The sequence below is a fragment of the Cryptomeria japonica genome, chromosome 4 (assembly GCF_030272615.1).
Source record: "Cryptomeria japonica chromosome 4, Sugi_1.0, whole genome shotgun sequence".
NCBI classification, from domain to species: Eukaryota; Viridiplantae; Streptophyta; class Pinopsida; order Cupressales; family Cupressaceae; genus Cryptomeria; species Cryptomeria japonica.
The window spans coordinates 423,828,565-423,972,743 of NC_081408.1; the positions used below are offsets into that span (position 1 = coordinate 423,828,565).

Sequence of the window (144,179 nt, forward strand, 5' to 3'; positions counted from 1 at the left end):
ACAACTACAAACACTGCAAACACAAATTCAAGGTATGCAGAGAGGAAATGTTAGAAGATACTCACTTCAAGAAATCTGTCCTTATCCGTTCGACAAAAATCTAAACATGATACCATTTCCTATAGGTTTTGAAACTCTGAGATACAAAAAATATGATGGAAACACTGACCCTCAAGATCATATACGAGAATTTTGCACAATGAGTATGGAGTTTGCACATGAGGAGACCTACTTAATGAGATTATTTCCGAAAAGCTTAACTGGACTAGCTATGGAATGGTTCTCCAAACTTCCATCTGGAATCAGATCATTCTCAGAATTGGTGGATAAGTTTGTTTCACAATACTCTTACAACATACAACATGAAGTAATGATGCTAGACCTATGTAATGCCAAACAAAAGGCTGGAGAACCTTTCATGACATTTTTACAACGATGGAGACGGTTAGCTTCGTGGTATCCTCGTACAGTGCCAGAGTATGAAAAAATGGACATATTCATCGACAACTTAAATGATCAAATGAGTTATTACTTAAAAATGCAAGGAAATCAAAAATTCAAAAAAATGATTGATAATGGAATCAGAATGGAGGAAGCCATGATAAAGAAAGGCGAATTAAAAATATACAAAGAAGGAGTCCATCCTCCTAACAACACCAATAACAACAATCAAAATGATAAACCAAAGTTTTGGAATAAAAATCGAAATATCGTCAATGATGGAATAGTGGATAACAACAATGTGAAACCAAAACAACTGGTTTTTAATTTATCCACTCACTCAATAGCGGCTCAGCAAAACAACCATCACCAAAAAGCAACCACCAAAACTTTCTTTCGAAGACAATTTACAAACATTGGTGAACCCCTTGGGTCAGCATTAAAGACACTTCTCGGAAACAAATTGATCACTTTGCCAGAAGAAAGGAACTACGAACCTCAAATAAAACCACCTTGGTGGAATGATAACCATTATTTCGATTTTCATCGAAACAAGGGACATCACACAGATAGTTGTCAGCAGTTGAAATATGTCATCCAAGATTTGATTGATAATGGAGTAATAACAGTGGATGGACATATGACGAACGAATCTCATACGACTTTTAAAACTCCACTTCCAAACTATGAGAAAGGTGAAACATCAACAACAAATAATGGTAAGGGTAAAGCGAAGGTAAACTATGCTCATACATATGATAATGTGGTAAATGTGATTGTAGTTAAAGAAAAGCAAAATCAAGAACAAGCTCATGCTATCACAAGAAGCAAAGCCAAAGTTGTTTTGTCGGGTCCCACAACAAACACGTCATCCACTACCAAACAATACAACCTAGTGGATCAATTGCAGAAAACACCCGCACAAATATCCATCTTATAACTTTTAAAGGTTTCACCTGCACACAAAGAAATTCTTGAACAAGCATTAGTAGATACAACAGTGTCCAAAGATCTTGATATCGATCAATTCCAAACCATGGTGGGACACCTCACAACCCCTCACTGCTTATCATTCACCAAAGAAGATGACATGTCCCTACAACATCCCCATAATGCTCCCTTGCATATCGAAGTCATCATTCATAAGACGTGAGTTGAACTTGTCCTAATAGAGGAGGGAGTTGGCTTAAACATCTGCTCTTTGAGTCTCGTCCATGCTCTAGGTTATTCAGAAGATGCAATGGATCCCCAAAAAAAGATCACCATTAAAGCCTACGATGAAAAAGAATGTTCCTTTAAGGGAATTGCGATGTTACGCATCAGAGTGGGACCTTTGCAGAAAGACACAGCATGCCAAGTTATAGACTTAGATTTATCATACAACATAGTCTTGGGAAGACCTTGGATAGATGACTTGCAAGCTGTCCCATCAACATATCATCAGTGTGTAAAATTTACCTACAATGGGCAGGAAATCACAATTTTTGCAGATTCAAATCCATTTCAATACTGCAGCAATCTAAAAATGGCCCAAGAAGTCATTGTTCCTCATAACAGGGAGGCATCATCTTCGAACAAACAATCCAAAGAACAATCATTTGCTTCAATTTTATCAAGTATGGAAAAACAAATGGAGCAAAGAGATCGAGGGAATGGAGAATATTCAATATCACAATTACCACTTTCTCCTAAATCCTTTGGAAAACCATCGAACTCTAAACAATAACCAATTGTAACACATCTTCTGATATTTGATGGAGCATTTGTTAGTGCTGGAACCTTATCAGAGGAAACATAAGACAAAGATGTGCTACAGTGGCTATACAAGGATGAAGAAAGTCAACAAAAGATCAACAATGTCAGAATACCTACAAAAAAGTATGGAAAAGGATTTAACATTCTCAGAAGAATGGGATACACTAGAACAGGTCCTATAGGAAAAAGAAAAGAAGGTATCTCAGAACCTATCCAACCTTACACTCAGCAGACTACAGACAAAATAGGCTTAGGGTATGGACAAGTCACTCTACCAGAAGACACATCTTTTAGTCAACAACAAGAGGAATATGAAAATAGACAAGAACAACGGGCAATTGAAAGAAAAGAAACATCAGATAAGCAACAAACACAAGCAAACATGAAATGGGAAAAGAAGCAAGCTTCAAATCAACAAGAGAAATAAATGAAAAGAACCTCTCAAGCAACATTAAATATCAATCAAAATAAGAAAGAAGCTAATATAAGTCAAGGAAAGCTCATAGAAAAGTTGACAGAACTCAATCTCAGTCCTGAAGAAGTTGAATATGAAAGAAGAAAATATATACAAAGAAAAGCAAAAGAAATATAATATGAACAAATATGTAGATTGCAGGCTGCAAGTGATATAGATTCTAATGAATGGGAATGGGATTCCTATCACTCTGAAGAATCAACTGAAGAAAATTGCTTTGAAGGATATGTAGGAGTCGATGTAGTTCACACGTATGCAGGACAAACATCAGGAAATAGTTCACTTGAATTAGAATCATATTCAGCTGACTTAGACTTAACCAAGGACGATCAAGAATTTCTTATGCGAGGTCATTCTGATGAGAGTACCATTCTAGACATCGACATACATATTGAAAACTTTGATACATCCATCATGACCTGTGAAACATCCCAACCTGAAGTTCCCCTACCTCTAATCCACCCTAAGCTTATTGATTGGGAAAATGAAGGACATGCCGCCATTGATACCTTTCCGAATGACCATGCCATATCTATATATCTTAACACAATCAAACCCATAACAACTCTCACCAGGAATGTCAGCAACGCATCTTCTAGTCAAGTGGGTGCCAAATCTCCTAGTTGCAAAAGTGAAAATAAAGAAAACAATATCAAATCTAATGCTGAAAACCATTTCTTGGCAACATTAGATCCAGAAAAGGTAAAAAGAAAGGATGCATCTAACGATGAAAACCTCCTCGAGGCGCCGAAAGATGGGAGATTTGACACTTTACCTGAGCACTATCAAGCAAAGGTCATCCATTTTGATCGAACCAATAGAGGCAGTTAACATTTGCACAACAGAGCAATCAAAGATTCTTCATCCAGCGACTTCTCTATTAGAAGAAGAAATGCAACAATATGTGGAATTCTTCAAACAATGGCAAATCAATTTTGCCTGATCATATGCAAACATGCTAGGGTTGGATCCAGAGCTTATTATGCATCACTTGAATGTTAGTCTAGGAACCAAACCAATTAAACAAAAGTTAAGGAAAATGCATTTGTATATCGCTCTCCTAGTCAAAGCAAAACTAAAGAAATTATTGGATGTAGGATTCATTAGACCTGTAGCTTATCCTCAATGGGTATCCAACATCGTTCCTATTTCAAAACCAGATAAAAGCATCAGAATATGCATAGACTTCAGATATCTTAATAACACATGTCCAAAGGATGATTTTCCTTTGCCTAACATCAACATCATTGTATATTTAATTGTTGGAGACTCCATGTTCTCTTTAATGGATGGTTTCTTCGGATACAATCAAATCAAAATAGCACCCGAAGATCAAGAAAAGACAGCTTTCACATGTCCATGGGGTATTTTCTGCTGGAACGTCATGCCTTTTGGATAAAAGAACGCAGGTGCTACATATCAAAGAGCTATGACAACTATATTTCATGACATGATGCATACATTCATGGAAGACTATGTGGATGACATCTTGGCTAAATCATACAACAGAGAAGAACATATAGAGATACTGGAAAAGATCTTTGATAGGTTAGAACAATACAAGCTATGACTAAATCCTAAGAAATGTGCTTTTGGTGTCACTTCAGGCAAGCTATTGGGATACATTGTTTCAACTAGAGGTAGCGAAGTGGATCCAGCTAAGATAAAAGCAATCATGGAAATGGCATCTCCCAAGAATATAAGTCAACTCAGATCACTCCAAGGAAGACTCCAGTCAATTAGAAGATTTGTTGCTCAACTAGCGGATAAATGTCAGCCATTTACTCATCTATTGCACAAAAATGTTCATTTCAAGTGGGACCATCAATGTGAGGACGCATTCAACAAAATCAAGGCATATCTCATACAACCACCTGTACTAATGTCACCAATTCCTGGAAAGCCATTATTACTCTATGTATCAACCACCAAAGCATCATTAGGATTTTTTCTTGCACAACAGGATAATGAAGGAAAAGAACGAGCTATCTACTACATCAGCAGAACACTAGTAGGATATGAGATCAACTATTCACCAACAGAAAAAGCATGCTTGGCAGTAGTTTTTGCTTCTCAAAAATTACGACACTATTTACTATCTTACTCCATCAAGTTAATAGCTAAAATTGATCCTCTGAAATATTTACTCGGCAAAGCAACATTAACAGGACGACTAACAAAATGGATCATGATCCTGAGTGAGTTTGATATTGAGTATGTAGACAGAAAAGCTATAAAAGGACAAGTCATTGTAGACCAACTAGTAGAGGCACCACTTCAAGATGATCATCCTTTACAGATTGAATTTCCCGATGCTGATATTCTAACAGTCACAACAAAAACATGGCAATTATACTTTGATGGTTCATAAACACAACATGGATCAAGAGCAGGCATTCTATTCATCACACCACAAGGTCATATAATCCCAAAAGCATACAAATTAAGCTTTCCATGCACCAATAACACAACAAAGTATGAAGCTTTGGTTACAGGTATCAAAATGGTTACATAATGAAATATTACACAACTTCAATTCTTTGGAGATTCTCAGCCTGTAATCAATCAAATCAATGATAACTATCAAATAAAGGATGAAAAATTAATGCCTTATAAAAAGATGGTTGATGATATCAAGAAATACTTTGTAGAAATAACTTTTCAACAAATTCCAAGAAATGACAACAAAGCAACAGATGCCATGGCTACACTTGCTTCTCTACTTCAGACACGGGAAAATCAACAGTGTTATGAATTCCTGGTGGAAGAGTTGTTTTACCCTGCTCATAATTGTCCTGATTCCCAAACTATCTGTCACCTTGTTAGGCATGATTCCTCCCGCTATGGCCAAACTTACACATACTTGAAAGATAACACCATACCTCCTGATTTATCGAAGAACCAAAAGAGAAACTTTATTCGCCAATCCTCCCATTATACTCTTGTCGCAGATACCCTGTTTAAACGAGGTCTAGACGGTACTCTTTTAAGGTGTCTCGAACAAGAATAATCTGAGAAAACCTTAAATGAAGTCCATAACGACATGTGTGGCACTCATTCAAGTGGTCATGCCCTTTCAAAAAAACTCATGCACTTGGGCTATTATTAGCCAACTATGTAATGAGATTCTTTTTAGATAGCTAGAACATGCAAACAATGTCAGATCCATGGGAATTTGATTCATGCACTAGCACAAGAACTTCATGCTTTGGCAACATCTTGGCCTTTTTGTCAATGGGGTCTTGATCTAGTAGGAAAGATAAATCCTTCTTCATCTAATGGTCACAAATTCATCCTTGTAGTTATAGAATATTTCACAAAATGGATTGAGGCAGTACCTCTCATAAATATCATAGGAAAACAAATTGTTGCATTTATCTTGAACTACATCATCTGTCACTATGTAATACCCATGACCATTATCACTGACAATGGGCAACCATTCAAGAATCAGGATGTACAAGAGCTATGTGAGAAATTCAAGATCCAACACAGATTTTCCACACCCTACTATCCACAAGGAAATGGGCAAGCAGAAGCATCAAACAAAACTATTCGGAAAATCCTCAAAAAGACAGTGAATGATGCTAGAAAAGATTGGCATATTCAATTAAACCTTGCTCTATGGGCCTACCGTACTAGTATCTGCATGCCAACAGGTGCCACACCTTTCTCTCTTGTTTATGGATTAGAAGCAATACTGCCAATAGAAGTAGAGATACCTTCTCTACGAGTATCATTAAAAGGTCTCATCCCAAATGAAGAACAACGAGTATCTAGATTACAAGAGTTAGAACTGATACATGAACGGAGACAAAATGCCTTTGATCATTTAAAGATATATCAACAAAGAATGTGTCGGAGCTATAATCATAGGTTCAAACCACGAATCTTTCAAGTAGGGGAACTAGTACTAAAAGAAAATCCATGCAACTAGGCAAATCGAGAAAAGAAAGGAAAGTTTGAACCAAACTGGTTAGGTCCATTTGTGATCACAACAGTATTTGGATTAGGAGCATATCAGCTATCAACACATGACAAAGATCAACTTGAAGAACCCATCAATAGCATGCATCTGAAGAAGTTTTGTGTCTGAAAAAGCAACAACAAAAAAATCAAAAAACAGTGAAAAAGCAAAAAAATCCAAAACAGTAAAAAAAAAAAAAAAAAAAAACAGTGAAAAAGCAAAAAAATCCAAAAACAGTGAAAAAGCAAAAAAATCCCAAAACAGTGAAAAAGCAAAAGATCAAAAATAGTGAAAAAGCAGAAAATCCAAAAAAAATCAAATATGAGAAAAAGTGCAATAAAAACAGATGGTGAAAACCTGGCAAAGAGGCACTATCTATCAGCTAGCTCTTCCATCTATTAGTTCATGCATCTTTCCTCTTGCATTCATTTTCCATTAGCATTGTTCATATGCATCATAAATCTTTGTACATACACAGGCATCCCGAGTGGCTTCTCGCCATGGTTTGGATCATTGGGTATATCATAACGAATTTGTTTCTAGGTTTGGGGCAAAAACCTGCACTTAGTTGGGGGAAAAACTCTTAATCATTTTGAGCTTAATCAAATAAGTAGAACAAACAGTTAGACAACTCTTATCAAGCGAAAACTGAGACATATCCAACGTTGAACACTTGATCAAATTATCAACCATCAAACTATCACAAAGTCAGTAAAAATGCATGGATGATTTCTTTTGGATAATGATTTTAACATGATTGTTCAACTTTTATTTGCTATATTGATTTTCGCTATCATGATTTCTGAGTGACTCCAGGATGTCTCTAACTAGAGGAACAAGGAAGAAACACGATATTTTTCTTGTCTGCTATCTGAAAATTAATCATTGATATGTGCAAATTTGTCTTGGGACATGATCATCGGAGTATCATTGAAGACATTTCTAATTTGCGTATTGAAATGGTTAATACTACCTGTTTTACGCAAGCAACACTCAGGTCATCTCGGTTCAATTATATCTCAATGCTTGTGCTAACTTGCCATATCAAAATCTAGGAAAGCAGTGCTCAGGTCATCATGGTTTAATTATACCATCGATGGTTGCACTCACTTCCCACATTTTAAAAAGCTCAATGATGACAAAAATGCAATAATCTAGTGGTTGGTCCGCTCGTAGCTTTGCATTACATTTTCATTTTATTCTTGCATGGGATCCTGCATGCTCCTTTTATCCAAGGTTAAATCTATTGCAGGAATCATCAAGGTATCATCACAAGTGTATAAGCAATCAGACTGATGATTCATATCTCTCCATATATTGTTGACTAAGCGAAAATTTTATGCTACCCTCTCAACAAAACCAACATCAGCATATCTAAATATTTCTGCAACTTGATATCAACAAACTGACAGTTCTTTATCAAATCAATCACATCTAAATTGATTTTCTCATGTCTTATACAGGATGTATCTTTCCTGAAACCAGACGTTCTATGTCTTATACAGGATATATCGTTCCTAAAACCAGATGCTTTGATCATATTTGTCTTATATAGGAGGTGTCATTCCTGAAACCAGACTGAATCTCGATCTTATCGATCTAATCAATCAAGCTTTATCAATAATCAAGAACTACATCACCATAATTGTTGAACTCGCATTTTTATCAAACATAGTTGCAGAAATCAAATCATTTCTAATCAGGATCAATTTCGCAAAGATCCAAAAACTCCAAAGATCAATTATCTCAATTGATCTCCCAAGGGGGCATCATCGTATCACAATTTATCAATCAATAGCTGGGGCATCCTATCGAACCACTATCATCATCAAAATAAGATTATTATTTGAATCAACGCGTCATCACACCTCGCTTCAAAGAGGGGCAAAATGTATACACCTAAAAATGGTCTGAAGATAATTAATTAAATAAGCAATTATTTAATTAATCCCCCTTCCTAATTTAATTGAATTCACTAAGTAATTTGATTAAATTCCCCCTTTCAGCTACTTATTAATAAATCTAAGAATTTATTTAATAGGTTCATTTTCATAATCCCCTTTAATTAATTAATTCAAATTAATTAATTCCCCCCATCAAATTCATCATCAAATTCATTTCTTCTAATTAATTAAAACAAATCAATTTATGAGTTGTTGAGATTAATTAGCCTTTTCCTATTATTTGAATTTTTAAATTCGAATTCTCCTAACTTCTAACCACCTAACCTAACCCCTTCTAAACCTAACTCATTCCATCTAACCCCAGGTTTAATTAACCCCATCCTAGCTTGCACATCCTAACCACCATGTCCCCTTTCCTTAGACACTTGCTCTCTCATGAGAAAAGTCTCTTGACACTTGTCACAATAGAGATGTCAAATGTTCCCTTTCATCTAACCTCTTCTAGAAGCTTCTTGACACTTGTCACCATAGAGATGACAAATGTTCCCTTTCATCCAACCTCTTTTCCAACCTCCTCCAATTTCACCATTGATATCTTCAAACTTAATCTTGACCATTGATTCCTGCCACCTCACCCCTGGCCTTGGAAATCCTATAAATAGACCTCATTTTGGAGCAATAATGATCCCATCACATTTGTATTTCAGGCATTGTTACTATAGGCATATGCAATCTTAGTTTATCATTAGAGCATTGTTATCATAGCTTAATTACATCATTTTAGCATATTTTCTAGCATAATCATGGTATCATGTAGCTTAATCATTAACATTGCTAGCTTAAATGCATCATTTATCATTTAAATCCTCCATCTAGGTGTAGTCAAGTCACTGGAATTTGCCTAAAGAGATTTGAGAGAAAAATTCATGCTCGCATTTACTAGGAGGCGATAGATCACTTAGCTATGGTTTTATCTTTCTTTGCTTTAAATTCATTAACCATGCTTGTAATGATCTATTGAGTGTTTTGTGTTGTAGTTGTAGGTATACACTTCACAAGCACGACAATATGCTTTCACAATGTCTATGAAAGAAACTTACATCATTTTACAAGTAAAATTCAAGCAACCTATTTCTTATTTAATTGCATACATTTGCATCAAATGAAAATGTCTATAAATTTCTCTTTTATATTAAGTTTAAAATATTTATCTTCTACTATTCAATATTCATTTAAAAGCTAAAAATAATTCCAAATATGCAACATTTTCTAAATATACTTCACGTAACCTTGCATCATCTTTTTTGTTATGATGCGGAGAAATATTACATATGTGTTGTTATTTTCTATTTCCATGCAGGTGAGCAAGATGTCACATAGTGCATGTGCATGGGTGTCCAATTGGTTGACAAAGTACCACTATCGTCTTCCAATCGATGTCATCCTTCATATAGAGGTATTAAGTGTTCGCTTCTAATTGAGACAAAAAATGGTTAATAGAATTGACAAAAATGGACCAGAGAATAGTCAAACAAAATTTGAAAATTATGCTTTGTAATTTAACCTCCTCTATGGTTCCAAGGTCAAAATGAACTTAGATGTAAAATCTTATAATCCACAAATTGACATTATAGACTTATGTGATTGGTCAAATTCTCAATACCACGAGCTTCAAGATCTTTACCTTGCTGGATGTATTTGGAAAGTCACTATTACGCCAACATTGCCAATAAAAAAATACCATCTATCTGGACAACTCAGTATGAAGTTCATGAGATTTCTTAAGGGACAGTCACAGATAAGTTACCACACAGGACCACTTGAAAAATAGTTTCTTGCTACTCTTAAGTTTAATTGTTCAATCAGATTCACAGTGCATTAGGTCATGTCATCATTCAGGTTGTTACATGCACAATATGAGATACCTACATTATATGTCGTGCAGTCCAACATCTCAATCAAAGTTTAGGCTCTTCTTGATGATATTCAAAATGAAGAGATATTACCAGTGCATAAATGGTTAACAAAGTGAAAATTTCCTACAAATTTTGAAAAACTATTTACACATTGTATCTATGACTAAATTCAATGCTTACAATATAGTATAGATGATATTTTGATAGTTATTACTACTGCACAAATGATTAACAAAGTAATTCTAATTCCTTTTTACAATATCATTCCGATAAATCATACTTTATCATTGAATATATAAATATTGGATATTTCAAAGCTTGATATCTCTCGACATACATTACTTAGTTTTTTTTTAAAATAAAGGTATGATATGTGTGTGTGTGTGTACATATACATATACATATACACACATACATATACACGTACAAACACACACAAAAAAAAATAAAAAATAAAAATAAATAAATAAATAAAGAAAATTAAACAATATCCCATCTCTTTTCTTTTTAATCATCATTTACTATTAAATATTTCAATCTTAAATCACTTAAATAATTTAAATTCTATTTAATAGATTTATTATTCAAATAAAAACATTTACATTGTATCTTTTATTTCCTACAAATAAAAATAAACATATTTAAATATTTAGAATATTTATATCTATCTTCTAAAAGATGTTTTTATCTTAAATTTGCTTTATCTTTAATCTTTATTATTTTTAATAAGATTATTTTTAAAATAAAATTCAAGCATAAAACAAGATCTTCAAATAATATTATTGGATGCTAAATAAGCCTTTACTATAAAATAAAAATAAAAATAAAAATAAAATAAATAAATAAATAACATTTGAAATGTGCATTGAGCAAATAATTAATAAAAGACATAAAAATATTATTTTTCACAAAATAAATTGATTTTTTTTTGGGTAAAATTAAATTTTCTCCTCGCTGTAACCAATAAGAAAAATGAAAAATGAAAATTTAATAATTATTAAAATAAAAATTAAACAAAGACTATGAATTTTGTTGAGAAAGTTTAATTTTATGCATTGATTGGACAAATTAATTAAAAAATTGAATTGAATGGATGCAATAGTATCTTGCCTTGGAGGAACTGTTATCACAAAAGCTTGCACCCTTGCTCAGCTATCAACTCAGCAACCTTGTGAAACATGGAAACAACCCTGAAGTATGGAACCTTGCGCAAGGGGTGGAATCTTACGAGAAGGTCGGCTTCCTTCTTCAAATAGGTGCAGGTGTTGAACTAACCCAACACTTCAAAACTAACTCTTAAGCCTATCCTAACAATTTTGCAGAGGTAAAAGGGAAGAGAGAATGCTTGAAATGAAAGGAGGTGATGCACCAAGAAGAGATTGTGTCTCTCCCTACCGAAATGACACAAGGAACCAACTAAAAAACCCAAGAGATGCACAAATTCAATTTCATAAGTGACCCAAACGCATGTATAGAGGTTAGAATTTGCTAAGTGTCAAGAGGGGAGAAGGATTCCCACAAGTCACACTCAGAGAACAAGTTAACACAATATGTATGGAGAGAAAAGCCACAAGACATACACCTATGATGAAGGTAAGAAAAGCATACACAACATACATAGGTTAGAAGGAGGCAAGAATGGTGATTTTCAATTAATCATAAGGCCAAAAGCCAATATTAAAGTTGCAGAAATGCAAAAATAATTACAAGTCTTCAAGAGAAGAGAAAGAGCATAGGAAAGCTCAAAGCAGCAGGGAGAGAACCCTTTACAATGAGGCTTGACAACCTCGATATAGAAAAATGGTTACAAGAGTGATCATGACCCCTGTATGTCAGTCTGGAAGTGCAGGGAAGCGCATGCGCTTGACTTGTACATGCAAGCAACCTAGCCATAGCCACAAAGGGCAATCCTAAGAAACTGGATTGACTAACCTTCCAAAGTCAGACATTACATAAGTCACCAAGCATGGCCCTGTACCTCGCTTGATGGAAATCCTACCAAAAAAATTTATTGTACCCTTGTAGATCCACAAAAGAAAGTGCATAAGTCACCAAAACTATCGGAGCATTAAAATCCTTGAGTGTTGATCACGCCATCTGGAAGTGTCGCCAGTCAGAAGGAAACCCAGAGACTTCGGAAGCTCGGACTCCTGAAGTGAGGAAGGCAAGGGAAGGAGCAAGTAAATTCAGAACCTCGAGGTTTCGAAGTTCTGGAGAACTACAGAACCTCGGGGTTCCAGAGAACTTCAAAAGGCTAAGGAAAGAACTTTGGAACCTCGGGGTTTCGAAGTTCAAGGATAGAGGGAGGAAGAGAAGAAAAGGAACTTTGGAACCTCGAGGTTCTAGAGTTCTAGAGAGAAGAAGGGGAGGGAACTTCGGAACCTCCAGGTTTTGGAGTTCTGGGATGGAGAGGGAAAGGGCTAAAGAGAGAAGGGGAACTCCGGAACCTCGCGGTTCTAGAGTTTCGGGAAAGGATAGAAGAAAGGCTACGAAGAGGAAAGGAGAAGCTTTATGAGAAGAGGTGAAGGAAAGTAATGCTAGGAACTTCGGAACCTCAAGATTCTGGAGTTCCGAAAAGGGAAGGAGAAAAAAGGGAGAGGAACTTCGGAACCTCGGGGTTCTGGAGTTCCAAGAGAAGAGGGAGAAAGGCTAAGGAGAGGAGAGGCTACACTAGGGAAGGAAGGGAACCACAGAACCTTGGGGTTTTGGGGTTCTAGAGCAGGAAAGAAAGTGACTAATGGACCAAGGGTGTCATAAAATGACAACATTTTTGGCAACTTATGCTGGATGCTTGCCTGCTGAGCATATAGATCAGTAGCCTGTGTAATCCATTGGGAACTGATTCATAACTGCAAGAAAGAAGAAAACTCTCTCCTCTGTAACCTGCAAAGGATCAAGATCATCCTTTCTAAAGGGCAACAGCTTGTGCTAGCGCACTTCTTGGAAAACAAGAAACCTAGAACTAATATTTACATTGTTATAATAAGAGACAACTGATGCTTTTACCTCTGTCAAAGAGGAACCTTTTGAAGGAGTTGATCCCCCTCATGCCATTGTTACATTCACCATATAGCTGCAATGATTGAAATATCTTGTATGCATGCATTAGATCACACATACTACTCATGTGGTGAAAGAACACTTCACCATTTACCTTGCCACCATACGGAAACCATAGAAAATAGCGACTTGAGACATCCAGGGATGCATGAAGCATACTCATAGTAGGAAGAGGGGAGTTTTTTAGGAGTCGGCTAGCATCAGAAGAACTACTCCTTACAAAAAAGAAGGCATCTCTATTATACAAGGAGGCAACATTTTTTTCACAATTGTCGTCCCCTTGGCGTGATTTGAACCAAAGGAAAAGGCCTCGAACTCACATGGTGATGAAAAGTATACGATATCTTTGTCTTGGCCTGCACAAGGGGGCTCTTCAAGCACATCAAATTGGAAACTTTGAAGCTTAGGTATACTGTTAAGTTGAGCAACCAAAAGACTGTTGGCATGGCCTACATGTTGTTGCTCAACGCCATCATATTTGATATGTTGGTCCCAAGTGAAACATCCAAGCTTAGGCATAATATACCTAATGGCAAAATAAACATCTTCACCTTGAATGAAGACTTCATATTCAACATCATCACTTTCAGGGACGAGTGAGAACCAACATACATCATAATCACATGTGCTGATATCCAACTCATCAGCACAAATCTCAGGTTTATGAGACACCTCAAAAGAAGAACTAAAATGTTTAGATTGTCCCTTTGTTTTTGTTTCCTCATCCTGGCAACAGAATGCAACAACCTCAGGTTCATGACACAATCCATCCGACATGCAATCTGTAGTAAAAACATTACCCCTTGTGCCCTCCTCAAGACTAGCTTGTTGATCCAGAGCTACCACTGGGGGAGGTGTAGACATATCCTTCTCCTCATGATCAATAAAGAAAGGGAGATTTTCAAATGAGAGGACAACATCCTCCTCTTTACCTTCACACTCCCAATGTTCAATGACCTACTGCTGCAAATGATTGTTCTCAATATCCTCCTGTAGCATTGCCAATTCGTCCTCCATTAGAGCATATGAAGACTCACCAATGGTTGATTGAACACCTTCATCATGATGAGGATGGGAACCATCCATCCTCCATACAATAGGTCTACCCTTAAAAAGGGAGATAGCATCAAGAAAGGGCCTAGGTGGTGGAGCGTTTTGCAAAAGGCACCGAGGAGAAGGCTCTTATATAACAACAGCTGGAGCTCCCTCTAAACTTGGAATTTTAAAACTAGGGGGGTTAGTTGAAGGCTTGGGAGGTCTCCCCTACCTGAAGCTTGGGATTTCAAACTTAGGAACCCTAGGGGCAGAAACCTCCTCCTATATGAGCCACATCTCTATTGCTGCTAGTTGCTCAATTTTTTTCTTCCTAGCAGAGGCAAGCTGCCTTGCAAGAAACTCCTCATGTTATCTTTGGGTTCCCATCTGTTGTTGCCGAAGCTGAGCCTGATAAGCATGTTGATCCTGCTGCAAATTTCACTCATGTTGCCTCTTCAACTCCTCCATTTGCTTGGCGAAATCAAGCAACACACTTTTGATTTCTGCAATTTGCCTTTTTTCGTCATCTTGGGGCTAGTTGGGCTGCCAAGAAGGTTGATCAGGGGTGGGTGGGTGGCAAGTAGTAGGAAAGTACCCACTTACTGTTGAAGTGAATTTATTTGGCATGAAACTACGAGCAGTCCTAGTTTGGCCCTATTGGTAAGGAGGGGAAAATTGGTTGGGATTCTCATAGAATGGGGGTGAATAGAAGTTACACCGATGATATGAACTCATATTAAAGAATTTGAAAGTGATGGAGCTTGTTTAACAAAATTCTTAAAAACCCTCTCAACTAGAGATTGATAACATGCCATAGATCCACCAAATGATTGCAGAGTTGCTAGGTGCTTGAAAGATGTTGCGTCCAAAGGCTTGATGAATTGAAGAACACACCGAACCTTTAGTTGGCTCGGGCTTAGGACTGCATGACTTCAGAACCTTGGGGTTCCGAAGTTGAGGACTTGCGAACTACGGAACCTAGGGGTTCTGAGGTTTCAAAGTTGGTGACTTGGGAACCTGGGGGTTCCGAGGTCCGAGCATTAGGAACTTCGTATGAACAAGAACTGGACTTGTTGAGTAGAGTCGCCAAGTGCTTGAAAGGTGATTGCCTCTAAAGGCTAAAACATTAAGAATAGCACTGAATCCTTAGCATGTATGTCAAACTAAGTCCCATCCGGCGTGTCAAAAACTGTTATCACAAAAGATTGCACCCTTGTTGAGCTATCAACTCAGCAACCTTGTGAAACATGGAAACAACCCCAAAGTGTGGGACCTTGCGTAAGGGGTTGAATCTTCAGAGAAGGTCGGCTTCCTTCTTCAAATAGGTGCAGGTGTTGAACTAACTCAACACTTCAAAACTAACTCTTAAGCCTATCCTAACAATTTTGCAGAGGTAAAGGGAAGAAAGAATGCTTAAAATGAAAGGAGGTGATGCACCAAGAAGAGATTGTTTCTCTCCCTACCAAAATGGCACAAGGAACCAACTAAAAAACCCAAGAGATGCACAACTTCAATTGCATAAGTGATCCAAACACATGTATGGAGGTTATAATTTGCTAGGTGTCAAGAGGGGAGAAGGATTCCCACAAGTCACACTCATAAAACAAGTCAACACAACATATATGGAGAGAAAAGCCACAAGACATACACCTATGATGAAGGTAGGAAAAGCATACACAACATACATAGGTTAGAAGAGAGGCAAAAATGGTGATTTTCAATTAATCATAAGGCGAAAAGCCAATCTTAAAGTTGCAAAAATGCAAAAATAATTACAAGTCTTCAAGAAAATAGAAAGAGCATAGGAAATATCAAGGCAGAAGAGAGAGAACCCTTTACAATAAGGCCAAAAGCCAATCTTAAAGTTGCAAAAATGCAAAAATAATTACAAGTCTTCAAGAAAATAGAAAGAGCATAGGAAATATCAAGGTAGAAGGGAGAGAACCCTTTACAATGAGGCTTAACAACCTTTATAGAGAAAAATGGTTACAAGAGTGATCATGACCCTTATATGTCAGTCTGGAAGTGCAGGGAAGTGCATGCACTTGACTTGTACATGCAAGCAACCTAGCCATGCCCACTAAGGGCAATCCTAAGAAGGTGGATTGACTAACCTTCCAAAGTGAAACATGGCATAAGTCACCAAGCATGGCTCCGTACCTCTCTTGATGGAAATCCTACCAAAAACATTTATTGCACCCTTGCAGCTCCACAAAAGAAAGTACACAAGTCACCAAAACTGTCGGTGCATTAAAAGCCTTGAGTGTTGATCACACCATCCAACAATATCATCAGTCGGAAGGAAACCTGAAGACTTCAAAAGCTCGGACTCTCGAAGTGAGGAAGACAAGGGAAGGAGCAAGGAACTTCGGAACCTCGGGGTTCTGGAGTTCTAAAGAACTTCAAAAGACTAAGGAAAGAACTGCAGAACCTCTAGGTTCCGAAGTTTCGGGATAGAGAGAGGAAGAGAAGAAAAGGAACTGCGGAACCTCGGGGTTTCGAAGTTCCAGAGAGAAGAAGGGGAGGGAACCTCGGAACCTCGGGGTTTTGGAGTTAAGAGGAACAATGCAAAGAAAATTCGGAACCTCAGGGTTCTGACGTTCCGGGATAGAGAGGGAAAGGGCTAAAGAGACAAGGGGAGCTTTGGAACCTCAAGGTTCTAGAGTTTCGGGATAGAGAGGGAAAGGGCTAAAGAGAGAAGGGGAACTTCGAAACCTTGGGGTTGTAGAGTTCCGGGCAAGGATAGAAGAAAGGCTACGGAGAGGAAATGAACTACGGAACCTTGGGGTTCCGGAGTTCCAGAGAAAGGAGAAGCTTGAAGAGAAGAGGTGAAGGAAAGGAATGCTAGGAACTTCGAAACCTCAGGGTTCCGGAGTTCTGAAAAGGGAAGGAAAAAAATGGGTGAGGAACTTTAGAACCTCGAGGTTCCAGAGTTTCGAGGGAAGAGGGAGAAAGGCTAAGGAGATGAGGGGCTAAGCTAGGGAAGGAAGGGAACCTCAAAACCTCAGGGTTTCGGAGCAAGAAAGAAAGCGACTAAGGAAAAGAACATCAGAACCTCAGGGTTCCGGAGTTCCGGAGCAAGAAGAAGGAAGGAGACAAGGGCAAAGAACCTCAGAACCTCGAGGTTCTGGGAAAAGGAGAAAGAGAGGACCTAGGAACTTCCGACAAGGCAACACTCCAAACCTTATGATTGCATTTCTCCTTGATCAACTAGGCCAACGCTGGTCCATAGAACATATATCTGATCGATTCTCATTGATGGACCAAGGGTTTCATAAAATGACAACATTTTTCGTGACTTCTGTGGGATGCTTGCCTGCTAAGCATATAAATCAGTAGCTTGTGTAATCCATTGGGCACTGAGTCATAACTGAAAGAAAGAAGAAAACTCTCTCCTCTGTAACCTGCAAAGGATCAAGATCAGCCATTCTAAAGGGGAAGAGCTTGTGCTTGTGCACTTCTTGGAAAAGAAGAAACCTAACTAATACTTACATCGTTATAATAAGAGGCAACTGATGCTTTTGCCTCTGTCAAAGAGGAACCTTTAGAAGGAGTTGATACCCCTCACACCATTGTTACATTCACCGTCTAGCTGCAATGATTGAAATCTCTTGTATGCATGCATTAGATCACACATACTACTCATGTGGTGAAAGAACACTTCACCATTTACCTTGCCACCATAGGGAAGCCATAAAAAATAGCCACCCAAGACATCCGGGGATGCATGAAGCAATACATAGTAGCAAGGGGAAAGTTTTTTAGGAGTCGACTAGCATCAAAAGAACTACTCCTTGCAAAAGAGAAGGCATCTCTATTATACAAGGGGGCGTCATTTTTTTCACAATAGTCGGCCTCCTCTTGGCATGAGTCGAAACCAAAGGAAAATGCCTCGAACTCACATGGTGATGAAAAGTATACCATATCTTTATCTTGGCCTGCATAAGGGGGCTCTTTAGGCGCATCAAATTGGAAACTCTTAAGCTTAGGTATACTGTTAATTGAGCAACCAAAAGAGTGTTAGCATGGCCAACATATTGTTGCCCAACGCCATAATATTTGATATGTTGGTCCCAAGTGAAACATTCAAGCTCAGACACAATATACCTAATGGCAAAAGAAACATCTTCACCTTGAATGAAGACTTCATATTCAATATCATCACTTTCAGGGACAGGGGAGAACCAACATACATCATAATCACATGTGCTGATTTACATTGTATCTTTTATTTCCTACAAATAAAAATAAATATATTTAAATATTTATAATATTTATATCTATCTTGTAAAAGATGTTTTTATCTTAAATTTGCTTTGTCTTTATTCTTTATTATTTTTAAAATAAAATTCAAGCATAAAACAAGATCTTCAAATAATATTATTGGATGCTAAATAAGCATTTACTATAAAATAAAAATAAAATAAATAAATAAATAAATAACATTTGAAATGTGCTTTGAGCAAATAAATAATAAAAGAGATAAAAATATTATTTTTCACAAAATAAATTGAATTTGTTTTTTTGGGTAAAATTAAATTTTCTCCTCGTTGTAACGAATAAGAAAAATGAAAAATGAAAATTTAATAATTATTAAAATAAAAATTAAACAAAGACTGTAGAATTTTGTTGAGAAAGTTTAATTTTATGCATTGATTGGACAAATTAATTAAAAAGTTGAATTGAATGGATGCAATAGTATCTTGCCTTGGAGGAACTGTTATCACAAAAGCTTGCACCCTTGCTCAGCTATCAACTCACCAACCTTGTGAAACATGGAAAAAACCTTGAAGTATGGAACCTTGCGCAAGGGGTTGAATCTTCGGAGAAGGTCGGCTTCCTTCTTCAAATAGGTGCAGGTGTTGAACTAACCCAACACTTCAAAACTAACTCTTAAGCCTATCCTAACAATTTTGCAGAGGTAAAGGGAAGAGAGAATGCTTGAAATGAAAGGAGGTGATGCACCAAGAAGAGATTGTTTCTCTCCCTACCGAAATGACATAAGGAACCAACTAAAAAACCCAAGAGATGAACAACTTCAATTTCATAAGTGACCCAAACGCATGTATGGAGGTTAGAATTTTCTAAGTGTCAAGAGGGGAGAAGGATTCCCACAAGTCACACTCAGAGAACAAGTTAACACAACATATATGGAGAGAAAATCCACAAGACATACACCTATGATGAAGGTAAGAAAAGCATACACAACATACATAGGTTAGAAGGAGGCAAGAATGGTGATTTTCAATTAATCATAAGGCCAAAAGCCAATATTACAGTTGTAGAAATGCAAAAATAATTACAAGTCTCAAGAGAAGAGAAAGAGCATAGGAAAGCTCAAAGCAGTAGGGAGAGAACCCTTTACAATGAGGCTTAACAATCTCTATATAGAAAAATGGTTACAAGAGTGATCATGACCTCTGTATGTCAGTCTGGAAGTGCAAGGAAGTGCATGTGCTTGACTTGTACATGCAAGCAACCTAGTCATACCCACAAAGGGCAATCCTAAGAAGGTGGATTGACTAACCTTCCAAAGTCAGACATTACATAAGTCACCAAGCATGGCCCCGTACCTCCCTTGATGGAAGTCCTGCCAAAAACATTTATTGTACCCTTGCAGATCCACAAAAGAAAGTGCATAAGTCACCAAAACTGTCGGAGCATTAAAAGCCTTGAGTGTTGATCACACCATTTGGAAGTGTCGCCAGTCAAAAGGAAACCCGGAGACTTCGGAAGCTCAGACTCCTGAACTGAGGAAGGCAAGGGAAGGAGCAAAGAACTTCAGAACCTCGGGGATCCGGAGTTCTAGAGAACTACAGAACCTCGGGGTTCCAGAGAACTTAAAAAGGCTAAGGAAAGAACTTCGAAACCTCGAGGTTCCGAAGTTCAGGGATAGAGAGAGGAAGAGAAGAAAAGGAACTTTGGAACCTCGAGGTTCTAGAGTTCCAGAGAGAAGAAGGGGATGGAACTTCGGAACCTTGGGGTTCTAGAGTTCCATGATAGAGAGGGAAAGGGCTAAAGACAAAAGGGGAACTCTGAAATCTCGCGGTTCCAGAGTTTCGGGAAAGGATAGAAGAAAGGCTATGAAGAGGAAAGGAGAAGTTTTAAGAGAAGAGGCGAAGGAAAGGAATGCTAGGAACTTCAGAACCTCGGGGTTCTGGAGTTCCGAAAAGGGAAGGAGAAAAAAGGGCGAGGAACTTTGGAACCTCGGGGTTCCGGAGTTCCAAGGGAAGAGGGAGAAAGGCTAAGGAGAGGAGGGGCTAAGCTAGGGAAGGAAGGGAACCACAGAACCTCGGGGTTCCGGGGTTCTAGAGCAGGAAAGAAAGTGACAAAGGCAAATAACTTCAAAACCTCGGGGTTCAGGAGTAGGAAGACAGAAGGAGACAAGGGCAAAGAACCTCGGAACCTCGGGGTTCTGGAGTTCTGGGAAAAAGGAGAAAGAGAGGGCCTAGGAACTTCCGACAAGGCAACACTCCAAACCTTATGATTACATTTCTCCTTGATCAACTGGGGTAGTACTGGTCCATGAAACATATCTTTTATTGATTCTCACTGATGGACCAAGGGTGTCATAAAATGACAACATTTTTGGCGACTTATGCGGGATGCTTGCCTACTAAGCATATAGATCAGTAGCCCATGTAATCCATTGGGCAATGAGTCATAACTGCAAGAAAGAAGAAACCTCTCTCCTCTGTAACCTACAAAGGATCAAGATCATCCATTCTAAAGGGCAATAGCCTGTGCTTGCGCACTTCTTGGAAAACAAGAAACCTAGAACTAATATTTACATTGTTGTAATAAGAGACAACTGATGCTTTTGCCTCTGTCAAAGAGGAAACTTTTGAAGGAGTTGATCCCCCTCATGCCATTGTTACATTCACCATCTAGTTGCAATGATTGAAATATCTTGTATGCATGCATTAGATCACACATACTACTCATGTGGTGAAAGAACACCTCACCATTTACCTTGCCACCATATGGAAGCCATAGAAAATAGCCTCTTGAGACATCTGGGGATGCATGAAGCATACACATAGTAGGAAGGGGGGAGTTTTTTAGGAGTCGGCTACCATCAAAATAACTACTCCTTGCAAAAGAGAAGGCATCTCTATTATACAAGGAGGCAACATTTTTTTCACAATTGTCGTCCTCTTGGCGTGAGTTGAACCAAAGGAAAAGGCCTCGAACTCACATGGTTATGAAAAGTATACGATATCTTTGTCTTGGCCTGCACAAGGGGGCTCTTCAAGCACATCAAATTGGAAACTTTGAAGCTCAGGTATACTGTTAAGTTGAGCAACCAAAAGACTGTTGGCATAGCCAACATGTTGTTGCTTAACACCATCATATTTGATATGTTGGTCCCAAGTGAAACATTCAAGCTCAGGCACAATATACCTAATGGCAAAAGAAACATCTTCACCTTGAATGAAGACTTCATATTCAACATCATCACTTTCAGGGACAGGTGAGAACCAACATACATCATAATCACATGTGCTGATATCCAACTCATCAGCACAAATCTCAGGTTTATGAGACACTTCAAAAGAAGAACTAAAATGTTTAGATTGTCCCTTTGTTTTTGTTTCCTCATCCTGGCAACAGAATGCAACAACCTCAGGTTCATGACACGATCCATCCGACATGCAATCTGTAGTAAAAACATTACCCCTTGTGCCCTCCTCAAGACTAGCTTGTTGCTCCAAAGCTACCATCGGGGAAGGTGTAGACATATCCTTCTCTTCGTGATCAATAGAGAAAGAGAGATTGTCAAATGAAAGGACAACGTCCTCCTCTTTACCTTCACACTCCCAATGTTCAATGACCTGTTGCTGCAAATGATTGTTCTCAATATCCTCCTGTAGCATTGTTGATTCATCCTCCTTTAGAGCATATGAAGACTCACCAATGGCTTATTGAACCCCTTCGTCATGATGAGGATGGGAACCATCCGTCCTCCATACAACAGGTCCGCCCTTAAAAAGGGAGATAGCATCAAGAAAGGGCCTAGGTGGTGGAGCGTTTTGCAAAAGGCACCGAGGAGAAGGCTCTTGTATAACAACAGCTGGAGCTCCCTTCAAACTTGGAATTTTAAAACTAGGGGGGTTAGTTGAAGGCTTGGGAGGTCTCCCCTACCTGAAGCTTGGGATTTCAAACTAACGAACCCTAGGGGTAGAAACCTCCTCCTGTATGAGTCACATCTCTATGGCTGCTAGTTGCTCAATTTTTTTCTTCCTAGCAGAGGCAAGCTGCCTTGCAAGAAACTCCTCATGTTATCTTTGGGCTCCCATCTGTTGTTGTTGAAGCTGAGCCTGATAAGCATTTTGATCCTGCTGCAAATCCCACTCATGTTGCTTCTTCAACTCCTCCAGTTTGTTGGTGAAATCAAGCAGCACACTTTTGATTTTTGCAATTTGCCTTTTTTCATCATCTTGGGGCTGGTTGGGCTGCCAATAAGGTTGAGTAGGGGTGGGTGGGTGGCAAGTAGTATGAAAGTACCCACCTACTGCTGAAGTGAAGTTATTTAGCATGAAACTAGGAGCAGTCCTAGTTCGGCCCTATTGATAAGGAGGGAAAAAATGGTTGGGATTCTCATAGAATGGGGGTGAATAGAAGTTACACCAATGATACGAACTCATATTAAATAATTTGAAAGTGATGAAGCTTGTTTAACAAAATGCTTAAAAACCCTCTCAACTAGAGACTAATAACATACCACAGATCCACCAAATGATTGTAGAGTTGCTAGGTGCTTGAAAGATGTTGCCTCCAAAGGCTTGATGAACTGAAGAACACACCAAACCTTTAGTTGGCTTGGGCTTAGGACTGCATGACATCAGAACCTTGGGGTTTTGAAGTTGAGGACTTGTGAACTATAGAACCTGGGGGTTCTGAGGTTTCGGAGTTGGTGACTTGGGAACCTGGGGGTTCCGGGGTCCCAGTGTTAGGAACTTCTTATGAACAAGAACTGGACTTGTTGAGTAGAGTCAACGAGTGCTTGAAAGGTGATTGCCTCTAAAGGATGAAACGTTAAGAATAGAACTGAATCCTTAGCATGTATGTCAAACTAAGTCCCATCATGCGTGCCAAAAACTGTTATCACAAAAGCTTACACCCTTATTGAGCTATCAACTTAGCAACCTTGTGAAACATGGAAACAACCCCAAAGTGTGGGACCTTGCGCAAAGGGTTGAATCTTCAAAGAATGTCGGCTTCCTTCTTCAAATGGGTGCAGGTGTTGAACTAACTCAACACTTCAAAACTAACTCTTAAACCTATCCTAACAATTTGCAGAGGTAAAGGGAAGAGAGAATGCTTAAAAGGAAAGGAGGCGATGCACCAAGAAGAGATTGTTTCTCTCCCTACCAAAATGGCACAAGGAACCAACTAAAAAACCCAAGAGATGCACAACTTCAATTGCATAAGTGATCCAAATGCATGTATGGAGGTTAGAATTTGCTAGGTGTCAAGAGGGGAGAAGGATTCCCACAAGTCACACTCATAAAACAAGTCAACACAACATATATGGAGAAAAAAGCCACAAGACATACACCTATGATGAAGGTAGGAAAGGCATACACAACATACATAGGTTAGAAGAAGGCAAAAATGGTGATTTTCAATTAATCATAAGGCCAAAAGCCAATCTTACAGTTGCAAAAATGCAAAAATAATTACATGTCTTCAAGAAAATAGAAAGAGCATACGAAATCTCAAGGCAAAAGGGAGAGAACCCTTTACAATGAGGCTTAACAACCTTTATATAGAAAAATGGTTACAAGAATGATCATGACCCTTATATGTCAGTCTGGAAGTGCAGGGAAGTGCATGCACTTGACTTGTACATGCAAGCAACCTAGCCATACCCACTAAGGGCTGTCCTGAGAAGGTGGATTGACTAACCTTCCAAAGTGAAACATGGCATAAGTTACCAAGCATGGCCCCGTACCTGCCTTGATGGATATCCTGCCAAAAACATTTATTGCACCCTTGTAGCTCCACAAAAGAAAGTACACAAGTCATCAAAACTGTCAGAGCATTAAAAGCCTTGAGTGTTGATCACGCCATCTAGAAGTGTCGCCAGTTAGAAGGAAACCCAGAGACATCAGAAGCTCGGACTCCTGAAGTGAGGAAGACAAGGGAAGGAGCAAGGAACTTCAGAACCTCAAGGTTCTGGAGTTCTGAAGAACTTCAAAAGGCTAAGGAAAGAACTTCAGAACCTTGGGGTTCTGAAGTTCCAGGATAGAGAGAGGAAGAGAAGAAAAGGAACTGTGGAACCTCGGGGTTCCAGAGTTCCAGAGATAAGAAGAAGAGGGAACTTTGGAACCTCGGGGTTCCAGAGTTCTGAGGAACTGCGCAAAGGAACTTTGGAACCTCGGGGTTCCAGTGTTACGGGATAGACAGGGAAAGGGCTAAAGAAACAAGGGGAACTTTGGAACCTCAGGGTTCCAGAGTTCCAGAGTTCCGGAATAGAGAGGGAAAGGGCTAAAGAGAGAAGGGGAACTTCGAAACCTTGGGGTTGCAAAGTTCCGAGAAAGGATAGAAGAAAGGCAACAGAGAGGAAATGAACTTCAGAACCTTGGGGTTCCGTAGTTCCGAAGAAAGGAGAAGCTTGAAGAGAAGAGGTGAAGGAAAGGAATGCTAGGAACTTCAAAACCTTAGGGTTCCGGAGTTCCGAAAAGGGAAGGAGAAAAAAGGGCGAGGAACTTCGGAACCTCGGGGTTCTAGAGTTTCGGGGGAAGAGGGAGAAAGGCTAAGGAGAGAAGGGGCTAAGCTAGGGAAGGAAGGGAACCTCGGGGTTCGGGAGCAAGAAAGAAAGCGACTAAGGCAAAGAACTTCAGAACCTCGGGGTTCTGGAGTTCCAGAGCAGGAAGAAGGAAGTAGACAAGGGCAAAGAACCTCAGAACCTCGGGGTTCCAGGAAAAGGAGAAAGAGAGGGCCTAGGAACTTCCGACAAGGCAACACTCCAAACCTTATGATTGCATTTCTCCTTGATCAACTGGGGCAACACTGGTCCATGAAACATATATCTAATCGGTTCTTATTGATGGACCAAGGGTTTCATAAAATGACAACATTTTTCACGACTTCTGTGGGATGCTTGCCTGCTAAGCATATAAATCAGTAGCTTGTGTAATCCATTGGGCACTTAGTCATAACTGCAAGAAAGAAGAAAACTCTATCCTCTGTAACCTGCAAAGGATCAAGATCATCCATTCTAAAGGGGAAGAACTTGTGCTTGTGCATTTATTGGAAAAGAAGAAACCTAACTAATATTTACATTGTTATACTAAGAGGCAACTGATGCTTTTGCCTCTGTCAAAGAGGAACCTTTAGAAGGAGCCGATACCCCTCATACCATTGTTACATTCACCATCTAGCTGCAATGATTGAAATCTATTGTATGCATGCATTAGATCACACATACTACTCATGTGGTGAAAGAACACTTCACCATTTACCTTGCCACCATACGAAAGCCATAGAAAATGGCCACTTGAGACATCCGGGGATGCATGAAGCATACACATAGTAGGAAGGGGGGAGTTTTTTAGGAGTCAGCTAGCATCAAAAGAACTACTTCTTGCAAAAGAGAAGGCATCTCTATTATACAAGGAGGCAACATTTTTTTCACAATTGTCGTCCTCTTGGCGCGAGTCGAAGCAAAGGAAAAGGCCTCGAACTCACATGGTGATGAAAAGTACACGATATCTTTGTCTTGGCCTGCACAAGGGGGCTCTTCAAGCACATCAAATTGGAAACTTTGAAGCTCGGTATACTGTTAAGTTGAGCAACCAAAAGACTGTTGGCATGGCCAACATGTTGTTGCTCAATGCCATCGTATTTGATATGTTGGTCCCAAGTGAAACATTCAAGCTCAGACACAATATACCTAATGGCAAAAGAAACATCTTCACCTTGAATGAAGACTTCATATTCAACATCATCACTTTCAGGGACAAGGGAGAACCAACATACATCATAATCACATGTGTTGATATCCAACTCATCAGCACAAATCTCAGGTTTATGAGACACTTCAAAAGAAGAACTAAAATGTTTAGATTGTCCCTTTGTTTTTGTTTCCTCATCCTGGCAACAAAATGCAACAACCTCAGGTTCATGGCACTATCCATCTGACATGCAATCTGTAGTAAAAACATTACCCCTTGTGCCCTCCTCAAGACTAGCTTGTTGCTCTCCAGAGCTACCACCGAGGGAGGTGTAGACATATCCTTCTCCTCGTGATCAATAAAGAAAGGGAGATTGTCAAATGAGAGGACAACGTCCTCCTCTTTACCTTCACACTCCCCATGTTCAATGACTTGTTGCTGCAACTTATTGTTATCAATATCCTCCTGCAGCATTGTTGATTCCTCCTCCTTTAGAGTATATGAAGATTCACCAATGGCTGATTGAACCCCTTCGTCATGATGAGGATGAGAACCATCCGTCCTCCATACAACAGGTCCACCCTTAAAAAGGGAGATAGCATTAGGAAAGGGCCTAGGTGGTGGGCCATTTTGCAAAAGGCACCGAGGAGAAGGATCTTGTATAACAACATCTGGAGCTCCCTTAAAACTTGGAATTTTAAAACTAGGGGGGTTAGTTGAAGGCTTGGGGGGTCTCCCTTGCCTAAAGCTTGGGATTTCAAACTTGGGAACCCTAGGGGCAGAAACCTCCTCCTATATGAGCCGCATCTCTATGGCTTCTAGTTGCTCAATTTCTTTCTTCCTAGCAGAGGCAAGCTGCCTTGCAAGGAACTCATCATGTTGTCTTTGGGCTCCCATCTCTTGTTGAAGTTGAGCCTGATAAGAAAGTTGATCTTGCTGCAAATCCCACTCATGTTGCCTCTTCAACTCCTCCAGCTGCTTGGTGAAATCAAGCAACACACTTTTGATTTCTATAATTTGCCTTTTTTCGTCATCTTGGGGCTGGTTGGGCTGCCAAGAAGGTTTAGCAGGGGTGGGTGGGTGGCAAGCAGTAGGAAAGTACCCACCTATTGCTGAAGTGAAGTTATTTGGCATAAAACTAGGAGCAGTCCTAGTTCGGCCCTATTGGTAAGGAGGGGAAAAATGGTTGGCATTCTCATAAAATGGGGGTGAATAGAAGTTACACCCATGATATGAACTCGTATTAAAGCATTTGAAAGTGATGGAGCTTGTTTAACAAAATGCTTAAAGAGAGCAAATGGACCCTGTCAACCAGAGATTGATAACATACCACAGATCCACCAAATGATAACAGAGTTGCCAAGTGCTTGGAAGATGTTGCCTCCAAAGGCTTGATGAATTGAATTTCACACCGACCCTTCAATTGGCTTGGGCTTAGGACTGCATGACTTTGGAACCTCGGGGTTCCAGAGTTGAGGACTTGCGAACTTCGGAACCTGGGGGTTTTGGAGTTGGTGACTTGGGAACCTGGGGGTTCCGGGGTCCCAACATTAGGAACTTCGTATGAACAAGAACCAGACTTGTTGAGTAGAGTCGCCAAGTGCTTGAAACACTAAGAATAACACTGAATCCTTAGCATGTATGTTGAACTAAGTCCCACCGGGTGTGCCAAAAACTGTTATCAAGAGGGGAGAAGGATTCCCACAAGTCACACTCAGAAAACAAGTTAACACAACATATACGGAGAGAAAATCCACACGACATACACCTGTGATGAAGGTAAGAAAAGCATACATAGTATACATAGGTTGGAAGGAGGCAAAAATGGTGATTTTCAATTAATCATAAAGGCCAAAAGCCAATCTTATAGTTGCAGAAATACAAAAATAATTACAAGTCTTCAAGAGAAGAGAAAGAGCATAGGAAAGCTCAAGGTAGCTGGGGGATAACCCTTTACAATGAGGCTTAACAACCTTTATATAGAAAAATGGTTACAAGAGTGATCATGACCCCTGTATGTTAGGCTGGAAGTGGAGGAAAGTGCATGCACTTGACTTGCACATGCAAGCAACCTAGCCATACCCACAAAGGGAAATCGTGAGAAGGTGGATTGACTAAACTTCCAAAATCAGACATGACATAAGTCACCAAGCATGGCCTCGTACCTCCCTTGATGGAAATCCTGCCAAAAACATTTATTGCACCCTTGTAGCTCCACAAAAGAAAGTGCACAAGTCACCAAAACTGTTGGAGCATTAAAAGCCTTGAGTGCTGATCACGCCATCCAGAAGTGTCGCCAGTCAGAAGGAAACCCAGAGACTTCAGAAGCTCGAACTCCCGAAGTGAGGAAGACAAGGGAAGGAGCAAGGAACTTTGAAACCTCAGGGTTCCAAAGAACTTCAAAATGCTAAGGAAAGAACTTTGAAACCTCGGGGTTCTGAAGTTTCGGGATAGAGAGAGGAAGAGAAGAAAAGGAAGGGTTCTAGAGTTCTGGAGAGAAGAAGGGGAGGGAGCTTTGGAACCTTGGGGTTTTGGAGTTCCGGGGAACTGTGCAAAGGAACTTCGGAACCTCGGGTTTCCGGGGTTCTAGGATAGAGAGGGAAAGGGCTAAAGAGAGAAGGGGAACTTCGAAACCTCGAGGTTCCAAAGTTCTGGGATAGAGAGGGAAAGGGCTAAAGAGAGAAGGGGAACTTCAGAACCTCGAGGTTCCGGAGTTCCGGGCAAGGATAGAAGAAAGGCTATGGAGAGGAAAGGAACTTCGGAACCTTGGGGTTCTGGAGTTCCGGTGAAAGGAGAAGCTTTAAGAGAAGAGGTGAAGGAAAGGAATGCTAGGAACTTTGGATCCTCGGGTTTCCGGAGTTTCGAAAAGGGAAGGAGAAAAAAGGGCAAGGAACTTCGGAACCTCGGGGTTCCGGAGTTCCGCGGGAAGAGGGAGAAAGGCTAAGGAGAGGAGGGGCTAAGCTAGGGAAGGAAGGGAAACTCAGAACGTCGGGGTTCCAGAGCAGGAAAGAAAGCGACTAAGGCAAAGAACTTCGAAACCTCGGGGTTTCGGAGTTCTGAGTAGGAAGAAGGAAGGAGACAAGGGAAAAGAACCCCAGAACCTCAAGGTTCCAGAGTTCTGTGAAAAGGAGAAAGAGAGGGCCTAGGAACTTTCAACAAGGCAACACTCCAAACCTTATGATTGTATTTCTCCTTGATCAACTAGGGTAGCGCTGGTCCATGGAACATATCTCTGACCAGTTCTCACTAATGGACCAAGGGTGCCATAAAATGACAACGAGAACTAATAATAATAATTTGATATTAATTACGATATCATAATTATTTCAATGATTGAGAATTGAGGAGAAGGAAATCTCAATGTATGCTTATACTCATATTAATCTTAAAAAAACTTTTATAATTAAAATTTGAAAATATCAAAGAAAAATCTAGTTTTAATTTTTCTTTTTTGTTTTGTTTTTATTTTGATAAGAATATATTTTAATATATATATTCCCCCCCTGTATTAAATGGATGACCTAATTTATGAAATCAATGGTTGAGAATTGAGGAGAAGCATGCGAGATTAATCTCAACGTATACTTACATTTATATTAATTTAAAAAACAATATATAATTGAAAATTAAAAATATAAAAGAAAAAATCTTTTTTATTTTTAATTTTTAATTTTCTTTTGATAAGAATATCTTAAATAATATATCTTTTTTTTTTTTTTTATGATGGATGAAAGCACTAGGATTCTTAGCCTAGCCCTAGCTCGAGATGAGGTCACAAATGAGGGGCCTTGTCCTTGACATAAATGACATGAATGCCCCATGACCAAGCAAATATTCGAACCTCCTCCTCCTCCAATTAAAATTTCATTAAGTTTAAAATTTATTTTAATTATTTATGTATTTTATAAAATTATAAATATAGTTAATTTTTTAAGAATTAGTTTTGATTTACAAATATTTATCTTATTAAAATATTTTAGATTAATTATATTTTTAATTAAAAGTCTATCTTTTATTACCATCTTCTCTCGATAAGAATATTTTAAATGTTATCTTGTTTTATTATGATATTCTATTCATTAACTTATAATTTGATTTTAATTATTTATGTCTTCTTATGAAATTACAAATAATAATTAAAAGATATTAGAATTAATTAAATTTATAATTTTGTCTTATTAAAATTTAATTTATTGTAGAATAATTATATTTTAATTTTTATAATAAAATAAATTTCAAGTTAAATCCCAGATTAAAAGTTTAGAGCAAGATAGTGAGAGAGAGAAACTAATTTTTGATTGCTCATTTCATATCGATAATGTAAGGATAGCATGTGTCCTTGTGGAGTTATGCTTAGGGTAGCATGTCATTTGATTACCATTTCCCTCTCTATCTCTCCCCCCTATCTATATCTACTTACCTCTCCTTGTATCTCTCTCTTCTCCCTCTATCATTCCCACTATATCTATCCCTCTATATATATCTCTCTCTTTCTACCCCCACTCCCCTTCTCTCCCTATCACTCCCTCTTTTTATATCTCTCCACTTGTCCTCTCTCTCTCTCTCTCTCTCTCTCTCTCTATATATATATATATATATATATATATATATATATATATCCTCCCCCCTCATCTCTATCCCTCTCTCTCTTAAACACTCCTCTCCCTTCATCTATCCTACTCTCTCTATATCCCTATCTACATATATCTACATATCAGTTCCTGTACCTTTATCTTTCTATCTCTCTATCTTTGCTTCTCCCTCTGTCTCTTTTTATCTCCTTCCACCTCCCCCACTCTCTTATCCCCTCTATATTTTTGAAGTTATATCAACTCTATCTCTCAATTCTATCCACATCTCTACCTCTTTCTTTCTTTATCTCTCCCTCTTTCTATCCCTATCTCTCCCTCTCTCCCCATCACTCCCTATTCTTATGTTTATCTACTTGTCCTCTCTCTAACTCATACACACATACACACTCCCTATCTCTATGTTTATCTCTATCTTTCCCCCTCTCTATCTCTCTCCCTCTCTTTAATTTTTTCTTCTTCTATTACTTGTCTCCATCACCTTCTTTCTCTCTCACTCTTGCCCCCTCCATCTCTATCTCCATATCTCTATCTCTCCCCCTCTCTATCTATATATCATTATCTCCACCTCTATATATCTTACCCATTTAATCTGTCTTGTAAGATATCTCCATCTCCCTCTTATTCCTTCTTTCTCTATCCCTCTCTGGCTATCTATATTTCCATCTATCTATATCACCCACTCTCCCTTTATCTATTGATGTCTCTACTCTCTCTCTCTCTCTCTCTCTCTCTCTCTCTCTCTCTCTCTCTCTCTCCTTCCCTCATTTCCTTCCTATCCCTTATATATCTCTTTATCTCTTTATCTCTACCTCTCTCCCTTTCTCCTCTCATTTATCTCTATCTATCTCTATTTCTCTTCCAAAACATGTCTCTCTCTCCTTTATCTCCCATATTTCTCTTTCTCTTTCTCCTTCTCTATTTGTTTATCTATAGTTTTCTCTATTTTTCTATCTCTTTAGCTCTCTCCATATCCCCCCCTCTCAATATATCCTTACTATCTCTCAATCATACTATCACACCATCTAGATATCTATCTCTCACTCATCCTCTATAGATCTTTCGATCTCTTCCTATCTCTATATCCCCCTCCATCCCCCTATCTTTATATCTCTATCTCTATCTCTTTCTCTACCTCTCTCTATCTCTCTATCTATTTTTCCCTCTCCCTCTCTTTCTTTATCTTCATTTGTACCTCTATCTTCTTCCCCCTCCTCTATCTCTAGACATATCTCTCTCTCTATCCATCCTTCTCTCTCCCTCTCTCTCTCTCCCCCCCTCTTTTTATACCTCTGTATCTATATCTCTTTTCATCTTTATATTGTTCTCTCTATATTTCTTCTCTCATCTACCCCTCTACCTCTATCTACTTATATCTTTATCTCTCTATCATTATATCTCTCCCTCTTTCTCCATATATCATTTCTTATCTATATCTTTATGTATATATCTCCCCTTCTCTCTCCCTCTATTTATTTTTCTCTTCCATCTCCCCCCTCTCTCCATCTCTTCATTTCTCTCTCTCCTCTCCATCTTCCTCTCTTTCTCTTTCTCCATCTCCATCTCCATCTCCATCTTCATCTCCATCTTCATCTCCATATTTAACTTTTTATCAACCTCCATCTCCTTATCCCTCTCTCTCACTCTTCCCCCCTCCATCTCTCCGTCTTTGTATCCCATATATTATCTCTCTCCCTTTGACCTTATTGCAAACATAACATAAGTCAGTTGGCAATGAAAGTTGATTATATTCTTGATCTAAAGGTTTTGTTTCAATTAGGATTGGATCCTTGTAAGTGGATGCATAGTTGATTTGAATCTTTCACTTCTCCATCAATACTTTTATTGCACAAATAATGTCATTTTCTAAATGACCTACCAATTGACCTCATATACTACACAAATTTACACAAAAAATAGACTAAATTTGTCCCTAATTAACCTTCCACACCTCTTAGACATACTCATTACACAACAAGATACAATTGCTAGCATAATAATCAATCTAAAACTAAGAGAAAAATTACAAAATCCACTAGTTTGTAGGGGCGTGAGACAAAGGTATGGAAATTCACCATGAGAAGAATAAACAAATTTGGCAATCACCTCATGCTTTGGCTCTTTTATTTATTTAATGGAAACAAGATAAAAACGCAATTAAACTGTTATATATAAGCAGGTTTGCGTCCGTGACTTTTTGAGCTTATTCCAACCGATATTTGCAGTAAGCAATATACGAACTGGAGTGGGCTAAATTTGATGGTTGCTGGAGCACACAAATTTATACAGCGTTGTAGCTTCTCATCTCTATAAGCTTTATACTAACTTAAGTTGATTCAACTGCTGCGTTTCACACTACACGCCCACGCCCTATTTATAAAGAAGCGGCTTCGAAGGAGCTTAAAATTGTGCATTTTCATGATTTTTCACAGTAATTGATCTGGCCAACGCAATTGAACTACATAAAAAAGAAGTCTTGGAAAGTGTTAGAAAATACGGCCAGCCGAATAGCCGTGGTGAGTAATTTTTTTAAAATTTTTACTTATTTTCGCAGCTCTTAACTGTATAAATGTCTTGCTCACTGCATTGCAACCGAGTTGGTCACGGTTTTTGTTTTTGGACTAAATGCTGTAAATTTCCGATGCTGCAAATTTTCCTGATTTTTTTGAGGTTTTTATTAGCCAAAAATCACATTTTTACAAAATGGAAGGGTTTCGAGCTAATAGCGGTACTTAGGGTTTGATACAATTAGGGCTAACGAGTTATTCACTTATGCGTGAAAGCTAAATTTCTGTTTTATTAATTGTTGTATGGAGATGGTTGCAGAGCAACCTGCTTCATCAAAATTCGACACCATTGATGTTTTTTTCTATCGAATTTGGGGTTTTTAATTTGCGAAGAAGCTCAGATCAGAAGTTTGCGCAAAATGGGTACTATACGCGAGTACTTTGTAGCGGAACGGAGAGGCTTACTGGCAAGGTTTTGTCTGTTGAAAAAGTATTAGTAATCTTGGGATGGGTTTTTTTAGGTTTACAGTGTTGCTGCTAACATGTTTACTGATATTTTCTGCCCGTGGCCTGAGGCTGCTGCTTGCTGATATCTTTGTCACTGTTTTAAGGCATTGATCCCGTGGATGGATTACCATTCCGAGGGAGTTCGACGAAGAGTTGTTCATTCAGTAAATTGCGAAAAAGAAGTTCTTTACTCAAAGGAATCGAGTGGTGACTGTTCAAGCGCAATTTTTTTAGGGGCTGTGTACGATAAGGTTGGGATTTTCGCAGTACCGCCTTTAGGAGTTTTATGGTTGCACGGTAGAATTTTTACACGAAGAAATATAATAATTGGAAGCTAATGCTAGTGAAATTTGATTGCTAAAGCACCTCAATTTAGTAACTAAGGCTGCAGTCAGCTACAGTTTTAAAATTTAATCTCCAAATTTTAAGAAAGCAGGTGGTCTCATGATATATATATATTTCAGATGATTGACAAGTGGCAGAAAATTTCTTAAGCTGGTTGGACAAGTTTCTTGCCCCACTCCAAATGCACCAGCCTACACTAAAAGTTAGACTCCTATATATCAGGAAAATATTTTAATTAATACTGTAGCTTTTTTTTTTGGCCTCATGAGATTCCTGGCTCCATAAAAAGAGTCCTTGAGGCCTCTCCATGGGACCACTGCCTAAGGGTGGGTTCTAACGGAGAGGGACTTCCTAGAAAATTTCAATGGGTGCAGCTGAGATATTTCAGGATTATTTTGAAGTAAGGTAGGGGTCCCATGGAGGGGGCTTAAGCTCTATTTTTAAGAAAGAGGTGCCCCACGAAGAAATTATTTTTTTTGTTACGAGATTATTTGGAATCTTTTCCTAAAAAATAGAAGCCCTTATTTTTAGGCCTGTAAATTTAAGCAGGTGAAAATGGGGTGAGGCTAGAAATTGCCCCATCAGCTTAGGAATATTTTATGCCACTTGTCAATCATCTGAATTTTAAAGGGAAAACTAAATTTATTTACAACCAGCTTACTTAAATTTAGAAGTTTAAACTTAAGCTTATCTGCACTACAAGGTTCGTGGGACCACCACCATCCTTAAATTCAGCAGCTTAAACTTTTAAGCTGAACTACTATACAAAATTCATGGGACTGCCAGCTCTAAAATATTTCTAAAATATCTCAGCAGCTCCAGCTCTAATTTTTAAGAAGCCTCCCTCCATGGGACCTCAGCCTAAGTAGTCCATGAATTTTGTATCGTAGTTTAAGCTCCAAAATTTAGGGAATTTGGTGGTCTCATCACACCTCAGTGAAGCGCTCGTTGAAGATTTTTTTTTTTTTGATCGGTAATAGTGATAGATTTTATTAATAATATCGAGATTTAAATCTAGCCCAAACTAGGTGGGGCTACAATTAGGGAGCCACCTCCCCGCAACAACCAAGCATCAAAATGCATAGACCCTTAAACAAGTCAACATGTCATTGCTTAAAATTTTCTTCGCCCCTATCATGCGAGCGAAGAAGCCTATTAAAGGATCCTTCTTCCTTGCCTCTCTTGCCCCTCTTTACCTTTAGCTTTGTCCAACCTTCCTCTTGCCTAACAACATCCAGCGATGCCTCCTTGGATGCATCCTCATAAGACCTTTCCTTCTCACCAGTCCTTTGTTGGCAAGTCTACAACTCATCTTTAGTATCCACAGAGCTATCCCCCACATTGTCTCTATCTCTAAGCTTTGCCTCTGACCCTCCTGAGGCTTTAGAAGTTTCAGTAATCGAGGCTTGTAGCATCTCCCCATCCTCTCTTCCCTGCTGCAGCTCCTTATCATCTCTCCCTAAAGCATCATTTGGTGTGTCCATCAATTCTTTTTCCACTGTGTGATTACTGGGGGAAACCTCCCTCCACCAGGTTGCCTGCACCTGCTATTTCTTCTTGTCACAATTTGCAGCAATGTGCCCTGTTTTGAAACATCTTCTACATCCGAAAAGAATACCTTCGTAATCAATAGGCTGCAACCAACTGCTATTTGCAAATTTCAGGTAAACATCTGCAGGAGGAGCTTTCATCATGTCAATCTCGACAAGAATGCGAGCGTAGGTAGTGTGTAGAAAATTAGAAGAACCCTCAGCTACCCCCAAAAACCTACCCAAAGAATTTCCAACTGATGCAAAAAAAGAGTCAAACCAAAACAGTAGCGGAAGGTTTCGAAGTCGTACCCATGTTGGAATTTTGTCGAAGGATTTAGTGGTGGGATTGAAGGTTGGGTACCAGGGTTTCAACAACAACAAATACTTATCCTCCCAACTCTATTGATACTCACACAGTATTTTCTTCCTGTCTCGTACATTATCAAAGGCAAGCACGAAAAATCTTCGAGCCCCAAGATAGATCTGTACATCCCCCTCCAGAAAGGGACTCCAAAACTCTGCAAGCCATTTATGCAACTCATTGAGACGAGGCCAAAAGCCGTTAAATCTCCCAATCAAGCCCCTCTCAGAAAAAAACTTCTCATTTTCCCTCACTTCTTTGTCAATCTCATCTTCCAATCAAACAATTGGCTTGACTTTGAATGGCTCAATCCATCCTCTTCCATTAACCTTGCTTGATTTTCCTCCCTCTATTCAATTCCATCACACTGCCCAAACCCTTGTTTCGCTTCCCCTTGCCGAAAACGTGTTGCCTGCCCTTAAAAGGTTGTTCATTCTTTTGCTTCTCCTTTAATTCCCTCATCTGCAAGCCTTTCCAATACCTGGCGAACTTCATAAGAACCCCACTGTTAACCACTGGTGTAGGGCCAACCTTCGGTCCACCAACCACTGCGCCAACCTAGCTCGTGGGCATCCTAGAAATGTGACGTGTAGACCTTGACTGATCCCCTTGAGCAGTTGGAAAACACCTGTAGGAAGCAAAGCCATTGCTGCCATACCGCGGGAAAACCCTAGGCGTCGAAGGAAGACAACAACTCGTTGCATAGAATAAGAGTGGTCTACGATGGAATTGATAAAATTGCGTTCTCATGAATTTTATTATTTAGCATTATAGAGTAAACTAATATAAAATAATAAAAAAAATTATTGATAAACATTGAAAAATTTCAGATGATTGATAAGCGGTAAAAAAAGCTTAAGCTGGTGGGACAATTTCTAGCTCCCCAAAGTAGGGGCTGCTATTTTTCAGGAAAATATTCCAATAAAAATATATCTTGAAGACCCCCCATGGGATCCCAGCCTAAGAGTGCCTGAGAAAATTTAAAGCTTTGAACTTTGAAGCTTAGTTACTAAGATCTGCTAAGAAAATTTTGGGGCTGCTGCTTTTAGTATTCTGAATGCTGATGTAATATCATTTTTTAATATAAATTATAACATAATTTGAGAGTTAAAGTGCAAGTTTGGATAAAGTCAAACGATATCTCAATGGATACAGTACCTAGAGACTTGAGTTAATGTATCTAAAATAGCACTGTAGGGCTGTCTCCTTTTTGGGGGTGGTGCTCGGGGATGGCAGGGAGATGTTTTGTCCCTGTTCCAGTATCCGCCTCCCTGCAAACAACAATTATTTTGAAGGTCACGTTCTCGAGGAATGCTACAAACATGTGTGTTAATTTTTATTTGAATGACTCACGAGCTAGTCAATAACTTGTGTTCTATTCAATTAATTGGGAGTAACTTGTTTATTTAGTTTATAAAAGCTAACTTTTATTTGTATATGTTTCTGTCAAGTATTTCTGTTCTTACAATTATTTTAGCAAATTGTGACTTTTTTGAAAAACAATTACTCAAAACTTGAACCTATAGTTTGGAAATTAAAAGGTCTGACAAATTGCAAGTTAACAACTCATCTATTAATCTATTTGAGAGAATTGAGTAGATACTTGCATTTTTTATAGAAAGATAGCTTTTAGAGGGATTTAAACCCTAAACTTGTGGCTTTACATTAAAAATGCTTTATCAACTATGCTATAAGTATCTTTTGAAACTAAGATGTTGTATACTTGAACCTTATTTTATGAAACAAAATTAAAAAAATAAATAAATATATCCATGTGGGGCTCTTAGTAAAAAATAATCTTTCTCACTGCACAGAAAAAATAAATATCGCTGTTTAAGTAGAATGGTCATGGCTGGAGCTATTGCACTGGAAATATGGTGTCCTCTTCTCAATGGCATTCTCCTTTCGATTTTTTTTCTATTTTTATTTTCTCATTTAGGTTTTCAAGCAAAAAATGGAAGTAGCTAAAAATGACAGCAAAAGAATTTAAAGTAGGGGTACTTGAGACAAAACTACAGCCAACTAATCAATAGAATCTTTAGGAAAAAAATGGTACTCAGGAAATGAAGGTCAAACCAGAAGTGCTGAGCATGAAGAAGGCATTTGAAACGCTAGAAGGTGGTGTTTAAAGTTTTAAACAAATACTAGAGAAGTGCTAGTACATAGCAATAAGACAAAAGAATGAACAAATACAAGTGTTTGGAGAAGGTGCTTTGTGCTCAAAATTAAAGGTGGTCAAACCAGAAGTGCTGAGCATGAAGAAGGCATTTGAAACGCTTGAAGAAGGTGTTTAAAGTTTTAAACAAATACTAGATGAATGCTAGTACATAGCAATAAGAAAAAGGAATGAACAAATACAAGTTTTTGGAGAAGGTGATTTGTGCTCAAAATTAAATAGTGTTTAGAAGATTATAGCATACAACTTATTCCAAATGGAAATTATGTCAACCACAACCACATCATCAAATGCTTGTATTTGCTATAGTGATCAACCTAGGCAAACATAAATAAACACATTCTTCTTTTCTTATGAAAATATATATCTTAACCAAACTGCTGCTTCATCTTCATCACATCCTCCCCTTTCTTTCTAATGGTTCTAATATCACTTTGTAGAAAATTAGGCCAAATAAAATGTAAAATACGAGGGCTTTATTTATGAATATGAATTTTACAAAAAGAATGAGCTAAGGGTGAAAGAACCTTTGACATTGTCTTCCTCCAAATGGTGGCTTATAAATATTTTTCAAATGTTATAAGCTCTGAACCTTTTAAAAAGAGATGCACTCCTCCTTGCGATATTAATCCTAACATAATTTGATTTCTAACTCAATATTAATGAGGGTGTCTTTTAGACATTCTTGCCCGTCACAATCTATAAGATTATTTTCCAAGGTAATTAATTACAATTTTTTATTAACATCTATCATCTTTAAGTAACTTTTGGATCAATAATATAATAAACATTGTAAAATGCCTTGCTACAACGAGCTCTTAAAATGGCCAAGAATATTGTTGTTCATGTATATTGAAAACATATTCAAATACATTTGCATTGTATTTGACATCTCACTAATACACGAGGAAAGTAGAAAACCCCCCAAAATGGAACATGACAATTTTCTTATTGATCAAATATCAAGCAATACATGTACATATGAAGTACAATTTAATTATAGTGAATACAAAACAAGTCATACATAATAGTTCGATAATTGTAATTTGACTATTATAATACAAAACAATCCATAAATTATAAAATTCAAATAATCTATTAGAGTACAAGTACAACATCAATGGCAATATGCTAAGTACATATAAGTATGTGTGTATCCAAAAATATTGTACTTTTTGAAAGCTCTTACAGTGTGGGAGATCTAAAATGAACCCACCATCAATGGAAATTTGATTAACCTCAATGATCAACAAAGCTTAAAGTGGTCAAATAAATAGTACATAGTCTATGCAAACATTGTAAAGAATATCTAAAATTTATAAGGTTTCTTATTTGTGATTAGATTATCTATTTATTAATCAATTAGTAAGCATACCATGCAATTCATACAAGACATCAAAATGAATAAAATAGAGTGACACAAGAACTTAACATGATGCATACCTTGGAATGACTTGGGTTTGTATTGTATAACCTTGCTTCAATCCCAATTGACACCTAAGAATTCGTTAATTTTATTAATCAGATATAACAGAATTCAATGTAAACTGAAAATGTAATGAAAAACACAATGCAAACATAAACCTCCCTGGGAAAACCTCCCTCTTGGAGGTGAAAAAACCCAACCTCAAAATCCAATTATATTATGTCAAATATGAAGGCAATTACAAGACATGAAACTTATCTCCAATATAAGATCAGTTTGCTGCCAAAACAGTCTTCAACCAATTCGCTTGATCTATGTGGAGACCGAGATGTATCAAATCTGCTTTGCTGTCTTGGAGATGTGATGCACTGATATGTAGAAGTAATTCGCTTTCATAGGGATGATTTGCTGGCCTTCCAGAAGTCTGTCTCAGACTGAAGATAACTCTTGCAGACTTAGCAACATGTATATCAGACCTGCCAGTGGAGAAAGATGTGTGCTGACCTTCAGCTGACCTTCAAGAAGATGAATAAGCTTGAGATAACAATTTCGCTGACTTGAGGCTCATTACAAATTCGCTGACTTGATTGATGTAATTCACATGATGTGATGATGTATAATGCCATGCAAATGACTTGTTTATATACTTGACTTGAGGTGTCAAGTTGCAAGTCGGCTTGCTTATGTATTTCATAATAATATTGTATAGACCGCTTAAATAGGTCTTGACTCATAAAGACATTATTGCTTGTTGTGCCTTTTACCGCCCATTTGGGGTTCACATTAAGTTGTACACGTTATGTTTGGGTCGTAGCCCAATTACAATAAACGAGAATAGATAGCACAAGTTGTTTACAATTTTGATTGCCATTTGGCAACATTAAAATTTTAATCCGAACTAGCTATTATTTCAACAGAATTCATTTCCTATAAGTTGTCATTTGACACACTTACAACTAATTGTACCACCATAAATACTCCTTTATGTGCATTGTTTATCATAACGATTTACTCCATCATGGATGTCCACTTATTGTTGATTGCACAACCATTAAAAGGATGCTTCTTAGAATGCAAGGATACTTCTTCACTAACCTTTATTTATCACTTCATACCTACCACTATGGATAGGCAAACCATGTAATTCCGTGCGTGTGCGTACGTGTGTTTTAAAAATAAGATTAGTATAAAGTTCTCACTCAAAAAATGATAAAATCACAAGGAAAACCCTCCCACAACAAAACCATGGTTGTGATATCGATTATTAAGAAATATTCTTGGAAGCACCTTAGCAGTTAAACTTAAAATAAAGATTAACAATTAAACATGTAGGTGTCTCCATATCAATATTATAAAAATAATATATAGTAATCAATCTACACAAATGTTGGGGGGTGTTTTGACATACTTGTCAACATGTAGGGAGAACATCAAATGCACCACCTCTTTTGAAAGGAAACGACTTCAAGAGATTGATAATTCCAAGGTCTCTTTGTGCAAGGTCATGATAATGCTAGATAACCTAGTGGCTCATGTAGCTGTACTTATGTAAGGGGATGTTGATAATCAAGTAAAAATATGGTTAAATCTAATTAAGGGATTAGAAATAAGATAAATAATGCATAAACAACTACTCCAATCACCCTAACTACTCAACTAACCATATTTGTAAAAAAGAACAAAAGATGATGATTCAGAGAGAGGAAATGAACTAAAAATGAATAGGATGAGATTTACATTTGATTTACTATTCCTTATCTTGGAAGATTCAGTGAATTTTATTTAACATGTACAATTACATAAGCAATATTATATAGAATTATGAACATTATAAGTGCAAGATCTAAAGGAATTTTGTGAAAAAGGCAAAGAAATTGCATAAAACTACCATATTGTGTGCACAAGTATTACACAATATTTAACAAATCCACCATTAAAGATGTAAACTCTCAACATTTTTGTTGAATCCCAAAGCAAAAGTTGACCAATCATAAATATTCAAGCAAACATAATGAACACTTAACACAACAATAAATCAAGTTCTCTTATCAAAATTGACGCAAATCGTCACCAAGTGACAAATTCAACTACAAGGAAGATTACACAATTCCTAAGTCCCAAGATTGAATTTGATTGATCCGATGTGTTAAATATTCTACATAATACTCACAAACTAAGTTCCACGGTGTTTTGGGGATGGTGGATGGTTGGGAATGGGTTTCAGGGACAACACTCTAAGGGCCTTTTTTGGGGGACAGTAGGGGGATGCCGATACATACATACATACATATTTTGGACGATTGAAAAGATAAAGTAGAAATGAAAAAAAAATTCATGTTGTCTTAGTGCTGTGGGGAACACCTGTTTGTCTCTGGGATGTCCAGGTGTCCCCTCCCGTTTTTGGGACGTTTCATACGTTTCCAACGACTGGGACGTCCCTAGACGTTTCGTTGTCCCCAAATGGCCATGGGGGACGTGGACATGGGCTCCGGGGTTAGGGACACATCTTCATGGAACATAATCAAGAATCTAATTTCATCATAAATTCATCAATTTTATTATTATTCTAATTATCTTTTCAAGTATTTAATTTCTTAACTAGGGTTCTTCTAGATTTCTATTATACTTGGGTTTACTTTCAAGTTTTATTTTTTGAGTTTAATCATTGAAATCAGTTTTTAGTAGTGGGATTATAAGAACATATATAATGTTCATTATAGAAGTGGGCTATTTGGTAGTTACAAGTTAGTTGTTAATTACAAGCTAGTTGATAGTTATGAGTTAGTTCATTGTCAAATCTTTAGCTAGTAACATGCAAATCCTAATTTTGGAATTTTCAAAAGTTAGAAACAAAGCCGAAGGCAAATTTTCCAACATGTGATTATTTGAAGGATTTAACGTCTTTTCTTGTGTTGGTTGAGTTTATCATTTAAGGAAAGCATGCATATGCATTATGTATATTTGTGAAAAATCTCACTAGCAAGAACTAATCTCTAGAACAGGGTTTTGGCCCTAGTTACTTTGAGACAAGAGATGTCTTCATTATGAGAGATGGGTATGGGAATGGAGATACGTATGGGAATGGATAGCATACTTTTTAGAAAATAGGAAATGCAGGAACAAGGAAGTGTTATGATAAAAACTTTTAAATTTTTATAAACAAACAAACTATTGGAAGATATATAAATGAATATTCCAAAAATGTAAATAATGTGTAAGCACAAAGACTCAGTATATGAATTGTTAGAAGACATTAATACACTAGTTGATTTATCTACTTTTTAAAGAACATCAATTAATAGAAATCCTTAGACTTCATAAGGTTCGTCTAGACATTATTTGAACACAATTTTGGAAAACTTATGTTTGATACTTTTTATCATTGGTAAATTTGGGGATTAGCTAGCTCTAGTAATGAGGTCTCAAAGGTGGGCCTTTATCTTGTACTTTGAAACACTTTATCCTCTAAATAAATAAATAGAGAGATGCTTATAACAACAAGTGGTGATAGCCTATCTATTTCTGGGTTGACCATAGAATCTTTTCATTGTGGCTTGAACTTGTTGCAATCAAATTGTTTGGAGAATGTTCTTGAGAGATTGATTTTAATAAATATGTCAAGTATTTAAGAGCTGCAGTTTGTGAGTGTAGTTGAGCAAGTTAGTTATTCCCTACTAATGTTCCTATTTCAAAAAAGTCAAATCTATTTATTGTTTTTAAGTGTTTAATTTTAAAAAGGGATGGAATTGGTTGTTGCATAATTCGTCGCCCTTGTTCCTAAAGAGGAAATGGGGGGTTCCATTGACATATGCGCTAGATGACTAGATGGACGTGAGAAAAACTGAGAATGGTGTTTTTTGGCCAAGTCCTAATAGGCAAGTGAGGGACTCTAGGTCACTCTATGACTTTGGGCATTCAAGAATTTGGTAGAGCTTGGCCTCAACCAATCTGAATCTGCAATATGTTGTGATAGGGGCCCAACATGCTCGAACTTGCAAACAAAATTTTAATTTATTTTTGAATTTTACATATTGCCTCCTCAAGGTATTTAGATTTCATACTTGATAAGCAAGTTAAGAATCCTTGAGAAACATACAAAATGAGAAGTGATGATGGAAATGCAATGTAAATATGTACTTGTTCTTACCTCGCTGATCATAATGTAATTAAAGGGTAGCTCCTTAATTATGAATACTACGAATATAATTTCCTCTTGGACTTTAATGCATAAAGAATCACTTCCTCTTCTTTCCATATTCTAGTCTTGTATTTATTTTCTCCTATAGAGAATGCTAAAGGTCCATCTTCACTATGTACTTTGAATGGTGTATTGCACTCCGTTTGGTGACATGAATTGTTACAACGTACCCTTGGGTTGTGTTATCATAATTTTTGACCCTAATTTTTTATTGAACTCTTTAGTTTCTCTAGGTCAAAATGCATCATTGAATCATTGTTCTCAAAACACTGAAAAATTTCCAAGTTTGTTGTTCCCTTTGTTGTCTTGACCTTACTATGCCCATCATTGATAATTGGTTTGAGAACTCTTTCAACAAGGCCCCTTAGTCATTTTTTGCTTATTGTGTTGCCTTTTCTCACCTCATGTCTTGTGTCATTTGCCTAGGTTCAAACTTAAAAAAAAATTCAAGTGCAAAATTGTTTGGGCCAATTTTTAGCCTTGAGCAAAGTTTTGGGTTTTGTGTATTGGCATACCTTTCATTCAACCCTTGGTTCCCCGCACCCTTAGAATCCCCGACCTTTGCTACCTTATATACTTGTGGGGTTTTAGTTAATTGTGTCTTTTGTAGAAGAGAAGCTTGACGTTTGATCCTTGGCGTCCTACATATCGTGGCAACAACATATCGTTAGAACTTGTTATAACAAGACTAAACTATTAATAACTGTTAAGAGTAAACTATTATTATTAGATTATTATTATATTTTTATTTTATATCTGTTCTTATATTTAGTAGTATAATTTGGATATCAATACTTTAGTAAAACCTGTTGATATTACTCCTTAGGTAATATTATATTAATAATTATGTTAGAACTTGTGATATGAACACAATTTCAATATAATAGTTTTAAAATATAAAATAATAGTATAATGATAATCTAATCATAATAGTTTAGTCTTAATAGTAATTTTACTCATAGAGGCTATCATGTATAAGTAATTATATAATTGATATTAAATAATCACTCTAATTACTTATATATGATATCCTCTATGAGTAAAATTACTACTAAGGCTAAACTATTATTATTAGATTAGCACTATATTTTTATTTTATATCTGTTCTTACTTGGGATAAATTATAGTGGATACATCATATTAATTAATTCTGTATTTGTTAGAAGAGAAGCTTAAAGTTTGATCCTTGGCATCCTACATATCTTGGGTTGAACTTCCAAAGTCTTGACTTCCACATTTTCAACTTTGTGGGTTTTTGAGGTTTTCCTTGTTTGCATCCTCCTTGGTATTCTTGTATCTTGATTGTAGATTTTAAACTTTAGGTATGTTTATCAGATTTAGATAATTAATTATGCCCTAGTTTGTAATCAGATTTACAGTATTTTATTAGACCAACATAAATTAAATATGCCCGAGATTGTAATCAGATTTGCAGTATTTAATAAGTAACATAAATCAGAAATAAAACAGTAGACAACAAGCATACCCTGGGAAAACCTCTAATGAGGAAAAACCCAGCATGAAAGACCCACAGGTCAGATTATATATTCTCCTCTTAAAATGCACAATTACAGTACTTAGCTCTTCTATCAGATCTGATCTATTTGTGTAGCAGATCTGCTTTCTCTATGTCCTTCAAGTTGCACAACACCACCTAGGTCATCTTGCACAAATTCGCATAAGTCTGGATGAATTCGCCTTCTTCCTTATTAATTCGCACTTGATAAGCAGAGCTGTTTTCTCATTCGCATATATGAAAAAATGAATGAATGTGTGTTGACTTGCAAATTGTCACTTATTTATATACATCTTTTACTCCTTGAAATGCAAGTCTGCCTCCTTGGGTTTTTGGCGCCAATAATTAAATGGTGTGTATTTTGCATAGCGCGGTATTTGATTGTGCATAAGATAGGGTCACGTTACCCTAGGATAGGACCCGGTCCTAAAGGGGGTTTGGATGTTACCTTAAGGCAATCCGAACCCATATAACCCTAGTTACAATCAACATTGATCACTGATTTCTTGCTCCCTTTATCTTGTTATCCTTGTACCTTGATCGCTGGATTTCTTGCTCCCTTTATTTGGCAGGCTTTTGGAGATCCCATTATTTATTTGCACCATTACCAAGAAATTTGATCATCTTGAGGCCGTATCCCCTATACAGCAAGTTATTAGCCCCTTTTTTGTTGTCATACTTAAAAATGAGTGGATTGTGGAACTGCAAGCGCCAAACCTCAACGCACTTTCGGGTTTTTCCTTCTTTTTTGCTCTAAATATTAGTGTAATATTGGAAAGGTGATCGTAGACTAACATGTGCATTAACCTAGGATATCAATTCCTTTGGCTATACAATGCTGTCCACAAGGGAGAGACACATTGTCTTGAACTCACACTTCTGCTGATTGCATGTGATTGAAAATGATTGTGTGTGTGTGCGCAACAAGCTAGGTTAAGGAAGGCCAAATTGAACAAGATTGAAAGAAGTACAGAAAGTACAAATAAAAATGCAGAAGAAAGTTATGGATCTGGAAATTAGATACATAGAGGAACTTGGCATTGAAAGCTGAAACTTGGAGCTGACTATGCTGGACAGAAGTGCTGGTCGCCCTAATTTGAAGGTGACAAAGGTTTTGGGAGTCAATTGAAAATGCAATTTGGAAGCTCTGCACAATTGCCTCCCAAAATTTTGGGTCACTGTAGCAAGATAGGGGCATTGGGTGCCTTAGTCAAGGGCTTTTTGTCCATTTGAAGTCTGAGGTTGTTCGTCACTGTCTGCTTTGCTCTTCTGTAACTGTCTTGTAGTCAGATCTAAACCCACACACAAAAAAAAGGGAAAAAGAGTTTTGCTTTATAGGTGTTTGCCTAAGTCAAACTCTGTGTTGGTATTCCCACCTCCACAACAGCTATGATGATGAAAAGAGAGCTTATCTCCACAAAGACAGAGGCTAAGTGAATGATAAATGCTCAAATGACAAGATTGTCTTAGATATGTAACCATCTCAAGGAGTTCCACATAAAGGTGGTGATGCAATGCTCTTTTCTAAGTCCTGCGAGTGTTAGTGCAATAACATGATTATCATAAATGAGAAACAGGAATCTATACTTGGGTGTGAAGTGCTTGTAGTCTGCTGCTCTATAATCTGATAGCTCAATGCTTGCATGATTGCTCTAGATTGGATTTTTTTTTATATTAAAGATAATAGAGGAGTACAAGTAGATTAACTGTCTATACACAGTATATCAGTAATTACAAAGCATATACTGATAGCTCTACTGAGTAGACAAAATCAAACCTCTCAACATGGTATCTCGATCCATATGGCTGTCATGAACAAAAATAGATTACAAAAAAAAGTACTCAAAAGGAGTGATGTCAACATCTAAAACTGGGATTACTAGAAGAGTGCTGTTCTCTTCATCATCCATCCAAGCAATCCACCCACACTGTCCTTCCATCCAAACCTGATTCTTTCTTGCAAATTCAGGGAGAGGGATGGCCTCTGGAATATTCACTGCTGCACATGGAGCGGCAACATCAACTGGGGTCTTCCTCTTCTCATCAAGCTCTGTCATGAAATTGGATAGCCCAATCTCAAACACATTTCTCTCCTTTGTGGATCTCTTCCAGGTATAGCCGTGTGAGATTTCCCTCGAAAACATCCTAACTTGTCCATCCCCAACCAGCTGTTCAAATTTCTTCCTTGAAATCTTCATGACAACTGTAACCTGCCAAGAGACATTGTAAAATATAAGCCTCCTAAGAGACTCCGCAAGCAATCTTTCAATGCCATTAAAGAAAATTTTATTTCTAAATTTCCAAATGACCACAATATTACAGATGTGAGCACAGACCAAAAGACATTAGCATTTTCTGAAAGCCCTGACACGTACCCCACCACACATTCACAATTAATGATATTTGTATTAAGAGATATGTGTTGGTGTAAATAAATATTCATTTTGGATATTATTACACTTAAGTTAACTTAGGATAATGCATCTCTTCGTAGTTTGGATTTGAGACACTTAGGGAAGTGTGCACATAGGGATAGAGCTTGTAGGAGAAATTCCACCTTTTGTGGTCTTATTTTGCTGTTACACTCCACATTCGGTGGGTCATCCACCTCTTGTGGAATATTATATTATTTCTCCTACCTACCCCTAGTATTTCTTACCTACCCTTGTTTCTCATTGAGCCACATGTCATATTTGTGTGCTCATACATCCATATGGCCTTGCCTATATAAGCAGGCCTCTATTCATTGTATTGGTTAATCCAGTTGATCATTTGCATATTGATGAGAATACAGTTTGTTCTTGTCATTTTATTGTCTCTTTTATGCTTTTCATTGTGCCCTTGATCTTGGCAAAATCCTACATGGTATCAGAGCTATTGGGGCTTCATTGATTGGTTTTTGGAGACATCGTGGAAGGCTTCTATTTTCGGATTTGGGGATCTTCATTCTTTGGGGGCGTCATACAGCGATTTGGACATCACCGTTGAATCCGGGAGGCCGTTTCCATAAATTTCGACTATAAAGTCGACCTATTTTGGTGAGAAATTTTTTTTCCCCATTTTGACAATTATCGTACGGATTTCAAAATTTTTTATTAATTTTTCCAATTTTTTTTTTTAATATTTTCTGAAAAATTTCGAAAAAATAAAAAAAAAAGTTTTTTTGTGTTTGGGGGTCTGCAGATCTCCCCCCGTACTCGCAGTATGCAGGTTGCAGGCGTACCTACTGTCGGACCCGTGCCGAAGGCCCACGTCACTCGCCGCCGCCCGCGCCGGCACCCTCCGACGACCGTCTCCCTTCCGCCTTTGGCAGCCCCCTCCCTTCGGCCGGGACACAGACTCCGCCGTCGGTCTCTCCCGTCTCCAGCAGCGCCTCCTTCCGCCGACGTTTTTTAAACCGGCGATCCACGTCCGCCACGTGGCAGGAGGCCACTGGCCCGTGGCCACCTTTGTCTGACACGTCAGCTCCGTACGGCAGCCCAATTGACTGCCACATCACCTGCGCCACACAGTCCGTCCGTACGCCACTGTATAGTGCCACGTCAGCATCCGTACTGCACAGTCACTTGCCCAGTCAGCAGTCCGTACAGTACGGACGCCCAGTCAACAGAGAGGCGAAGTTTTTGCGACGGTCATACGGTCGTCAAATTTAACACAGTGACTTGCTGACGTCAGCACCACATCAACATTTTTTGAAAATTTTTTGACCCCTCGCCATTGGGCTTTTCAGTTTTGTAGTCCAACTTTGAAAGGCCATATCTTGCTTATTTTTGCTCCTTTTTTGGTGCAATTTTTTTTGAAATGGCTAAAATTTCGTGATCTTCGCAGTGGTGTGGTTATTTTCTGATTTTGGTTCACAGGTTTTTCGGAATTTTCGGATTCTCTCAGCTGTACCTGTCCAATCCTCAATTCTGCAACTTCAAAGGCCTCATTTGAGCTCATACGACCTCCTTTTCAGGTGCCGTTTTTTTTGAAAGTGCTTATTTTTTCGTCTACTTTCATAATCTATGATCAGATTTCAAAGATTGAGTGGAAATTGTACTTTCAGATATTGGTCTTATTTGGCTTATTAGGTACTTGTAAATTGCTTGGATCTTAGTTAGATCTCTTGCATTATCAGTTTGAGACTCTTTTGGCCTTATTAAGGCAGTTGTAAAATTGTAATCAGAAGTCCACCTTGCCATTTTTTGCAAGTGGCCCATTGTATACGCACAACTTATAAAGTGCCAAAATCATCACATTTGGGGGGGGTTCTTTGATTGAGTGAATTTGGGGGGGTGTCGTGTGTGACTGTGCCTCTCTTTGTGCTCTTTCCATTTTTGTTGCAATGAGTCCTAATAAATTTCCACCTTTAACTCTACATAATTATGCATCATGGAAAATTAAAGTATGGAGTAAATTAATGGAAAAGGGTCTCACACATTACATAGATGGAACAATAACAGCACCACCTGATCCTAAGGCCGATCCAATTGCTCAATTAGAATGGCTCACAAAGAATTGCATGGCTCTTGGAACCTTACGCAAGTATGTATTAGATGACCTCATTTTTCACATTGAGAAGTGTAAAACAATCAAAGAGGCTTGGGATATGTTTCAGAAATTGTATGGACAAGTTGATGAAATCAGAGGCTATCAGATTGACAATGAGCTCACCAACTTGGATCCCAAGAGTTTTGATACAATCCAAGATTATGTCACCAAAGCAAATGAGCTAAGAGCAAAGCTTAAGGATTGTGGAATTGACAAAAAGGATGCTCAATTGATATTCAACTTGTTGGACAAGCTTGCACCAGAATATGCAGCATTTGTGTCTAGCTTCCAAACTCATCGTTTGATAGTGGGAAGTTCTTATGTTATGCCTTCATTTGATGCTTTCACAGAAATGTTGATATTGGAACAATCTAAGTTGTTGAACATGGGGTTTCTCAAGTCTTCAAAGTCCAAGGCTTTGGTGGCTAATCAAGGGAATCAAGGAAGTCAAGGCAAAGATTCCAACAAGAAGAAGAAGCACTCTAAGTCTAAGCCACACTAGGAAAAAGGACAATCATCCTCTCCATCTCAAGGCGATTTTTCATCCTCTTCCAAGAAGGGGACACCACCTAAGAAGGATAAACCAACTTGTGCATATTGCAAGAAGTATGGTCATGATGAGCATCGATGCCACGCAAAGCAAGTTGATGAGTTAACCAATCTTCTTAAGAAAAACAACATCAACTTGCCATCCGCCTACACAAAGAAGGATTCATCTTCTTCTTCTTCCTCACAGTCTAAGGGAAAAGGGCAAGCATTTGTGGCTACAACAGGTTCTTCACAGCAATGGATACTTGACTCGGGTGCCTCATATCACATGGGTTCTACAAAGGAGCAGTTTTCTTCATTGGAGCCATCTAAGGTACCTCACATTTACATAGGTGCTGATACACAAGTAGAGGTTGAAGGGAAAGGTTCAGTTGACATGGATGATGACACATTTGAGAATGCTCTCTATGTTCCTAACTTGTCTACCAACCTTCTCTCCATCTACCAAATCACTCACTATGGGAATGGGAAAAAGGTTGAGTTTACACCAGATTCAGTTGTGGTAAAGGAACTTGATGATGATGCCTTGGTAGCAGTGGGACAAGTCAATGACAACTCAAGGCTTTATTCATTCTCCTACTTTGTGCCAAGTTCACCTTCTAGGGCCTTGCTTACTCATTCAAATTCAGAAAGTAAGCTATGGCATGAGCGGTTTGGTCACCTCAACTACCGCTATCTTCAGCAGCTCAGCATTAAAGACATGGTCACAGGTCTACCTCGAATCAGTTTTTCAGAGGGTGTATGTTCAGGTTGTTCCATGGGCAAGCATCCCGAAGAGAAGTTTGATAAGGGGAAAGCTTGGAGAGCTTTGGAAGTTCTTCAACTTGTTCACAACGATGTAGCAGGTCCATTTCCAGCACCTTCATTTAGTAAGGCCCGCTATGTTCTCACCTTCATTGATGACTACTCCCGCTTCACTTGGGTCTACTTTCTCATTCATAAGAGTGAAGTATTTGACAGATTTCAGGACTTCAAGATTCGTGTGGAGAAGCAATCAGGGAAAGTGGTCAAGATTCTTCGCACAGATAATGGAAGGGAATATGTGAACAAAAGACTTGAGGATTTTTGTACATTTGAGGGGATTGATCTTTAGCATTCTGTTGCATACACTCCATAGCAGAACGGGGTTGCAGAACGCAAGAATAGAACTCTCAAAGAAATGGCTAGTTGTATGATACATGCACGTTCTCTTGATCTCGCCTTTTGGGCAGAGGCTATCAATTGTGCCACACACATCCAGAATCGGGTTCCTCACAAAGCTTTGCAAGGTATTACTCCTTTTGAAGCTTGGGCTGGTAGGAAACCGATTCTGAGACATTTCAGAGTCTTTGAGTGTCCAGCATGGGCTCGCATACCTCCACAGAAATGCAAGGCATTGGAACCTCAGAGTCGGCCTTGCATATTTGTTGGATATTCTGAGGGTGTTAAGGCATACAGATTGATGGATCCAGAGACACATGAGGTATTCATTGAGAGGAGTGTTCACTTTGAGGAAAGCTCTCCTAGCTTAGCCTCTCTACCTCCTCCACCTTCCTCCATTGTGGATAGTGATGTTAGTGATTCAGATGATGAGACTCCTTCAACTCCGACTCGTAGGGTTACACCTTCGCAGGGTCCACTTGTAGTTGAGGAGCCTCATTCTCCACCTCCACCTAGACCTCGTTGGGCTCGACAGACACTTGAGTCCGCGGGTTCTCTTGTTGGGGATCCTTCAGATACACGGAGAACTCGATCACAACATCAGGATCTTCCACATGCATTCATTGCTACCGCTTCCGATCCACAGACATTTAGGGAAGCATTAGGGGTTCTTGAGTGGGACCAAGCTATGGAGGAAGAGTATAGTTCCTTAATGAGGAACAACACATGGGATTTAGTCCATCTCCCTAAGGGGAGAAAGATGGTTTGATGTAAGTGGATCTATTGGACCAAGTTTGCAGCGGATGGTAGTGTGGATAAGTATATGGCTCAGCTTGTTGCGAAAGGTTTTTCTCAGGTTGTAGGTGTTGGCTATATTGAGACCTTTGCACCCGTAGCCAAGATGAACTCCATTCGTTTGACACTTGCTATTGCTGCAGCTCATGGTTGGGCTGTACATCAGATGGATGTGAAGAGTGCTTTTCTTCATGGTGATCTTGATGAGGAGATTTATATGGAGCAGCCACAGGGTTTCATCCAGGATACTTCCTTGGTTTGCAGACTAAGGAAATCTCTCTATGGCCTTAAGCAGGCCCCCAGGGCTTGGTACGCCAAGATGGATTCCTTTCTTCTCTCCGCAGGGTTCACTAGGTGTCATTCCGATCTGAATGTCTACATTTTGCGACAGGATGACTCTCACTTGATACTTGTGCTCTATGTTGATGACTTGATCATTACAGGGAGTACTTCATCCATCATTAGCAGGGTCAAATCTGCTTTGCATGACAGATTTGCTATGACTGACTTGGGTCTTTTGCACTACTTTCTCGGGATAGAGATTTCACAGTCACCTTTCGGGATTACTCTATCGCAGCCCAAGTATGCTCTTGATCTACTTGCACGCTTTCATATGGCTGATTGTAAGCCTGCTTTGACTCCCTTTCTTTCAGGAGTCAAGTTTGAGGCTCATTGTTCTTCTCCACCAGTTGATGCCACTTTGTATCGTCAGCTTGTGGGTAGTCTCATCTACTTGACTCATACACACCCTGATATTTCATTTGCAGTTGGCATGGTTTCCCGCTTTATGCAGGAACCACATGAGCTTCATTGGAAAGCCGCCAAACGCATCCTTCATTACATCCAGGGTACACATCACTATGGGATTCACTATGCAGCAGGCACAAGACTTCGCTTGGTTGGTTACACAGACTCCGATTGGGCTAGCGATCTTGATGATTGTAAGTCTACTTCTGGTTACAGTTTTCACCTTGGTTCGGGCCCCATTTGTTGGCAGAGCAAGAAGCAACATGCTATTGCTCTCTCTTCGACTGAGGTTGAGTATCGAGGCGCTGTTAACACAGCGACTGAGACCATTTGGCTCCAGCAGATTCTCACAGAGTTTGGTTTCACCACTCCACGGCCGACAGTTCTACATTGTGACAATCAGAGTGCTATTGCGATCTCGAAGAACCCGGTCTAGCACCAGTGGACCAAACACATCGAGATTCATATGCACTATATCCGAGAGCTCATCCAGGAGCAGGTCATTGATTTGCAGTATTGTCCTACAACAGAGCAGGTTGCTGACATATTCACCAAACCTTTCACCGAGAGTAAGTTCCAGCAGTTGTGAGCTCTCTTGGGGGTGCGGGATGTGTCATTAGGGGGGGTCAGTTAACTTCTCCTTCCTCTCTTATGGGGGGGACTTTTTCCTCTTTGAGGTTTTGTCCTTCTTCTTTGAGAGTCTTTTGTACATTCATCTCTCTTTTGTGGGGGAGTTTTTTCCCACTGGGTTTTCTCCCTTTCTCCGTTTGTGAGAGATTGCATTGCATAGTTTTGCTTGCATTTGCATATTGTACATGGGTACCTATCATGGCCTAGTAGCCGGGACCCATCTTGCATTGTTGACTTGAGTCTTCATTCCCCTAAGTTGCACTTAAGGGGGGGTGTTGGTGTAAATAAATATTCATTTTGGATATTATTACACTTACTTAAGTTAACTTAGGATAATGCATCTCTTCGTAGTTTGGATTTGAGACACTTAGGGAAGTGTGCACATAGGGATAGAGCTTGTAGGAGAAATTCCACCTTTTGTGGTCTTATTTTGCTGTTACACTCCACATTTGGTGGGTCATCCACCTCTTGTGGAATATTATATTATTTCTCCTACCTACCCCTAGTATTTCTTACCTACCCTTGTTTCTCATTGAGCCACATGTCATATTTGTGTGCTCATACATCCATATGGCCTTGCCTATATAAGCAGGCCTCTATTCATTGTATTGGTTAATCCAGTTGATCATTTGCATATTGATGAGAATACAGTTTGTTCTTGTCATTTTATTGTCTCTTTTATGCTTTTCATTGTGCCCTTGATCTTGGCAAAATCCTACAATATGCCAAACATCTTCCACACCTCTTTAGCGAACAAACATTAAAAAAAAATATGCTTCATCTTTTTAGGAACTCTACAGCATGAACAAAGAGTAGGGCCGCCATCTGAGAAAGAAATAGGCAGCTTGTGAAGAAGAAGACACCATGAAAAACATTTTTGCTTAGGCTCAACTGGTTTGGCCCAAAGGTGGCCAAGAAGCTTGTTCCACGTAGAACCCTCCAAGTTGACATTGCAACACTTATTAAGATGGTCCAAGATATCATCCCTATCCACAAGCTTACTATAAATATCCTTGGTATTCACCTTGGGAAGAAGAGAGCCATTGGGCCATTCAAACTGAGAGCATTTATCCTTGTTATTGTCACAATGCCTAGGGAGAGAGTACAAAACTTGCTTCTCCTAGCAAATTATAAGTTCTCCATTGAAACTGGGGGATGTCAAAGTTGTTGCATAGCTCAAGCCAAGAAATGAGATGGCCATCCCTTAGGATGTTACTGAAGTACCTGATTCCTTTAGCAGCCCAGTTTTTGGCCGAGCATCCTTGTGTAAGAGCTAGAGGCTTACCCTTATGGTGCAAGTTTTACCAAACTGAACGCTCTCCACATATCAAATTATCCTTACCGATAATACCATTATTCACAATAAGATGCCTAACCCCTTCCCAAGCTTTCCAAATGGCCTTAAAGACCACCGAGCCTACAGATTTAACAGCAAAATGTCCTGCAACCAAATCATCCAAAGGCAATAATTTAGAGCCAAATGACTACGTAGGTACTGGTTAGACAGAGGAGGGTTTTTTTTACCATTGGGAGCCTTATGCTTGGAATTACAAAGGAGCGGGCAGTTCTTTCAAATATGCCCTTCTTTTTTACATAAAAAGCAAGCATTAATGCCGCCAAGGTATTCTAACGGGCAAACAAATGCCTCCTCCAATTCGAACCTAACTTCATTTAGGATATCAACTCCCAACTTAATGGAAATGAGCAATCTTGCATTCATATGTGGGAGAAGGGAGGAGGTATTATCCATTCTTATCACATTGCCAATAGATTCTAGGGTCTTGGGGAGCCAATTCCACATAACAGGTGGGATATTCTTAATCGTTATCCATCTGGGGCACGATAGGGCGAGAATCTTCTCGTGATTAGCCTTGGGTGTCCACTTGATGGCTCGAAAACAACATTTACCAACAAACCAAAATTCTTTCTTGACTACTTTGTGGCTTTTAGCCTCATTAAAGAAGATAATGAAGTCCGTTTTGAATCATTCCACAGAAAGTATAATGAAACCCTAACTTATTAACCCAAACATTTTGCAACCAACCATTCGTGTAATTTCTAGAGGGAAGTTTAGTATGGTCCAAGACAGCTAGAAAAATGACAACATCTCTTAACCTAGTGCTCTTATCATGCAATACAGTGTTCATTTTAGAATTAGGCATAATGGTCAAAATGGCATTGGAAGATTCCTTACCTCTTCCTTTGTCTCTTGTTTGCAATCCATTCGTAGGCGATTGCACAACCAAGAATCGAGCTCCTTCCGGGTTGTTTTGGTTGCCAACGAGTGCTTGCATAAAATTCCTGTTGTGCCCTTCCACCGCCACCAACAAAGAACTGCAATTAGAACTATGGGCTCCATCTCCCATAAACCCTCTCCCACCCTTGATGGGAGGGAGCAATAAATGAGGAAAGTACTGGCCAGCGAAGGTCGTCTTCGCCCAAGCCTCTGCTTGTGCGAAGTCGGCCTAACCAAGCACAAGTTGTAGAGTGCTCAACTCCTTCGTCCCTAAATAATGGGCTGTTTACTCTAGATTGGATATGATTTTAAAACACTTGCTAGATCTTATGAAAGATAAACGATGTTCTTTATATAGAGATAACAAATTTAATTTCAAGTATTGGCCGACACAATGATCAAATGCAAAGATCAAGACCATATCACAAAAGGCAAAGGCCGACACTTGAAGTGGCCACTTTTTCAGGTCATTTTGTTGGGACTATTGCGCTGGGTGCCTAGATCCTCCCAAAATAGTCCCTCTGAAGGGGAGACTCAAGCTTGTGACATAGGACCTAGTCTCAATTTTTACATTTGATGACAAATTAAGTGCTAGATTTGATGAAGTTTAGGGTAGCATAGAGCATAAATAGGCTTAAAATGAACTAGGGGAATGCACACTAAAGCAAGTATAAAACTTTTGACAAAAAGGGATTCTTAGTGACTTAAAATACTTCAACATGTTCTCGATTAGGATAAAAGGTCCCACATGTATGAAATACTTAAAAAATGTTTGGGCTTTTAAACAAACACATGAAAGACATGAAAATAAAGATTACACGACTTAAAGACATAATTTTTTTGAAAAGTGAAGGCTTAGAACTCTAACCAAGTGTTAGGGCAACACATTCCCACAATCATTTATGTTTGTGTTTACCTGAAAAACTTACATTAATAAAAGAAAACTAACCCTTTTCTTTTTATCAAGCACACACATCAAGTTATCTCGCACTTGTAGGAAACTCTTCTAGTTCAAGCAAAAATATTCTTGGCTGGGCAAGCTAAGACATTGCATTATTTTTCTTTGGAGCTCAATTTTGTTGTGTTTATAGGTATTTACCTAGAATTCTTAGTTGTTCTTACTCCTTTTGATTGAAGAAAATATATTTTAAAATTTGATGTTCAAATTTTCAGTTGTTGAACTCATTTTCAATTGAACCCTACTAGTTATGCTCCTTGTTCAAAACCTGATGGTTTAGATTTTTGGGATTAAATACCCTTAGGGTTTTTATTGCCCTAGCTTCCTTAGCTACATGTGTGAAGTGCTGCTTTGAATTCAAGTAATTAACCTTGTTTTGGCTTGCCCTAGTGTCTTTGAGTCTACTGAAGTCATCCTTTCCATCCCAATACACACAAGTATGATTTTTGCTTGTGGGATTACGGAACCCCACAAACACTTTTGCAACCCTGAGGTTTGCCGTCCTTTTTCTGCACTTGCTAACGTTGCAACATACATACTCTGGTATTTCAAATGCTTTGCGCACAATTGCTGTCCCTGCTTAGTGCAACCTACCCATTCTACATTTCTGCAATATGTATATATATTTTGGTAGTGCGAACTTCCTAAGCACTCAAGCAACTGCTGACTATCAAGCTATTTCTATGCATCGCTTTCTCACAAGGCTATTGCTTGTAGTCTTAAGCTTCCTTGGTTTTCCTTAATGACTTCTTCCGGAACCAAATATATGAAGTACAAGTTTGAGGTGTCTCTCTCCCATTGAAAATCATGTCTTATTTTGGAGATATATCAGATGCAGAATTGGGGCACATAAACATGACAGATTTCTTATAAAGAATGTGTGTAGATAACAGAACAACTAGAGCTAGATGTATTGCCAACAGTGGAATAAGACTAGCTGTTCCATTTTTCACATAATTAAATCTCTTGAGTTGATTATCACGTGTGCAAAAAACATTATGAACTTCAAAATAGGAGGATTGTTGGCCAAGCAAATCAAATGGTTTTGGATATCACTCCTGAGAGTATTGGAGAGACTCTCCAACTCCTTCACATCTCTGAGTATGTTGCACTTACAATAAGCTGGTATTGAATTCTGCAATTTGAATTTAGAAGAACTATTAATGAATATTGGTTGGCTAAACTAAGGACAGCTTCTACAAGGCTCCCAATGACATTTAATAGGAGTGAATTCTTAATGGAGATCAATGATTTGATTACTTCATTGAACAAGGTAGTGGGAAGCTAACATGCTAAAGAATTCCAACCTTCGGGGTTGATATTTAATAGAATTGATTGGTCCATTTTATGATCGATACATAGTTGAAACAACTATCAAACATACAAAAAGTTTGAAAGTTTCACACAATTTATTATTTGGTTTATTTAATGGCAAGGGGAGCTGTCTTTTCAGTATTGACTAGAGATGGGATAATTGGTCTAGGATTGAAAAGAGTTTATGAACTCTATCCACAACTAGAAAATTCAAGGAAAGTCAAAACACTTTAAAATAGTTGATGATGCCTTCATATTTTATGTGATTAAGAGGATGGAAAATGATACAAACAAATGCTTGTCGGTAGAGACCACAACCCAAATTGCAGATTGGGAAAATTGTCTTATACAAATTCTAATCTTCATATATATCAGAGCTCATTAGGATTGACCAAATATATGTGTGACAAGTTGTTATTATTAGAACTCGTTAGGCAATTATGTAGAGTCCATAAAGTGCTATTTAGTAAACACAGGCATGGTATTTTATTTCTAATTGACATTAATGCTTATCATTATTCTTCTTCTCTCTGATGCTAAAGGTTTTAAAGAAGTGTCAAACCTTAATTTGTACCTTGATGATAAAAGATCTTTATTTGATCTTTTAGGAAATATCGAGAATTTTATAGGGGCTACGATCAAACACAACTTCAGCTTAGAAGAATTTTGCGTTGATTGTGTTGATGGAAATAATTATTTTTTGTTTACAATATAAGAGGCATCTTTAATCTACCTATTTCTTGTGTAGATTAGTCTCAAGAAGAAGAGAATTTATAGCAGTTCTTGAGTTAGGGAGTTTTAGTAGAAGTTTTATATAGCTTGATAATAAATTAAGAGATCCAAATGTTTTTAAGAAAGGATCAACAAAGGATAGTGGGACTTGAAAGCCCCCTCCAAAGCGGAAGAAAGGAGTAGATCAAAAGCAATCCACAAGGTTAGAGCTTATCGTTTGATTTGAGTATCCTAAACCTTGAACTAGAAGGGGAAGGAGAAGAAGACCCCAACTTATATGAAAGAAAATAGAAGAGGGGAGGAGAAGAGCCCCACCTTATATGTAAGATATCCTCCCTGTTCTGAACACCCTATTGTAGTTTCCCCTAAACCTCTACCATGGTTGACTATTGGATTAATAAACCCCAATCTTAGTGAGGAGAATAAGGGTGGCATGATGAGGGAAAATGGCTATAGGACACCTCACTAGGTACATCGCCTCATATGGATGGCGAAAGGTCACATGAGGCCAAGAGGGATGCTATATCCGCTCTTGGGCCTAGGGTAGAGGATCGCTGTGGGCACCCTATCGTGTCTGTTTATCCCAACCTGTTATGGTTTAACTCTATTAGTGAACTAGATGTATAATATGATAAAGATAATGTTCCTAACCCTAGTAGGAAAGATCTATTTTATGGATTATGCTTTCAGTGATTATCTAACGTGATTGTAGGGACTCAATTGGGATCTATCTTCTTCACCAATATAAGTTGGTAAATGATATCACTAACTCTACTTCATTTCTTGTTTTACTTGAAATTGTGATTTTAGTTAAAAAACTAGGGCATTTATAAAAAGGGGACATTACAACTTCCTCCATCTCCACCTAGGTCACCTCTTGTCGCTTTCGCACTTGAATCTGCGTTACTTAGTTCTTCACAAGTACTTCCTATAGAAAAAACAGTCACACCTCATGGATCCCTAGAGAAGGAACAAATTCTTGAGAATCCTATTCATGAGGGTCAATTCTCTTGTTTCTACTAAGAGAACTTCATCCCAACATTGTCTCCACTTTCTTCCTCTCGTCACCCTCAATTACCCATTCAGGATATCCAAAACACTCAAAGATAGGGACACACATCAATAGATGTTTATTCATTTGCCATTGAAGTTCCTACATGGCTTGTCATGGCCATTAAGAAAAGAAAGAGTTATTTAACCTCTGACTAATAATATGTCAGGTATTATAAGAATTTGGAATAAGCCATCACAAATGAAGAAAGCCAAGATCATTTTTTCCATTTATAAAAGCTCAGGCAATAAGGATAGTAGAAAATGCTACTCCTACTATTGAGAAATATGAAAGAGACTTACAACCATTAGATTATTAAGTGTCAAAGGTGAACCTGAGAGTACAAACAAGGGATTCCGAAATTGAGAATATGCAATCTACATTTCCTACTATTGTTTCAAAGATGGATAAGGATTACCAAGGCAAGACTTCATATATCAAACATGTAGTTGTGCCTCTCTAGTCTTTCCAAGTGCCACTTAACGTACTTGTGACAACCTGACATGAAGAATTCTTGGCAATTGATGACTGGAGGGTAATTTTCCTCAAGTTAAAGAGATGCTCAAATTTGATCTCAAAATTCTTTTATCATAAGCCATTTTTGATAGAGCACTTTAGGCTATGCTTATGGAATGGGTGGAGATAATAAAGCTTAGAGTTGATTTTCTAGACGAAGAAACTAAAAAGCTAAGAAATACAGCTGTAGACATAAAAGATGGATGTGCATGAATTGATTGCTAAGACAACAGGGCACTTTGATAGTGAAGGATAACCAATCAATATCTATTGATGCTCTTAAGAATCATCTTAGTGAAGAAATTGATAGAGGGTTAGATCAACCATTTAATTTTGACATTACATCTTTGGACAGGTTAGTTAAGATCATGTTCTTTTTCAAAGAATTTGAGAAACGGATGGAGAAGAAGCACATTCAAGCTAACCAAGTTGCAAATGTTTATGCTACTTATTGTTTCTATTCCATATACATATAAAGAATCAATGTAGATTCAATCAACAAACATTGGTGGAATTTTGAGAATATCATTACAGGACATTGGAAAAAGCAAAAGAGAATACAATATCATTGAAGACATTACTATGGAAGGAGATTAAAGCAAAGAATTAACAGCATGAACACATATGATAGTCATCTAGCTTTCAATTTTAAGGCTGGAATTAACATTTAAATATGTGTTCTTTATTGTTCATATTTTATCATTTCAAAAAGGTACTTGGGGATATCTGTATGGCTTGGAAAGGTTTATTTTTTATGATTATTTCTTGTAATTGTCCAAGTACTTACCAAACAATATTATAAATGTAATCATATATATTTTGGGCAATGTAAAAGGGCATTGGACTTTTAGCAAAATCTCAAAAACTTAAACTCGAAAAGTAAAAGACTTTGAAGTTTTGAGATTCTGAAGAAATAATAACTGTGTATTAGTTTCTTATGTTCTATGTGAAATTATTGTTGTATTTTTTCTTATGTTTGGTATAAACTGTGATGGCAATAATACCATGCTTATGTTAGATGTTCCTGCCATTTCCATTGAATTTTCTTCAACTTTCCATATTTGTTGTGAGTTTATTCATCATCTTATTTTAAAAAACGTATTTAAGTGTGTTGGTTTATCAAACTGTCATTATATTTTTTAAATATGCACGGCCCACTATTTTCAAAACCCTGTTTCTGCACAATTTGTTAAACTCTGCCTTGTATTTGACAGATTGATGTGCTGTACATCAGTGTGATACTTCATTTCCGTGTTATTCCCCAAATCCCCCAAAAGTTTCTTGTAAAGTGTACAGTAGTTTTCGCTGTTTGAATTTTTGGCTTTCAATGAAGGCAACCTCACTGTCTTGAGGAGGGGTTTTTATCTCAATAACTGCTGGGATTTGATAGAGAAGATTTAGAATAAAACTTAATATTTTACTATATGTGTGTGTGTGTTTATTTTTTATAGCTTAGGATTAATTAAGTTTACTTATGTTCATTCTATGCCCTAGGATACTACACATCTACTAGGATGAATAAACATATGCAAATTAAACATTGAATAAGAAAATGGATCAAATTAGTCAATGGATTTTCAATTCTGAATAATGATATAAATTTGAAAATTAGTATTACACTTTCCAAATGGCTCTTACAACAATAAAATAAAGTACAATCTGATAGATCAGTGTACAATAGTTGAAATAGCCAACCTTCATAAATACGTTAGTAAGTGAACAGTAGAATATAACAAGCACTTTCAGCAGATAATGATTATTAACACTAATACTGTAAATCGCATAGCTCATTAATTGGCATAATTGAAATTAACAAATGTGAATATATCTGTATTGATCTTCTCACTTTCCGTTGATATTGTTGTGTGCCCAATAAGAGGGAAAAGAACATCATGTTTGCTTTTTTGTCAACGAAAAAGCTTAGATGGGCTCCTTCGTGCACCATCGAGATTGGTGGTACTCTACTCTTCATTATTGTTTGTAACTAGGAAAGGGCGTTCGGATTGCCTAAGGCAACATCCGAACCCCTAAAGGGCTGAGCCTCCCCTTCCCCAAGGTTAACGTGTAGGGCTGGACCCTTCAGGCCAAAGAGGGTAGCGTGCCCCTAAACAGGGCCAGCCCTATAATGACATGCCACACCAAAATCCATTTTGGCGCCAAACTTAATTACCTAATTGAGGCCAGGCCGACTTGAAGGTTATCTGCCCATATAAATAAAGATCATTTGCCAAGATCAAATCAATCATTTCATTCATGCAATCAGCGAAATTCTTCTGCTCCTTTGTGTGCGAAATTAAGAAGTGAACTAGGCGAACTTATTCAAGGAAGACAACGCTATTTGGTGTTCCTAATTTCTGTTAGAGAGTGCATTAAAGAGCAGACTTGGTGAATTTAGAAGTGCAGATCTGATATGACTAAAAGGGCAGATCTGATAAGAGGTTGAAGATTCCAGATCTGAGTCACATGACTGGAGCTAAGTATTGTATGTTACAATTCAAGATTGAATACATAATCTGACCTGTGGGTCTTTAGTGCTGGGTTTTTCCTCCTTGGAGGTTTTCCCAGGGTAATTGTGTTGGTCTCTTGTGCACTTGCTTTCTCTCTTTCATTTACTTGCTTATAATTTACTTAATGTTAACAAATAATAAAATACTGAAAGTCTGATTGCTGGTCTGAGTCACAAAACTAACATTCATGGGTGAGGTCATGGATGAGAACCACATTGAGAGTAGGCAGAGGTGTCTTGTGCAGGTCACTCAATAAATGATGTCATAAAAATATCAAAATCAAAATAACTTGGCCAAGGATTTGAGAACAAGGTAAAAATGTACATTCATCTCAAAGGTAGATAGATAACCTCAAATTTGATATTCTTACATTGTGTCTTCTAGCACAATGCATTACACTTTCATGCAGTTATACATGGTATAGAGTGGTATTACAGATTCGCTAGGACTTGCTTGGATTTGGTGAGTTTTGAGGCGAGCAGGTTGAAACAGGGCTTGGGGACTTGGGACCTGTGTACCTTATAGGTTGGGATAGTCTTGCCAGATTTAGCAAGTCTTGACAGATAGACTTGACCAGGTCTATGAAAATTAGGAGGAAAAAACTGAAAATACATAAATGTAATGCATGAAAGTGAAGCATTTTTCAAAGGATTTGGAGGACTTTTGGAGGATGGTTAAAAGTGATATAATTATGAAAAATGTCATGTGCCTTGACTCTAATGGGGGCACTACTCTCAAATCCCTGATCTAGCTTTAGAAAACAAAAAATTGAAAATCTTTTTGGGCTATATTGGATGGAAGAGCAACTTTTTATTTTATTTTGTTGAATATTTCTCAATTAAATTCCTAGTAAAGAATTACATTTATACTTCTAGTTTGCTATGTCATATCCTATCCTTAGTAATGCTCCTAAGGCTGTAGCATTATTTGCAGACTTGTTTGATATACAAGGGCGTTACTCCACATAAAGTTAGTAATGTTGGCTAAGGTTTACAAGTTCGATTCTAGAAATAGTTCACGACTCCATGTTGTGATTTTGTTTTTCATGCCACTGACATCATAATCCATGAGTTTTGTACACCTTTTTTTAAAAATAGTGCTTGGTAAACATTTTAACATGACCGGTGATGCTGGCATGACACTTCCTTTGGACCCACGTGAAATGCTTTTGACCCAAAGCTATGAACCAGTGAGGTCACAAATGGGGGACCTCATCCCCATTTATTAAAGCTAAGGTCCAAACCTGCGAGCACATTGGATCAGCAAAGGCACACGCCTGTGATCACAATGGCCCAATGGAGGTTTGAACCAAAGATGAAAAACTCTTAATCGGCAATAAATCTTTTGGCCGAATTTTTTTTAAAAAAATTGGGAATCGGTAAATTTATCGAACATTTGAAAAAATATAATTTCTTAAAATATTCCTAAAAAACACACACTTAACATATATTATTAATAATTAAAATTCTAAAAAATATATTTTTAAATATTAATTTTTAATGTATAATGTTATAATATATTAAAAAAGAGAAAAAATAAATAAAAGATTATTGATACATTTTAATAAATTAAATTTTATAAAAAATGGAAAAATCGGGGCACCTATTCCGATAATTAAAAGTTGCACTCACATTATTTAATTTCAAAGCTTGGAGGACATCGCTTAGTTTTATAAAGAAAAGAACATTAAACATAACTTAGTTTAATAGAGGACAAAAACATAAAAAATAAAGGTTTTATTTAACAGACGAATTTTTCAGATTTTTATGAAGTTCGACAGATTTCGGATTTCTTCCTTGAGATTCAGAGAACGCTATGACTAAACCTAAATGTATTTAGATGCCTATTTTCTCCCGCGCGCTTAATTTCGCCTTCTTTTGGAGTCGAAACAAAGTGAAATTTTGCATGACCTTTTTTAGGGTTTTTATAAAAAATGAAATGACTTTAAAAGCGATTTTCCGGCATTTGTTCGTGATTTTCTTGCAATTTTTTCTTTGAAAAACTCACAATTTTTAGGTGAAAATCATTGCCGATTTTTTCGAAGATTAAATCGTTTATTCATACAATTTATCGGCGATTTTTTCATCCTGGGTTTGAACCTTGGTGGCCACAACAACAACACCACCACTTAACCAACACAATTTTTTTATTCTCTAGCTAAAATCTGCCTTTATACACATGATTTATGCATACTTTGTATATATGATTATAGTAGCTTCTATTTGATTATATTATTGTGTTTTTAAAGATATTATTCTATTTGAGATTTCAGACAATGATAATTGTGTATTAGTTTCTTATGTTATATGTGTGAAACTGTTGCTGTATTTTTTCTTATGTTGGGTGCAATGGCAATATTATATATAAAATCTATTACACAAGGAATCTAAAAGCTTAGCGACATGTAAAGACAATCTTTAAACTTCCATCAACCTCCCAAACACAAGAAGCTGAAAAGCTTAGTGACATGTTGAGAGTTTAAATGCCACAACAGTTCAAATTCTACTCATTGTCTTCTAGAAGACTTGCTTGCCATTTTTGCTTGTAATTTGCTTGCTAGGGCAATGAGGGCATTTGCTAGGGGTGAATAGGGCATTTGCCACCACTAATCAACAAACTAGCCATTGTTGCCTTTGTGGGTCTTCAACTTCAAACAAATGTATATCAAAGGAGCCCCATACCATTGCTGATTTGCACCAGTCCTTTCCACACCATTGTATACTGGTTTGATGATGATGTCACACTCAGATTTCTCGGCTACAATCCAATGAGCTAAAATGACATGACCCCAATGGTCTAGATGCTAACATAGTCCATTTTTTGGATGAACGTGGTGTATGTACATTTGTATACATTGGGGTACTAAATTGTGACAATTTGTGTAGCATAAGGCTTTCATGATGACATGCTATCTAAGTCAATTATTTGAATCAAGGATGCTTTGTGGTCAATCAGGGGAATACATCCCATTCCCTCAACAATACGCTCTACAATATGTATCATGCTTTATAATATAATAGCTAGGATAACAAAAACTCAAACTTTGTCAATAGATAAGGAAAACGCACATACTCATGCAAGAGAATAAAGGTGATGAATCAAGATTGAAGATTCCAAGGCCCTGTCAAGCTTGTGACAGCTTCCAAGCACTACCTTTATTGTTCGCACACAACACTCAAACCAAAATGCCAAACTTTACTCTTCTAATCCCTATCTCACTAACCTTTGTATTGGTTTTTCTTCTTTTTCTTGAATCTAAATAAAACCTTCATGTTAAGTAAAATCTGGTGCTTCCTTCCAGCTTGTTCAAACTTCTTAATGCCAAGTCCCAAACAAAACTTGATCGTCATCAATGTTTCGAAACTGCTGTAATGGCTACTCGCAAGGGTGAAGGAGCTCTTTCGAGACTGTGATGGAATGGTATGGCTGCCAACTCTGCTATACCATTCTTGGTATGGTGGCTTGGCTGCCACCACTATTCTATTACTCATCCTCACTAATAGACTTGCCTACACTTAAGGCTTGAGAACAAACAAAGACCCTTCAAATCGTTCAATTTTATTCTTAATGAAGAGTAGGCCAATACAATAATAACATTATATTACCATTTTGCAAGACCAAGTCAAAGAACGGTATTCAATGTTAAAGATTATCCTCATCTATTTCTTGCTAAGTAAAACCCTAACATTAAGTGAATAGGGCCCTTTAATATGTTCAATTTTGGTAATAATCTTGGGTAAACAATATGTTCCTTCTTTTCCCTAGTATAAACATTGGAGTCTAGCCTATATAGATATTGAGAATTAGATTCATTGTGCTGGCAAAGGAAAACATGTAATGAGTTTTAAATTGATATTGACTCGTAATCTAGGACGAACAATGAACTATGTCAAATGAACTAACAAGCTCAACGAGTCAATAATAATAATGTTGCACAATTGTCAACTCTTATGATTTACCAAAAAGCACAACTTAAAGAGAAACCATAGTTCCATGGAGGTTCCTGATGGGGGTGGGGGGATGTGGGGACAGGTTTTGGGGACCAAGGGCATAAATTTGGGGACGGTGAGGGGAAGGCGTGGGGATGGTTGTAGAGCAGTGGTGAGGGATGGTGCTGATAAAAAAATAGGTGAGTTGAAATTTTCATGGCAAAATCTGCAATATAACATCTCTATGAGTGCCCCATGAAAGGCCATCTAGTTTTCATGAAGTTAAAGGTTGCAATCAATATGTAATTGGCATGTGTTGTATGGCAAGCGACCCAATGACATCCCGGCAGAGGTGGCGGAGGTGGTGGTGCTATGGGGGGACTTTTCCCCCAAGTCCCCAAGTCTCAAACACATTGCCCTACAGGGGACACGGTTTTTTTTGTGGGGATGCTTCCCCGTGGAACACTGAGAGAAACTTAGCTCGACAGAATACCTGGTTGGCTGACACCAATTACATAAGAACCTTTTTACCTTTTATCCATGGAACAGGAAACCCATGACATCACCATGTCTTATGATGCTCTCCCTCCATTTTAAGGATGTTCATCTCAAAAAACTCATCAAATGAGAAGGTAGTCATCCTTAGTGCCGTAAGCAAAAAATAACAGAAATATACATCTAATTATAAAGCAATAATGATCAACAATAGATTATTTTAAACGTGCAGAATTCAGAAGTCTTAACTAATCAACTTAATGCATAGCCATATTAATAAAATATTAAAACATTGAGTTGTCCTAATTTAAGTATTTAAACAATAATACTAATATATTTGATTTTATAAGGGCACTACAGGAATGAATTAAAGTTCAGTTGTAATAAATTTTGTTGTAATCAGTCTTTGATTATTTATATCCAGTCTTCACAAGCTATTGGATATAATGAAAATGTACCTCAATATGCTTTATGTTGCATGAATAAATGGCTTCGTGCTTATCTTTTTGCACTTTGATTGCCATAATGAATCACTGTCACACCCATTTGTCACTCATCTTGAAATTGACAAGCAACCTCTTTAATCAAACTACTTCACAAGCTGTGAGGATGACAACTGATATTTTGCATCTGTGAGGAAAAGAGAATCATTTGCTCCTTGCTAGCGGCTAGCCCACAAATTTTTTGCTTATCATCCAATGAAATTACACAATCGACATTAGTGAAAACAAGAAGGTGAAGGATTATTCCAACCATACCAATTAACAAACTCTTTAATGATTCTTTTCTGGTCTATTCAGGATGCTGGAAATAAGGTTTACAACAAAACTGAGATCGCGCCTAGAGATTGAATCGTAGATAAAAGTGTGTTGATTAATTTGTATGTGACTGGGCCAGCTGCTCAGAAAATTAGAAATTTAACACAACAACATAAAACTTGTATTAAGTTTGAAAATCAACTGCCATGTGTCAGATTACAAACATCTTTTGTAATTTTTTTACTTAAAAAATCTGAACTTTTCTTATTTTTCTGCCTTTGCTTCTATTCTCGTAGATTGAAAATAAAGATTCTAATATGCTGGGAAATTTTCAATCTCTAGCCAATGAATCAATTTGTTCTCAAGTAATGATGTCAATTGGTGAGATATCAAGCTCGGACTACTACAATGTGAAAATCTGAAATTGAGTAATAAATGCATCTTCTTTATGATTCTAAAAGTCAGTAAACATAACACGCTTAACAACACCACCTTATGAGAACTTATAACAACAATAAATAAAATATAACATCACCATAAGATGGCAGCAAAGAGGCATAAATTGGCAACATAAAAGTATCACACGATATAGGAGTTATTTGGAGAAACCCTTGTAGGAAAAAGCTCCACCAAAAAGAGAGACCAAGTATGCTTTCTGTTTAAAACAAGATTACAATTTTTCACACATTTCCATTCTCCTATTTGCCTTTAAAATGTCAGCACCTGTGTACCTGTAAATCTCTTGTGCTTTTTCTTACCTGCAGTATATCTCTACTTTCAACTGTTCCACACAATTTCCACATCCAAGCAGCTGAATTTATAGTGTTGTAAAGAGGTCTTATGCACAAAACTTGGTGCCCAAAGACAACTCTTCATTCCAAGACCCCCATCCTTTGATTTGCCTTCTAGGAATGTGTAAGGACAGAAGTTTTGGCGAGACACGTGTTATCTCTTTCCACATGCCCACTTGGAGAAGCCAAACAGTCACCTTTTTGTACTCTTCACTTGTTTTTAACCATCTCATTCTAGAAGTGCATATTTGGGAAAAATCAATTAAATAGTTATATGCACAAGTCATCTTTACCACTGCTAGTCTAACCATTCATCCCTTATGAATGTATTACAAACAATGGTGAGAATAAAATATTATAAATTATTTTCCCAATACACGCCAAGTGCCTAGGGACTCTTTCCAAGGATGTTGGAACCATGCAATATGACATAGGATTTACAAGGTAGATGGCACCTTAATACCAACATAATATAGATTTTTTTTCTGTGTTATATGGGGACACATCCCTAGCCATCAAACCAATGGTGTTTCGGGTATGGTGGGATGGCAGGGGATGTTATCGGCCATCCCCAAAAATCTTCAAAAGTTTTCCAAAACATGTCACAGTAATATGAAATGCCATGGGGACATTTGGCTGACCCCGAAGGCAATGCAAGTTTTTGTAATGTGCTAAAAAATCATTTGTGAAATTAAAAGAAGACCGTTAAAAGTAATGGCAGTATAACATGTCAGCATTATAAAAGCAGCGATAAATATACCATGACAATGGTATAAAAGCAATAAAGTTAATTGTGACAGTAAGAACAGTGGTTTGACGGCGATAAATATATCATGATTCAGATTCATAGCTAATGATATAAGTTATATAATATTTAAGACTAACAACAATAATTTGAATTTCTGATTTCATTATTCAAACTTCAATTCTAAGTCTCAAACTTCAAAATTTTTGATATGGTATTTGAGTCAATTATTATTGTCAGCTGCAAAAGAGATTAAAGCTTTATTAGTCATGGTCTGGTCAGTGTGGTATTGTGTGAGAAGTGCAGACAAGCAATGTTTTGGGAATGTAGTTGGTGTGTGGGTTTCTGCAGACATTGCCCAGCATCATTTTAACAGAGTCATGTTATACTGCCACTGTCATACTGCTGTCCATTAACTTGTAGCAAATAAATTAGAAATAAACCTAAAAAAGGGTAAAATTTGTACACCAAACACAACAATAAAACTACTACAGTTAACTTCCTAAATCTGATCCCGTACACCTAAAACAACATGAATTTATTTGAAGTTCGTCCAAGATTTTAAACTATAAAAAAATATAGACGGCTTGAGTCGCAACCTGTCATCTTTGTGAGCAACTGAGCATCATCTTCATCAGCAATTGAGTGTCATTGTCAGCAGCAACTGACTGCCCTCTTCAACATAATGTCATCTTCAAGAATCAACAACAATCGAAATAAGATTTCATCAACATCAATAAATTTTGTAAGCATAACTTAATCAACATCCCTATATCCCCAACTTTGTCTTCAAATTTTATTGTATTTTCCAAGTGTCCTCGATGCAGAGGTAAACAACTCACACAACTCATTGGACCACAAAACCCTCATTTACCTTGGGTGGAAGCCTATCCTTTCGGGCTTAAAATGAACACTTCATCAATCTTGATTCAATCCATTCAAGATCAGGCCTTTCCAGCCTTTGATAAAACATTTAGAAGTCTATTCAATTGATTCTTCTGTTGATAACACCAAAACAAAACATTATAACATTAAAACCTTCAACTCACACGGGTTTATGACTGCCCTCCTGCAATAAGTAACAATCAGGCTTGCATAACTCACACATGCAAAAGAATTGAGGAAATTCCTTTAATGGGTTTTTAGAACATTTAACTACAGAGGTTTTCGGCAATTTGTATCCATTTTGGACTGTGGAATAAAAAGTTATTGATTTATTTGGGCTGCTGGAAACCCTAGGCCAGCCACAGACCTGCTCTCACCAAAAATGACATATCTCATTCAAAACTTGATGAAAATGAACCAAACCGAAAGCAAATGAAAGTATATTCACATGACAACCTTCTCCAATTAGTCTCAGGTCATAATATGAAAGGTACAATCCGTACAACTTGCTGCAACAGCCTGCAATTTTCAGACGAAATAGTCTTCTAGGGCTGCTAATGGTAAAATTGCCATAGCTTGCTCCAAACTTAATGAAATTTAACCAAACCAAAACCAAATGAAAGGTAACTCATTTATCTTTCCAACCATATCACATGCAGGTCGTACAAATGCAAAAGAACAGTCCAGGATGTTGAAAAATACAAAAAAATCTTATTGCTCAAAGATGCAAATTCTTCTTTACAACTTCTCCCCCTCTGGATTCGTGTGGAAAGGCTTATTTATGCCTCCGCAAACAGTTCTCACCCTCCAACCGACCATAAACTAACTTTTAACAACTTTTCAAAAAGTTGTCATTGACAACATTGACAACTAATAAGCAACTTTTGTCCTAATAACAAAATACTTCACAAATGACCCAAAATGACTAGAAATGGTCCAAAATGATCTTATTCACATCAAACCTTACAAAACAAGATAAAACTTCAAATTTTGACCCTTGGAGGGATGATAGGCCTCTGGGTGCTCCTGCACCAGCTTCGGTCAATTTATTTACCAACTTCTCCTCTGACTTGCAAAATTGAATTTCAACTTTCTTCGCTTGTACCAAGTTACCAACTGTATCTGTAATGTGTTTTGTTCGTGCATGAAACACTGGTTTTTTACACAGCTGTATTGCTCCACCATTGTCAGAATATATTGCCTGAGGATTTCTTTGTTTTCCACCTAAATCTTTCAGAACTCTTCTCAACTAGACTATTTGTGTACATGTGGCTAAAATGCAACATACTCTATTTTTGGATTTGATAATGCCATTGTATTTTTCTTCTTTGAACTCTAGGTTATCAATCTACTTCCTAGAGTAAAACTCTAGTTGAAAAATTCAGACTCGGCAATGACTTGGCTGGCCCAAAATTTTTAAAAACTCGGGACTCACCAAAAAACTTGAGAAAAAAAGGGCAATAACTCAGCAAATTATTGAACATTTAAAAATATAAAGTTTCTTAAAATTTTCTTAACATACACACATATACGTTGAATTTGTAGAACATATACTGATTTCTGTCATATACCTAGGTAAAAATTCAAGATTCCAATGTGATAGTAATCAACAACAAAAGGATATATGTGATGCAAAACCTCTGCTCTAGAAAGAACAATAATTACTTGATATTATTAAATAATATATAAATTATTTTTATTTATATAAATATTAATTGTTATATAATATTAAATAATAACAATTAAATTTTATATTATTATTGATACTTTATAAATATATTTATATTATTATTGATACTTAATAAATATATACTATTTAAAATTTAAATATTTAAATTATATCTCTTATCCATCTATCTTTTTATATGGTTAAAAATTAAGTAGTAATAAAAATAGATGTTGAGCATGGAATCATATATGAAATGTCTAAAAATTACACTATATAGATAATCCTCGAGTGATAATCAGTCAGAAGGCTCGTTGTTAACTCCTTAAGCAACAATCCTACTATGATGTGGAGTGGATCAAATCCCTAGGGAAGAGGCAGATATTGGCACACATTGAATGCCGTTTTTGGATTGAGTAGAAAGGGTATGTATGAAGCTTGTTCTGTCCATCCGTGAATCTTTCCTGAGACGTGCCCTTTTCTGCTGTTGCATGTATTTTGCGTGCAAAAAAACAAGTGAAGCCCTCGAAATGAAATGCGCTTGGACAATTTTGCTGCGTTTTAGGGTTAAATCTGGCAAGTTTTTGCGATTTTTGAATCTAAAATTGCTGTGAGTAACATAAAAAATCGTTGTGGAGTACATATGCACGTGACTTGCTTAGGGATTTGCCTTGTGAGTACTTGCAGAGGTTTGCAACTGTGAGTAAAACAATGCATTAATGTGTTTTTTATATCATTTGATGATCCTGCTCAATTGGCATCTGAATATACCAACTTTCAATCTCCAACTAAACATTAATGAATCCATTATCCTTTGTTTCTTCCACATACTTTGGTATCCTTTTTGCTGTTTGTAAATGTTTTCTTGTCGGTTCACTTGTATACCTTGAAACCAATGATACTGCAAATATAATATCTGGCCTTATAGTTGTCAGATACATTAGACTACCAACAACACATCTGTATTTTCTTTCATCTACCTTTGGTGACCCATCTTTCATCAATTTTTCTTCATATGCAATTGATCCATCATCTCCTTTACAATCTAGTGTATTAAAATTTTTCAACATATCTTGTACATGCTCAGTTTGACAAATAAATATCTTACCATGTGATTGGCTTACCTGCAAACCTAAGTCACTCATTTAAACTCTCTCATTGATGCCTTCTTGAATTCTTTTTTGATTCTGTTTGCACTTCCTAAATAGATTAGATCATGAACATGTTGAGAAACATAAAATGTTTTGTTATCTTTGTCACTGAAATATAGCGTGGGTTCATTCTTGCTTCTCATGTATCCATTTGGAAGAATTATGTATCGATTCTTGAATACGATGCTCGTGGTGCTTGTTTCAAACCATAAAGTTCGTTGTTGAACTTGTAAACATATCCTTCTTTGCTGCCTTTTTCAGATCCTCATGGTTGTTGTACATATACTTCCTCTTCACTGTATCCATTCAAGAAATGCACATTTCACATCTAGCTCGTGTACTTTCCATCCCTTTTCTTTTGCTAATGATAATATCAATCTTATAGTGCCCTGCCTTGTAACAAGTGCATGAGTCTCTTTATAGTCTGTAGTTATACCATACCTTTGAGCATATCCTTTTGCAACTGATTTAGCTTTATATCTTTCAACCATTCCATCACTTCTGCAATTTATGTTGTAGACCTATTTAGTTCCTATAACCTTTTGAACTCTTAGTAGCTTTACAAGCTCCCATGTTTTGTTTCCTTCAATAGCATCAAATGCTTCTTCTATTGTTGTAATCGCAACGTTCCATTCAATGGCTTCTTCAAATCCATACAAGTTATTAATGAATGCAATTATGTAGTGTTTCATACTTATGCTTGCCTTGGACATGGGATCACATAAATCTACATGTATAAAGCTCAAATGGTTGGCTATATCTCTATCCATTTTATTAAACCTATCCCTAAGGTGTTTGCCAAGTGCACAACCCTTGCACACTTCCTTTCCTCATGCTTGAATCATTGATAACACATGTACCATGTTTCTTTGATACAGCATATGCAATCCTTGAAAACTAAGATGTCCATACATTTGGTGCCATAATCAATTTGTGACCTCAATAGTAATAAAACAAACTTTTGATTTGCCTGCCTTTATTTTTAATGAAACATTTGTTTCTTTGTCATTTCTGCTGTAGCAATCAGCTTTTCTCCTTATCTATTAGCAAATACTAGTTTCTGCTCTTTTTCAACGGGCTGTCCAACACTCCTTTGATTATGCCTAAGCTATGGATGGTGGTATACATCAACAATATCCATTTTTCTTTTTCCACAAACATCTATCACTTTATTATAACCTGACCTTATTCGCTTTTGAATGTTTCATCAATCTTTGTCAATGTTGCTTTATAACTTGGCATATGATAAAAAACAATCTGAATCTGGAAACCGTATCTCATTATTTGTGTTTTCAATTTCATTGCATGAAAGAGAGGATTGTGGTGAATCTTAATCTTTCTCTTGCCGTAGACCGTAATTTGGATTTCTTGTGTAGTCTTGTTACCTTGTACATGGTTTGCTACTCTTCCTTCATTCAAACTCTTCAGTCTGCTGTCTCTTTCCATATGATCAAATGTCTAACAATAATATCATTGTATTTGATGCGTTTCTACATTAAATATGCCTCTGCCTCTTGAGTGATCACAGCCTCTACTCTGTCCTCTCCTTCTGTAATTAAAACTAAATATATGTAGAACAATTTTTTTTTCTGCTCAGGGTACATTGAGACATCATGTAGCCCCATTTTGGAAGTGGCACTATTTGTGCTCACAACTTAAAATGTATAGTTGCAGCTCCTCATTAAGGAGGTGTATCATCTCTAAGAGTATGATGACCTCCTCAATATGTAATTGGATTCACACATGGGTCTCCTTTGTGAGAAGGTCCATTTTAACTATTACAACTCATCCACGAGATATGTGGAATTAAGTCTCTCTCTCTCTCTCTCTCAAATTGTGTTTGCAAGGGAAACAAATGCTTTTTTAAAGTCAAGTAGCCTTTTAACTGTTGGCTGAGTATGTCATTTGAACCCCTTCAAATAGGCAGGCAGCCCAAATTGGGACACTACTGTACCCAAAGTAATTCATGACTTTTCAGGTATCAGCTTAAATGTATCACTGTGATAATAATGGCTATCTAGATACGGAGAACCTGAAGGTCATAATAAATAATATATTTACTAATGCAGTCATCAAATTCTAATAATTGCAAGCATCATTGATAGGTTTGAAATTTCTTAGTATTTAATTTTGACTGTCTGAATGTAAAGTTCAACTGTTTAGAGTAACTACTTTTATTCAAATTTTTTTTTTTATTCTATATACAAAAGCACCTATTTCACCAAATTATGTAGAATTAATATTTTCTGTTCTCTTAAAATATTTTTAAGAAAGGTAACAAATACTATTTCAAGTCTATCAGCTTTCCAACTGTTATCTAGATTCTAAATACATCATCAAACCACTTCAAATGAGCAGACAGCTCAAACTGGAGTACTATGTAATCAAAGGATCACTGGACTGACTAGGCATCAGCTTCTATTCATTATTATGTACTTAACAAGTATCTAGATACAGAGAAACATGGCCACCCAGAACATGTGACTTGACTAGAGTCAATCCAGATTAATTGTATTATAACAGAATGATAACCAGTAACTGCCAAACAATAGTTTAAACACCTTCTGTTGGCATTTTCATGGTTTGTGAAATTGGTATTGCTTTGGCTGGATTCAGAACCTCTGAACAATGGCTGGATTCAGAACCTCTGAACAAATTGCCATGGATGCAATGGAAAAGTTGAGGAAGCTGCTCATTTACACTAGCCCTGTTGCCATAAATGCCAGCTTCCTGGACAACCTTATGCAGCTCGTCAAAATTCTTATGCTGATTATATCTCACCTCTGTGCTATGGTTTTTGTTGGTAAGTAGAGAGTTTAATTTTGATGCTGTTGCGCTTTCAATTTATGCTTTATTTCTGCCAATTCCTGTCTTGGAGTTTCAAATTGAGCAAGAAGGATGGTGATGAGAGTTTTACTTTCCCCGTTGTGGGTGAGGCGAGAAAGGGTTTGTTGAGGAGTCAGCATCATCTTTACAACACACAGCATGCTAAAGGAGCTCAATATGCTATTTCAGTATATTAATATCCCCAGCCAGAGAAGCAAGTCTTCCATTAATGGAATTGAAACTGCTACAAAGTAGTCCTTGAGCTACTAGCTATCCATCTCTTATAAGATTTATTGACTGTTATGGCATTGTCATAAACGTTATGCTTAGACCTGGTTTCCATGGGATCTGGAAGCAAAGCTATGCCTACCGATGGGGTTTTAGCAATCACAAAATGAAATTAGGGAGAAGGCCTGTATATTTTATCTTCTTATATCAGAATGGTGTTTTTTTGAGCAGAGGTTATTTGAAAATTCCTTTTCTCTCAGTTTTTAACGAATAGCTGATCTAGAGTCTAGGTTCAAATCTGCTGGTGGACAATTCTATAGATGAAGATCTAGATAAAGTTATGTGCATTTGCAGAAGCTTTGTGAGTCATGGTAGTGTAAAGATTGAGAGAGATATACAACTGAAACAGTAATTTTATTTTTCTGTTTGGATTATTATGGCATTTTCTTGAGAAATATATATATGTAAAGTTGAACAGTTCTCATGGAAGTGGAGCCATTTCCATTTGTAACTCATCATCTCTTCATGGTTGTGGTTTGGCTGGTAGTTGCATGATGTGTTGGTGGATGGCCTGGCATAGTGCAAGCCTTAGGGGTGTCACCTAGATTAACAAGTGCAATTATTATAGCGTTTAATGGTTTTAGTGTGATGCTTGGAGCAATGTTGTAACGAGTGGTGTGAGGTAGCTTTTGTGGTTTGGCTTGGAGGTGTGTTTGACCCTTCTAAAGCCTTGGTAGAAATTGGAGAAAGTTGGAAAGGAGTTTGGTTACCATAGAGCCTGATCTTGTGTAGAGCGTCTTGTGCCACTATTGTAGTATGTGTGAAATTTCCTAGAGACAGATTGATGATCCTTGTGTTATTGTGAGCATTTGGAGTTGATTTTGTGTACCATAAACCTAGAATGTTACTGCAAGCTGTGAGAATGGTCTAGGTGTAGCTTTTCCATCAAAACACATCCTATCTCCAGTTGAAGTAGAGGGATTATTTGAAGCCCACTTCTCCGCCATATTAAGCATTATTTTAAACCTACAAAAACCTAGAGTCAATGTAGTCTATGCAAAGCCCTCTCAATCCACAAACTCACAATTTGAGAAGAGTGAAAAGAAAAACTATGTTAGAGGAATACCTTTGATGAAGCATAAGATTTGCATTTGCTAGAGGATGGAGGTCTCAGAAGTTTTTGTCAAGCAAACAGTGGAATCACTCCAAAAGAACCATCCTAAACAGCAGAAACCATAAAATCTCTCTTAATATGACAATAACACAGAGTGGGAGAGATTCTTCTTAAAAGGCCATTGGTGTAGATTAACACAAAGATACCAATCACAAGCCAAGATCCATACCGACACTCAAGCAATATCCGACACTCAAGCAATATCAGCTGTCTGAGAGATAAGAAATTATTGGAATGAAAATGAGATCAAATGAAATAAACTATGAATTTGCTGGGGGAGTAATTTTTTTAATAGACATGAAATATTATGAAAACTGTTCAAATAAACTATCTCTAGAATTTGTAGTTTATAGTGCTATGCCTATGATTTAAAAATAAAGTTATGTCATGTAAAAAGTTCTTGGAATGAATGCTAATGCTTATCTAGCATGTAATGTCCCCTACTTGTCGTGAGCCTGATTAACAATAATGGTCTACTCAATACACTTGTAATTTAAAATTAACCTATTCAACTTAGGAGACAATCTTCTAATTATTACAATGAATTTCTGAATCAGAGATTACTATATCATTTGATTTATCACTTAACATCTGATTCATAACAATTGGAATAACTAAAGTAAGACTCAGAACTTACCCGATTCCAGAATGGTGAAGATTGGATTGGAGGGAACCTGCAAGCATAGAGAAGTATACACACACCTACAAACAATATTATTTCTGATCAGCAATCGCTATTATATTTAGTAGACAGACAGAGATAAAGTAAAAAGACCTGGAGGAACAGTTTGGGTCCGTTGTCTACCCAGACCAAGGGATGGTTGTTTCTAACCCCCTTGCTAGACTTGGCGGCCCTATTTGCTATCCTTCCAGTCTTCATACGTTAAGACATTCAGATTCTTTCCAACTTGGCAAGATTGGTATGGAGAAAGTAACTGGCTCCTTGACCTCGTGGGTTCTATGACCACATGAAATCCCCTTGTTACCACTGGAAATCCTCTCCATACTCTTACCAAGATGGATACAAACAGTTCCTAACTCTTTACTGAACAAGCAGCATTCATTATACATGTAATTACACAGTAAATATTTCAGACAGTATGAAAATCAGACATTTACACAGTATACATAATCTTCCAGAACATTATTATTTAAATATAAACATACACTTAACATAACATAACACAGTATTCATGATATTATTAAATCTGATATTAATCTGTTACTGTAGATATTAAGGAGTATGATATGAATTTTATTAAAGTGGACAGTGATTCTCTTACAGTTCGTAGAGAGGTAGAGACAGGTTCGTTTGTAATTGCTGGACCTGATACTTCTCAAGATAGTCTACTTCTCTTCTTGATATTTTCTCTGTAACCCTTTGACTCCTCACATACTTACCTTATTTGTAAGTAAAATGGCACACTCATTGGGAGAGGCGTGATTTAGTCTTGAGTCATGTCCTTCCAATCTTAACGGTGTCTCTCAATAAGAAATCGTGGCACTTATAATCATTGTTTTGTTTATTTGAATGGTCATTTAATTATTAATACATTCTTCCTTTATTACATATATTTAACAACACGTATTAAATATTCAATATTAATCATTATTTGATTATTAACACATTCTTTCTTTATTACATGTTTAACAATACATATTAAATATTTAATATTAATCAATAATAAATTATTACACTTTCATATTAAATATTCAATATTGATCATTAATAAAGTATTACACATTCATATTAAATATTCAATATTGATTATTAATAAGTTATTGAAACCATATAATACTGAATATTACAACATCTGATTAGCATGAACAGGTACAGGTTACATAAATATGATTATAGAGTAATGTTTAATGCTGGAACATGACATAGCAACAAAATAATTTGTCATGTGGAGGATCATTTATTGAACTGATGTTGATCATGATTTCTGAAAGCCATTCAGGATAAAGAGAAACTTAAAGGGCTTTCGTGATAAAGAGGCACTAACTTGTGTGTGTGTGTGTTTTGATTGTAAATTTTTTCATGGTGCTAGTGCCTACAACTGTATAGGGTTACTGTTCCATTCTATGCTATATTTTATGGGTTAGTCTTTGTTATATTGTAAATAAATTCAAGTTGACACCATAAGACAATTTTATTTCTAATTTATGTTGTAAATGGCATGGATACTATAATAATTTACAATGATATAGACTACATGATATTCCATCTTGTAGTAATTGAATGTGTTGGGAATCAAATGGACTAGCACAAAAAATAGCATTTCTGGTTATTGTGTTAAGGTGCATGCATTCTTACATGTGGAATTGGTAAAAATCTACATTTTACACGTGGCTACCCTTAGTGTAATGCCATCTGTGTTGATTTGTATAATGCTAGTATGACCCGTATGAATTCTGCATGTAGAATATTATCTCTGTTAGTATTATCACATATTAAGCATTTATATGTTCTTTGATTTGAACAAATGTATCTTAATGATACCTACCTTATGGAAACTAGAAAAAATCATTTACCTCAATGTTTTTATAGAAGAGTGGTTTTCCAATGGCAAACTCACTGCATTGAACTTTACCTGATTTTGGAAGGAACAAATTTGATGGTGCCTGATCTTTGAGGCATTGATAGCATTCCTTTCAAAAGCATTTGCAACAATCTGCTTGTTTGGTGTTAATTAAATTAAGTTATAAGTAAATTTTTTGTGCAATACTTTCCAGTTTTCCTTGATCATTCAGAGTTTACACTGCATCAATAATATAAAATTCAAGTTGAGTTTTTTTTTGCATATCTATGAGGATTTGTAGCTCTGCGTTCATCAATGACAAATTGGAATTAACTGAAATTTATAAATTTTTTTGGACAGAGTTGAGTTAATTGATAATTTCAAGTTGATGGCTTCAAAGGAGCTTCTAATTGGTGAATACTGAGTAATTTCGGAGCTTATAATCTTGGATATCAATTGTTCCCAACAAGACCTTAGGGGAATTCGCGTAAATTGAAAGAAAAGGTTCAGAAAGCTATGGATTATGGTCAGTCAGACAGCAGTGGTAAGTCCATTTTTTGTATCAATCACTCTTCTGTACCTCAGACATATTAGCATCTTATGAATTAATATCTTTTTGTTAGAATTTTGAGATATGGTTGCTTGGAAGTGACTTTATTTTTTTAAGCTTTAATGTCATCCTAGGCTCACTTTACATGGAACAATATAAGAAGAAAGTTTCAAGGCACTGACATCTCTTAGGGGAATAATGTTTTTTAGTATTTTACAGTGAGAAGCATGAGGTAGAGGAATTTACCCTAATTGTTCAACTTGAGGTCGTTTGAATCGTTAGTATGTATTTAAATGGTTCACTTCATGAGAAAAGAAAGTTTGATTAATTCTCCTCAATATCATTAGTTTTTTATTTAATTGTCAACATATAGATCAAGGCTACCAAGATGGTAGGCATTTTCTTGTCAGGTCTCTTAGGGAGTTAAGCTGAATAAATTACTAATTAGTGAATGCATTTTCTTTGAATTCTCTAGATGGAGAAAAGATGTGACTTTTGAGTTCTTATAGTGCTCTGCATTGTTAATGTGTTTTTTTAACACTCAATGAAGGAGATAAGACTTCATATTGAGTGAAGACTAAAATGAAATTGATGCTAAAAACTGAGTCTGTTCTGGATATCTTTCTTTACAGTAAGCAGTGTATCACAATTTTAATGCATAATCAAATTTTGCATGGACTCAATTTGGCCTTTTGTTAAGAATCTCGGTTTTGTTTTAATGAATGACATTATGCACTTTTCTGAGAAATTCTTATATTAATATTTAACACACAAGTATTTGTTGCGTGTAAAGAATTCTTGAGAAATATGTTTTGTTTGGATTGATAATTTGAACTCATGTTATGTAGTGTGTGTTGGTTGAAATTTGAATGATCTATTGGATTATATAAGGATATTAGTGATTCTCTTTTGATTCTAAGTACAGAAGATTGATGAGCCATGGGTGTGTCTATTTGATTATCCAACTATTCCAAACAAATTTTCAATTTGATGATTAATTTTAAAGTTTTGGTATCTTGTATGATTCATTTCTTTAAGTAATAAGTAGTATAGTATATTCAAGTTTTACTTAGGTATTGCCTTAGTTTTGAAATGGTATAATTGTGACAATTCCTCACCACTGTCTGCAAATTTCGCCTGGTCAAGACAATGAACACAATGTTCATCTTTACTTTCAAAACTTATGTTACTTTATATAAATTTATTCATCAAGCTTAACCAAAGAAAACATGTTTCACATCCATTTGATGGAGTTTCTACGCAAAATCAGCAGCTAGAGTAAGGATGACTTTGAAGGTATGCATTCTATCTATAGCTGAAAAGGTTTCAACATAGCCTGTACCTTGTTTTTAAGAATAGCCTTTAGTTACAAGTCTAACCTTGCATTATTCATTTCTACAGCTACCTTGAGGTTGTATAATGTCAATAGTTTCTAACTTTCTGGAAAGAATCATATTAATATCAGAGCAACAACAAACAAAATCGATATGTAAAATGTTTCAGTTTTTCAAATTAGTAGTTGGATTTGTTTAATGTTTCAGAAATGATTTGTTAACAAAACTGTTACACACATTAGCTGCAATGGACTGTTCTAAAGAAATTTTAAAGAGAGAACTTCAAAAAAGTCATGACACCTGTTCTTAAAAACGTTGATATTTAAATCATATTTTCGTAAATGAGCTGACTTTACTCAGTGCCTTTGAATCATGTATGGTGTGAGGTGTCTAGCTTTTACTTGTCATTAGCTTTTCTCATGGTGTCAATGCTGGAAATTAGTAATTTAGTATAGCTTCATATTCAACTTATTGACTATAAAGTTCAGAGAGTCATCAAACTTATTTTCAGGATATGTGACCCTCCCCCTTGGTACGCATACCTGCATACCCCATATGGATATGGGTATGATATCGCCTAGATACTGGCTGGAAAATGTGACTACCTTAACCCATAATTAGAGTAGTCTTAGAGCTGCACTGATACATCTGGATACAGCATTCTGAAAAATTGTGCCCTTTCCAGGTAAAAGCATGTAAAATCTGCAAGGTGGTATGTATACAAATTTTAAATGCTTTTGTGTTATCCCATAGAAGCTCCCAACGGATTGTTTGGAAATTAAGGTTCTCACTGATAAGAATTGTTTTTAATCTTGATTTATAATGTTTTAGCTTTTAATTTTTTATTAAATATTTTTTATTATATGATTATAATTTAATATTAGTATGTATTATAATATCTAAGTTGATTTTAATATTAAAAATTCTGAACTTTCTATATATAAAAAATAATTAAATACTTTCGCATTTAAATTTTATGTAATTTAAAAAAAAATAGAATCGACTAAATATAATTTAACTGGTAATAATAAATAATAGAAATGTTTTGACGTTTAAATCTAACTAGAAACATAAAATAAACAAAATACTCTGTAAAAATATATTAAAATTTAAACACTAATAATAAATAATAGTCAAGAGTTTCGGGGGCAGCTCCCTTCTATTAATTTCAAGAGAAGATGTTTACATAGATCAGTTTGAGCCCCATCTAGGGACTCATCAGTTACATCATGTACATCCCTCAGAAAATTCAGTGATTCTTACATCCCTCAGGAAATTCAGTGATTCTTTCTATCTGAGGGGGGAGAACAGATCCCCTTACTGGCTCACATAATAGCTAAATATTTCCAAGTTCTTACTCTGCAAGGCTTCGCTGAACATCGCCAGCACTTGAGTTGATACCTTAATCTTCTTTTCTGCATTAGTGTCGAAAATTCCAGCAATCATCGCAGTCGCTGGTCTCTTGTTAATTGAGGAAATGGCGTTCATGACGGCTTCCACATTAGCAGCAGAAATCTGGCTGTGTCACCACTGCCCCCTGTGTATTTGTGCCCATTATCTGCACCACATTGGTGAAGTAGATTTTGTATACGCGCAATCATGAAGATAACCATTTGATCACTTTGCTGCTGCAACAATCTTGATGATTGCTCTCTTGGTCTCCTCTACATTTGCTTTGAACAGTTGTTGGACATCCTCCTCCATTGTCTTTGAAGCATAGTTGCAGTCGATACCGAAGATGTAGTGTCCAGCCATTTTGCATTATTCTTCTACTTCGGTTCCTTATGTAGAATTTGCCTTTCCCTCAAGAATGGAAAGGCCAGCCCGGAGATCCCAAAGCTGATTTGTGTCATGTGAGCCAAAGAACTGTAGCTCTCACAGATCAATGCCCCTCGCAGTTGCTGATGATCTCCTCGATTCTGAACCATCCACATTGGCAGGATCTGTGTGTGTGTGTGTGTGTGTGTGTGTGTATTATATATTGAATTGTTGTTGTTCTCACATCTGTGTCCATGCGACTTTGAGCTTAGGAGGTACTCATGCCTTAATTGCTGCCTTACCCAACTGGTGCTCTGCAATCTTCCATCATTCTATCCTTTTCCATAGCTTAGATCTGATATGTGTAAAGGAGGCTTTTTGAGGAGGTCATATCTTCCTCTCATCCCTGCTTCTTATCTCTCACATCTCTCAGAGACTTCCCATTCCTGTCCCACTTCGTAAGATCTGCTGCTCCTTATAACCAAATCAGATCTGCAAAACTGGTCTATTCCTTTCCACGAGTCACATGGAACGAAGACTGTGGATGCCAAAAGAAAAATCTCTGATCAGCAGACTTATGGGATTCTTTCCAGGACCCAAAAATCTGCAAGTTGGGGTACAGGAGAAATGGAAGCCATTAGAAGAAGTTGAACTTTTCATGACACCATTAAAATATTAAGGTTTTTAATGAAACGTTGGTCATTGGCCTTTAACCCCATTAAAGACTTCCCCAGTATTGTCCCACTGTGGGCAATACCATCTCTACTAGCAAGTGAAATGGGAGGAGTATACACTAAAGAAAATTGGAGAAACCATAGGGGAATACATAACATCTGTGTCAATATAAATCTTGTTAAACTACTGCCAAATTGGAACATCTTAGATCTAAGGGGAGTGGAATGGGAACAACTTGTGGCTATGAGAATATTCATTTCTGGTGCAGGCTTTGACATGAACCTGGACACTTGGAAAGGGTCTATCCACATCGAGATTCTTCAAAGGATATACAAACTGAAAACAATGAAATAGAACTTGCAAATTTGCAAAAAGAAAATAATAGCTAGCACAAATGAAAGATCTGCCAATACAGTAAAGAAAGGACAATTGAAAGGAAAATGCAAACTAAGCAGAGTTTAAATTCCACAAAGCTTATTTAATGAAAGGTAAGACATCCACCATTACCCCCTCTCATATTCCTATTGTCAAAATTAGAACCAAAAAGATTAAAACTCCGAAATCAGAAACACAAGAACAAGAAGCACAATAATTTATCCTGGGAAAACCCTCCACCTGAGGGAGAAAAACCCAGTCACACCAAAATTAAACTTTATTGAAAAGCACAACTTTCGATACAATGCTTCTGAAGCTTGAATCAAGCAAGATTGTTAACACATAACAATCAGTGGTTGAAGCTGATAATAATTCTGAAGACTGATAGCTTCTGAAAAACATTCAGAGTAGCTGAAGGAAGTTCAGAGACAAAAATGATCCATCGGAGTGATCATATGCACATATCTTAAACTATGTTCTCACCAGAAATCTTCGCACACTCAGAACACACACTGCTACAATACGGCTATCAGTCTTTCTTTCATATGGAAGAAAGCATATATAAAATATATCTTCTCTAAACTTCACGCAAGCACCCACATTGCTGAAAGAACCACCCGAATAGAAGAAGCACCACATGATATATCTCCTGACGGAAGAAGAAGGAAAGTCGTGCACAAAAGAACTATCAGCAGTTACATTTCATGCCAATTCGTACACGTCTGACAACGAAGCCACAAGGGCGATAGAAAACTGATCCTTCCAATGGATGAAATGCGAAGGGGAAATAAAATGAATTTCCAGCTAGCAAGCAAGTCGGTGATGGAAACCAAGGAATCCGATACATATTCCCGCGCCGACAAAAGTCAGAAAGTCATTGCCATTACTGGAAAGAATGCAAAGAGAATAGGGATGATGTCAGCAAGCATACACACGCAATAAGAGCGGTGACAGATAATATACAAAATCGAAACACTTCTAGCTTCCTCAAAACGATTATAGAGCACGTAATAGACGAACACAAGATAGCTGAGAAGAATGGCAAGAAGATCTCAGGTGAATGATAACTCCTGTGGCTACAACACTAACACCTATATCAATCTCTTTGATGTCATCATGCAGAAGCTCCTTAATCTGAATAAAATGAAGAGTGGGAAAAGAGAAGAATAATGATGACCAGATATAACAGCAACTCAATGTATACCTCAAGCAGGCACAAAGCGAATATGCTTATCTTAAATAGCAAACACCTCCATGGTAGCCAGTTGAATAAAAAATAGCAAATTCAAGAACTCCAAAATTGTAGAACTAATTTCCAGTAGGCACCTAGAATTGCAACTCAAAAAACTAAACCATTAACATTTCGTGGTGAGAGCTTTACACCAATAACCCCAGACCAAGTCAGAGGTAGAAAGGGCAAAAGCTGGAAAGCAATTTTAAGCAAACAATGGAACAATTCTCGAGGTAGAGACAGATCAGAATGAAGAGGGATCCCATTTGCTTGCCTTTTCAATATAAATGTAGATCTCTTTTGGAATATTAGGGGAAATAGGATTGTAATTTGTAACTTCTAAATACGGAATAATATATTGAGTTGCATTGGAGTGTGGGGTTTCTCTCTTGAAAGGGTTTTTCCCATGTAAATCACTATGTTGTTTAATATTGCTCGTGTTTATTTCCTTATAATTGGATGAATAGTTTATTTTTTGGACATCTCTTCTTTCATAGATTAGTGTAGGAAGATTATTTTGCACCTTTGTTTCCCTTCATTTGGTATAAGAGCTAGATCACCTTAGATTTGAAGTGGTAGTGAGAAGGTTTTTTTTTGTATTATTCTTGGATTGAGTGGGAGTTTGTTTACAAGATTTTATTGTAGGAAATATGACAAGCACATCAAGGATGGAAATGGAAAAGCTCTTTGGCACTAACATTGAGTTTTGGAGGCTCAAGATGGAGGATATGCCCATGGATAGAGAGGTTGCAGCATTTGGATCCAAACATGCTGCTATGTAATAAAAAAATTGAGACAAAATGTATAGAAAACTGAAGGGTCTCATTAGGCTTTGTTTGATAGACTCTATGTTGTTGAATGTACATTAAGAAGCCAATGTTACATCTGTTTGAAAGAATTTAGGTGAGATTCATCGAGCTAAATCCTTGGAAAATAAATTTATTTGAGAAAGAAGTAGATTAATTTTAGGGTGGAGTATGGTGGTTTTGTGGTCAGCACTTGAATGTTTTCAACATGATTGTTATCTAGTTGTACTCTATTGGAATAATGATGGAGGATGTGAATTGTTGCATGAATTTATTATTTTGTTTGCTAGATTTGTGGGATCACTTAGTGATGACAATTAGGAGTGCTACATCTAAATTCAAAATGGATGATACAGTGCATTGTTACTTTCAAAGTAGATGTGTAGAAAAATTCCTAAAATGTCAAGGAGGCCCTACCTATTTGAGGAAGACTGTGAGAGTAATGCAACAAGGATAAGAGAAACAATTATAGATCTATATATCCTAGAAAGACCAAGTTTAAATGTTGGAACTATGGCAGGCTTGGGCATTTTAGAAGAGATTGCAAGCAAGAGAAAAAGAAAAAGTAAAATGATTTAGATGATGAGTGAGAAAAGTCTTCTCAAAATGATGGTGATGCCTTTGTTGCAATGTTAGCAACACATGCATTAGGTGTATGGTTGATAAACTTTGGGGCTTTTTTCCACATGACGTCATATTAGGATTGGTTTTCGAAGTATGAAGAATATGATGGTGGGAAGTTGTACCTTGGACTCTCACTTGAAGATTTTTGATCATGGAAGTGTCTTGATATGATTCCTTGATGGATGTGTGAAGGGGATCAATGATTTATTGCATATACCTTGTTTGGCATAAAACCTACTTTTTGTAAATAAACTTAATAATTTGGGTGTGCAAGTTGTTTTTCAAACTGGAGGGTACAAGATGATGAGAGGGGCTTTGGTGCTTGTTAGGGGTGTTAGTATGATGCTATTGTTCCTTTTATTCCTACAATGGTTGTGCTTTTTTGTGTACCTAAGGGTGTTCTTTTTGTGGAGAACATGTTATCGATAGAGAAAACAATGTCATGCTACCAAAGGATGAGCCACATAGGTGAGAAGGGTCTAAGGATTGTGAAAAATAAAAATCTTGTAGAGGGTTTGAATGAGTGTGCTTATGAGTTTGATTTATGTCAACATTGCATATATGGTAAACAAAACCACTTTCAATTTTACTTGAGTTATCCCAAATCTTTTAGGGTATTGGCTCTAATTCATTTTGATGTTTTTGACCTTGTAAATGTCTCGTTGATTCATTACCTTTGTGTTATGTATCTTTTGTAGATGATCACTCTAAAAGGATGTGGGTGTATTTCATTAGAAGTAGATATGATGTCTTTAGTTCTTTGAAAGAGTTTAGTCTTTTGTTGGAAATCACTTTATATGAAGATTAAGGTTTTGAGAACTAACAATGGTGGTGAGTTTTGTTTAATTATTTTGATAGATTTTGTAAGAAGAATGGGATGGAGAAACATATGACAACTACACCCCTTTGTACAATAAATTTTAGAGAGAATGAACATGTTGCTGATGGAGAGGGCTAGGAGTATGCATAGTGGACTTGCCTTAGAATATAAGTTTTTGGCAAAATCTGATGTCTTCATCAAATTTCAATCCACACAATCATTCTAAGATTAGTTCCTATAAGCATTACCTGCTGAGATCATTCAAATTCGAGAAGTCTCCCATGGAGATGAATTTTTAAATAACAAACAATCTTTCCGATCATTATATCAACCATCTTCGAATTGGGTATCCTGTAGATTAATATCTATTGTGAACCGGTCAAAAAGAGAATAAGGAAGATGATTCCAGCCATCAGAGTGTAATAACAAGTCTCCAACGTATACATACTTTTGCTCTCTCAAAGGATAAATAAATGAAGCAGCTATACTCTACCAAAGACAAATACCACCTTGAAGCATAGGTATCAAACCAAATGATTCACTACGCAATTACGTGAAAGGATGGCCGGTACATACTTAGCGAACATAAGTCAATATAATTACGGAATGTATTTATTGTAAAATACTGATTACATATGAAGATCAATCAAAGATACAGGTGGATATTATACCTTGCTTGGATTGATTGATCAAGGCATATAATTGATGCATAAGGAGCGGTCAAAGGAAATTATAATAATCACTAAGATAGTGATTATGAAATAACAAATAATCGTTAGTATACAATCAATTAATATAATGAAGGGATGCGTTTTCCTTATGGAGAGACACAAGACGGAAGGGACATTTCTCTTAGTGGTAGCCTATCCTATCGATTTGCAAGCTATAAGAAGACTATCAATCTCTCTCAATGTAACATTATCGATTGTGTTTTATATTGTTTCTTATTCCAGTTTGGAAGAGCTCGTGTGAGCAAGGCTGAAGGCCCAATATTGTGTGCATGAAGCCAAGGATTATTCACATCAGACATAGCACTATATACCTTGCATGATATCATTTCCAGATCTGAAACAGCAGTAACCAATTGTGCATACTATATATTCCAAATCAGAAACAACCATTCATATTGCCATTGGCAATATCGACTTCTAGTCCATTGAATATTTATATTATTTGAAACAGCGAGTTATTGTGCACTTAGTGCAAATTGATATCAATTCACTCAAGCATAATCTTAATTGTATAAATCAGAGACAGCCGGTGGCTTGATCATTATCATTTATTATATAACTGCATTTTAATTTCCGAATGCATAAGTTTATTGGAAGAATCATACATTAATTGTCCTATAATTTATATATTGTTCAATAAAGGACATTACAAGTGGTACCAAAACGTTACATTTTGTGGTTATATTGCATTGTTCCTAAAACGGGACATTACACAAAAGCTGTTGTTATGGCTTGTTACTCAATTAACAAGTCTCCTACTTATCTCTTGTGCATAAGATTCCTATGCAAACTTAGTTAGGCAAAAGGCCTCATTACAACATCTTGATGTTTTTTGTTGTGAAGCATATGCTCATGTGTGTAAGGAGATGTGGTCAAAATTGGAGTAAGTGTATCTTCATCAGCGATGGTATTGGTGTGAAAGGTACAAGCTTTAGGATCCTATGGCGAAGAGTTCTATACAACGAAAGTGTTTTAAGGAGATTAAGCTCTCTTCTATAGTGTGGCAGCCAAAAGATGGGAAGAATGATGTGGTTCAACTAACCCCAAAGACTGAAAAGGTTGAACTAGAAAATTGTTAAGGACCTAAAGATGAGGAGAGACAATTTAGTTTTGATAGTTTGGAAGAGGAGTTGGAACCTCCACCTTAGCTCTTAAGGAGGTGCACTCAGCATAGATGACAACTAGACAGATGTAATCCTCGTAATTGGATATGTATTTTTGCTTTGATTACTAATAGACATGAGCCTAGAATAGTGAATGAGGCACTGTTATGGATGATTATGGATCCTAGAGAGTAGCTATGGATGAGGAGATAATTGCATTGAAGAAAAATCACATATGGCACTTATCACCTTTGCTTGATAGTTCAAAAGGAAAACTGGTTTTTGGTGGCAATTTTTGGAAGTACAAGGATAGATTGGTTGTGAAGAGATTCCTAGGTCAGTTGATTATGGTGAGATTTTTTCTGTAGTTGTTGAGTGCACATCCATTTGGTTCTTATTGTCTATTGCAAAAAAAATTGATCTTGAGATTGAGCAAATGGATGGAGACAACTTTCATTTTATGTTGATTTGGTGGAAAGAGATTTACATGACATAGCTAGAGCAATGCATGGAAGAAGGTAAAGAATCTTTGGTTTGTAAGTTGAAAAATTCTATGTATGTCTTAACTCTCTTAGGATATGGTACCGTAAGTTGATTCCTTTGTGTTGAGTTTGGAATATTTGAGACTCAAATCCGATCATTGAATCTATTATAATATGGATAATGATTGATTTCTTATTATTGTATTATATGTTGATTTTTTGTTTTTCGATAATAGTTAGAATGTGAGTTGTGACTTGAAGTCTTAGTTTTCAACACAATTGGGCATGGACTTAGGGGCTATGAAATATATTTTGGGTATGGAGATCAAAGAGACATAATGGACATAAAGCTTTGGTTAGGCCAAAGCAATTATGTGAACTCCATGTTGGAGAGACTTAACATGACAATTTGCAAATCATTGTGTTTTCCTAACCCACTGAGAACCAAATTATTTGTATAGTAGTGCCTAATTCACCTAGTGAGATGGAGGACATGAGTTCACTACCTTATGCTAGAGTTGTTGGAAGGTTGATGTATGCTTTGGTTTGTACTAGACTAGATATTGCCTAAATAGTGGGAACCCTTAGCTGTTTCAAGGCTAATCCTTGGACAAGTCTAGTGGGGATGCAATTAAGAGGGTCTTTGGATATTTGTGGGGTACCTCCAAATACTCTATTTGTTATCATGGTGATTCTATGGGGCTAACATGCAATAAATACTCATGGATTTGTAGATTTAGATTGGGTAATTGATATTGATAGCAAGAGATCAACTAGTGGTTATATTTTCAATTTATTCAATGATGTAATTTGTTGGACGAGTATGTGGCAGGTTATTGTCGCTTTGTCCACTACATAACTTGAGTACATGGTAGCTATTCGTGCTTGCAAAAAAAAAATCTGGCTTAAGAGATTGTGTTGATATGTAGAGCCAAGTCAAGAAGTTATTATAGTTTTATGTGACAGTCAGGGAGCCATATGTTAGAGCTTGACCTTTGACACTTTGTAGAACATTTGTACTTCTTTTGCTCTGGCAAGGTGTTCGACATTTAGGAGAATGTTAGGAAATGTGGCTCAATCTTGCATCTTAATGTTAAGAACACAAAATCGAAATTTATGACATGGCAGAGGATGGGAGGGTGATGATGGAGAAAGTTGACACTTTGTAGAACATTTGTACTTCTTTTGCTCTGGCAAGGTGTTCACATTTAGGAGAATGTTAGGAAATGTGGCTCAATCTTGCATCTTGATGTTAAGAACACAATATTGAAATTTTTGGCAATAGAACAAAAGGAATTAATGTTTGGGCTATAGAGGTCATTTTTGGCCTATATTTTTGTTGGATGGTTCAACATTGATTCCTTGATGCTCAATAGATCTTTTCAAACTCTACAATTAAATAAATGGATTCAATCAGTTTCTTGGATTAAAAGTTATGTCCTTTGAAAATTAGACTTCTCAAAGTAGAAATGTAAAAACATCTATGAGCTATAAGAGGGAATTACACTTGTTGACCAACTTATAGCATGTTTTATGACACCTTACAAGGCATATTTGAATGGAGATAATGGAGCACTTAAGTTGGTGAGTGGATTATGACAAACTTATGGTGGGTGGAAGGAATACCTTGTTTTTAGCTTGTGGATTCATCTTAGGATTCGGGCAATTGGATTTTTAACTAGGGATTTGGGTACCACATTTTTGGTGGTTTTAGCTTATGGTTTTCTAGTTACCATTTGATGGTTTCATGTATTGCTTCTTTTATTTATAAGGTGTATGAGATTGAGATTTAGATAGCGAGTTTTGTAGGTAGTGTTTCACTATTAGAGTTACTTCAAATCTCTTATTGATGATATTCTTATCGGTTGACTCAACAAGTGTATTGTAACCTTGATTACTGAATACATTGAGTTGCTTTGGAATGTGGAGTTTTTCTCTTGAAAGGGTTGTTTTCCTTGTAAATCATGGTGTTGTGTTATATTTCTCGTGTAAATTTAATTTTTGCACATACTTCCTGTCATAGATTAGTATGGGAAGCATATTTTGCACCTGCACTTCCTTCGGAAAAAAAACCATGCAAATGGTAAGAGCTCAGTTCTACAAGATTACAGTTGAAAAATAGAAGGATGCTGCTTCAATTTGTCAGTTTCCAATGCTCCTTTTGATCTTCCCTTCAGCATCAATCTTATCGACCTTGAATCCTCCCCAAAACTTCACTTGGTGCAATAAGAGAAAAGGATCTCAATTATAACAGAAAATATAGATAGAATTACAATCACTTGACTAGCTTGTGTGGCATCTTTTTATAAAACTGCAGAAAAGTCGTAAATCAGGGAAGGGGGTATGTCAAAATCCTAACAGGTTTAGACAAAAACTAACAAGAACTCATACATGATATGGCTCCTGCTCACATATTAGAGGCTGCTTATTGGGGCAACATTTTGATGAGACTAGTGAGATGATACAAACCAAAATAATTTCCTTAAATTTGTTCTTTGTAGATGAAGGAGGAATCATATTGAAATGAAACTTTATGGGCTGAAGATCAAAAAATCGAAAAAGCCATCCTAATGGTATATGTTTTTTTTCAGGTAAGCTTTTAAGGAGAATTGGTAACTCTGATTTTCAAATTGTTGCCTCTATAACACCCCTTGCCTCAACAAATTTAATGGTTGCTGTACAACACATATACCAAAAGCGATAAAATGTGGAATGCAAACCAAAGGAAGGAGAATGGTTGCCTTTCTTCTAAATATCATGATGCTTCTTCAAATAGTCGTGTATAATTATGAAACACAATTATTTGCTGAACAGGCATGAAGGTATAGTACCATAGAGACATCTATCTAGACATCTTTTTCTAGGATCATTGTACAACATTCTGCATGATACCACCTTGCATTACAGCTCTAGTATATTATTTTATTTTATTTGAGTTCTCTTTGAATCAACTGTTCAATTGATTGATTGTTATTGTTGGAATTTATCTCTTTTGAATGGTTTCCACACTAACATGTAAGAATCCAGTTTAATGTGTCTCCTTCGGGCCTCAGATCAGTAGTGAATCTAAGAAACTCTGCCTAGCATCTTTTAATTGGTGCTAAAGCAGTAACTACCAATGCTTTGGCATTACAATTATCGTTTCCGGCTTCAAGGCACCTGTTTCGGAAACCGTTCCGGTTTCGGGGACTTCGGGACGGCCGGAAACGTTTCCCAAACGTCCCCGATCCTCGAAAATTTTTGGAAACCGTCCTGGAATCTCGGGGACAGTCAACATTTTCCCCGGGGACCGGCTATAGCTGTTTCCGTCTCATACAGCATATAAGATTCTTGTTGTTGCTGTTCACATTCTGAGTACCTATGCATAAATCTGAGTATTATTTGCTGCACTGGGTATGTTGTTATCTGCCCAATATTAAGGTCAGATTTTTCTGCAATTATTTCCATGTATACTGGAAGAGATTTTAATACTGTAACTATCATATATGGATGCCATGAATTATTGTTATCAATCAATGAACGGCTACCATTATTAAAGTCTGCGTTTCATTTGTAACATGTGCACTCCGTTCTTATATCTGAATGTTCATAGCTTAGTCTTAATCATTCAATCTGAGTGAGAACAGTTAACTTATTTTGCTGATGAATGAAAATCTTTTTGAGAACATTGAAATTAAACATCATTTGCAAATAATTAGAATTAGAATCAAGACTCTAATTTATAAATGTTACTATGTTGCTACTTGCTATTATTAAATTTCATTATTCATATATATATAGCTAGCCGTCCCCTGCCGTCCCCTGTTCCGGGCAAAAAAAAAAACGTCCCGAAACCTGTTTTCCCGTCCCGCGTCCCAGAAACTCGAGGTAACATAGCAATTATATTATATTATATAGCTACAAGAAGCTCCTAAGTTAAATGTAGATGGTGTGAATTAAGGATTTTGTGGTGGATAAGGATTTGCCAAGGAACTTCACCCTCAAGTGCCTTTACTTTTCAAGTGCTTTTCCATGTACTTTTATTTGTATATTCTTCAATCTTCCTCAATTTGTTGGAGGAGTATAAACATCTCTGCCAACAAGAGGAAGTTCTTTCTCCCCTTCTTGTTTGCCTCTTAAAAAAAATTGAAAGATCTTCAATTGCGTTTTATAATTATTTCTTCTACTTTGGTGATGGTTACTTCCATTCCCAAGTTATATCTTTCATGGTTTATATGACCATTCCCTTGGCTTCTTTATAATGTCAGTTAAAGTTTGTGGTAGTTCCATATATGTTCTCATTTTGTTTTTGTAAATTTACATTAGAAAGTGGTATATTGTAAAGTGAGATGAGTTTTGGATACAAACATGAAATATTAGATGCAGATTTACTTGATTGAATATCCTTAATCTTAAGTGTTATTGTGTATATTTCTTATTGTGGTGGGTACACAATATCATTTTGCTCACTAAGTCATGTAGCTATTTGTCGTTATTCTCAATATGGTTGTTTGCTGATATATAATGATCGTGCATGTTTCTTAATTCTGGTGTCCGTTGGGTCTTGTTTGAGGCCTCTTGATATTTGTTTTGCAGCTTTGGCATCTACGTAGGCACTGCCAACTACACTTCTGTCTCTCTTCGAATCTTCCAAGTTTTTAATTTACTGGGAGTAATTTGCCATGTCATTACATGCATATGAAAGGAGCCATTTGTGGGTTCATGCTAAGTATAATTGCATGCAAGTGCCACCATTTAAGATTTAATGGCATGTCCAATGCTTTACTAAATCCTTGTAGAAGTTACTAGGAACTTTGTGACCCTGTAACTAAACATATTTATTATTCATGCATACTTAATCTAAAAAATGATTGCTTTTAATTACCATGCATTTATCCTTCTTTAAGGACGGTTTCACAAAGAGTAATTCTTGATGTTATTATTTTGTGAGTTGAAGCGAAAAATCTCATCAGAAATAGGCACTACGGTCACACTTCAATTGTTGAGGTATACAGAGCTACAGGGGGCAGGTTTAAATCAGAATTAGCAGAAGATAAAGCAAATAGAACAAGATATCACATGATTTCCATCTGTAGTAGTTAAAATATCATCTTCTCTTGATAAACTTCAAAAAACAGAGGGAACATTCTTTTCTTTGAAGCAGTGTTCCATGGAAACACGTTTCACTCCCTCTGGCCCAAGTCCTCCTGTCCCCAACGGCCGTGGAACAATGCTTTGAAGCCTTTTTCCTCTATTGTGCCACACATGCATATTCACACACACATAAATTAAAATTTATCTATTTTGCAATTTGATAAGTGTTCTTATGTCCTCTTTTTTAGTGAGGATTTTGGTTGTTGCTTTTAAAAAATAATTTCCACCTGCTTCCTATATTGGCCTGATCAATCCTTGCCATATTCACCTGTAGCAGATAGTTACAAGAAGATGGATGATGAAGCCACTCAATTTAGGGTAGATGATCGAGTGAATAAAGATGTGACTGTATTATATATAAATAAATTGATGTGAGTTATAGTGTCTCAATGTTGGACTTTCCTGTTGACTATGATCCCTTGGCATTATACAAAATAGGGAAGGTCTCCCCAAGTCATATCCCAAGTGAGACAACACAAAATATACAAATTTTGTGATGGCTGTCCATAGACCATTTACCCATACCTACACAAGCTCAATAAGATGAGAAATTAAGCAGGGAGTTTCTTTCACGAGGCTTTGATATCATATGTGCAAAATATAGGTGGTCCATACAAGTTGTAACAAAAAAGACGTTGTGATGGCTGTCCATAGACTGTTTGCTGATACTTATACAAGCTCAATAAAGATGAACAGCTAATGAAAGTAGATGAGCTAAACTTTACACATTCCTTGTACTCCTAAAATACACTAAATACAAGAATGAGGTGTATGACCTTACAACTTCCATGCTCATGTGCATACAAAAACAAACTGTTTTGTGCACAAAACAAACCTATTATACTTTTGATCAAAATTCTTAATGTATATAGGTTCGTATCCTAGCTGGTCCATAAGAAAATAATTAGCCGATGGGCTATTATAACGTGGGCATAGCCCACTGGAAGTGTCTTGCTGTCGGGAAAAGTTGCCTGGAAAATTTGCCGACTGCTGGAATCCGTTCCATAGCCGCTTTGAATCGGAGCCGATAAATGATTGGGTTCCACGAGGAACTTGCCCATCTTGCCAGCCTGGACCGGAATTGAAACAGGATCTCTCCTTTACTGTTTCCTTAATCTTCGCAGGTAAATCTCTCACACTGGGCATTTTTCAAAATTCAAGGGCAATCTGAAAGATTCGTTTTTATGCCCAAATAGAAGTGATACGGAGGTGCGAAGAACAAAACCCAACTGTGCACAACTTCAACTTCGTAGAGGAGTATGATAGGAGAGATCAGATCCCACAGATCTCCAAATCGGTCAAATTGTTTTTGGATTATGTCAGTGTGATTCATTCATAATGAAAAACTATCACACAAATTCTTTCTGTAGAAAGCGAATTCCCCATATTGCCGAGGCCTGTTACAGTTTGCATGGAAAGCCATAACCCCATCCCTCAGATAAATATCCAAAAACACAGAGTTCAAAATTTGCCCTAATTATTCTTCTAGAGTCAGCGAATTGATAAAGCTGTAATTGTGTAACGACAGAACTTGTCTATGACAAGTGAGGTTTTGTTGCCATATGATGGAAACTAAGGAGCGATAAAATTAGGTTCAGTCACTTGATTTTAAAGCTAATGCCTAAGTATTACAAATGGCATGGAGAGTAGATGGGTACAAACTTTTTAATAGGTTGTAGACACATGGTATAGGGAGCAAAAAAATATTGTAAAAATTTTTAGTGGTGAAATTTGATGATTTGATAGGTGCTCCTAACTTAACTGGACCTTCTCTATGACACATTTATGATAGGGCAAAGTGTGGGATTGAAATAAAATTAGGAAGAAAATTATGGTTCATGACTTTGATACTATGTTGGAGCAATAACAAGATGAATGCCATATCTAAAATAATTTCACAAATGCATTAGCACAAAATATCAAAACACTGTAATGAAAACTATGATAAATTTACAATGAACTCCGTATATATGTAAGACAAAAAAGGAGGATTGGGGAAGTGAATATGAAACATTAAATAACTTCCAAGATTAGCTCTATAGATGTATATCGGTATAAAAGATCGCTATTATGTTATTTTTCTCCGTAATTATTTAATTTTTTAAACTTATAGTTTATTAGCACTTTGCATCAAAAAAGAAGTGGCTAAAATATGTTTTGAATAATATAGCTATTGGAAGGTACAAGACAAGTGTGCACTCCATACCATCCAAATAAAATAATGATGATGGAAAATAATTAAAGAGAAAATTTTGGAAGAGAAATGAATTGTTTTGGTCAATGATAGAGTAGTTCTATGTTTATGGTGTGTAATAACGAAGAAACATCCATAAAAACATTTCCATTCACTTGACAAATCAAATTGTTTCTTAACATGTAATTTTTCCTTCTAGCATATTTTGTATTGCTAATAAAATTTATCAAATTGTATCTTTTTACAATTAATTGTAACATCTTTTACTGGTGGTTCTCCATTTTACCAATTTTGGATTGGCTTAAGTTGTGGATGGTGAGCTTTAGGTATGAATTAAAAATTTAGTAAATAAAATATAAAAAATTAATAAAAATAATAAAAAATAATGTACTATAAAATAAATGTCCATCTTAGATCATAAATTATTGGTTTTTATTATTAGTATATGTGCATTTTGAAAAATCTAAGACTTCAATAAATTTTATAATAAAATATGATGACTACATTTCATAATAATGATTACTGTAATGGGTTGGCAATTTGAAAGAAAAACAAGATTTTATACTATAATTAAGAATGCAAAACTTTTAGAATATATTACTGTCGGCTTTACCATTACACTTTCATTTGGTGCAAGCGCTAGTATAGTATTAGAGCCAAACCAGGAGCCTTGAGTACAAAAATGTGCACCAAATGATACAGCCAAAAAGCCCTGTCACAAAGGGGGTTAATGATAGAGCACAACCCAACATGCAAAGGGAAGTTATCAGGTTTGTGTCCTAGCTGATCCATAGTAAGTAACACCCATGTATTGAATGAAGGGATAGAAGGTGATTGCTCTAGTCATCTCAATAGCCTTCATGAATGCCATCACATCCTTGCAACGAGTATATGCATTATGCAGAGGAAAGAACATCTCTACTTTGATGTAATGTCCCCACTTTGAAATAGAATTTAATAATAAAATTAAAAATTAAATTAAAATATAAGAGAATATAATTAAATATAATTAAAATTTAATTAAGTTAATGAATGGTCAAAGGACATTAAATGAAAAGTTGTGACTCCCTCAAACATGAGATATAAAAGGGAGAAGAGAACCTCATTTGAGGGGAGATAATTTGGGAATCAAAAGGGCAGATCTGATTGTGAAAGGTTGTGTCCTTTTCAAAGGGCAGAGATAATGAAGAGCTGCACTCTTTCAAAGGGTGCTAATGGTGAAAGGGTGTGTCTCTTGCCAAAGGGCATACATGATGAAGAGGTGTGACCTCTCCCTCACATTGAGAGATATAAAGGAAAGTTATCAAATCATCCAGGGACATCACCAGGGAATCAAATCAGATCAGATCAGAACTGTTATTAAGTTGCAGGCAGTAACATCCTTGTTCTTGGTGGAATGCATGTGGATGTGCTTAATGTGTATGCTTAATATATGATGCCTTATAATGTTCTATGCCAAATTTAATAGTAATATTAATATAGACTGCAATATGTATGGCAGTGTAGTAATGCTTTTCTATCACTAATTGTTCATATGACGATTAAGTAAATTACATGATGGAGTCTGTAATGCCTTTCAATCTCACCATCTGATTATGGAGGGAGAATAGAAGGAAGCAAGAGCTCTAGGCTCCAGCTGGTATGCCAACTCTGAGTGTGGGCCAAAAGGTCAAGTTGACGAGGTCCTTGGTGCTCTTGGGCTTGTTGGAGAGAGATAGACTCAAGCCACCTTGTGTGATTCTCCTTGAGCTCCATATGAGGACAGGTTTAGGGAGAGAAAGGGTTGTTGAATCCTTCATATACACTTTGCAATATATTAAGAACGATGGATATATGTTCTATCATGACATAATGGAAATGTTGTCTAATTTGCTGTGCAGGTTCCAGACCAAGCTTTAGTTTACATTAGTGTCCTCCTTTTGTTCTCTCTATGCACTAAAATTGTGATTCTAGGACATTGTACAAGAGGGTCCCATTAGGGGACATTAAATTTGAGGACTTAGTTTGCTTTTGTATGAAGAGAAAATGATGGGTGATTATAAGAGCATGAATGGTAGTGGTGGTGTGGCTTTTGCATCACAAACTGAAAAGATAATAAATCTGCTAGGAATGGAAAATAGCAAGCCATAGAACAAGATAAAATGAAATTTTTACAAAACAAAAGAGTCATTCTCCTATAATTACCACGATAAAGGAGGTCATGAAAATTTTAAAATAAGAATTGCAGGAAGAAAAAGTCTGACAAGAGAGAGAAGATTAAAGCTAATAACGCCACTTGACTAGATTTCATCTCTGGTAGTTGTTACAATAGCTCTAATGAATTTGGCAAAAGGCAATATAATCATGAACCTCCTTGGTTGTGCCAAATGCAAGATGAAAAATGCTCTAAATTTACCTTCATTTTAGAATAGTTTTCTCTTTTTTAGAAGACTAAGCAGGGTTTAGATTTGATGTTCAATAAAGATCAGTGAGTCATAAATCAAAATGTAAATCAAATTGGGCAGGGCATTTCAGTAAGTAGAATATACAAACTTTGAGAAGCTTGAGATGACCTAGTAACAAAATGTTTTCAAAGCATCACATGGCATAATTTAACACGGTGCATGATTTACCATTGGTAACAAACCATGTTATAATTTAAAAAGCATGCGCACTTAGCAAGTAACACGGAAAACTATTTACTCAAAGATGACAATCAAACATCAAGTTGGAAGTAGTTCAACTCTACTAGGTGGCTATTTTTAAAGTTCACTTGGATTGGCAAGGTAGTTTGTTACTTCCACTAATGAGTACGTCAGAAAGATATGAGTTTATACGAGTATAAGCCTGGCCTGCCTTAATTGAAAAAATGGAAACTGAAGCTGAAAATTTTTTAACTAACAAAATCAAAATTTTGATTAGTGATTGTGGAAGTGAGTGTAAGTCCTATAAATTATACAAATTCCGTAAAAACCATAAGATTAAACAAGTTAATGCATTATACACTCCATAGCAAAATGGTGTGGCAGAAAGGAAGAATCACACCATTATGGAAATGGCTAGAAGCATGTTGAAAGCTTAATTTACATGTAATTATTTTTGGGGTGAATGTTGTCAATACTAACTATTTACTTGTTAAATGGAAATCATTCAAAATTAGTTAGTCATGCTCCCACTTGAAGAAGCATGGATTGGTTAAAAGCCCCTTGCTAGTGATCTTTGTGTTGGTGGATGCACCTCATTTGAATGCTTACCTAATGAAGGCAAAATGAGGATGCTAAAAGTGTTAAATTTTTTTTTGTGGATGCTATAAGCACATAGAATTTGTAATCCTTTCAAGCAAAAGATTGCATTAGCAGGAAAGTTGTGTTGGATGAGAATTATGAAGGGATTGTACATACCGTAGATGCAAAGGGCAGAAGTAAATCAAATGATGTAAAGAATGATAGTGAGGGAGAGAACAAAATAGAAAGTGAAGATAAAAGTGAAGTGAGATGGGAAATTGAATCATCTTTTTCTTTCTCCTTTACTTCCCTTCAAAAGTCTAAGCTCCCAAAATGATACTTGCAAATGAATATGTTAAATAAGAATGTGAATATCAACAATGTATCACTGTTTAATGCTCTAAGCGTTGATGAACTTGTCATATAAAGAGGCTTAAGATGAGCCTTAATGGCAAGAAGCCTTGAAAGAAGTTAAATTCAGTTTCATAGAATGACATTGGGATCTTATTAACCTATATCTGAACAAGAAACCAATTGGCTGTCAATAGTTTATAGAGTTAACTCTGACGGTTCTATTGACAATTATGAATCCCAACTTGTCACCCAAGGCTATGATAAAATTGAAGGTGTGGACTTAAAATAAATTTCTGCACCTGTAGCGAAAATGACTACAATGACTATGATTGGATTGTCGTTTAGTTTTGCAGCACAACTTGGTTGGGAGTTACATCAAGTGGATGTAAAGTGTGCATTTCTTATTAGATCTCTTGACAAGATTGCCTACATGGATAAACGTGAAGGTTCTGTTTGATTGAACTAGAATAGAACAAATTGTTTTTTAGGCATTCCATCTATATGGGTTAAAGCAAGATCCAAGAGCCTGTTATTCTTGCACTAATGAGTAGTTCACTAACCATAGATTCATGATATGCAAATCTGATTACTCATTGTATGTAAAGCATGATGATGGTGAAATTGTCAGAGTTGCATTATTTGCGGTTGATCATCATCATTGGTGGTGACATTAATAAGATGAACTATCTCGAAAAGCAACTTTGCTAGGATTTTGGGATGTCTGATCGAGTTTTTCTTGCATTATTAGACAGGGATGGAAGTATGGTACACGAAAGGCAGCATATTTTTTCTGAGTCTAAATATGAAGATAGTCTGTTGCACTGATTAGGTATGATTTAGATAAACAAATGTTATTTTTGGCAACTTGTGAGAAGCCTTATTTATTTGACTACCACTAGGTCCTGTATCAGCTATGACAGTGGCACTTTCTCACGGTTTCTGATTTTCCATCTGTCACTCATTGGAAAGCTGCAGAGATGATTTTGTAATATGTGAAAGGAATTTTCAAGCTTGGACTTATCTTCACTAGATGCAAGTTCAAATTTAAAAGACTACACAGATTCAGTTCTTCATTTTTGATCACTTCAAATTTAAAGACCATAAATTTTCAGATTGGGCCAGTGACATTGTTGACAGGAAGTCTACTTTAGTATATCCTTTTAATTTTGGTTTTGATGTCAGTTCTTGGTTTATAATATAAAAAAAACAGTTTCTTTGCTATCAGCTAAAGTAGAATATAGGGCAGCAATTTCAGTGACTTGTGGGGCAGTTTGTCTTGGAACTCTCTGTTACTTCGGGATTCTGTGGGATGATCCTAAACTACTGCTTTGTGATAATCAAGGTTTTATACAATGTTAACAAAGCATGTGGAGATGCCATGCTAGAACTTAAAATGTGGAGACACATCAGCATTTCATTTGAGGTTAGGTGCAGTTGGAAAAATTGAGTTGGTCTACATTACAAGTAATGATTAGGTAGCTAATTCCCTCACCAACTCTGTGTGTAATTGGAGATTTGATAAATTTTGAAAACTTCTTAATGTGAGAGATACTGGAGTAAACATTATAGGAGTACAAGAGATGATCTATTAGAAACAATGTTTATTCCCAAATCGTTTGGGGAAGAAATCGGCAAATCAAAAGTATAAGATTTTTTGAAAAAATTGGGAAAAAATTGGATTAAAAAAAAACATAAAGAACTGTAGAAAAAAACTAAAAGACAAAAACTACTTGTTTTTGAATTTTAAGGGTATTTCCATTGCATAAAGATATAGAAAGCAAATAAAATAGAGAGTTGAAGGCAGGGGTTAAATTTAATAGCCATTTGATAATGTTTGTGTTTTTTACCATCAAATAAATTTTAAAAAATTGCAGTGTTGGATGCAAGAGAAATTTTAGGCTAATCGTCAACAGAGGTATACAATTAAACATATATTTAGTCTGTCATCATTCCGTCATTTACCATAAGCTGTCCTCGCATCTGGAGGAGAGTGTTGCATAGATAAACATCATGAAAATTTTACATAACAGGTAGGATTAATAGTCAAATTTAACCCCCAGATCTCAGAAAATGATTTGATTTAGAAGGCAACCAAGCATCACACATTTATGATTTATGCTTAACTTGTAATGAGATGGTTTATGGCAAGAATGGTAGAAAACAGAGCACTAATATGATATTTCTTCTGCTCATAATGAAAGGCTCGATGATACAATCAATAACATAGTGTTGATTTTTTTGTATGAGATCAGCCATATTTGGAAAATTTGGACTCAGCGAAAACTTGCCAGACCCAAAAAACTTGACTAAGTAAAAAACTTGTCAACTTAAAAAATTGCTTAGAAACACATTTGTTTTGCAAAATTTGATGACAAGATGTATCCAACGAGTCCATAAATGAGTGCAAAAGTGATTTTTATTAAATTTAATTTATTTGAATGCAAGTTTAGTACAAAACCTTATCCTCATGCAGAATCCTGATACAGTAGTCAGCTGACAACTATTATGAATTTATGATGATTGCCTTTAACATCATTATGATTCATAAATTGCATATGACAACATTTTACATCTTTCTCTTCCTTGGTCTAGTGAAAACTTGGGGAGAGGTTCTAATAATCACATTTGAATCTTTGATACTAATAGTATGATACTTCATCATTGATCAATGATATTATGATAGTGATAAAATTAGTTGTTTAAGTTCTTGATTCTAGTCTCCACTCCTAGACCCTCTCATTGTAATCAAATTTCTTATATGACAAGGGATCTCAATAACTAGTGGCGCTTTGGGAGTGGAGATCCTAGTGGGTTTTGAGGGGCAGTGATGACAAGCTGCACAAGGTGTTAGATGTGAGAAAAATCTAACGATTGAGGGGGTGCGGGGGAATGGTTCCTTTCCCTTGTGGGTGTGAAGTGGGGGTTCTGGAGCTATGAACTGAGCACATAAATCAAAAGCACATTCTCTACTAGGATTAGATCTCTAGTTGCTATAAGATTGCAAATAATAGAAATTTGCAATAAATCGCAAATAATATAAGTCTGCAATTAATCAAAATAATAATAGAAATTTGCAGTTAATTCTTATGACGAGACTATTGTGTTGATGATACATAGGAGAAACAGGAAACATGATAAAATCACCTACTTGAAGCCGACAACTCCCTGCAAGTCTCGCTGACTTTTGTTGAAATCCCAGCCAATGCATGTGTGCAATTAGTGCCGGAAAATGTCGTGTAACTGGGAATTCATTATTTTTTTGGTTCATTTTTAGCTTTTCATGGGGTTGCGGGAAAGGTGATGCATTTTTTTTTGGTTTTAAACACGATTTCCAATGTGATTAAAATGCGATTTTAATGGGAAAAAATCGTTGAGTGATGGTCAATGACTTTTTACAGGCATTGCGATTTTTTCCTACTGTTATTTTCCATGTTTGAGAAATATATTTAATATTTGTAATATTAACGCATGGATAAGGTGAATAAAATTATTATGCACGCTGACTGGTTAATTTAGTAGGTGCCCAACCCCTTGCCTTGAGCTGATTGATTAATATAATAGGCCGCCTTCACCCTGTAGTGATGTAAGTCTGATTGGTCAAATATAATAGTACTCATAAACCCTATAAGATTCTAGTGTTGTTTGTTTATATTCAGATTTTGTATTAGGATTTTATAATAGAAAGGTTAGAATTATCCCAGGCTATATTCAGATTTTGTTTCAAGATTTTATAATAGAAAGTTTAGAATTATCTTTAGGCCAAAAACGACCATAAAACAAGTGTTAAAATTGCAAAACAAGCATTTGCTCATATGTTCTTATCTTGTCACAACTAACAACTAATGATGTAAAAGATTATATACACAATATGTACGGAAGTGCTGCTGATATCATCTTGCAAACTGTTGACATGGTCACTATAGTCTCTTCTCATTAAGGCACAATAGTTTGTAAATTTGTTTCAGATTTTAATTTCAAACCAATGCATGTCAGGAATTGATGACCAAATATTGATTAAATTTATTAAAATGGCCATTCATATATGCCACTAGTGCTATCTGATGCTGGCAGGTGCATTAACCAGAAGTTCAGGATTGAAAATTTGAAAATAATGGAAGTCTCTGAAAGAACAACCAAGTTGGGTCATGCAATATATCCTCATAATGTTTCTGAGACACTTTCTGATGCTAAAACTCCTTTTACCTTTTGTTTTCTTCAGTGTCCTTAATTTCACTGTATGGGCCACAAGGCAAGCCACTGATATTCATCTAGCATTCTCCTTAAGCTGTTGAGCTTAAGTCCACTGTTTGCCTCTTATATCTTATGATGTCAAAGGGTTTAGGGTCATATTGGTATGCATTCTTCATGTCTTATTCTCACTTGCTGTTGCATCACAAACTGCAATGTCTCTTTTATCTTGTTGACATGTTTCAAATGTTCTATCTACTATAAGGTGAATTTAATGCATTCATTCTGAAATTAGAGCAGGAACAGATGATGATCTTCCTCCTTCTCATCAAAATCGACTAGCCAGAGGTGGTGGCCGAATTTCTGGGAATGGGAGACCTTCTGCAGGCCCAGTGTCATATGCTAGAATTCAGAATGATATGGAGCCTCAGATTCACTGGCTTGAACAAGAAGCATACAGTTCTGTTCTTAGAGCTTTCAAGGCACAATCGGATGCAATTACATGGGTATTTATCTATTCTGTACTTCCTGCTTGTCACTTTTTCTGACATGCATTTCACTATTTAACATTCTAAAAGATTTTGTTTTTCTTGCTGTTTAATTTATTTTAGAAGGATTTCTGGGCTTGCTGAGCTTGTAGATTTTAGGGAATTCTAATGTGTTGAGTCTTGAATATTATATTTTTTACTTGAAACTTATGGGTTCCTTAAAACATATTTCAGGCAAAAGAGGGTTTGATGTCCGAGTTGAGAAAAGAACTTAGAGTTTCTGATGAGGAGCATAGGGAACTCTTGGGGAGAGTTAATGCAGATGATCTATTGAGACGAATAAGGTTCAATTTATACTTGTTGTAATGCATGTAATTGCAGCTAACAGTTTTTTCATAGAGAATTAATATGTGCTCATTTTGGAAGTTTTAGCAAGTTTCATTTATTTGATTAAGGAATTAGACAAATTCTTATGATGAAAATTATTAAGTATTATGCACATTCTATTGTCTGAGACTCCTTATATCACTGAAGTTTTGTTCATTTAGCACTAGAGAACTTCTGCGAGCTGTCCAAGTTATATTTTTTCTCATTAGTATTTAAATATGTGATCAGAGAATGGAGACAGGGGGCTGCTAACCAAGGCGGCTTAATAAGCATTGCTGCACCAGCCCATGATCCATCCCCTAGTCCAACTGTTTCAGCATCACGGAAGAAACAGAAAACAGCTCATGTTTTGCCTTCTCTACCTATGCCACCACATTCAGCAATGCATCCTTTGCCTGCTCCTACACCAGCACAACCTTCATCATCGGCAAAAAGGGGATCTTCTCTTGGAACTAAGAACAAGAAAACTAAAGCAGTAAGCAACTAATTTTCAGGAATGCTCAAATAATATTTTTCTGTTGCTGGAAAATTTGTCTTCTAAATCATTTCAAGTACTTATAAATCTTATATTAAAAGAAAAGTGTTTGCAGACCATATTTCTAGGAGAATTGCAGTCATTCGATGTTGTTTTCTGCAGAGTCAGCCAATGCCTGTATTGTCTGCTCCAATCAAGGCTCAACAGTTTACCCATGCTGTCACAGCAGCAGGGAGGGGACAGATTGGGAACCGAGGACCATCAGGGCCTTCAGGTTTGAACGAAACTCAAGAGGCTGCAGCGGTTGACCCTTTGATAGGCCGGAAAGTAAGGACAAGGTGGCCAGAAGACAATAACTTTTATGAGGCTGTTATCACGGATTACAAACCAGATGAGGTATGGAAATTATTTAGGTTCAGTGTTAATTTGATTGTCATTTTCTGAAAATTATAGTATCTATGTGAAATATTACTAGTCAGTAAACATTTTGGTTTCAACACAAGGTCGCTTTAAATTCACTTTTAATTTTAAAGAGGTCCTTCCACTTCATATGTTGTAGGCTCACTGACACTATTTTGTTGGCCATTTAGTTCTGGGTGTTTTCTCTTGCAAGGTTGGGTTTTTGAAGCTTATAGTGCCACATAATTGTGGTATCTTTTTAAACATCTGTTCTTTCATATCTTTCATTTATGGTTTGTTTGAGAAATCTAGACCCAAGGCTTGTGTTTACTTTTTAGTACAGATGACAAGTCTGAATGTAACTTATTGTTGCTAGGGGGATCTGAACTTGAAATTTTTTATAGCAATAGGCATAGCCCTAACTATACAATTAAAGCTTTCCTTAAGATCTAGTTTAAAGTGAATAGGAACGGATAGCTCAAAATTACAGACAGTTAAGTAGATAATTGAATGTGATTACCTTAATATTTTTTATTATTAATCACTGGGAATTTGAAAAATGTACTTTATAAAGCCCACCTAGCTGTATTGGTAGAAATTTGCAACTCTTCCTCACTATTTCTCACTCTCCCTCTCCTCTAGCTGCCAATCTACTGCCCTTTGGCCCCCCCACACATCCATTTCTCTCTAAATGCAATGTGAAATTATTGTTCACCCTCCGCCACATACAATTCTTTCTTGCACAAATGCTTTCTTGCAGAGTAAATTGTATTATTTCTTGTCGCTATTTATAATGTTTAATCTACTCTCTCTACTCTATCTATTTATTGTATTGTAGTAATATGCCCACATGCACACACAAGCATGATCAGTTTTGTTGTCTTTCAAGTCCTCTTTTGAGAGCCAGTTTTTGAATTGTTATAACTTGATATTGTCCTCAGAATGCATGGTACCTATGAGAAAGAGTGATGATACCTAGATATACCATATGGAAAAGATTTGAGCTTCATCCCATTGCTTGAAGTCTCCAAACAAGAGACGTGGACACTTTTAACAGCTAAAATGATATTTATAATACCATATTCAATTTCACACTGGCTGATTAAAGCATGTTTTTTGTTTATGGTTAGGGACTGCATGCACTAGTTTATGATATCAATACAAGCAGGGAGACTTGGGAATGGGTTAACTTGAAGGAGGTACACCACTTTTCTACTTACAATTACTCAATTCTGGGAGTTTCAATTAAAAGGTTTGTAAATAATTATTTCATTTCATTCTAGATATCTCCAGCAGATATTATGTGGGACTGGGAAGGTCCTGCAGGATCTGGTCGAGGAAGCCGGCTTGCAGCTGGTCGTGGGATTAAAAAGTCGGGTGGTCGTGGGGGCCTTGTCTCTACTTCTGGCAGAGGAAGAGGAGTTTTAAAAGGTCAGTCTAGAAAGGACTTTGGACCCTCTCAGAATGGGATAGGCAAAAAGGTAGCAGGTGATATCGAAATACTCCATACCGATGCACTTCTTAAAGAGGTGAACTCTAGATTTTCATTTTGAAAGAATGAATTATTATTCAAGATATAGAGAAGCATTTAAATTATTTTATCCTCTTGAAACCTAGCTTATTCTGGTTCACACTTTTATTGGTTGTGATGCGTAAAGTGCTATCTAGAATCTAGATTGATACAATTTGCTTTAGAAGAAAATGAAGAATGATTTTTATAGGGATAACTTTCAAAGTTAATTGAACCACACTTATTTTCTTATAGGTGGAAAGGGTCACTGGTGGACCACATCCTGATCCTGTAGACATGGAAAAGGCTAAGAAAGTCCTGAAAGTAAGAAATCAAAGTCTACATTCTTTTTGGATAATAATAAACAGTTCAGATCTTGTGTGCGAGATATGCATTTGGCACTATTTGAATAGCTTGTTTAATTATATTCTTTCTAACAGGAACATGAACAATCACTGCTTGATGCCATTGCAAGGCTTGTTGAGGCATCTGATGGGGAAAGTGGTGCGAATTATATCATTTGTTTGTATCAAATGTTTTATTTCTTTCAATTTATAAAGAATGCTTAAGGAAACTTGTATGTGTGCAGAAGATGGACGACAACCCCATCCATCCCATACACTCTCTGTTGACCATGAAAGAGTGTGGAGAAATAGGCAGTATAGTGGAAACCAACATGTTGCTGATGATGAAGATGATACAGCAGGAGATGGGAGGGGTGATGGCTCCGACGGCGAACCTATGAATGGTGAAGGTGGGGTAGCCTCTGATGATCAACAAGATGGAGAAGATGGGGATGAAGATATGTGATCTTCAAACATCTTTCTCCATGGTTTTATTGTCATCACATTAAATTTGAGCTTGTTGATTGTGCTATCAATGATGTATGCATACACAGGCTACAAACTGGAAGCTTTCATAGCGGTAGTTTCCATGGGCTGTAGAAATGCCCTTGACATCTTAGAAATGGTGCCCAGGTACTTGAAAGCTATTGTGTGTTGATTTTATTTGACTTTGTTATCCCCTTGTATGCATTACAAATGTTGGGGTCGTTATCATTGAGCAATTTGCGAAGTTCTTTAGATGAACCAAAATGAGAAAAAGATTGTCCTGTTGGAGTCAGTACTTGATCAACAGCTGATGTGCTGCAGCTCCATTCTCCTGTCTTGCTCAAGTAGTAAGCTAAAAAAGAATTAGGGATCCCAAGTGGTGATCACATTTGTAACATTCTCAGGTTCGATCAGGCTTACTACCAATGTACTATGCCATGCTGCTTCAGATGTATCCAGTTGGTAATGGATTTAGTAATTGATTTTCAAAGTGAACGGAAAATTGCACCATCGTCAGGTTACCAACGGACTTATGTAGTAACCTTGAAATATGTAAGGTACAGATCCCCTCTAATGAAATCTCAGTTGCTGCAGCTCCAAGTTATTTGCTAGCTCATATATAAAGTTTAGCTTAACCAGTTAGAGAGTGGTTGGCATTGAATCACATGCCTACTAGCTAACCAGTAAATCACATACAAAAGCTGGATTATCCTCTATATTCGTAGGTTGCAGTCAGGACAAGATTTTGCATATTACTTTTTAGTGTGAGTTGAGATCCCAGCTTTTAGCATTGACAAAAACCAAAAAGTGAATGACAAAGCCATCAAGCTTGATCTTTGCTTTAATGGAATATATAGGTCTCTCACTGGTCATGACATAGATGATGACTTGTTGCTTTTGTTTTGTATAAGCTAGCATGAGCTGCAAATTGTTTTACCATTGTCAAACCTCAATTAAAGGATTGACTGGACTTTTACTTTCTCATATTATTTTGCGTAATGTGTATCATATGGTTTCATATGCAACAATCTTGATCTTTGTTGTCCATATCCCATTTTGAAAAGGTTGGGATTGAATGAGTAGCCGATTATGAATTCTGCACAATTTGTATGAATAAATTACTACATCATTGTGGCTCATTGCTGAGATAACATTTTTTTCTGGAGTCCAATTAGGGGTGCATGGCATTATAGACGAAGCACATTGCACGATCAACCAAATAAATTAATAATTCACACTGGTACGTGCAGATTGCAAGCTATCCACAATTCCTTTAATGATATGATGGTTTTTATATCTTTTCCAATTAGCCACAACATGCAAGTGGTCTGCCTCTTTTATCAGTCCAACTAAAGTGGGCTTTCTGTCCCTATACAATTTTAGTACGATCCTAGCCTTTAAATTTTTAATTATATTCTTCTACTTTACTATGGTCAATTTTTCATCAATTGGTTAATTTTTCAAAATATTTAATAACATATATTCACTGACTGCATATTTAAAAAAATATATTCAGACAATTTTCATTCAAAATATACAGAGTTAATTTATTTGCCAAAATATACCTAAAGTTTCTTCTTGAAGTAACATGTCGTGCATCCTTTGTATTTTTTTTCAAGAAAATTTTGTGACAGTAAATAATTTTCATCCTGAAGTCCGTGTACAAACTAGAATTTTAATGGGATGAATTGTGTTACATAAACTCGGTTTGTGAACTAATGTAACTGGTCTTTTAAAATGTTTATCTGGGTATGATTAAAATCTAGTTACAATTACCAACATGGGTAGAGCACGAATAAACTGACCCGACTTAAGACTGAGATCAGGACACCGCAAGATATACGTCGTATCAAACATCATAATCAGCGTGTAAATTCTAAAGGCTATTCAACTTACGAGTCATTCTCGATATACTTATATAATGTCATCATCAGATACGTATTTTTTATAATGCATCAATGTCATCATTAGACGTGTTGTTTTTACAATATGCGATGTCGTCACTAGATGTGTATATTTTTAAGGAATCACCTTTGTATTTACATATGCATGCAATAATTGCATTGAATGTACTGGGCACTGGTAAGGATACCATATTCTAATGGAGTGAATTGATCTATTCAGATATTTGTGGGACTACGTGCAGAGTAAATTGAAAATGCATATTGTGTTTGATTGGTTTTAGTCTTTTGGACTTGATGATAATGTCAAATGATGCATTATGTTCATATATACGGAGTCTGGGTTTTTTAAATTTTTGTTTTACATTCTGATACTCTATCTATAAATAATTAAAGGGCATGCATTTTTTTGACTAGATATAGTATGAAATCGTCATAGTGGATTATTTTGATGATTTCATCATTAATAAGGGAAAGCTGCTGATAAATAATGCTATGGATCTTGGTTCCTCGCGATTGCATAAAAGCAACGTTGTAGCTCCCGTCTGGGAGTGGAGAGAATTGAAAGAGATCAATTCAAAATTGTTAGGAATTGCTTATGTTTGATGCACATGGGCATGTCCAAAGATGGATGGAGTTGCTTGTAAGCATTGTTTAGAGCACCTTGTAGCTCTGGTGCGTTAAATTTTGTCTACATGATTTTGTGACCGGACCCTTGTCTTGGTTTTGATTGACTCATGTTCAACAGACACAAAATAGTGCAACAGATGCAGGAAGATCAACACGGGGTGGGCACTTTCCCTATGTATGTGCAAGGGTAACTCAATCTTATTATAACATTGATGGAGATACATGTAGTTACCTGAAATTGTAAGGCAAAAAATGAATAGAAAAGTGAAAAACAAAGGGTAGAGAAATCCAGTGGTCTAAGCAGAAGAATTAGCTGGATAACTTGGGAAAGTAATATAAAAACAAAAGAGAGGCAAAAAGAAGTAAAGGGAAGGGAAAACAAAGGGGAGAGAATTTGAATAATCGAGGAAAGTGAATAAAAAAACAAACTCCTCAAGCAAGCGGAAATGATTAATCAGTACATATGCAATGCGAATTAGATAAACACTCAAGGAGCCCATGCCCCTTGCATTCTTAATTCATATGGATAGTATAAAGGTCACCACTTGAATTGCCAGAGCACAAAGTCAATTAAGAGTTGAATACGTATGCATGGATTTGGAATGGCACAGTGAAAACGACAATCTTTATTGACATACAACAAAGAAAATTTTGCAACGAAGGAGCATGATATCTACATTCTTACACTGGGTAGTTCACATGCATTCGGTAATATATTCCCTCTACAAATTACAAGGCCATTATATAAAACATTTTTATTTAAAAATGGCAATGATCTTATATGGCATTGTAGAAAATCAATTTACATTCAAGTTTCAAACTTTAACTACACATGCTTACTCAAGTGGTCGACTAAATGCCTAATACCTTAATTATGTTTTGACCTCGTATCGATACTTTTCATTATGACAGCGTTATATGAGATGAATAAATTGTATACATAAATGATAATTATTTCTAAAAGAACCGTATCGGCTCAAAATGGTGTGTTAATTAAGTGGCCGTCCTAGATTGATCCAGGAAAACACAAAAAAACATTTAAAAAAGCAATAATAATTAAAACGTTGGATGCTTTCTTGTAATTTTAACAGGATCATGATAGAGAGACATCTTTGATGCTATAATACTGTAGACTTGTACTGTTATAAATAAAAGTAAGATCATCTAGTTTTATACATTGGCTGATAGAGGTTACAATATTGTCAAGTGGCTCTTCACCAGGGGAGAGGTATAATCATGTGTACGATGCAAAATAATTAAATATGTAATGCAAAATAATTAAATATGTAACACATTGTGTCAAACAGGCACAATATTAGTGGCTCTTTTGGGGGTCATGTAGTTACGTACAAGTCGTGCAAGAGAATGTCAATAAAACAAGTTTGAATACAATTGGATGTGGTGATGTTCCAATTCGAGCAACAGATGATTGTTTTGTTTATCCTAGTTGTATGGGAAATTAACATGTGGTCCAGTGTACAAATTCTAACAAAATCAATGTAACAAGTCTTCACAAAAATTTCTTTGCAATTTTGTCTCTTGATGTCTTTCCAAATGAATGCCATTGTTTTGCTCACTGAAAAGGCTTTATGATGCTTTGAGTGGGACTTTAAACAAATGCTTTGGACATATTCTTTATTTTGTTCATCAAGACCAATGCCTTGGTCTTTATCTACTTCAAAAGAAGTAGATTTTCAAAGCTCGATGAGGAAAACTTAAAATCCTGGGTCATTGATTTCCCTTGGATCAATTTTATTCTTTCCTTCTTGAGTACTCATGCATTGCATTTATTGAAGAGAGACGTTGAATCTATTTTTGTTTCTTTTATCTATATATTAGATTACCCACTTTGAATGACTCTTCACCTCCAGCGTATCGAAATTTGTTTAAATATTTGTGTATTTTCATTTCTTATCATACACTATGTTTCACTTGCTTTAAAGTGAATGTTTTCGTTCCTTTTCCTATATGATCATGGGCACACTTGAAACTTTCAGATCAAATGTATGGTGTAAAAGTCAAATCCAAGAACAATGATTTTAGGAAAATTGTGCCAAGAAGTTCATCCTTAGATGTCAAATGTAATCTAAGAAAGACTTTATGGTGATGAATTACATGTATGGCTTCCTCACCATTTGGATGATTTCATTGGCGATAAATTTAGTAGGTTCAGGTTTGATAAGGCATGGGCTCCCAAAATTTGGATTGTCTAGTAGTTTAATGCTATCTTTACCAATAGGTGATCTACTTGCTTCTATGCTTACCATAGGTGATCTATTTGTTTCTATGCTTTCTAGCTAAATAGTTCTACGAAGTAGTCATAAGATTCTTCTAGGTCTTTAGAGAAATTGGCTTGGAATGTGAACCATCTAATGAAATTCACCAAGCACCCCATCTTTAACATTGAATTGAGTGCTAGAATTTTTAATGCTTTTTTTTGGTTGGTAATAGGATTGTATTTTATTAATTCAACCGAGATTTTGGTTTGGCCCAAACCAGATGTGGCTACACACAAAGAGCCACCTTCCAAAAAACAAACAATTCAAAATAGTGGACCCATTAACAGGTCGAAAAATTATAGCACAGTCTTGTTTGTCCTTGACATGAGACCTAAGGAGCATATGTCCGGATCCTTCATTCTTATACCTCTTGTCTTTCTTCCTTTCACCTCCTTCCATCTCTTTTCTTACTTTGCTAATGAAGCTTGTCCTTCTGCCTATTGGGACTCCACCTCGCAACCATGCCAAGGCATATTATTGTTTCTTTCCAGAGATTCCAAAGAAACTGAACCTCTAAATGCCTCTTCTCCATTGATGATCCATCTTTGGCATCATTCAAATCTGGGTTCAAAATCTCGTCATAGACTGTTGGAGGGGGAGAATCATTGTTTGGATCCTTAAGACAATTGCCTTCTCCACTCAAGTTTGGGATCACTTTATTGACTCTTATCCTTTTTCTCCATAGAATAATGGAGAGGAGACATATCTTTCCACCAAGTAGCTGCTTTTTCTACTTTTCTTTTTGAGCATTAAGCTGAAATGTGCCCTGTTTGGTAACACCTTTTACATCTAAAAGAGATTCCATCATAGTCCAAAGATTGCATCCAACAACCATTTGAGGTTTTAATTAAAATCACTTATGGGAAACCTTTAGTAACATCCATCTCCACCAAAAGCCAAGTATATGTTGATTGCACAAGATTAGAGGAGCCCTCATCCACCATCAAAAAACTTCCTAAAGAGTTTCCTACAACCGTAAGACGAGAGTCAAACCAGTAATGTAAAGGAAGGTTAAGAAGCCTTACCTAAATCTAAATCCGATGAAAAGATTCAGTTGTTGAGTTGAAAGCTAGATGCCAGGGTTTTATCATGAGAAAATGGTTACCATCCCAACTCCATTGATGGTTGTAGAGAATCTTATCCCTATCCTACACCATTTCAAAAACTACCACAAATAACCCTCAAGCATTTGGGTAGATTTGAACACAACCATCCAAAATGGGTTCCCAGTTTACAGAGATCCAATGATGTAGCTTGCGTAAGCTCGGCCATAGACCTCTGAAACGACCAATCAGGCCTAGCCCCCCAAAAACTCTTTCATTATGCTCTCTCTCTTTTTCAGCCTCCACATCTTAAGTCACAAAAATGGATTTTGCAGGGAGTGATTTGGCTTGAGTAGAACTAGCCCTCCTAGAGACCATCTTGAGCTGCCCATTTGCACCCCCGAGAACAAGCTTTCCTTTTGAAAGCCCTATTGGGTTGTTCTCTCAACACCTAGTAATCTCCCCATCACTCCATTTGGAGCACTTTGCACCTAAGAATGAAGGTTGTGTTGGGTCTCAAATCAACAGATTGGATAGGTTCTAAGGAAATGCCAACTCCTATGATCAAACCCTCCAGTTGACTTGGCCAACTTATAGAGTGAACCTATTTGGTTACTAACTCTCTCACTTTAGGCTCTGCAGGACCTAGACGGGTGTCTTAATCTGATATCTCCTAGTCTTAGAATGACATAAGTTTCTTAAACAAATTGATTTCAGATGTGTGTATTGATCTATGTATCTTACAAAAGTATATATGTTACACTTTGGCTAAATTACCTACTATACCTACTCTACTAATCCTAATGCTTAAAAGTAAAGGGTGATTGGTATGGTTAAAGGGTTTTGTTTACAAATGATCAGTGCCTTTCCTCTTATTTGGGCTACAGAGTCGTATATTTCTTCAGGACTTATTGTGTAAACTTATGAGACAGTTTTTAAACCCACCCCCTCTCGGCGAGTCTGTCAGTTATTGTTTCTTATGAGCACCACTTCAATGTCTATATTGTAAACCGCTTGAATGAATTTAACCCTAACTTTTAGAGACCATCCAAGGAAGAAATACATGGAACAATTACAATTCACAAGTAAATTTTTTTTAATCCAAATCTACAATATTAAACACAGAATTCCACTGGAAGAACACAAATAACCTTATCTCCTTTAGATAATATCACAAACCACTGCCTTATGAAAATATGTCAACTCTCAACACATATGAGAAAGAAAATGCAATTGATTATTTTTGATAAAAAGTTTAAAAGTACAAAATTGCCTCCACCCCTCGTATCTCTATATTCCTCTCTTTACATTTTACATCACACATATATATGTGGTTGAATGGTTTTCATACCCCTTTGGGTGAAAAGACACCCCCCTTTTAAATAAAAATAATTCCAAATCCTGAAATTGCCTTAGTTTATGTAATTAATTGTCACTTTACAAGTTGTTTAGGCATATTAGAGGTATTTTAAGGCTGTTTTATGGGTATATAATGGATAAATGGTCTTTAAATGATGTAAATACCCCCTTTGGTGCTTCACAGTCCATTTTTTATGCCCATTATTGTGTTTATGTTATGGTTTCATATTGTGCAACAAATATAAAACATATTACTTGTACCTATTCAATATATATATATATTTAGAATTTTTCTTATTCCTTGTCTTGGAATCTGGAATTCTAAAAATTGCAAAATTTAGGGTTCCAACAGGTTGCTTCGAACCACAATCGATAAGGGGATATCCCCTACAAACATCATATAAGCCAGCCCTACAAGCATATCTCCCTACAATGTTCTCTTGCTCGAAGGCGTGATCCTTCCCTTGTCAATGCTGGCCATCTCTGGCAACTGATAATCTACAAAACACCTGTTGAGCTTTTTTGCAATGACAAAACCTTAGCACCTGTAATCGTTTGCAACGACTGCATCACATTGATGGATCTTGGAGCTTCTCACACAAATTCATAAATTCGATAGTTTACTAGAATTTTCAATGTTATTGAAAGAATACATTTTTAGATCTCAACTACCTCTTTTGTTTGTATCCTAGTTATGTACTCCTAAAAATGAAGGAAGTAGAAGTGGTAGAAAATAATGCTTCGTCATGGTCGAACATGAAAAACAACCACTTGAAATCGTATGGCTGCTCTTTTACCACATTTTTCTTCATCTTTACAAGAACCATATCATCCTCAAATTGATTTCGTTCATTTGTGCAAATTCAAGATCAAAATTTTTGCTCTTCTCTAATATAATACTTGACTTTTTTTTTTGAATTGGGAGTCATTTACTAACATATGATAAAAAAACAGTTTGGTATTAGGATGGTGACCAAGGTGGTCACTTATATTATGCACATTCTAGGGTGTCACAAATAAGCCAAAATAAAGGATAATGTTCCATCAAAATACATATAATTGGATCAAAGTTTGATATAATATTAACCTACTACATTGAACAAGTACTAGTCAAAATAACATAGTAAATAAAGCATGTCAAGTCATTCATCATTACTGTCAGACTGGTGTTTATCCTCATTTCCTTTTTCTTGGCCTTCATCCTATTCTTTATTGACCTTTCTTTTGCCTTTATCTTTGTCATCCTTTGGTTTAGTCCTACTTATTTGGAAGGAGTCAAAGGCTTGCCTAAGGGGAGGGGATATCCTCTCCTAGTTGCAGTTGTTAAATTCTGGTGGGTCATTTGTAAATCTTTGAATGCTCCATCCCTTCTTAGTTGATACTCATGCTCCTTACAATATGCATTTTGGAAGTAAGGTACTCCTCTAAAAACTTCTTGTCTATCTTCCTAAGATCATGTGGCAGAAAATCTGCTTCTTTGATGTCCTCTTTGTAGGTTGGGGTGCCTTCCTCCATTATCTTCATAAACCTATCACATGGAAGTTTTAATGTGAATGTAACCTATTCCACAATCAAGATAATAATGAGTCTATAGGTAGACTCAATAAGGACCCTCTGTTTCCCTTGATACATGTGCTCATTTCTTTCATTGCATAAAAACCAAAGGAAGTTAGTAGACATAGCAAGCCAAAAGACATTATTTTTCTTACTTAGCCTTGGAACAAAACCCATCAAAGCTACAGACCAACAAACTTCGCTATTGATGTTCTGATCACTAATGTTACCCATGAAAAGAGACCAAACAACATTAGCATAATGACACTGAAAAAAGATATGAAAGCAATCTTTTACATCACCACAAAAAAGATATCTAATAGAGGAATTAATCATAATAAGCTTTTGAATCAATAGTTTCCACTTAAAATAATTCTTTTTATGTTCAATTCTATTAGACCAACATGCTTCAAGTGTTCTTTTTCTTGATGGCTTAGGTTTAACTTCCATATCTTATTGTTATGGTCAAATATTCACGAGTTTAAGTGAGGGAGTTATATAAACATTTAGCCTTGAGATTGAGAAGAGGGGTACCATCTACCTATTTTATCCTAGAAATGAAATCAATAACATAAACATATATGATTGGTCTTTTTAGATTAGGATGCTATCTACAAATAACAAAGTAAGTACTTGTATTGTTGTCTGATTAGTAGTATTCTAACTTCAAGTTTTCACAACTCTTCACATTGTGATTAAAGCACACATTATCAAAGGTAGTTAACCTTGCAATGTTTCACTTTCTATTTGAACAACCTTGGAGTAGAGAACGTAATTTACTAGTATGGTCTATATTCCACCATGTCTATCTGTACCACACAGTTTCTCCTTTTAAGCAATTAATAGATTCAGTATGCAAAAGGTTCCCTTTACACAGTTCCCATACCCTCCATATGTTGTGAAACACATTGGATCTTAGTGGGGTAGCACTATGTTTACCAAATAGGATGTTGTGCATATGTAAACCTTTCCATTTCTTGCCCCCCTTGAACAAGGACTCCTGAATGTTTCTTCTTAATAGAACCTCCCATGGTTCCTCTCCTTCAAGATCTTTTACAATACACTTAGTTGCTAGAGAAATACCCTACTTTCTAAGGTCTTTTAGGCCCATACTACCTTGGTATTTTCTCACACAACACCACTCCCAATTAACTACATGGCTCCTTTGCTTCCCTCTCCCATTTCATAATAGGAAATGCCTTATCGATTTCTGAACTTTATTCACTTGGTACCCTGCAAAGAACCAGGTCAATACACAATAGATGGTGTAAGATGAGAGAATTTTTTGACACACTTGAAGTCTACCTACCAGTGATAAGAAGTTCTTGTTCCAATTTCTCAAATTTCTCTCAATTTTGGAATACATGCAATCCCACATCTTTTGTACCCAGGGAGAGATAAAAAATGCAACTCCTAGATATCTAACAATTTTCTCAGACCCTCCCATTGACAATGATAAACACTGATCCAATTTGGAGCTCTTTTTGACCAACTAAGAAGATTGGATTTAGCTTGAGAGACATTGGAGCTTGAGGCCTTGCAGAAAAGATCAATCCTATTCATTAAGTTACTCACATTTTCTTCCTTAAGCATTGGGAATAATGTTGTGTCATTTGCAAACTGATACCTTGTAGCTTAGGGCCAATTTGCAAACTGATACCTTGTAGCTTAGGGCCAAGTTGGTTTTCCTTGAGGGTATAATGTAGGCCTCCTGATGCAATAACAAGTATGGTTGGGGCTAAGGAGCAACCTTATCTATTTGACCACTAAGTTGGAAGGCTTTTGAAAGCTCCCCATTAATATCTAGTTGATCATTGTGTTGAGCATCAAATTTGAATGTTTATTTGTGGAATTAAATCATAAAAGCCCCCTATTGTTATAAGAAATCATCATTTTCATTAATACCATGATTGCCCACAAGTCATCAAGCAGGTATAATAGCGTCCTATAAAGATATCCGGATTCAAATATTATCGATGAGACCCAACGATGTCTCATCGATATAGAAGGATCATCAAAGAAAGGAAATGCCGATGAACTTCAGAAAGGACTCGTCGAAGACAGTAATTCCATCGACAAAAGATATCGAGGAAAGTGGAGATGGTTTTCATTGACGGGAAAAGGTCTTCGAGGAGATAATACCATCGATGCAAAGGGACTCACTGAAAGAAACGTTCTCATCGAAAGAATAAGGTCGATCAGACAAAAAGAAGTTACATCGATAAAAGATATCGATGAGGAAATAGGTTTCGAGGAGGCTAAAAGGCATGTCTCCGATATGCGTTGTTTCGCTGATACAACTTTATTGGTGGAAGACGACAAGAGAGGATAAAGAAAGGCTTCAGTGAGACAATAGATCCGTTCATCGACGGGGCATAGTGATATCGATGGAAGAGGTATTTCGGTGGAAAAATAAAGGAGGTCATTGAAGCCCAAGGTTTCTTCGACATAAAAACCCGATGGATATTTGATAGGTATCGGTGAGGAAACGACAATAATGATCGAATGCAACATTTCGATGAAGGGAGAAAATACCTAGTCGAAGTAATGTTCGAAACAAAAGTGTTAGTTAACGGTTATATGTTGAAAAGCCACAACGCTTGGTAATAATGTATACTCTCATATAAAGGAGGGAGCTTTTGTAATATGGATAATTTTAGGAGAACAAGAAGTAGAAGATAGCCTCAGGCATACTATTGTACTTTTTTTGTGAATATATATAAAAACAACCAGTCGTTTTTCCTTTGTGTATATGCTGTGGATTACTACATCTTTCTGTAGGCAGTTTCTTGTGATATTATCTAAAAGGAGATAAGGTTACTTGTGTTCTTCCAGTAAAACTCTGTGTTTTATATTGTAGATTTGAATAAAATATTTACTTGCAAATTGTAATTGTTCCTCGTATTTCGTCCTTGGATGGTCTCTTAAGGTTAGAGTTAAATTCATTCAAGCGATTTACAACAAAGACATTGAAGTAGATCTCATAAGAAACAATAATTGACAGACTCATCGAGAGGGGGTGGGTTTAAAAACCGTCTCATAAGTTTACACAATAAGTCCTAAAGAAATTTAAAGACTCTGTAGCCCAAACAACAAAGAAAGGCACTGGTCAGTTACAAAACACAACCCGTCAATTCACATTTTCACTTTAAAAGTAATAGGAGTAGTTGAGTAAGAAATATAGAGTAGACTAGCAATAGTGTATACATATAAATTTCAAGCACAAAGATTGAATAGCTTCTACAATAACAATCTTGAACTCATTTGCTATATCTCCATCCTAGGAATTTACGCCATTCTGAGATAGGAGGAAATCAGATCAAGATACTTAATCTGCTATAAAAAGCATTAGTCATTAAAAACAACTAGTGAGTAGGTATACCCGCCTAGGTTCTGCAGAACCTAAAGTGAGAGAGTTAGTAACCAAATAGGTTCACTCTATAAGTTGGCCAAGTCAATTGGAAGGTTTGAGCATAGGAGTTGGCATTTCCTTAGAACCTATCCAATCTGTTGATTTGAGACCCAACACATTGACATCTTTAAATAGGACTTGTATCATCCTACAATATTCTTCATGAAAGCCTATAGCCCTCATAATAGTCATGATGAATGACCACTCTACTCGATCATAAGCCTTCTCAAAGTTAAGAAGCATGATGCCCACCTCTTTCCCACTTCTTTTTGCCCAATCTAGACTTTCCCAACTAGTGATTGGGTTTTTAGAATGTATTTCTTCTTAATGAATGCTGTTTGCGTTGAATTGATTATGTTAGGGAAAATATTTGTTAATCTTCTGGCAATCACTTTTGCAAGTATTTAATAGAAAATATTCAACAATGTTATGGGCCTCCAATTTTTGATATTACTCTTGTCTCCTTGTTTTGGTAGCATCTTAATGACACCCTTATTGATTTTCTCTGCTAGGGTTTTTTTTTCAATAGCTTCATGGTATACCTGAGGTAGGTCCTCAACCAACCATTCAACGTTGAACATAAAACTCTACAATTAGACCACCAACATCGGGTGATTTGCCATTGTGAAAGGAGAGTATAGCTCTTTTAATTTCTTCTTGAGTAATTTCCTTAGCAACTTTAGCCATACTTTAGGTAAGCTTCTTATGGATTACACTCTTACATATTTCTTGTTCTTTCTTACACTTATTATCCCCATCCTCAACATTGAACAAATTTTTGTTGAAGTTCATAAAAACTTCCATTATTTCCGAGTTTTCATGGCACCATTTATCATTGTCTTTGATAGGCCCTATTGCTTCTATGATTTGTGTCTCTTTGAGTAGAATGAAAAAATATTTGGTACCTCTGTTTACTTCTTCCATATAGTTAATATTAGATCTAACTCTTGCCCCTTGTGCTCTCATACATTGAAATCTCCTAAAATCATGTCTCATCACTCTAAGATGTTCGTTGAGCTCCCTGATCGTGTCTTGTCTTGCATTCTTCTTTCCACCTCAATTAGATATTTTTTAAGTTTAAATTCCTCCCTTCTACTTTCCATGGCTTCTCTTTTTCGAACAATTGTAATGAGCCTCTACAGGTTGTCTGTTAATGCATTCCAATAAGATCTTCTATCATTCCTTTGATTTTCTACCCTAGTACTTCTAAGGGTAGAGATCCCATCAACATAGTCTTACTTTTTGAGAAAATTAGTATTTAACATGAAGAGACCTCCCTTAGTGTTCAACTTGGTTGGATTGGTATTATTAATAATATTGGAGTTGAGGAAAAATCAACTCTACAACTCCCAAAGATCACTTACATGCAAACCTGTCACAGAAGGAGAGAAGCAAAATAAAGCTATGGAGGCTAGAATTCAAAGATCCATAAAAGAGGAGTCATATTGATTGTGAAACAAGAATGCAATTCAATAATTACAGTTGTTATGAAAATACAAAGAGAGAATCCTTATAAGAGGATACTCAAAACCCTAAAGGTGAAAAACCCTAAAGAATTATAAGATTCCTAAGTTTAGCTTAAGCATAAAGTATAATAGACTAATAATTAAATAAATAATTATTAGTTAATAAAATATTACTCTAACATCCCCCCTTAAGATGAACTTAGGGAGTAGATAAAAAATAACTAAGGAATTAAAAAACATGTCAAAAATGCAGGAAAGCAACAATGGGTCCCGACAACTAGGCCTGATGAGGTACCCAAGTACAATAAAATATCTGTAAAGTGGAGAAAAAGGAGAAAATCCCGTGGGAACAAAACTCCTCTCTAAGAAGAGATGAAAGCTCAAGTGAAGGAATAAGAAGCCTACAAACAAGAGTGTTCTAGAAGATAGAAACAAAAAAAAAGAGCATGAAGAACACCACTGAAGCATGAAATAGCTGCAAACACTGTCGAAGAGTAATTGATGATCTGAAGAACCTCCACTGAAATAGAACATGATGAAGTAGAGAAGACTGTAATTTGCATGAGTGTCCTCAAATGACACTACTCGAATCAGATGGCAAACAAAGGCAAACAACTAAACTCGAAGATACAGATGGCATGAAACACCATAGCCTGAAGAGTTGATCAATCGAACCAAGGAAGCATTAGAACAATTGGACAAACCTCCCTATAATGCTGAAAAGGGAGAGGGACATGTACATTGAAAAGAACGGCCAACAAGAACTGCATGACGAAGAACCAGGAACATCGAAGGTGCAGAGAAAGTACATAGTGTCGTGGAAGGAACACTCACTTGACACACATCATGAGACTAATGTCGTGGAAGGAACACCCACGTGACAAAGGTATATGGCAAACAAAGACAAACATCAACCCCCCAATGGCACAAGATGTGCAAGATCCCAAGTATACAATGCATGTACAATAATGCACAAGATGTGCAAGATCCCAAGTATACAATGCATATTGGCACTTTATCTTAGTGCGTTTGCATAAAGAAAATGCTTAGAAAAAAATGTCTACAATGATCAGAAGAGATAAGGCTGAAAATACAGAAATAACAACCAAAGACAAGACATCCTACTCAAAGAAAGAGATCCCAGGACTTGAAACATCCAAGATATTCACTAGAGTGCTGAAAAACAAAAAACTGAATAAAATGTACCTAGAGAAAAATGTGGAAATAAAACTCATATGAATGGAAAGTGCACAAAACAAGCTTTCCAACGATATAAAGTATTCAAAAAACGGAGTTCGAATGCTCAAGTTATGTCTCCCGGAGTGCAAAAAGAAACTTCTCGATTTGACAGAAAACAACACCATAAAAAAAGAAAAATAAAAAATTCAAACCTCCAGATCTGGATAGAGCTCGAAAAGAGCTTTCCGACGATATAAGGTTTGTCGAAAAATGCCTCCGTATGACCAAGTTACGGCCAAAAGAAAAAAACCCCTCTTTTAGGGCATAAAGAGGGTAAATTTTTTTTAAGAACAATACTAAAAACCTCTATTCTAAATCAAACATAACCTCAAATTTAGCTAAAGGGAATTCAAATAAAATAAATATCTGGTGATATTATGAACATAAAACTATATTTGTTGAAGTTGAATATTGTAGATGCAATGAATGTAGTTGTTTAAGGACTTGTGCAAGATTTTTGAAGCATGTACCTGTCAAGCTCACATTGTTGTTCTCTTATTTTTCAATGAATAAATGACTTGGATTTTTTAAATGTTTGATTATGGATGTGAATAGTGATGATTTTATTTTATACGAATAATTGAGATCGATTGAGAATGAGTGAAGGACCTTCATTAATTAAGAATAGCCAAAAAAGAGTTATGATGTCTCCTTAAACAATTCTAATATGGGTGGGGATGATTAGTTATTTTCATTTATTTATTTTAATTAATTAATGTTCATGGACCATAAATATGACGTAATAATTGAGGAGTTGTGACAGAATACATGATTAGTTTTTTATTATATGCAAAGAATAAGTGAAAACATATTCATTCATTTATTTTAAAATAAATTGACGAGAATTATCCTAATCAACTAAATAATACAAGTTATTTGATTGATAGTGGTAGTAAATGAAAAGGGAATCAACATATAGAAGGAAGTGTCAATATTGTATTAGAATACGATGTTACATGTGATATTAGAAGGTGATGAGAATCAAGTGTCTACAAATGCAATCCATTTTATTCAAAGAAATTTTCTTGTATTTTGTCACACTATTTTGTAGAGGCTTGTAAGGATCTATGCACCACAAATCAATCCCTTATTCAATAAAAAATTGCTCAAATTGATGGTTAACATACTCACCATCATTGTCCATGTATAAAACCTTGATGTATTTACTTAATTATTTCTTTGTAAAATATTTGAAGTTCTAAAAGAAATTATACCTTAAATTTTTTCTAGAGAAAGTATATCAAGGTATACATAGAAAACTCATCAATCAATGTCAACATATATAGCCCTACTAAATGAAGGATGTGAAAATATACCAGCCAAAGCACTCTAAACTATCTCTAGAAACTATGAATCTCTATATGTATTATGTTTTCAAACTTCTCTTTGATGTTCTTATAAAGGATGCATCCTTGATAAAAAACCATTATAAAAGCGAACAAAAGGCAACCTTATAACTATGACTTGTTGGTTGAGTTATACTGCAAGTTGAACTAGTTAAGATATAAAAACCACTTATATCATAAACTTCATCAAAATGGGTGAGTAGAACCATAGAAGAAGGATTAGGAATAAAATGAGAAAAGAGATTAGCCAAGATTGATGAATCTCCAGTACAATTGTAGAGCAATTATGCACCTCATTTCTAACCATTGAATCAAGAGCCCACTTGCTTGAATTGGTTTGACTAATTTGATAAACAACAATAAATTAGTAATTGATTAGGGCACACAAAGGGGCCCAAACATTGAAATGAATGTTGAATACACTCAATCAACTATCCCTCCTACCATTTCTATAGTTTTCATAGCCCCCACCTATGACACTAGAATGAAAGAAGAAACACGTTCAAATGTTGGATCTCAAATTGGCTATGGTTTTGTTGTTTTCTCTTCTTGTGAACATAATGGAATGTTTCATTCCTCACATCAATAAACTGTCTCTCACATACCTCAAAATCAGTTTTATCACCTATAAAATAGTTCTAGTATAAGTCTCCAATAATGTAATTTCATCTTGAGATGAAGCCATGTGATATTAAACACCCAAATCAAGAACTCAAGTGAATGATGGAGATGCAACTGGAAAAGGTCTCATCCCTTTTTTCTATTATTATTGTCTTTCTCCTTAGAAGACCCCTCATGTGAAGAACTCTATTTTATTGACTCAAGATTGTTGATGTGTCATCCAAAATGTGTCAAGAGATTAATTTGTTTCTTCAAATACTCATGTTCATCATGGGCACGTTTGATATTCTATTTCTTAGGCTCTTTCTTAGAAGACGAGGTCTCTGAAGCTACGTTGGAGAGAGTATTTATTTTTAATCCCTTTTCTCTTTATCGTTGCTTTTTTGTTTTTATCCTTATTGCCTATTTTTTTCTATCCTTTTCTTGCCTTGGTTTGCAACCAAGGTATGTAAATTAGAGGATTTGAGAGGACCCATCTAGATTAGCTAATCTAGCTCCCTAAGGAGAGGAATGCTAAATGCATGGAAAGATGAAATTATGAACTTGAATCTTAAGGCACCTTTTGTGGCATAGAAGGTAGAACAAATATTGAATAGCTAGAAATAATTTTGGAGAGAATACGAAGGATCAATTAGGTGTATTCCAGTTCAATTTTGCATAATTTCAACATCAATATCTATGATTTCAATTTGGTTAAGAAGTCTTACATCAAATGGTATCAAAATTGTTAGGATTTAAACTATTTAGTGTGTTATCCAACTAGTGACCTCTTATGTGTGTTATCCAACTAGTGACCTCTTATGACATCTTGAACCCCAAATAAACCAGCCAACTTATCCCAAATTTATTTTAGAGAAACTAACAACTCAATGTGAACTAGAGTGACAAATAAGAAAAGCTAAAATAAATGTTTTTAAAAAAATACATAATACCCAACAAAGTAAAACAAAAAACCCACACTAACACACAACACTTTCCAGCACATACATAGAGAAAAAAAAATAAAAGTTGAATTAAATTGTATTTTGTTTGTAACAGGCTTACAATATGATCATATGAGTCATCAAATCACACTACTCACACATGAACCAAATTATTTATTATATGTCATAATTTTATCATTTAATTGATTAGAAGTAACAAATTCGGTAGATTACATGTATGTATCATTTAATATACATGTGATTGATTTGTCAATGCCATCATTTATGATTAAATTGACACATATTTGATTTAACTAAAAACCACAGTGGTTAATTAAATGCTACTATTGATGATGTAATGTAATTATGTTAAAGTACATGAAAAATGTGATCTAATTAAAGTATGTCTTAACTAAACATGAATTGATGTAATCTAACATAACATGTGGGAAAATGAAATGAATGCTGACATAAAGAAATGTAAATTTCTAAGAAAATACATAATGAATTCAAGACAACTAAATTTTGTCAAGAATGAAGCAATGAATATTAAATAACAACTGATTGACACCACATTGCTTTAATGAAGACATGCTAACATACCATTCATTAATGATGAAATAATAAAAGAAGAAAGAAAGGAAAAGAGAGAAGAAGATTTAAGCATAGTCTCTACGAAGATGCATATCATTTATGGGTTCCTTAAGAGGCATACCTTCCATATCTACTATCTTGTAAGCATCTGATTTGTAAAAATTAGTGATGATATATGGTCCAAGCCAATTTGGACTAAACTTCCTTTTCTCACTTGGCAAAGCATTCACGTTATGTTGATTCTCATAGATCACCAAATCACCCACTGAGAAAGAATGTTGAATAACATTGTCATTATAGCTTCATTGTAGAGTCTTCTAATAGGCTTGAATATGCTCAAGAGTGTGTATCTTTTGTTCATCAAGCATTTCAAGTTGTTGAAGGAGGTGTTCTCTGTAAGAATAATCATTGATTATCCCCTGAAGAGAAATCCTCAATGAAGGAGTCTCCAACTCTAAAGGCATAATTACATCAACACCATAAACAAAATTATAAGGAGTTGTACCCGTACCTATGTTCAATAGGTCCAAAGAGCATAGGTCAACTGAGTATGCCAATCCTTAAGATGCTTATTTACAGTCTTGTGAAGAATTATTCAATGATCCTATTAGAAGCTTCAACTTGACCATTTGATTAAGGATAATACGGGGTAGAAAATCTATGTTGGATATGGTATTTATCAAGGAACAAATTCACATCTTTGTTCTTAAATGAAGTACCATTATAAAAAATCAAAGTGGAAGGTATACCACATTGAGAAATGATATTATCTAGAATGAACTAACAGATTACATTAGTGGCAGTGGAGTGAAAAGGAACAATCTCTACCCACTTCGTAAAATAATTTGTGGTAATAAGAATAAAAGTATGTCCTTGTGATGAAGGAGGAGAAAATTTACCAATAAGATCCAAACCACACAATGAAAAGGGCCAAGAAGCCACTTGGGACCTAAGTTCACGAGAGGGAGCATGGAACAAATTGTTATGTTGCTGACACTAATGAAACTTTTTAATAAAATTGAAGGAGTCTCTTTCCCTGGTTTGCTAATAGTGTCCCATTCAGAGCAACCTTTGAACTGAATATTTGCCTCCAAAATGCCCCCTGCAAGCACTTGAACGTGCCTCCTCAGAAGCAATGAGGTTCTTTAATTTGTTCAGACAACGAAGAAGGTCATTATAGCCTTGTTGATAAAGAACATTGGAAAGAATAATGTATCATGTAGCAAGTTTACAACTCCGAGCGGGGGTATTTTTACTTGTAGAATTTGGGAAGGTACCATCAATCAAGCAACAAAAGATATGAGAGTACCACTCATCAGAGTCTAAAGCATAACAACAAGCTACCTCAGTAAAATCATCAGTAATAGAAGGTAAGTTGACATTAAGAATGATGAACTTATAATCCACATAAGCATCATAAAGGGATATAAGGAAGGTTGCACTCACTATAGAATCTGCATGTCGATTGTCTTTCTTAGGAATAAGATCTATAGTGTAGGAAGAAAAGTTTTTAACAGTGATAAGGCCAAGTTATGATATTGTGATAGTTTGTCTCATTTAGCTTGATAGGTCCCATAATTTGTCTTATAATCAATTGTGAATCACCATAGATATTCAAATGTTGAACGTTAAAGGATAAAGCCACTTTTAAACCAACGATAAGGGATTCATACTTGGCGATATTGTTAGTACATAGTAAATTGAGACAATAGGATAAAGGGATAGGTTTTTCAAAAGGCGGTGCCAAAATAACACCAACTCCTAAACCAATTCAACACTTAGATCCATCAAAATATAATTCTCAAGTGCTATCAATAACCAAAGGAAGAACAAAATCATCATGAAGTGATTCTTGAGTAGGTAAAGTGAGGGGAGATGGAGAAATCAACCAAATGGCCGGTTAAAGCTTTCCCTTTAATTACTTTTTGGGAAACAAATTTAAAGTCAAATTCAGTTAACAACATAACTCATTTTTCTAGGCATCCTGAAAGATTAATTTAAAAAAAATGTTTTAAAGGATCAATTTTGATGATAATGTGTGTTTTAGCATTCAAAAGGTAATTTATTAACTTTTGATTTGTGAAAACAAGAGAAATAAATTTCCTTACTATCACAGTAATCATACCTTATAATCAAGTAAAGTGTGGCTTATGTAATAATCTGAACATTCTTTACCATCACTATTATGTTGTGCCAATAAAGCTGCAAGAGCATGAGAAGAAGTGTTAGCATAAAGAAGGAAAGGTTAACTTGGAGTAGCGGGTTGTAAAATAGGAGGATTAGCCAGATAAAGTTTCAAATCTTCAAAAGAATTTTGACAATCCACTTTCCATCGAAAAGTAGTGTCTTTCTTAATCAATTGAGTAAAAGGAAAAGTTCAATCTACAAGTTGTGAGACAAACCTATGAATAACATGAATTTTTCTTTAAAAAATTTGCAATTGAGAGATATTTTGAGGAGGTGGCATGCTCACAATGGCATCTATTTTCTTTGTGTTCACCTCAAAACTACGATGTGACAGTATGAATCCTAATTTAGTTTTCCAATATCTTACCAAAAACATAATTTAAGGGATTCAAGTGCATGTTATATTTGTGAATTGTGCAAAAATTTGGTGAAGGATCCTAACATGGCATTGATGAGAGATAGACTTAGCTAGAATATCATCAATGCAATCTTCCAAGATTCTATGCATGTAATCATGAAAGATAAGGGTCATAACACATTGATAGGTGACACCAACATTTTTCAACCCAAAAGATATCACAACCCAACAAAATGTACCCCAAGGAGTTGTAAAAGCAGTTTTATATTGATCTTGAGGATTAATAAAGATTTGATTATATCTAGAAAAACCATCTATGAAAGATAACAAATGACCAACCGTAGAATCAACTATCGTATCAATGTTCGGAAGTGAGAAATCAACCTTCAAAGAAGCCTTATTGAGATCACAAAATTCAGTGCACATTCTAATCTTATTGTCAGGTTTGACAATGGCAACAATGTTTGAAATCCAAGGGGAATAATCAATAGAGCGAATAAAGCCAACTTCTTGAAGTTTGTCTATTTCAGCCTTAACAAGCAAAGCTATTTTAGGGTTTATTTTCATAATATTTTGATTTACAAGTGTGGCATCAGGAATCAACACAATGTTATGAGTGACAATCTTAGGATCAATGCCAAGAATGTTTGAATAAATCCAAGCAAAAATTTCAAGGAAGTCACGTAAGAGAGATGCGTATTGATTTTGTTCATCATTGCTCAAACATTTCCCAATCTTTATGAGTTTTTCCTCATTATATGGACCCATTTTTACATCAGTGTTATCACTCACAAGAAGGTTACTTTGTTGATGACGTCAACATATTCATTAACTTACCAATCACTCATAGGGTTTTGCTACCAAAAAGTGTCTTGTCGATGATGTTATCATATTCATTGAATTACTAGATTGCATATCCATCATAGTCATGCCAGATCCCCAAGACAAACCACTTTGGAAAGGGGGGATGAAATATTTTCCTTGATAGCTCCCCCTTGAGCCAAATAAATAAACTCAATTACCAAAGTAAGAGGTGATTGCACCGGATTTTGGTACACCGGATTTGCTTTCATTATTTACCTCTTTCTTTCTCCAGACCATGACTACCTTTTTCTTCGATTCACCAGCCTTGACCATATTCTTCTCCATAGAATTCTCCATACCAACCAAATTTCTACACTTATTAGCATAATGTTTGGATTGTTTTCACTTGTAACATTTGTTGTTCCTTCACACTGAATTTGTTGAATGTGTTCTAGATCTGCACTGATTAGCTTTGTGACCATAACCATTGCATAGGTGACAATATCCATGAAAATTACTATTCACCCTATTCATTCCAATTGAATAATGATTTTGACTCACAATATCCAGTAATTTTCTTTGTGACCAAACTTCATGCAATTGTAACATTGAATGCTTCTACAATCTACAACCTCATGACCAAATTTATTGTATTGAAAATAATAACCATTGAATGATGGGTACCTTTGTGCATTCGGTTGACGAACTGACTGTCTTCTTGCAGTAGATCTCTAATTCCAAATTTTGCTTGCATCTTCAAGTTTCTTTTCTCGTTCTACCGTAACTTCATTGCCTTTGTCTTTATCATTCTGATTTGAACATTCACTAGTCTGAAATCCTAGTTCAGTCTTGTCTACATGAGTTTTCTACATGGTAATCAAGTCTTTCAAAAGTTTGTTGCTTTCAAGAACTTTAGTTTTTTCCTTTATCTTCTTCACTTCTTGTTTCAGCTTCTCATATTCTTTGGTCTTCAGCTTAATTGAATCTTTCAGGGTTTATTCCACTTTGTTCTTCTCAATTTTCAGCATAAGATCTTTAACGATTTCATTTGCCCACTTTAACTAATTATTAACCTCCTTATGTCTCAACTTGAATTTCCGAATATGTCCTCACAATTTTACTACACAATCATTTTCTTCTCTGATGTTTTCTTTCAATTACTCATTCTCAGATTACACACTTTACAGATCCTCAAGAGCTGTCTTCAATTCTTCATCCAGATGATGTTCTTTGGTCATACTCATCAGTGCCATGATTCAACCAACAAGGATCTCCCTCAAGCGGTTAAGCTAGGTAACAAGGGATCAAGCTCTGATACTAGTTGTTGAATGGATAAATGGACCAAAATACTGAGAGGAGGGGATAATTAGTATTCCCATAGCAAATAAAACTTTTACTGATTTAAATCTTAGCAAATAATTTCATTAATATGAATTAGCAAGTGCATACTAAACAAAACACATAATCACAAGATAGGCACTGGATTTCTATACGTGGAAAAACCAAATGAGAAAAACCACAACTCTCAAGATAATGTAACTAGGTATATGGTGTTTACAAAAATGGTGTCTCGCTGCCTGATTACAATTCGGCTCATTGTTGAAATACTCACTGCAATAGAAATAAGTGAACGGAGGAAAATTGCATCTCCAAATGCATGAGGTCAGTTTCAAGATAAGATCATATAATAAATCATAAAAAATCCGGTAAGGGATCTCTCCAACCTATCCATAATTGCCTATAGTAGATCTAGTAAGGAATTACTGCAACACGATCTGCACTCTATCAATTCAACTTCTTGCAGTAGATCTAGTGAGGAATTACTGCAACACTGCACTGACACCTTTCCACATACACCTTTTCTCATATATCATAATCCACTATTCACTCCACACACTGCACACATACTGCTACTACTCACTTTACTTGCATAGCTTGCATACCACTACTTTGACGCTCGCACACTACATGTACACTGTCAAATCATACATACTCATATGTCCTTCTATCTCTCTATATATATCATTAAGAACATACACTGAGATAATCTATCGACCAAGCATAAAGGGTTTATACAATAATGCATTCTTTGTATCAACACGCTACACAAACATGACTTGACCAAAATAGGTAACCAAGTCGGCCTTCAATGATCTTCTACATGCTTCCTTCACACACTTCAATTACTGAAACAAAACAAGGGTCTACTGGACCCATAGATACAAACCCATAAGCACAAATTTCAAGCATAACAACTTCCATTTTCAAGATACAGATGCCTCAGATTTCAAAGCATAGGAATCATAAATCATAATGTAATACAAACATTCAGATATCATTTCAACCAACACAACTAATACCAGAACGTGATACAAACTGGATGATAAGCAAAACACAAGATTTCAGAGAACATAATCTTCCGAAAATAACTCAAGTAGATAATACAACCTTAGCTGCTCAATATTTGTTCAATATCACTACTCTGCTTACTACATACATTATCTATTCATTATCACTTGTCAACTCAATATGCTACATCCGATCTAATTGGATTATTGGTTTTGACATCAATGACAATAATGACAACAATGACAACATTCACACAAATCTAACAATCTCCCCCTTTGTCATTGATGGTAAAATATATCAAAAAGAACAATCTCAAAAACATATTTCTCCATTTCTCCATTTACCTTTCTCGTAATTTGACATCAAGGACAAAATGTGCCTTTCATGAAAAAGAAAAAGAATGTGTTCAACAACAAAAAGGATGTCAAAAATGTATATCAAAAATAAATTCCTTAACTGCTTTTCTTTTGAAAGATATTCTTGTATTTCACCTTAGGATCTTGAAGGAGAACCTTCCATGAATGTACAACCAATTTGATGCTAGCAGACAAGCTTTTGTATTTGACCAACACATCAGTAGCATGAGATATAATGTCTAAAGTAGATGGATCCTGCTCATACTCAACTGCATCATTAAGCATTCCTGAGAAGTGTTCCAATTTAGCCTCAACAATCTCCTTAACTTTCCAGAAAATGCTCACATAATCTTCCTTCTCCCTTTGCAAAGATAGTAATTCAGACTGTAGGGAATTTACATTCTTCCTTTTCTCACCATCTTTATTGCTAAGAAAATAAAATGTCTTACCAATAGAATGGAATTCCTCTTCAACTAATTCAACTTTGACTTTGAGATTTGACATAGCAGCTAGCCATTGTAGACAATACTTGTATATTCTGCTCATGCTCTTAATACAGTCTCTCATTTCCCTTATAGATTCGGTTAAAGTTATTTGACCTTCAATGCATCTCATTTCCAACATATTATATGTACTTACAGATTGCTCTCGAAAGGTCTCCAATCACTCTTTAATCAGCTTAGACAAAGCTTTTAGAAGAGCATTGTTATGCCTTGCATACTCGCCCCCTCCATTTCTTCTTAGTAAATGTGGGTCCCCATTTTTTTCTTTTGTCCCTTTGTTTCATTTTGTTTCCCCTTTGTTTTTTCTTTCCTTTTTCCCCTTCAGAGTTTTGGGCTCCTGAAACTCCAAAGTGTGTTGTTTACCTTCCATTTCTTTTCTTTCAAATTCAGAGCTTCAAATTCCTAGAACCCCGAAGTCTTTAATATTTTGGTCTGTAAGACTTTAGGACCTCGCGATCTCGAAATCCCGAAGTCCCCCTTTGCTTGCATGTCGAGGACCTCAGAATCTGAGAATGTCGGGATACCAAAGTCCTTTGTGTGTGGTTTCTATTGTTCCTTTTGCGAGGACTTTGGAATCTTGCGTTCTTGAGATCTCAAGCCCTCTTGTTTGTTTTGGTTGTTGGAGACTCGAAACCCCAAAATCCTGGGATTCTAGGTTCTTGTTGTTTTTTTCGTTTGTCTTCTCTTCAGAATCTCAGAAATTTGGATTCCTGAGGTTAGTTGTCCTCTGACCTCAAAATCCCAAGATCCCAAATCTCTTATGCGTGTTTCTTTTCGATCCTCATGATCGTCGATGGGTATAAATACCATTTTCGGCTTCATTTCTCTCATTTGTGCACCCTAGTCATCCATGAGCTCTACATACCCCACAATCTTGGCAAGTTCCTTGGCGGGTTTCAGTGTTTTCTTCTTCTCCCTTGTCGAGGTAGGTTTTTTTTCCTTCGTTGTGTTTTTTATTAGGGTTCATGTTTTTCCTTGCTTTTGGTTTTAGTTTAGGGTTTTCTTGTTTTCAAAAAGTAATTTTCAACATTTTTGCCTCCCTATCAATTTTTGGGTCCTTCCTCCCCCTAGTGTTTACAATGCTTCCCAAGTTTTTTCATTGCTTTGGAACCCTAGGTTTCAGGGACCTTGGAATGTCTTGAAACATTGTGCCTCACACACTTCAAAACCTCAGGTTCCCGAGATCCCGAAGCATGTTTATGAGTTTTATCCGTTCGCACATTGGAACCTCGGGCTCTCGAGATCCCGAAGCACCCTCCAACTGGTCATCCCTATACTTCAGAACCCCGCATTTTTGGGATCCCAAAGTATAATCCTCTATGTTGGATTTACAACTTCCACACTTTGGAACCTCGGGTTCCCGAGATCTTGGAGTGCGTTTTGGTATGCCCTTGTTACAACTTCAAAACCCCAGGTTCCCGGGATCTCGAAGTTCTTTTGACCTAATCTTTTATAAGCTTTGAAGCCTTGAGTTCCTGAGATCCCAAAGCACTTTTGGAGCTTACCTTATCAAGATTCAAAACCTTGAGTTTTCTAGATTTTGAAGCCTGATCTTTTGAGACGGCATATTGAAATTTTGAGTTATAGTGTCTTCTTTAAGGAAAGCAGAGTGCAGAAAATGCCTTCCTAATGTCAATTTCCTAGAGAAGTAAAGTGGATGTGTGTTTGAATTTGAATTACAACAATTAAGATACACAATACAGGATAAACAGAGTAACATGAAAAACACAAACACAAAGATGTACACCAGATTTCATGTGGGAAAACCCTTACGGGAGAAAAACCCACACACCAAAGTAATCCCTTGTATTATAGTAAAAACAATTACATACATGTTCTATATCTTTGATCTGATCTCTGTTCAGGGAGCGGTACTGAAGAATATTATCTTAATCGGCTTTTCAATTTAGATTTTACAAAATTTCCAATCGATTGCTACAATCCTCTTTTCATAGTGATAGAAATCATCACCACACAATCCAACTTTCTGCAACTGTTTTCCAAACATTTTATATCTCTGTTGAAAATTAGTTCGTTTCAGTTGCCCAACTATCGAACTTCCTAGACTGTCAATAAAAGGCACATTGTCTCCATCACTTCCTCTGAGTCATTCTAGTTTCCACCAATTGTCAACAGACAACTCGACAAGTCAAACAAGTCCATCGTGTTCCCCACCAAATGTCAAAGGTTATCAACATATCGTCACCTGAATTAGTTCTTTACGCTTTGTTCCACCCAATCTTTGATCCTTGATAGTGGGTCCCTCACAAGTATCTTATCGGTTGATCATCGCCCGATGGAAGTGTAACTTTCATTATCATCAAGATTGTTCCACCCAATCTCTGATCCTCCATAGTGGGTCCCTCACAAGTCTCTTATCGGTTGATTGCCGCCCGATGGAAGTGTAATTTTCATTATCACCAAGCTTGTTCCACCTGATCTCCAATCCCTGATAGTGGGTCCCTCACAAGTTTATAATTGGCTGATCGCACTTTGTCAGAAAAGTGACTTTGGCTAACAAAAACCTAAGTTCAATCGATAAAATTTTTTCACGATATCAAAACATCTATATATAGTCTTTATCACCACAGAACGAGACTCTCGTTACGACCTCCTTCAGACAGTCTTACTGAGCTCAAATGCTATACCAAAATCAGTGCTTCTCCAGCCGAGTGCATAACACAAAGGTTATCAACTACTGTATCAATTATACGAAGGTTATTCAGACTGAACTGCTGATTCTAGAGACCAAATGCCATCTATTCAATATTTCAATCAGTAAGTTTGAGACACCCATTCTCAACATTCTTCCACTTGATGAAGAACTTACTGGTATCTCCAGAACACTTAGAAATTAATGAGATTCATGGGCTCCAAGGCCCATCAAATTGACACACCATTTGAACTTTGCTCTGTTCATAGTTTTGTCAACACATTTGCAACATTCTTCAGAGTATCCACCTTTTCTAGATTAACCTTTCCATATTCCACCATGTCACGAACAAAGTGATAATGAACATCAACATGTTTCGTCCTGGCATGAAATGTGGGATTTTTCACCAAAAAAATGGCACTCTGACTGTTACAACAAATAGAAATCTATCTTGCATTAAACCCAACATCAGAATGCAAATTCTTAAGCCAAACAACCTCTTGACAAACAGAAGTTGATACCATGTACTCTGCCTCTGTAGTGGACAAAGCAACTATATCTTGCCGCTTGCTCATCCAACTAATTGCACCACCATTCAACGTGAATATGTACCCACTGGTGGATCTTCTTCTATCAATGTCCCTTGCCCAATCATAATCCACATATCTTTGAATGCTTAGAGTCCTCTATGATCCAACCAAATTTCCATGGTAACACAGAGCATACTGAGAGGTACCTTTCAAGTATCTAAACATTGTCTTCACAACATCCCAATGCGATCTTCCTGGATTTTCCATAAATTGACTTAATACTCTAACTACTTGGGCAATGTTTGGCCTTGTATAGACCATTGTATACATTAGGCTGCTAACTGCAATTGCATAAGGCACCTTGGCCATGTCCTCCTTCTCATTGGACAATATTCAACACAAATCTTTGTTTCCTGCAACACTGGAACAACTGACTGCTTGCAATCTGGCATACTAAATCTCTCTAGGACAATACTAATGTACTTGCTCTGACTAAGCCAGAGCTTTCTATTCTTTCTATCCCTATTGATTTCCATCCCCATAATATAACTAGCTACACCTAAGTCTTTCATTTCAAAATGTGCTGACAATTGAGATTTTAAGTCAACACTCACACCCTTATCATTCCCAATGAACAACATATCATCCACATACAAAGAAATGATAAGCAAACGAGCATTTTCAGTCTTGTAGTACACACAATGATCAAACTTTGACCTTAAAAACCCTAGAGACAACACAACGGTGTCAAACTTCTAGTACCACATTCTAGGTGACTATTGTAAAGCATAAAGAGACTTTTTCAACTTACACACCAAGGATTCTTTACCTTTTACCACAAAATACTCAAGCTGGGACATATAAATCTCTTCCTCCAAGTTTCCATGAAGGAACACTATCTTCACATCCATCTACTTGATCTCAAAGTCATATGCTGCTACAAGTGACAAAAGAAATCTGATAGATATTAGCTTTTCTACAGGAGAAAATATTTCTCCATAACCAATTCCCTCAACTTGGGAATAGCCCTTCGCAACCAATATAGCTTTATACTTTTCCACACTTCCATCCAGACCGATTTTATTTTTAAATACCCATTTACAACCAACATGTTTTCTACCTTGAGGCAAGGGCACGAGGTCCCATGTTTCATTCTTCTTTAGTGAAGCCATTTCTTTGTTCATGGCCTCCAACTAGGAATCTGAATCAGGCATTTGTATTGCCTCTTTCACAGTCCTAGGCTCATCAGTGTTTGTAACCAAAGCATAGGCACTATTTGTATCCAATAATTAGAAACAATACCTATCAGGTTGCCTTCTCTCCCATGTAGACCTCCTCAATGGATGAGGTGGAGGTTCTTGTTCTTGGTCTTGACCAGAACTATTAGAGATGCTTGAGGTCTCCTCACTTTTAGGTACACATGGAGTTCGAAGTTCCTCCTTTTCCAAGTTAGAGGAATTTCAACTTCAGCTTCCTCTTTTTTCGACTCTTTAGACTACATATCATTTGAGGTGGTCTTCAGATCACAAAAAATAACACTTCTTCTATACAATAACTTCTCAGTCACCGGATTTGAAATCTTGTATCCTTTCACTCCCAAGCCATAAACAATAAAGATACACTTAACAACTTTTTTATCCAACTTAGATCTATTTACAACAGGCACATAAGCATATTCCTCGTAGACAAAGACACAAATATGTCTCAGAGAGGGCTTCTTACTAGACCATACTTCCATGGGCATTTTATCCACCAACGTTGAAGTGGGAGATCTATTTTGTAAATAACATGTTGTGGACACAACCTTAGCCCAAAAATTATGCTCTAGACAAACACTACTCAACATGCTTCTTGCCTTTTCCATCAATGTTATATTTAGCCTTTCAACAATTCCATTTTGCTATGGAGTGTAAGTTGCGGTCTTATGCCTTTTAATTCCATGGTCTTTACAAAATCGATCAAATTCTGCTGAATAAAACTCACCTCCATTATCAGTCCTTAGGCATTTAATTTTCCTACTAGTTTGATTTTCAACCAAGGTTTTAAACTCCTTAAACTGACTGAACACTTCTGATTAGTTTTTCAAAAAATACACAAATTCCCTTCTCAAATAATCATCTATAAAGGAAACATAATATCTAGATTTCGACAACGAAGGAACATTAACTGGACGAAATACATCAGAGTGAATATAATCCAACAAACCAGAAGATTTACGAGGACTAGAATAAAATGAAACACGGTGTTGCTTTCCATATATACAGTGTTCGCAAAATTCAAATTCAAAGTTGCAATCATCAAGCCCCTCTACCAGGTTTTTTCATTTTTTAGAGATTTTAAGACCTTATCTCCTACGTGACCAAGTCTCCGATGCCAAAGCATGGTTTTATCAATAGGAAGTTTGACTTCCATTGAACTTGCAATGTTCTTCTTCCAGGCAACCTTATCTGACTTTCCAGAGATACTGCTACATTGAACAAACTGTCTATCCAACTTGAATAGAGTACCAATCCTTGCACCCTTAGCCATTACTATAGAGCCTCTAGTCATCTTAAAACCACCCCCTGTGAATAATACTTGTATATTAGAATCTTTAAACTTACTAACGGAAAGAAGATTATGAGCTGAACCTGGTATGTGCATTACGCCATCAATTCCCTTTGTTATCCCATTAGGAAACTGAATTCTGACTCTTCCTCGACCAATAATTTCAAGAGATGAACCACTAGCCAGGTAAACCTTTCCACTATCATACTTGGAAAACCATTCTCTATGAGATGTCATGTGGAAAGATGCATCAGAATCAATCAACCAGGCATTGTCAGTCATCTGTGTTGCCAAGGCAGCAATGAAGGCATCTACATCACCGTGAGAAGATTTGGTATCAGAAGATTTCATATTCTTCTTCTATTTCTCCTCTTTACAATCCTTTCGGATATGGACAGTCTGCCCACAAATCTATCATTTCACCTTGGACTTCTTGCCAAGTGACTTTGATCTCTCCTTTGATTTGGATTTGGAGTTCTTTTCCTTCTGTTTTGCCTTTCTCTTTTGATCTGCCTTGAATAGAAAGGGCCTCCTTAGCCATTTTAGAAGACTTTCTCTGTGCCTCTTTTGAGAGAAATGAAGGAACCACATCCTCCATTTTGAAAGTGGTGGTTATACTCCCAATAGCCATCACCAGATGGTCCCATGTGTTCGACAAGGAACATAACATAAGCATACACCTATCCTCATCCTCAATTTTATCTCCCATAGAAGTTAGCTATTTAACGATCATGTTGAAATCATTTAAATGATTTGTCACAGATTTCCCTTCACTCATCTTCAAGGAGTTTAACTTATTCCTCAAGAACAACTTATTTACCGGAGACTTTCCCTAATAAATATCATCAAGTTTCTTCCACAAAGAAGTTGCTATCTTCTCCTCATGAACATTCAAGAGAAAAGAATCCACAAGGCATAATCTAATTATCCCTTTGGCCTTTCTATCAGCGAGATCCCAATATTCTTGTTTCATGCTTGATGGTTTTGTTCTAGGTAGTGCAACTCGGAGGTTTATATCAACCAGCAGGTCTTCCATCTTGAGTTTTCATAACTCATAGCTGCTACCATTGAATTTTTCAATGTCCACTCTTCCTGATGTGCTCAGCATCTCACTCTACAATTTTACACAAACCTCTGCAAAACTCCCATTGTAAAATTAACACAAAAAACCCATCCTACCCACAAGGATAACACAATTAACTTGGCTCTGATACCACTTGTAAGGAAAGAAGAGTGCGAAAAATGCCTTCCTAATGTCAATTTATTAGAGAAGTAAAGAAGATGTGTGTTTCAATTTGAATTACAATAATTAAGATACACAATACAGGATAAACAGAGTAACATGAAAAACAAAAACACAAAGATGTACACTAGATTTCATGTGGGAAAATCCTTACAGGAGAAAAACTCACATACCAAAGTAATCCCTTATATTACAGTAAAAACAATTACATACAAGTTCCAAATATTTGATCTAATCTCTATTCAGGGAGTAGTACAAAAGATTATAATCCTAATTGACTTTTCAATTCAGGTTTTACAAAATTACCAATCGATTGCTACAATCCTCTTTTCACAGTGATAGAAATCATCACCACACATTTCAACTTTCTACAACTTTTTTCTAGACGTTTTTATGTCTATTGAAAAATAGTTTGTTTCAATTGCCCAACTATCAAACTTCCTAGATTGTCAATAACACGCATGTTGTCTCCATCACTTCCTTAGAGTCATTCCACTTTCCACCAATCATCAACAGACAACTCGACAAGTCAAACAAGTCCATCATGGTCCCCACCAAATCTCAAATGTTATCGACATATTGCCACCTGATGGAAGTGAAACTCATTAGTTCTTCATGCTTTGTTCCACCCGATATCTGATCCCCGATAGTGGGTCCCTCACAAGTCTCTTATCGGTTGATCGCTGCTCGATGTAAGTGTAAGTTTCATTATCACCAAGCTTCTTCCACCCAATCTTCAATGGCTGATAGTGGGTCCCTCACAATTCTCTTATCGGTTGATCACCGCCCGATGGAATTGTAACTTCATTATCACCAAGCTTGTTCCACCCGATCTTTGATCCCTGATAGTGGGTCCCTCACAAATCTCTTAGTTGCCAATCACACTTTGTCATAAAAGTTACTTTGGCTACCAAAAACCCATGTTCGATCGATAACACTTTTGTGCGATATCAAAACACCGATATATAGTCTTTATTGCCATAGAATGAGACTTTCATTACCTCTCAATAGTCTTATCGAATTTAGATGCTATAACAAAATCACTACTTCTCCAGTTGAGTGCATAACACAAAGGTTATTCAGACCAAACTGCTCATTCCAGAGACCAAGTGCCATCTATTCAATATTTCAACTAGTAAGTTTGAGACACCCTTTCTCAATATCTTCCACTTCGGGACTCTGAGATCCCGGGATCTTAGAATGAGGTTTGTATGAGAATTATTTTGATTTTGGAACCCCGAGATCTTGAGATTTTGAAGGCTATTATTTTAAAATGCAATCACTGCATATTTTTTTGCAGGTTAAAGAATTCTTATGGAACTAGCAGGGACATCGAGGAAGAAGACAAAGAGTGCCATAAGATTGGAGAAGGTTCCTGTCACTATGATGTATCAATACCAAGGACATACGTTGGTCTCTAAATTTGAGAATGAGGTGCAATTAGTTACAAACACAAAGATAAGACACATTGAATTGGATGCAATTAAGCAGGAAGTATCTGCTCAGAACCTCAATGTTGCCTATAGGAGAATTAAATAAATGGGACTCGTAGAGGCCATAGTTTTTCCTTAGGCTATCTAATCACCAGAGTTAATCTTGGTGATTTCTCAACACTATGAGAAAGATAACAGGAGATGTGTGGATACAAAAGGAAACATAGTGGTGAACCCATCATCTAATATTCTAGCTATGTCTTTTAGAATCCCACAGTATGAGAAGGTGTTGCAGACCACTAAGGAGGAGGCCATCTAATTCTTCAATAAGGATGTGGCCAATAACAAGGAACACATAAATCATGTTTGGCTTAATAATCCAAGGAAATCCAAATTGAAAGCAACAAACAACATCATTAGAGCCAATTTTAGGGATGCTCCATGTGACCTAATTATTGTGCTTAGTAGCACCTTTAGGAAGGAAGATGTGAAAAATTATCACTTGTGGATTTACCATTATATCTACACCATCCTCAAGGGAAAGGATTATTTTGATTGGGCACAACTCATATCAGATAATATTCATGAGAAAATTTGCAATGTGATTCAAACCAAAAGGTTCTTCATGATTTCTTATATGGTATGGATAGTAGCTAGCAGTGGAGTGTATCCCTGATTGAATACCATAGGCATATGAGGAGAGCGACC

At 36.4% G+C, this 144,179-nt stretch overlaps 1 protein-coding gene across 2 annotated transcripts; it reads left to right on the top strand.

Moving 5' to 3' along the window:
* The first annotated feature begins 33,110 nt into the window (after positions 1 to 33,110).
* LOC131030668 (protein EMSY-LIKE 3) lies at positions 33,111 to 111,169 on the top strand. Of its 2 annotated transcripts, none has more exons than XM_057961576.2 (11): positions 33,111 to 33,561; positions 80,852 to 81,035; positions 106,348 to 106,558; positions 106,775 to 106,884; positions 107,156 to 107,402; positions 107,565 to 107,798; positions 108,932 to 109,000; positions 109,085 to 109,330; positions 109,567 to 109,635; positions 109,752 to 109,815; positions 109,901 to 111,169. In XM_057961576.2, exons 3-11 carry the CDS (start codon positions 106,472 to 106,474, stop codon positions 110,119 to 110,121), a joined length of 1,347 nt encoding a protein of 448 aa, XP_057817559.1. In that variant the 5' UTR covers positions 33,111 to 33,561; positions 80,852 to 81,035; positions 106,348 to 106,471; the 3' UTR covers positions 110,122 to 111,169. The 2 variants fall into 2 exon arrangements, with proteins under 2 accessions (XP_057817559.1, XP_057817553.1); XM_057961570.2 differs by having other exon boundaries at positions 106,353 to 106,558.
* The last annotated feature ends 33,010 nt before the right edge of the window (positions 111,170 to 144,179 follow it).

Bases quoted from the DNA above. Each gene is read 5' to 3' on its own strand.
- LOC131030668 (XM_057961570.2), top strand. From the start codon at position 81,008: ATGGATTATGGTCAGTCAGACAGCAGTG. The intron at 107,403-107,564 runs GTAAGCAACTAA...TGTTTTCTGCAG, and splicing joins AGAACAAGAAAACTAAAGCA to AGTCAGCCAATGCCTGTATT. The intron at 107,799-108,931 runs GTATGGAAATTA...GTTTATGGTTAG, and splicing joins CGGATTACAAACCAGATGAG to GGACTGCATGCACTAGTTTA.